Source organism: Anas platyrhynchos, chromosome Z (genome assembly GCF_047663525.1).
Source record: "Anas platyrhynchos isolate ZD024472 breed Pekin duck chromosome Z, IASCAAS_PekinDuck_T2T, whole genome shotgun sequence".
NCBI classification, from domain to species: Eukaryota; Metazoa; Chordata; class Aves; order Anseriformes; family Anatidae; genus Anas; species Anas platyrhynchos.
Genome location: NC_092621.1, coordinates 72,468,382 through 72,590,277, shown reverse-complemented (window position 1 = coordinate 72,590,277; position 121,896 = coordinate 72,468,382). Strand labels below are relative to the sequence as shown.

The window sequence follows — 121,896 nt, the reverse complement described above, 5'->3', positions numbered from 1 at the left end:
GTGGAGTCACCATCCCTGGAAGTCTTCAAAAGACGTTTAGATGTAGAGCTTAGGGATATGGTTTAGTGGGGACTGTTAGTGTTAGGTTAGAGGTTGGACTTGATGATCTTGAGGTCTCTTCCAACCTAGAAATTCTGTGATTCTGTAATATCATCACAGTGGCATCCCTGGCCATGGCAGGGGGAGTGCAACTAGGTGATCCTTAAGGTCCCTTCCAACCTGAGCCACTCGACATTGCTATGCCCGTAGGATTGTGTGATTCTACGAAGAAGACCAAGACACTGTCTGTGGCAGGGTGACAACTCTTTATTTGGATGACAACCACGTGTGCCCTGCTAAAGGCGCGGGGGCCTCTTGCAGGGCTGGGGAGAGTCCAGGTTGCTGTCAGCCCTCCTCTTCCTCCTCTGCCGGGGCCCCCCAGGTGAGCTGTCCCTGCCCTGGCCAGGAGGTGAGGGCTCGTGGCTGCAGCCCGGCACCACGGCATCTTCTTCTGCCGCCTGTCGCGGCTCTGAGAAGGGCTCCTCCTGATCCCCGGGGATGGGTGTGGTGGGCAGGTGGCCAGGACCCCCAGGTAGGGCGGCACTGGAGGTGCTGGGCAGCTCCTCGACGTCAGAATCCTCCGGGCTGCTGGCAGGAGTGTCCCGGGGGGAGGCAGCAGTGCTGGGGATGGCCTCAGGGCTCTCTTCTGGCTCCCAGGTGTCTTGGGAGCCCTTGAGCTCTGGCTCCCAGGTGTCTTGGGAGCCCTCGAGGTCCACCTCAGGGCCATTGTAGAGCTGGCTGGCAGGACGGGGTTCCAGGAATCCCAGGTCCTCCAGGTACTCCTCGCTGCACGTCTGCAGCATGATGGAGATGAGCCGCTGCACAAAGCTCACCGTGTGGCCCTGCAGCAACGGCCGCAGCTCCTGCACCAAGGCCTGCTCATCCAGCCCGCAGCGGCACAGCCAAGCGATGACGGTGGCCTCCAGCATGTCCTGGTCCCACCAGGCAGCGTCGAAGAGCTCCCTGGCTTGCTGGCGCACCCAGGAGCGCAGCGGACCGAGGTGCTCCCTGAAGAGGGCCGCCCATTCCTCGGGCACGAGGCCTCCCACGGCAGGCTGGGGCACCGGCTCCGCAGCCCCCTGCTCGTCCTGCTGGCTGTCAGCTTGGGCCTCTGCGTCGGGGGCAAGCTGCACCTCCAGGAAGTCGTCTTCCGCCCAGATGGAGTAGCGGATGGAGGTGATGCGCTGCCTGCAGAGGGGGCAGGTGCTGCTTCTCTTGGCCCAGCGCATGATGCACCCGAAGCAGAAGCGGTGCAGACAGGCGAGGACGTAGCTGGGCTCCTTGGGGGCCACCTGGCACACAGGGCAGGTGACGTCCTTGGCCTCACTGGCCATGGCGTCGGCTCCCTGCAGCGGGCTGGGGAGAGCTGCAGATGGGGAGCTGCTTCCCCTGGCTGGCGCCACTGCCACAGGTGCTGTGTGCTGCAAGAAGGAGAGAGGCCAGGGTCAGTGGCTGTGCCGGAGCGGGCAGAGGCAGTGCCCCGGCCCCTCAGCAGGACAAAACCCCAACGCGAGCCCCGGGGCACGTGTCCCCGCACAGCTCACCTGCACTGCTGCGAGCACTCCCCGCACAGCCCCGGCTGCCTGAGCCAGGCAGGGCTGGGGAAACGCAGGCACTGGCTGCGGGGACGGGCACTGAGAGCAGCTGCCGACGGCCCCACAGCACAGCTCCAACAACTCCTCTCAACAAATCCTTGCTCGGCACTCCAAGCCTCGCACACACGCTCAGCGGGAGTCCAGGCACGAGCCAGGCTGGGCCAGGCTCTGACGGCGCCCCGAGATAAGCAGGGAGGCCTGTGAGGTCACAGCCCGTTGCTGGCTGACCTCAGAGCCCATCGCTAGGTGACCTCAGAGCCCATCTCTCTGGGTGACCCCCAAAAACCAAAGCATGTGTCTGAAAGCACTTCCCAGACAGTTTGTGAACTCCAGCACGTTTGCTGCCATGACCACTTCCCTGGGAGGCCTGTTTCAGTGGCCAAGCCCCGTGTTGGTGAAAAATCTTTTGCTCACCTGCAGCCAGACCCTCCACTGTCCCATCTCCTTGCCATTCCCTCGAGTTTTGTCAGTGTCCCCAGAGAGCAGAGCTGAACAAACACGGGGACCTCATGTGCTCCTCACCCATCTTACTCTCCAGAGCCTTCACCACTTTGAAGCCCTCCTTTGGACACTCGCCAATAACTTGATGTCCTTCTGTTAGTGTGCTGCCCAAAAGTGCACACACGACAGGACTCGAGGCGATGCGGAAAGAGCGCGGAGCAGAGCACAGCAATCCCTGCCCCCGAGCGGCTGGCGATACCATACTGGAGGCACCCCAGGATGCAGTTCCCCTCCTGGCTGCCAGGGCCCGTGCTTGAATCCCGTTCAACTTGCTATTGACCAAAACCCCCAGATCCCGCTCTGCAGGGCTGCGCTCCAGCCTCTCGTCCCCCTGACTGTCCGTACCGCCAGGGTTGCCCCTTGCCAGGCGTGGAATCCCTCACTCACTCTTGCTAAACCTCCTCATATTGCTGGGGATTGCCCAGCTCTCTGATTTGTCAAGATCTCTCTGCAAAGCCTTCGTCCCCTTGATGGAGTCAGCCACTCCTTCCTGTTCAGCATCATGCCTAAATGGACTCCATCTGCCCTCAAGTCCTACATGCGAGTCAGTCAGGACAACCCTGAAGAGAACAGGCCCTAAAATGGAGGCCTGCGGAAGCCCCTAGTGACTGGCCAGCAGCCCAATGCAACCCCATTTACAATTACCCTTGGAGCCCGACCCGTCAGCCCGTCAGATGGGGGGGGACATCGCCAGGGCAGCTGACCTAAACCAACCAAAGGGATATTCTAGAACACCTGATGCCACACTCTGCAACAAAAATGGGGGCTCCCGTTAGGAAGGGGGCTGTCCTCCTGAACATCCACTATGTGTTTTGAGGCCCTGCTTCCCAAGACTTGGCCGAACATGGCTCGTTGATGGGAAGTAGAGAATATTTCTTCCTTCTCTCTGTGCTTCTGTGTGGCCTTATTGTTTCTTTTGTTTCTTGTACTCCCCATTCCCCTTCCAATTAATTAAGCCATTCTCATCTCCAACCTCGAGCTCTTTGTGCTGTTTTTTCTTCCCCAGTTTAAAAGCCACTCTTCTGTGTTCGCAATAAGTGAAGTAACTTTAATTCCTACCTTGCTTGTTATTTTACCATAATTTAAAAGTAAATTTTAATTAAATTGAATTAAAATATAATTTCATTTAGAAACCATAAATGAATCAGAAACCACTTTATGTCTATCCCTGAGTAAGTTGTGAGAAATAAGAAAGAATTTCAGTCGTCATCCAGGTGAGCACTTCCTCACCTGGCTTCTTTGATGCTGGGATACTGCCAATAGCCAAAAACTAGAAGGCAGTGAAGCCAAGCAGCTGGGATCCCTCTCCACAGGGTTGCCTTTTTCTTCTCGAGGACAAGCTCCCCTCTTATACCCTTCTCCCCACAGCAGTCGTTTTCAAAAACAACTTTTCATTGGTCAAACAACTTTGCATATAACAGGAACAGCAAGCACGCAGCAACATCCATGCCTTAATGGCTGGAGAACAAGCAACCTGAGACTGCATGGAGTCTCCTGAATCACCCTTCTTTATTCCCTCTAAACTCTTTTACATTCCTGATGGCCTCATCATTAAGAGTCTGATGTTGCCACCAACCATGGGGTTTGCCTACCCCCATGGCCACACTCCCCCATCTCCCCCTTCTTTATTAATATCAACCATCTTCTTGACATGAATCATTACTCTGTATATCCCATTGAGTACACCTGTTATGTCTTGTTTTCTTTGTGAAGTTGTTTTTCTTCTCCGCTGTTGCACTCTGTATTTAGGAATTCATCTTTTTCTCACAGAATGGCATAAAAGATCTTTCATGTGGGTGCATCCAACGAAGTCAGCTTGTGAAATGTGAGCTAATAGCAATGTAATGCTGTGTCAGGCTGGAAGAGCAGCTTTGCTACAGCTCCTGGTCTTCTTTTAGGTCATTTGAGGAGGGAACCCTGACAGCATCTCCCTGCAGTCCCACTTCTCCCCTGCTGGCCTAGCTAGCCAAGCATCTGGGAGAACACGGGACCCAACCATCGCCCCACAGGGACACCACGACTGTGCACAGACCAGGGTATAGCTTTTGGACATAGCCCCATGCCCCTGAAGCACCACTTTCTCCTAATCCACCACAATGTGAACATTTACAGAACACCTGGTATATAAAAGACAGAATATTTGTGCTGGCCACAAATTCCAGAGGACGTCTCCTGCCCCAGATAGAAGTGAGGGCCATATCACGGCCCTGGTGCCGATCACTGCTAGGCCAGGGCACCTAGCTATGCCTCGCAGTTACCCCCAAGGGGATTACTGCCACTCAAGGCAGAGACCTGAGCACCACAAAGCAGTCAGTGTGGCCCTCGGGGCATGGCACAGTCCAAAGGCACAAGATCGGCACCTAAGGACAACTTGGTGCTGTAGTCAGGAAGCCAAAGGAGACAAAAATAAACTGAAGAAAATTGAAAGGCATCAGGATGGGAAAGGAACACCTGTAGTAAATGAGGAAAGCCTCAGGACCACAAAAAACATTTTACCAGAGGTAAACACTAGAAAATAGAAAATGACCTCAGAAAGAAAAAGAAAAAAAAAAAAAAAAAAAAAAAAAAGGAAACAGAACTGGATGAGAGAAGAAACACAATACAAAACATAAATAAATAAATAGTAAGGGAAAAACAAACACAGCTAAAAGAAGTGTGAGTTGCCAGGGCCAGCTCCTCAGGGCTGGTGTGTGCCAGCCGGTGACACAGTGGCTCCCCAGCTGGCCTGGCTTATCGAGCCCTTGGCTGCCCAGGGCCTGGCTGGTGCCAGCTGCAGAAACCGTGCCAGTCGTGGAGCCAGTGGCTGCCCGGTGCTGGTGCTCCGTGTTCAAGCCGCAGGAGCAGGAGGGAAGGCAGGGCCACCGTGGAGGGGTATTTCCCTCAGGGGAGGTGCAGAGACAATAACAAAAGATGTTCTGTTACTGTAATCCACTAAGAACACCAGCTCTGCTTCCAAGGCTTCATCAGCTTGAAAACTCACTGTTACAGCAGCCAGTTTGAGAAGGATAAAGGCCATGCATTATGTTTTTAAGGTTTTGTTGTTTTGTGGTTATTTACTTACTTATTTAAATCCCCAAAGAGTTTGTAAATGAATAAATGTCATTCCTCTCCTTGTGCTTGATCATGTTGTGACTACCTAAAAATTAAGCAAGCAGGCAGATTAGTTGGGCATGGAATTAACAGTTTTATGGTGGCAAATGGGAGAGCAGGTGACCTTTTCATTAGGCTTAACTGTGCAGCTCTGACAGACGTGCCACTTCAAGTGTGTAAAGTGTGAGAGTTACGAGATTGCATGGCTTGTGTTTTTCTCTCATCATTCACTAAGATAAACACTCATCCAGTGAAGTCAAAAGCAAGTGATTCTCTCTTTCCATTAGAACAGCATAAATTGCAAATACATTTATTTCAATAACCACTCATCGGCAGGAATCAGAACAGAACAATTTGTGAAAATGTCAGATTTCTACCTCCTGAGCCCAGGAGAGACCAAAAGACTGTGAGAGAAATGCACGCCATTGCAGCAAAAGGCTGCTAGACTGATGTATTTCTTCTTACAGCAGGAGAGTGGCTTGATTTACTGCTTCTGCAACGAGATGCCACCTCCCCTCCTAACCGCTGCCACTCCTCGTGTCGTATTTATTACTGAATGGTTGATAATTACATGGTGCGTGATTTTCAGGGACGTGAGCAACATGCGGCTTTTACTCTGCTGATAATGGTGCCATGCAAACACATGCACCCAGCATGTGACACCTTCGGATTACCAGCCAATTAACTCAAATTGCTCTAAATTGCTGTGATCTATTAAATGCAATCCAAGGGCTCAAATCACGAGGTTCATCTGCTGCATGTCAGAACCACCTTTTCACTCATGCAGAGCTCTCTGTTCTCCGTGGCATCTCCTGCTCGTTTTCCCTCGCTGCTGCTTTATGCTGGCCCTGGGAGCTGCACAGAGCAGTGCGTACAACAGGGAAGGCTGAATCCTGCCTCGCCACCACACTGTGCAGCAGCAAATGCCACGCTATCCCAGTGACAGCAGAAGATGCAGCTGACACTTCTCCAGTGTAAGAGGCAGCCAGCCTGCCCTCTCCCCTGCCACTTCACTCCTGCTCGGGCTGCTGCAGCCCCAGAAGCCTTGGCCGCCTTTGCCCGTAGGGATGGTGGATGGGTCGTGGTAAACTCGGTGTCCAGCAGGACCCCCAGGCCCTGTTCTGCCAGGCTGCTGCCCAGCTGGGTGGCCCCAGCCTGTCCCCAGGTGCAGGGCTCTGCTTCTCCTTTTGTTAAACTCCACGGGATTCCTGTTTTCCAATTACTCCACTCACCCTAGCATCCTAATACTCAGCTCCCCAAAGAGGAGCCTAAAGAGAGCTCCTCACCCCAAGTCTGGTGTCAGGTCTTCTCTCGTGGGCTGTCTCTGCCTCTCCCAAAGCCACTACTGACCCCAGTTCCTTCTCCCTCGCCTCACTGCTCCCCTCCAGCTCTGTAACTGACCCGTGTCCAGCTCCTGCTCTCCCATCTCCCTGCAGCACCACAGGTGCCCCGACTCTGCTCCCCCTCCAGCTCTGCTCCCGTACAGCACATAGGCACATGAGCCTACCAAGAAATTTCACCCTGCAGCACGGAAAACACTGGCATTTGCCTTCCCAGAGAATTAGGATTCCAAACAACTTCACAACACTCCTGTGAGATTACGTTTCTTTTATTCATGATATTTGGATTTTATAGCTTCCTCCACCAGGATTGACTTGAAAAGCAGTCTTTCACGGTGTCCTTTTCCTTTAATGACTATAGCAGTTAGTGTTGGTCTCTCTTCTCAGACAGCTGAATCCCCATTTACCAACAAGCAGAACAAAAAGAGACTAAGACACATCTAACATCATTAAAAAATATTCAAATACCAAACAGCACTGATGAAGAGGAAAATGAATTAAGCATTTATTTGTTAGAAATATCCCCTTAAAAATAGCAAAAGAAAAATATATATTCTGTGGGAATGTGTGGGGATGATACGCGTACCTATTTACACACCGATACTTCCACATCAACATCCTCACCAAAACACACATGCACACGCACGCACTCGCACACACACATTAGACTGGAAAAGTAATTATTTTTATTTTTGTAGTAGTTTGCTGTTGTTGTTGTTTTGGTGTGTGAGTGTCTGTGTGTTGTTTACTTTTCCCCTGGGAAAACATTGTTGCATCTTTTTACTACTTCTAAGAGCTCAAGCTTATTTGATTAAAACCCTGAAAAGCACTGCTTTTCTCATTAGCATAAAATACATGAAAAATCAAGTTTAATCATTTTGGATTTGAACGTGTACCACTACCAGGTTCTTACTACTGATTTGGCTTACTTTGCCCTTGGAACTACTTGTGTAATTATTAAAAAATGCCTTTAATTTCTTCCAAGATACAGGAAAAAATGTCTGATCACTGACCACTTGTATACATCTGATCCCCCAGTGTCATCCCCTTTCTAAAGCACTTGAAGCACGTCACATAGTAGCAAACATAGTCCTGTTTTATACATAGTGCATTCTGTTTTGCAGTGCTTGAAGGCAATTCCTGCCCTCTGCTTCTGCTCTTCTGAAGAGAAAATGGAAAAACAACCCTTGGTGGTATCTCTTCAGAGGGCGTAGGTGAGAGCTGTCCCTCTGGAGGCAGAGAGGCAAGAAAGCTCATCTTCAAAACAACATCATCCTTGGAGAGGTACAGAGAAAATTAAGAGGCAGAAGGTCAGCTCTAAGCCCTCACACCCAAGGTATTTTCAGAAACCCCAAGAACATGTAGGAATGACAAGAAGCAGAAGGAATGGCCTTTAGTGGGTGGCTCCAGAATGTGTAATTTATTCAACCCAAGTGCAAAGGTGCTGAAGACCCTGTTCCATATTTAGGAGAGAAAGCAACTGGAGACCTTGGATCTTCATCTAGATCCCTCTGGCTGAGAGAAGGCCACCTTTAGCTGGAAACACCCTGGAATCGCCACTGGTAAGAGCAAAGACCTGAGAGGATATTGCTAACAGTGACTTGGCTACTTGCTCCCCAGATACCAAGGGCACCATTCCCCGCGTGTCCTTCTACACAGCCCTGGGAATCTTCCTGTGCATGACTGCTGCAAGGATGCTCAGCGTTCACCCCTTAGGTCTCTGCTTGTCTTCAGTAGTTGCCTGTAGGTGCCACCGAGTTACATTAACTGCTTGTCTCCTGTCTCCCTGCCCTGTTAATAACGAGTCAGGAAAGTTGAACACCTTGTATGGTGCAAGCTTTGCTGCTTAGAGCTTGAGTTCTTGGCAAAAGCTCGTTTCCAGAGGTGCCTACCTTCTCTCAAATCCAATGGAAATCATCAATTTCACTGCTATCAGCAAAAAAAGCTCCCTAGTAGTCCCTGGGACTCCATCCTTCCTACAGCCCAAGAGAGGTTAAGATCTTTTTCAAGTTACATTGTCACTGCAGTGTAGCACTAACCTATGTTCACACAAAGCAGCAGTTCATTACAAAATCCCTTATTACAGAGACAAATCAATGAAGGCTATTAAGTCTATTATCACTGAAGGCAATTTTGGTATCACAGGAGCCTTTCACACTCTGAAGTAAAGCTGGCTGTGGCCTCAATCAATTAAAGTGATCCCAATTACATTGCCTTGAAGCTCAGCACTAACAACATCTCTTAAGGTAACTGCCAGACTCAAGAGTGTTGTGTTTTTTTTTTTGTTGTTGTTGTTTTGTTTAGTTTAGTTTTGTTTTTAGGTAGGAAAAAAAAAAAAAAAGACCTAATTGAAAGACTGGAAAGGTGGAAAGGTGAGTAAAAGAAACAAAATAAAACCAAACCAAACAAAAAACATAATCCCAGAACCACATGAAATGCTGTTAAAACACAGGCTGGGGAATGGTTAGGAACACATATAATTGGTAAGATCAAGCAGAAAGATTTTCTCAGTAGGCGAAATGAGTGCCTTTGCATACAGTTGCATTTAAGCTATGGTTCTCGTAACATATCCTGAGGAATTGCATAAATCAGGACCTGTGATTAACAACCAAAACAAGACACTGGATGTGGCCCTGAGCAAATTGCTGCCGAAGCCGGAATCTGTCAGATCTGGATCCAACAGGGTGCGGCCCCTCTCTTCCAGGGGAGGAGGAAAACAGGGAACACGGCACTGCCATGTGGAGATGCCACCTTCCGGACATCATTCCTGCAGGGACGTCAAATACCAGGCACAGAAAAGGGAGGGATGGCACGAGATGGTGAGGCCGTGGCCCAACACCTCTGCAGCAAAGGCAGGGCTTGTTGGAGACAGCTGGGCAAAGGCCCAAGCCCGCCACGTGCAGGAAGTTTATTTCATCACCTGGCAAACTCCAGCTTCCCGGGTTCTCTGCAGTCTCTTCAGGAGCAGGCAGGTCTGAGATGCCCAGATGTGAGCCTGCACTCAGCCTGGCACAGATGGGAAATGAGGAGGGTGCCAGGAAGCCGCTCCCCTGCCTCCTGTGCCAGGACTTGGGCCAGTGCCCATCACCACACCACGGGTGCTGAATGCAATAGCTACAGGCTCACGGGGAAAATACAAGCCGGAGCAAAGCACCAGAGCGAGTAACCAAACTGAGCACATTCTGTGGCTGGTTCAGCTCCTGGGCTGGAAGGGCTTTTCCATGAGACCCACAGGAATTTTGTCCAGGTCCAACACAAGTCCCTCAGGAGTCCTTCCACTCTGCGTTTCCCTCCTTTGCCTCACAACACGTGCTTCACCACAGAAGGGAACACAAGAGTTTAGGAAACTGAAAGACTGTGTTAGAAGAAGGAAAATACTCCAGCAGTTTTGCAAACACACTGAGATTAATGCATTTACAAGAAGATTATCTTAAAGTAATTAAAAGCAACTGGGAACAAATTCTGCTGTGTTTTCAAACTCCACTACAGCAATTAGACTGAAGACAGCACATGGTGATAGCACAACAGAATGAAGAGTAGATTATTTTATGCATAAAATAAGATCTTTTCCAATTTATGTAGTGGCTCTGATCTTTTCGTTAATCTTTAGCACAGAGCATGGCAGTGCTGCTCAGCCATAGGATCACCAGATGGGGCTGACTGCAGTGAAGTTCAAGCACAGCAGGGCAGTGACCGTGCTCTTCGCAGCAGGGTAGGAGAAACCCTGCCACATGCAACTGATGTTGCAACTCCAGGCAGTCCTCAACCACACGTCCTGTGAAGCCTTCTTCCACAGACACATTTATCCTGTCTTTAAAACGAAGCAGCTAAGCTCAGCAGCAGCTATGGCAGTGAGTTCCACAAAATGGTTTTATCCCGCAAGAGTGCCAACGCCCCCAAAATTATACGTGTATTGCAGTCCCCAGAGAATTAACCTGATTGCAAAGACCACTGAAGGAGGTAAGACACTCCAGACCACTCCCTTGGAAGCAAAGGACAATGCTCCTTGTGTCATCCTAAAGATGCAGAAGTGTCTCCACCTAGCTACATGAGATGTTCACAGACCAAGGCCCTGTGTCCCAGCAAGGACGTGATCACCAACACTTACACGCTCTGTTTTAAGCAAGCAAATCAGAATACACCACAACATGAGCCAGGAAAGGGTTGCTGTTATGCTTGATTTCTGCTACACCCCTATTTCAAATGTTCCAGACACTGGATGCTTTACGAGATCTGCTTCTGAAAATGCCTCAGAAGAAATAAACAAAACCAACACTCTTGAGGGGAAGGCAGCAACAGGGTTCAGCACTCACCAAGGAAGAGTAATCTCTTACTATAACAAAAATGTGCAAAATGCATTAGAAGGCACAGAATACATAGGTGTGTTCCACTTGATCCCCATTTATTCAGCTAAATCTCTCTTGTGATCTGTTAAGTATTGCTTAAAAAAAAAAAAATAAAGCCTTTTATTGGGCATATTTACATAGAAGACTGGATTTACTGCAATGTAGCCTTCCAGGCTGTCCACCAATGTGTTATTAAGTTGGGCTGGGAAGTGCAGAAAAAAATGTGAATTACTCCATTGGGGAAAGGAGCCACACGGTTGGACACTGTTTAGATGCGACAGAGATTTTCATTTAGTCCCTCCTGCCCTGACTGTTATGTTACTCATCTTTATCTCCTGATTATCAACATTAAATTTATTTCTCCCTGAAAAGATAAAACTTTAAGGTGAATGGGTGGGGTCCTTTCTCTAAGGGGATAGGAGGACATCATTTACAGGACAGATCAGTGCAGTTCATAGGGTATTTCATGACAATTCTGACTATGAATTGCTTTTTTATGTAATGCAGCAACACCGACCAGATTTCCTGTCCATCACAGCAAGAATTCAAAGGTAAGACATCAACACTGCAGTGCTGTATCTGGGTGCGCACTCAGGTAGCTGGGATCAGAAGCTGCCTAGCTGTCACCCCACTACGAGTCACACCAAAGCACAAACCGTCTGATCAGCAAATGGACAGGGCTGTGTTCCTGGAAAATCACGGCTCGCTGGGATTTGGGAATGGTGGCCAAGCCTTGGGTGGTGGTGAAGGGAGGGAGACATGAAAGGCTGTGGGTCTTCTGCGATTCCAGGCTGCCTTGATAATCTGGAGGTCAGCCCAGGGGGACAAATTTCAGTAAAGCTTTAGCAGCAGGAAGGTATTCTGTCATCATTCGTGGCTGAAGAGGTTCTTATCCCTAACGAAGGAGCTAGAACTAATATCAAGTTGATTCTTCTTTTTCTCACTAACCCACGTTGCTCGGATGAGGTTCTAGCAGCATATTCAGGGTTAAGCACACGGACAGCAGTGGGAAGCTTTTGTGAAAGTAGCTGTGGTTCCCAGCTTCTCAGCTTTCCTGGATTAACTAGCAGGTTCATTCTGCGAGGGCTGTCATGTTCTCGAACTCTGCAGCAAGACAAAAATTGGACTTTGCTTTTCTTCAGTGGGTGTTTTTTAGTGACACATCCTGGTTGTCATCTCTTTCTGTAAAACAAGAAGGGGGATTAAATAGCAAAGGGCATTTGTTGTAAAGTGTGCATATTCCTCTTCCCAATTACCATTTCGGCATCTGTGCAAGCTCACCTATTTTTATATGCCACCATCCTTCTGCTCCTCTCTGTCACTTTCAAGGACAATGAATGTAATTGGCAATTAGCATGCTGCTTTCTGTCACTGTTGACAGCTTTAATACCTCACTAATTCCCTAGCCCTGCCATATAAATGGTGCTGCATCCCACACAAAAGGAATAAATCACCTGACAACGCACTCAGAGGTAGAAAACTTCTAACTTAATGTGAGAAAAAGGATTCCAACTGCTGTCACTGTACCTACATCCAACAAGAAACGTGGAGATACATTTCTATCTAATAATTTCTGCCTGGAAATTATGGAAACACAGGGCAAGGCTCTTCCAGGACTCGACCAGAGCTGTGGAATTTGACCATGATGGCATCTGGGAGCATTCAGACTGCATTAGGAACTGGGGTCTGGGATCCACCATGGGATTTTATTTTATTTGACTTATTTATGGGCATTTTGATGCACACTATCTGGTAGCTGACTATCCTGTTCTATACAATCCTTCACGCTGGTCAGCAGAAATGCTGGAAAGAAGTATCAGATGGGTCTGTACTTTTCTAAATTTCTGTCAGAATTTGGAGGTGAAAATGTGTCTTGCTCTGAACAAAGGTCAAGTCTTCTGCGGGAACAGGGGCATGTTAAGATCAAAAATCTGTTATTTTGTATGGGTTTTGGCAAAAGATGTAGGAATAAGGAAAGAAGCCCCAGATTTGAGGTCAGGCTTGAAGGGCTGAAGCACCTACAGGTCAGTGGGGCCATGCAGATTCTACCTTTGGCTCTTCTTTCAGTGTCTCCAGACCTGTACAGCATTTCCTATGGAAATTAGATTTACCAAGCTGGCAGAAGTTTCTAAAAATCTTAGCTTGCTTGAATAATTTGTTACGTGTGTCAGAATCTAATGTAAAGGCCTTGGCAGTCTCTCGGCATAGCAGGTAATTTATTACTTAAAAAATGGAATTGTAGGATTTCTTTCCCCTTCCAGAGTTTTAATTGGTTTCTGTTCCTGGTTGTTTCACAGACTATCTTACATCACCTGTTATTTTGCTGTCATGCAGGTAACAGAATGGGATATTGTCATTTGCAGCTGCTCTAAAGGCAATGCAACTAGTCCAGCAATCTCTAGGGTTGTCTGTAATACCCACAGTGATCCTCACAGTAATCCAAACGGGTACTTGATTCTCCCTCTCATTTGTTAAAGGTGACAAAGGTAAACTGTCATGGAAGGATCTGTCCCCTTGTCCTGTTAAATGTTGGATGTGCTCTGCCACCCATGAGTTTTGGTGGCACGGCAGCGTCCCCAGGGGCGTTTTTGCCAGCCGGGGACCTGCAGTGTGTCTCTGTGCTCCCAGCTGCCTCCACGCGGTGGTGCCAGGCTTTCAGGCCTGGGGAAGGACTGCCGCTCGCACATCATCTTCTGCAGGAAAATCTTTTATTTCCCCCATCTGAATATAGTCTGTGCTATGCAGCACCACTGCTCCTTGCTGCAGCTGCTGCCCAGCATCTGCTTGTGGGCAGGCAGCAGCATCTATCTCTGCAAAAGCAGCAGGACGATAAAGCAGTACCAGGGTCACTGTAAAAAACCTGGCTGTGCTCCTTCGGGAGCAGTGGGAGGCAGACTCTCCCTCTCAATGAAATCATAAAACTTTGTAAGAAACTCATTCAACACGCAAAATGCATTTCCACTCCTAAATAAAAAAAGTAGTGTCAGAGGTAGGAGATGAGACGTGGGTAAATATATCCAGGCAAAGGAAAGAGCAGGAGCCTGGGTTATCTGTAAACCAGAGTGCTTTAAACCAGCTTGCTATGGGAGTGTCTGAAATGTTTCAGCATCAACAAATTGCACCTGCAAGTTTCACTGCCCAGGTGTCATGACCCATGGAGCTACGATGCCACTGAGCTCTGCAGTTTGGACAGAAATTATCTCTTACTGTAACACAATTCCTGCCCACGGCTGTCCCTCCCTTCACCTCTGTGATGTTGCTAGGACAGTGGTGTCCACCATCATCCCCCCAACTCCTATTTCCCCCACCCAACCCTGTCACAGCAACGTTGCTGCAGAAGGCTCTGCAAGTTTTCTCCGAGCTTCTGCTCAAAGGGTCTTCTTCCAGCACCTGCTTGGTTTTGGTATGGAAAATGTTCACCGAAGTTACAAAGTCAGGAAATCCTTGAAACCTACAGAGTATCATTATCTTCTGATGCACAGAAACCTCTTCTATACTGACCTAGATAAATGAAGGGCACAGAAATACAGAAACATGGACACATTGCATATGTGCACGTTTCTACTTATTTCAGACAATGAGCTGAAAATGCTTAAAAAAAAAAAAGAAAACCTGTAATCCTTCAAACAGTAAATTGGTCCATGCTTTGCGACAGTGACCTACTTCTAGCTGTTTTTTCCTTACAGGAATTTACAAAAAGGAAAGATTCTATTATTACTATTTTTAGGAAGACTGATATAATTATAAAGCTGGCAAAGGGCAAGTTGGCCTCAGCCAAAACTCTGGTGCGAGAGAGGTGAGACGGGGCCCAGCTGCGGAGCCTTTCACGGAGCAAACCTGGGGCTGGGACCTCTCCCAGCCAGGGACTGTAGCAGCCAGCCTCTCCCTTGGCATGGAGCCTGCACCAAAGTCTCCCGTGGAATTTGGAGGTACCAGGGAGACTGACACAGCCCCACGCCAGTTAAACCAACCCTCTCAGACCTCTCCAGAGATGTGGCTCCTCAGCTGTCCTGGTGGTGCACAGCAGAGATGAGCACTGCCTTCAGCACAAGCTCAAGACTAAGTCTTGTCCAGAGCTTCTTGAGTCTTTCTTGCTTCTGCTTCTCTGAAACCTAACAGGTTGTTTTAATTTGGGGAAAACACAGAGGTACATTCTTGACTAATAATTATTCATCAAAAGCATGTTAGGAGTACTTCCCAAACTGGGAAAAGGACAACTGGTTGTGGTCTGCCTGCAGACTGTAAGTGCTGCATGCCTGGCAAGGACAAGGACAGCCAGCCCCACTGGAGGATGAAATGTCCAGGCCAGGCAGCAAGTCGGAGGAGTAGGCGTGGAGACAAGGACAGGCATGCACAGGCATTTTTTAAAGATGTTTAAAACTTTCAAAGTCTGCCTGTACTGACCAAACACCCAGAACAAGACTAGCAGAAAGCTCCACACCTGAGCTGGTGAAAATAGATCCAATTCCCCTTCAAAAGCAATTACCAGAAATTCTAGAGTTTTATTCTGTACCACAGCATTCAGGCTTGTTCCTTCTACCAGTTTTGGGTCACACAACTCAAAAAACGAAGGCAGAAAACAGCGGTGTTTTCAAAGCCAAAATACAAAGCAGATATTAAAGCTTCGACCCAATCTGTGAGACGACTGTGCCCAGAGAACAGCCACCAAAAGATACACCCCCCAAAGATGGGTTCCCCACCAAAGAATGATGTTCTTCTAAGAAAATGGTGTTGCTACGCGTGTGAAAGTCAGAATTGGGGTAGCCAAAATGTAAGGTGTAAAAAAAGAGACGTCACCCCAGCACCAGCATTTAATGGAAGCAAATGCTGGATGGTGGGGGATCCACGGTCTGCAAAAGCTGATGGGAGAGTGGGTGAATTCATACACGTGAACGGCATGAACAACATCACCCTGTGAGGATGCCACTGCTGCGCTAACTGCCCTCACTGAAATGAGCACAGGTCATGACTTCTTCCACTTTTGCTGTTGTGGTTTTCCCCACAAAGATTTCAACAACTGATGAACCATCATCGTGCGGACAAAGGTCTCAGTATCCTGGTCACAAAGGAGCCTGTTTGCTGGGAGGAACGCAGATCACGCGCTCCAAGATCCAGCGTTGCACAACTGATCTATATTCGGACAGCTAATTAATCAGGATAGGAATGATAAAGCCATATTTGTAACAAGTTATTTGCTAAACTCCTTTTTTTTTTTTTTTTTTCCCCTTGTGTTTTTAGGCATGCCTTTTATCTTCATTTACAAGTTGTTTTCTCCAAAGTTATTTTACAATTTTTTTAGTTGCCACTGTCTCTGCACACCAATAGAAAAAAAAAATGACAGGCTGGTAATTGCTACTATCCAACAGGCAAATTGATCATCTGGGTATTTCCTTTGTTACAACTTCTTTTCCTTGAATGAGCCTCAATTATGATGATGCTTAGGACTAGATTAATCCCTCCCACAATCTGCTTGGTTCCAGGGTAGCTATTTCAAAGCCAAGCAAGGCCTGATGATAATCCTCATTGATCACTCCTGAATTTGTACAGCAGTGTTTGCAGGACACAGATAATATTCCTGTCTGCAAATGTAATCCCTTATCACTGGTGACAAAGGCACTTCATCAACCGACTGCACGTGGCAACAGGACCAGGAGGTCGCACTGAGAAATGCACCTGTCAGTGGGGTTGGGTTCAGGCAGCTGGTACACACACAACGAGCACTCGGGTGACTGACTTGCTTAAATAAGTCTTGTTCCCAGGATGTGCCTTCACCTCCTGCATGTTTGTTTCCTCAGTAACAATGGAAGAAACCTCCTTCTGTGGCTGCTTTTGTGTTTCTTTCCCTTGGCACTGAGGTCATGCAGACTGAACAAGCAAACGGTGATGCTATCTTTAGTATAAAAGTTTGCAGATTTTTTTTCAGAACACACCAGTTCTCTGCTATAAGCTACAACATGGTAAGGGTTTCACATAAATCATTTTGTACGCTAACAGATTTATTACAATAGCACAATAAACACATTTTCATGTTTTCTTCAACTTTTTACAATTACAGATGGAAAAACCTGTTTGATCCAATTTTGTACAGTTTTGCCACCGTCTGGCTCTACCTGCAACCAGAACCTGCAGGTGTGGCCTGCAACCCTGCCTCCCATCGGCGACAGGGCACCAGAAGGGGCCGAGGAAGTGCCCAGCTGTGGTTCCAGCCCAACAATCCTGGCTCTGATTCAGCCAACAACTTAAACACAGGCCTAAACCCATGGGCAGGAAGCTCAAATGCAAGTAGAGTAGAGGGGACACTTATCTATCCATTATCAAAAACAGAGATTCAGATTTCCTTTTTGTACCATACCTGATCTGGAGTACTGGAGTATGGAGTACCCCATCATTTTTTGTGGCTTTGTAAGCACAATTGCCTTTTTCTGTTTTTTTTTTTTTTTTTTTTTTTTTTTTTTTTTTTTTTTTTTCTTTGTTGTTGTAACCAGGCCAGCTACACCCCACACTTACTAAATGAGCACACATAATTCACCAGGAATGCAAGATTCACATTAACTCATCAGAAGCATTGCCTTAATTAAATAATTATGGACTTTTTGACTGTCATGCCTATAGCAATATTGTAGGAGTTCCTTGTAACCCAAAAATGAAGGAAGAAGTGCAGAAGTACCAAATGGATGCTACTGACAGTTACTTTCTCCTCTAATGTTTTGCAGGACTGAACACAGTTGGAAGACCAAGCTCCTTCAAAGTTTCCTGTTCTCACTTTACCCTAGACTATTAACCCTAATTCTTTCAATCTGGTATTAATAAATCTCTTTGAAGTACAAAATGCGTTGCTGTTTATCACAAAACAGGAAATGTGGGCTAATTTGGAGAAGCCCTTTTTATTCAACAGCCTGTAATTTACATTCATTAGCTAAACTTTAAAACAGGATTCATGTGGTGTCTCACCAGCGAAATAAAAATATACTTCTGTAACCACAAAATAGACAGAAGTGTGTCAGAGCACAAGATGGCTCAATGGCTAATCCGGAACACCACACAGAACCACACCAAAACCTCTGGTGAATCACTGACATGCAGAAAATTGTCAGTAGGACTGCCCTTCAGCCTTCCTGTTCTTCACACTGTACGTTTGGATTCAGTGTAAGCAAAGCAGCTGATGTGATAAAAATAGTCATTAAAAACATGCATGCCAGAAAGGATCTACTCAAAAACTCTGGCAGTGCAGTGCGTCTTATGACTTTGCTTTTTTCAAGCATCACAGTTGAGAATTCTGCTTTTCAGCATTGTTAAGTCCTGATGTTCTCATCTGTTTCCATAATTTCTTGCAGGAAGTGGAGGAGATGAGGAAAAAATATGGCATTTCTTTAGATATCACTTACATATTTTTGATTTAGAGATCAGATTCATTTGTTGAGAAATTTTGGCAATTTGTACAGAGTAAAAGAAATCCTGCTGCGTATTATCACCATATCTTGTTGAAGTGGAAAAAAGGGACTGGTAGCAGGGAATGCTTGGTTTCTTCTTTTTTATTTTTTTTTCTTTCCATTTTTTTTAAGGAAAAAAAGATACTGATGGCTAGTTAGAAGCAGTGACATGCCTTGCCTGAATAGGGACTCTTTTACTACAGCAAACGGCTGGAGAAAATAAAGAAAAAAAAATAGAGAAAAAAGAAAAGAAAGAAAGAATCTAATGCCTACTTTAAAGCTGACTTAGCTGCTATTTATTTATTTTTGGATAATACCCAGGCAAGTAGTAAGTCAGCCTACCGTTCTGAAATGAATGACAGAATTTATAACAACTGTGAGCAAGAACATCTCAGGGAAACTGCACTGAATTTATACAATAAAACTGACACACAAGTACCTGAGTTATGAGCATTTTTAGAATAGCTGTATGCATGCATTATATGCACGGATTGAACCAGTGAGCACACACACACAGCCTCTGATACCATTATCTGCGTGCACATGCATGCGAGGCGTTCGTTCTGCATCTGCTGTTGAAGCACTGGGCTGTTGAAGACACTTTTCTACAAGGTGCATGGTAGATACTCAGTAGGTGAATTCTGAGGAGGGGCTGATGGTCAATTCCATCCAGCAGAAGGTGTGGCATGCGATTTTGTGGGAGGGCAGACGTCGGAGGAGGGACGGGAAACTTGGGTGCCAGTTTGTCCATTAAGACAATTTCTTGTTACTGAGAGGGTTTCCTGATCTCCCTTTGGAAGTCCCAATGCCAATGCATGAGGAGAGCAGAAAGAAAAGTTTTTCACACAGAAGCTTCACTGGCAGATTTCAGAGTCAGAAGCTGTTCATGACAGATCAATTAGAGAGTGACCAGTTATCCTTTCTGGAGCACCACCTACGGCTCTGAACAAAATTAAACCTTATGGGTTCCCTACCTAAAGCTTAAGCCATCTGGACAGAATACAAAACACACTGGAAAGTCTAGAATAATAAAAAAAAAAAGACAAAGATACCTTTAAAACAATGTGCTAGCATTCTTCTTGTCTTGCTCCTTTAAGTGCTGCAAAATGGGACAACTCAGAAGGATCCAATGGGCTGTACTTGTAATGAACATCAATAGAAAACAGAATTGGGTAGCTATGAAGGATGGTGGTAACAAAAACACAACGACTTAATGAAATTAGTTCTTTGCTTTCAAGCTTACACTGTCCTTTGCTGAGTGGCAGATCATTTATAAGTCAAGGTTTGAAACTGCTTATTTCACAGCCCATTGATTTATGGGTGCCAACGTTGCTTTCACGATGGCTGGATATATATACGGAGAAAACGGTCTGGAAAAATGAAAAATGCAAATTCCAGTTTCACCACAAACATAAAGAACAGCCAAGCAGAAAAAGCAATGATTTCGGGGGGAAAAAAAAAAGAAAAAAGAAAAAAAAATGTGAATTACGAAAGGTATAATTCTGTTTAAAAATTTATGCTTGAAAAATGTATCTGCAGTAGGAGCCTCATTTGATCATCCTGTTTAACTCTGCTGTGTTTCACCTGAGTGTGCCCTTGTTGAAATGTCAGTAGTTTGCCATGTTTTGTTAAGCCTGCTACCGCTGTTTTTTCCAGTGTAAGCTCTGGAGGGGGCTACTGACAGATGGGCCATGTTTACAGTATTTCTGCAACATCTATGGCAATGAATTTCTGGCAATGAAGTGCCTGATGAATAAACATTTTTTTTTTTTTTTGTGGGAGACAAAGAGGCAGCAAAACTGCTAATTATTTTGTGAAAAGATGTACTGTTTGCAGTAAGCTGTATGTCTAACAGCAGCTACTTGGGCACAGGAGTGACAGATCTGGGGACTGATTCTTATGCCTTGCTGTACCTACCCCTGGGAAAGCAAGAAGTAAAAATGAGAAACTCCTAGTGTTCACCTGAACAGCATTTGCTTCAAGTACTGCTGAATAGCTCATCCTGAAGCAGGGTGAAGCTTGGTTCATTGATTTGACTTTTGTGTGACTCCCGCAACCAGTGGCTGTACTGGCTCAAGCAGCTGCTGCAAGCCCAAGGTGCCATGTTTTCCAGTTTCAGACTGCGCTCATTGTGGCATAAGATGACTGTGAAACCATACCTTAAATGATTTTTTAAAAATAGATTAAAGAAAATATTGGATGGAAGACCTGGAGGTGGAAATACTGCCTCTTCACAACAATGCCACACGTACAGCAGGCATTTTTTACATCCCATCTGTATACAAAAATAACTCTTCCTTTTCCTCGCGTCACTTTTGTCCTTTCTGCTAAATGTGTGCACAAACCTGTCCATGGGGTACAGAAGCATAAAAAACAGCACACTGTGTAGTACTGGTGTTGGTGACAAAACAGCATATGAATATACCACTCAAGATTGTGGGGCTACAATTTTCCTCTGAATTTTGTGGGAAGATATCAAAAAATCCCACTGACTGAGAAGAAAGTGCTCCAGATTTACATCAATGTAATCAGGGCAGCAACGTAGCTCTGAAGAATAAAATATGGGAAGGTAGAGCTTTTACACAAACCTCGCTGTGAAATTTCCTAAATGAATTTTAACTTTGGAATCCTACTGTCACTCAGCCCATTATGGGTTTTTGCAATTAACCTACAATACAGCTTGATAAGGGAGGAAAAAAATACAAATCCTGAACACAGTTTAATGTTTAGGTTGATGTATTAAACACTCATCTCTTTACTTGCTAGACTGCCTGGACAAACCCTAGAAGTTCCAGGGAACTTTCTCAAGTTCCAACTTGAGAAAGGAAGTTTCCTAGAGAGATAAACAAACAAACAAAAAACATGTAAGTACTTTTAAGCGACTGGTAATATTGGATGAAAATGTTATCAGAAGCCAATTGACCACAAGGTCAATGGAAGATTTTACATTCAGAATTATACAGAATAAGGAAAGAAGACCTTACTATCTTTGTTTATTCTGCAGATGAACTCCATCCCCATGGAGGCAATTACCAGTTTGTCCATTTTTATGCATGCAGCTCCACTGACTGCCACCACTTCCAACCCCCAAATTATCTATTTGCTACCATAGCTGATTATCTCCACATCAAAATTAAATCACTACTTTAACAGTTATCATAACAACATCTTTAAGTAAAACCCTTCTCTGTTTTTCTCCGTCCAAATGTAGTTATTACTTTCTGTTCTCATAAAACAAAATGTTTACCAAAAAATTACTTCTGAGAGAAAGGTCAAAGTTTTCAAGGGATGGGAATTATAAAAAAAAAAAAAAAGATTTCTAAAGTATGAGCAAAGCAGATGGCCACATTCTTCTGTCTTTTATCCTTGTCCTCAGAGGGGAATTTCACTGCAATCAATAGTTTTCAAAGTTGCATAGGAATTTGCTGGGAATCTGACTGGTTTGCTATGTATTTTTGGCTATTTCTGAAAGAGCACAAAAGTTACTCCTTGCTCTGTAAGAGGACACTGCGTTGGTTAAACATGAAAATGTACAAAAATGGCATATGCTGGTATCTCTATCATAGATAGGCCAATAGATGTGCGCATTTGACAATTCCTGGTAACTGAGAGAGAAGCAAATGTACTCAAACCAGATGAACCCTTCCATCATATTTGCCGTTTTTTGACCCCCTTGCTCATCACTTCCCACAGTTCTTTGGCACCCGATGAACTCCTGACCTGCCCACAGTTCTGAAATGTATGTGTTTTTGCCACCTAGATTTGTTATTAGAACACAAGTTTCAAAGTATGTATTGGATACACAGGCCTTGCACAGATTTCCAGGCCCTCTATGACCTTCCTCAAACTTGCAGAGCAAGAATAACACTTTTTTTTTTTTTTTTTGTAGAGATGTACCTTAAGGTTATGCTAACCAGTAGTGCTCGGTAGTGAGAAAGAGATAGGCCCACACCTCCCACAACGAAAAAAAAAAAAGTGTCTTAAGAACGTTGCTCCTCTGAATGAATTTACACTACGCTCAGATCTTTAAATTTAACACAGAAATCTCACCATGTTTTGGGGTGTAGTTTTTAATTTAATCTAACTCTGACAAGCACAAGGCATACTGAAACAGCAGGCCAGTGAAAATGCAGGGATTTAGAAATCAAGTCAAGATACTGCAACATACACTAAGAAGTTGGGAGCAAACTGCTGCCTCACCTGTTGTCATGCTGTTGCCTGACAAAATGCTTTGCACTGAGGTTCAGCCACAAATCTCTAAGGCCTCCGAATCTAAAATGACTGAACAAGAGGAGAAATACATCTGCAGGATTCTTTGCCTCTGTGTCTGTCTGGCAGGCACCTTTTGGCTCAGGGGAAAAAAAAAAACACTGTGGTTTAATGCCTCCCTGGCACTAATTTTATTGCTTTTCAGAAGCCTTTTTTTTCTTTTTTTCCTTTCCTTTACTACAGGACATGTTGCTGTGGTTGTGATGATCCTCAGGTTTCATGACACGATCGCTGCCTCTCCAGCTAAGCCTGGAGCACAGCAATAAACAGACTCTGTGATCACCAAACCCAACATCCAAAAAGAGCCCCCTGCCTTCAGGAGTGGAAGGAGGAATTCAGCTTCTTCGAAGCAGCAGAGCCAGGGAAACTGCTTCTGTGACCCGAGGCTGTGTCATACCTAGCAGACACTTTCAAAAGATAAACTCCTTCACAGGGAGGCTGCTCCACCTGCAGCAGCACTTTATTCCTGCTAGTTAGCCTTTCTCTTCTGAGATAAGAGTAATGGAAAGAGATGCGTATCAGGGAAGGTACTCACCTCCCTTTACAGGAAAAGCAGATTTATGACTCAGCTCACTGGGCTGAGCTAAAGAAATCAAGAGTATTTGGAAGGGATTATGTTGCCTTGCATGCAGCAGCTTGTATTCCTTAAAAATATACAAACCGATGATCGACCCGAAGGGAGGAAGATGAACCAGGAGCAAGTTCTACTCTTATTACAGCTCTTACTTGGTGGTACCAGAGCACTTCACAAACACCGATGAATTCAAGCTCACAATACTGTCTAAATACTATATCCACTAAATACTATATCCGACAGAGGAAAACTCAAGAAGAGAGCTATTACTTTACCCGTTGATAGGTTAGAAACCCAAATTAGAAACAAAATGCAAGGCTCCACCCAACAGATTGCATATGACAACTAACACTTGCACCTTACTTTGCAGAGGATGCTTTGTACTGGGCTTAACCAGCAGGGTTTTGGTAGCAGAGGACTACAGGGGTGGTGGGAGGCCAACACCTGCCCTGTGCCACTCACAGCCACTTCCAGCTGGCTCCAAAACTGCCATAAATAACCCACCGTGTGCCAGAACTTCAACCAGAGAAGTCTGTGGCTCCTCTGCTCACAAACAGTTCAGAAAGAGCAGCAGCTGCCAGAAGGCGAGGACACGGGGATGGAGGCACCGTTAGGGCCTGCATCATGCCTCACCTCACCAAAGGGACTGGCAATGTCTGGGTGTAATGTGGAAAAACCAGAGTGAGTGGAGACTCCGAAGAAGGGAGAGAAGGTTTCTGTTAAATTTGAGCCTGGGGAAGAAGGCCCTTCTTTCCTGAGCATTTTGTTCAATTACTAGTCTTTTTTTTTTTTTTTTTTTTTCCCTTGATATCCATATTAGTTATCAAAAACTTTTTTTAATTGGCAAAAAATGAAGCAGAATTCCCCAGCTCAGGACTGTTTTGCTCACAAGGTGCTTACAAGGTGCTTGGCTTGTTCTTAAGTCCTACATGCTAAGAAATCAGTTGTTTAAAAACAAGAGTGGTGGAGAAAAAAGCAGAAGAGCATTGCTGCTTCTGGAGCTGCACTGAGTCCCACTAAAAAGCACATTTAGATTGTTTCAAGCATCCTGTGTAAGCATCTGCACAAGGTGAGAATGGGATGGAGGCACAGACATTGCCCAGCTAGACAACTTTCAGCCACCAAAACAGGCTCAGAGGTAAGCTAAGGTGAACTGTGACAGTGGAGGATAAAATCAGTCAGTGGGAGCCAGTACAAAGCAGATGCCACATCCTAAATTCAGACCTTTGTTTATTTCCTGATAACTTCCCTGCGGAGATATGCCGCGAGGGTCTTCTGAGACCTCTTGTGGTACACACTGCCTGTCTGCCTGTCAACTGTGCGAGAGACCAGGTATGTCCTCAGACTTCTTATTTCCTCCCAAATTAACCAACTGGCCATGCCTTGTTTTCTTCACGACCACCTGTGTGGTCAGAAAGCGTGCCAGCTTCCATTTTTTTCCTCTCAAAGCAGCTCTGTGAAAGGCTCAGGGACCTGTCAAATTAACACAGCCTCGGGGATGTGAAAAAGATAAGGAGCATTTTAGACTACAGCCCCCACTTTAACTGAAGCTATGCAACTCCTGAATGGAAGGGGGGAACCCTATTTGACTCACTTGCTTCATTTGATTTTACAGCTGCTGCACGGGGTTGCAGAAGGCTGATAAAATCTGTTTTAAACAGACAGAGTAAGTCCTGCCAGCAGGCTAATATTACTATTCATCTACTGCCTGCTTCCCTCATTATTCTCCCTTTTTGGAGATACGTTGATAAGTACGTTGCCTTCCTGTTTATTAAAGCATGTGGCAGTCTGATTTTATTTAATCAGCCCTTGGCCTATTTTCTAATTAAGGGAGATAATGTAGGCTCGTTTCCTGCCACAGTGAACCTGGCAGGGCATAGGTTGTCCTCAACTACCACACTAGAATCCAAGATTATTTGCTATGTCTGCTGTTGTCTGGCAGCTCCTCCCTTTCTCTCTGCCCAGCTGAAGACAAAAGTAAAGACTTTTTTTGTTTGTTTGTTTATTTATTTAATTTTTTTTTCCCTGAATTTCCATGCTGCTGACACCCACCAAAGTGGGAGACAGGGAGATGAAAGAAGCAGGTGGGGCTTCGTCAGATGGCTCACACGATGCCCTCCCAGTGCAGGTGGAACAGTTTTCTGGAAGACCATGAATCCCAGCTAAGTTTGTAATGCTGCATCCTGTGATAGCACTAAGGGCAGTTTTGTGAAGGGAGGGAATAGTGGAAGGCAGGGGGGAAGCACACACCAGTTGGAGCACATTCCTAGCCTGCTCTCCTGATAGGCTTCAGTCATTACACAGCACGTACACGTACCACCCCTGCAACAGCTCAGACTCCCACAGAAACACTTTGCCACGCTTCCAGGAATATTTAATACCATCTCCTTGTGCCTTTATGTGGAACGATTGAAAACCTGCCTGGAGATGGTTGTGGGCAACCTGCTGTAGGTGACACTGCCTCCAGAGGAGTGGGCTGGACTACAGGGTGTCCACGGGTGCCAGCCAGCCTCAGCTGTTCTGTGCTTCTGCAGGAAAAGAAATCCCAGTGGTTCTAGCACTGCGTAAATGAGCTGTGTGATAAATACTTTCCAAACCCTGACCTGTGGAGAAATGTTGCCCTGATCCCTTTTAAAGTTGGCTAAACGACCACAGTGGGGGTTTGTAGGTCAACTGCTTTCTGAATTGTCCCATGCTTTCACTTCTCTGTCTACACTTTTATTTTCATTTAAGAGCAACAGCAAAAGTGTTTCAATTTCTGAAGTCTTACTTTTGGATACAGTAAGTTTCATTTTGATCCACCTCAGGCCAAAAGGAAGTGTCTGGTTTTGTTACGCTGTTAATTGTCTGAACCTCTGTCTCACCTCATCTGTTTCACTTAGATCCAGATCTAACACACGCAATACTTTCACAAACACCTACTTAGAGATTTAAAAAAAAAAAAAATCCCATTTCACCTTTATACAGACCACTGCTCCCTTCACATGTATTCAGGTGTCTGCTATGAGAACCATGCTGTTACTAACTAGTGAAAAAAAAAAAAAAGAATAAAACTATATAAAACATAGTACAGGAAGGAGCAGAATAAAAATGAACTTTTGAAAAATGACAGCATTCCCCACCTTGCATTTTTCCATACAAAACACATTGCATTTTTATCTTTTGACTGAGCCTACTGAGCACCCCACAAATGCTGCAGCAGATGGAACAGATCTGTGGTCAGAGGCAAAGTTCTTCCTTTTAAATTGCCTGTGTTCAACCACTGACCTTATTCCCAGAGGAAATCCACTGCAACAAGTGTGGGAAAGGCTCAGTGAAGGGCAGCTGAAAATTTCCTAGAGCTTTCTCCCAGACCTTAAACTTACCAAAGGCTCTAGTTCTTTGCGGTCTATCAGGTTGAGCTCTGTCACAAAGTAATAAAAATGCTTGTAACAGGTATTGATGTGGGCCTCGGCCCCCATAAGGATGATACGGTCAAAGTGATGAATGTAGACGTGAACAAACACCCGAAAAAGCCGGCAGAGTATCTTCTTGCAGATCTGAAGGAAGTTCTTTGGAAAGGGAACACCTGTGAATAGAGAAGACAGGGTTGTCACAACCATCCTGTCATCCCACGACAACGGCTTTGGAGCAAAGCAGAAGTTTGTAACTACAAAAGAGCCTATGACTTCTTGGGCTTCCTTTCCAACCCATGAGATCACTTCATGAATCTGTTTAGCCTACTGCTAGCACCAAAGGTAACCAGGTACATAAGCATTTCAATGGCTCAAGACCAACAGGTACAGGATCTTTTTTCCCTTAGTAGTTTAATGGTGGAACAGCCCGTGTTGTAACATCCAGTGATTTTCACTGGATTGCACACTGTCTCATTGACACCAATGGTTTCACGTCCTGACGTGGCTCTCACATACTTTTATAGACAGTTTGTCATAGAAGTGATAGACTGTCTTCAGTGGCATGTTCACCATGGCAGATTTAATAATGAAGAGAAATTAAAGGACCATTCCCTTTGCTTTCACCTTCGTCTCAGTTACGCGTACTGCTATGACGGCTGTTTTATAGAAAAGCTCGAAGACCCGCATGTTTTTGCAGATACCCCAAAACAACCGTCCCAAAATAACTTGTAAGTTAGACCGCTCTGCAGCTGAAGACTCCAAAGCAGCAGCAAAAGCAAGATTTGCAAGTAAATCATCAACAGTCCACAGTGTAGCACTAACAGTGCCTTCAATGCTCCCTTTCATTAGAGACTTATCTATACGGCACTGTGTATCATGGAGCTGCCACAAAACCCTGAAGGATTCACCTCCTTCTACGGCTGTGCCCTGGACATGATGACTTCAGTGTCATCCTCAAAACTCCAATGCTACTTTGCTTTTTTGTGTATCCTCCTGATTTTTCAGTTATATTCCACGTGTTAGTCAGATCTGAACTACATAACTGTAGTTATTACTTCTTAAAAAAGAAAAAAAATCTCATAGCTTATCAGCTCCATAACCACTGGAAGACTGGCTCATGTTCTCAACAAGGAAAATGTTTATTATTTGCAGAAGGAAGATGGAGATATTAAATTAACATTATAACAAACTTTATAGTTTTAAAGTTTTAGTATCCTCTTACATATTGCTCAATACCCCTCAATACTCTATACTCCTCGATACTCAGTTGGTGAATTTTTATTATGAGGACATACAGTGAGAATTTCAATGTTTAAAAGAGAATTTTAAACAAATTGTCAGCTGTGGCTGTAGCGCTCTGGGTCCCAACAGGAAAACACGCCTTACTCTGGACTCCCTGGTCCCATGCATGTCGGTATCACAGGGTGAGGTGTATCTGTGGCTGATGTGAGCAGCACTATGCATCTTAACAGACAAGTGGGGAAGCCTCAGCACTCAGATGTGTCCTGATGTCAGTCCTGTGGGCAGACCCTAAAGGTACACTCCATGCCAACTAGGAGTAGGTCTGAGCAGAAACTATGTTTAGGCCCAACTAATCCAAATAATTCCTTAGTCATCTGGAGGAACCTAACATTCCCTCAAACTAAAATGAAACAGCCTTTTATGCTATGCACACAGCAGCCTACACAGAGTACGACACAAACAAGCACAGCAAGACTGCAGACCCTAGTCTGCAGCAAACGCAGGATTAAAGGTCTGAGCGTGTGAAATCAAGAGAGACATCAAGGAAGCTCTGATGCTCTTTTTCTCACACGTTTCCTGAGCAGTAACAACGACCAGCAAAGCAGAACTAATGTACAGTCAATTAAAGAAATTCAGTTTACTACACTGAGGGACAAGGTATGGAAAGTGGGAAGGACAAGACTGGAGGGCAGAGTTCACGCCTACTATTCATTTAACAGAAATGCTCAGGATATCCGTGAGCTACATTCACGTTTGCCATCGCTGAGGTACAGATGACGTGCCAAAGTGCCTTGGTTTCTTTGGCCTGTGCTGGCTCATTGGAGGCAAATTCTTCTGACATAATTTCGGGCAGCTTCAAAGACACAGCCCAGCCTTCTTGCTCCTGATGCACAAACTAGGGTCCAGAGAAATAACTGCATCTGTTGGAGCACAGTTACTTTACCTCCTTCAGAAACATTTGCTTTTGGTTGTCACATCTAATTGTAGGAATTAGTTCATCTCAAAGCCAAAGTCAGTATCTCAGGCCACAGAGAAGGAGGCCTAAATGCTCAAGCCATGAGCTTAGACATCTCTAAACTACAGAAATCACAGTAGGTACAGCTGTCTTGGCAATATTTGAATCAAAATCCCACGCAATTAGCCAAACACCTGGATTATTAAAAGTGAGATGTCATTTCCAAAGGCAAAATTAATATATCCAAAAGATGTAACAGAAACACCAGTTAGTTAACCAGGTGGATCACATTTCTTCAGGAACAGCTATATCAGCAGCCTGATTTACAGTTTTGTTGATCTACCCAAACCAGAATTTTAAAGATGCCCTCTAAAAAATATGTAACACTTAAAAAAAATGGGGCGGGGAGAGTTCCTTATGTTGTCACTGCAAGCTGATCTGAGCAAGGAGGGCAGAGTTTCCTAGGCCAAAACATGCACGCCCCAAGTGCAGAACAAGCAGGTCCATCCCCAGGGGCTGGCAAGAACAACACTGTAATGAAGAAGGTCCCACTGCTGCCACAGCTGCCAAAAGCAAGCCCAAGACATCAGACTGGCAATAGGCACATCCTTGCAGTCCATGAAATTAGACAAGAAAGGTGGCAGAAATGCCATCTCAAAGGAAAAAAACATACCTAATACAACAGAACAGATCCTGAACTGAGTTACAGCAATTTGAACCCAAAGTAATGCCATCAAGACTTGAAAAATCAGAGTGAGCTGGTTCCAGATTTATACTCTGAGGTCAGAATTTGGCCTAATGTTTTCTTCCCACTGCAACTGTTATAAATAAATCAAATACCGAGCGCAATCATTACCAGTGACCCTTGGGAAATGACTAGCTTAGATTTAGATCCTTGACTTGCTGAGGAGCCAACAGTCCTTCAGCTGAGCAATAGTAGCCTTTGCCTTCTCCCCCCCTCCCAAGTCCTTTTCAGCATGCAGTCTGTGTTTCTTAATTTGTTTCTTGGATATTTGAAAAGAATTAAAAAAGCAGTGTCCAAGTATTGAAGTCTGAGTGCTTACAAGAAAGATGACCGTCTCCATATCTGCAAGGTGATAGAGACAGAATGTAAAACCACCAAATTAGATTGCTAAACCATGTTATTAAAAGGCAAAGGAATACAGAGATGGCAGTGATTTTTATTTTTTTTAAAGCTAGCTGCTATTTGCTGGGAAAAAAAAAAAGTATTTCTGGATGCATGAACTGTCAGCCTTGACTCTTCTGCAGGCTAAGACCCAGTGCTGTTGTATGAGAAGAATGTAACAGGAGGATCCTCTTTGTTGACCTGGAGCTCAAAACCCCAGAGCTCCTGATAATGTCCCAGAAAGGTGACAAGTTACGGATACGCTCTCAAACATCCCAGTCATGCCATGCAGGCTCCTTTTCTTCAGGGTTATACATGCAAATGGAAAACAATTTAGTGGAGGATAGACACGTATAGCATGTCCTCCTGAACAACCACTACGCATTTTGAGGCCCTGCTTCCCAGAACATGGCTGAACATTGCCCATAGTAGAGAATAACCTTTTTTTCCTTCTCTCTGTGCTTCTGCACAGCCTTGTTGTTGTTTCTTTTGTTCCTTTTTCTCCCCGTTCCCCTTCCCTTTAATTAAACCATTCTCATCTCCAACCTCGAGCTCTTTGTGTTGTATTTTCTCCCGCTTCCTCTTTGAGGAGGGGGGGGTGAGAGAGCAGTTGTGGTGGATCTCAGCTGCCCACCCAAGTAAAACCACCGCAGCTGTGCAGAGGAAAGGATCAGGAAATGTGCTGGTCACTGCTCACCTGAACATAAGCCAGCAGTGTGCCCAGGTGGCCAAGAAGGCCAGCAGCATCCTGGCTTGTGTCAGGAGCAGTGCAGCCAGCAAGAGCAGGGAGGTGATCGTCCCCCTGTGCTCTGCTCTGGTGAGGCCGCACCTCGAGTGCTGTGTTTAGTTTTGGGCCCCTCACTACAAGAAGGACATCAAGGCCCTGGAGAGTGCCCAGAGAAGGGCAACAAGGCTGGTGAGGGGCGTGGAGAACAAGTGCTGTGAGGAGCGGCTGAGGGAGCTGGGGGGTGTTTGGTCTGGAGAAGAGGAGGCTCAGGGGAGACCTCATTGCTCTCTGCAGCTACCTGAAAAGATGGCGTGGAGAGCTGGGGGTCAGCCTCTTCTCTTCTCTACCTTTCTTAATTTGCTGCCAGCAGATTTGTTCCTTTGCCTGCGTGAGCCTCCAGACCTAATCCCTTTCCACCAAATGGACATTTAGCCTAGTGTTGACACTGCTGGCCTGTGGTCTCATTTCTTTGAGTAATCCACTTACATGGCAACAGCAAACACTGTCAAGGCCCACCTCTCAGGAAACTCACTCTAGAAAAGCAGTATTGTTACTGCTATCTGCTAAAAAGGCTTGTGCAGTGTCCACCAGTGAGTTAATGGCCTGTTGGTTTAAAACACGGAGGTGTTTTCATGTTGTGATGAAGCCCTGTCAACACAAAACCTGTTCTTTGTGTGACACAGAATATCAGTGGGACAAGAAAGAGATAGAGACCAGATGTTAAAGAAACTAAATTAGGCAGGGATAAAAGAGGGTGACTAAAGGTCTGAGATGAATACAGCTGGCAAAGAGGCTCCTTCTTTTGACACAAAACCATCATGGCTCCCCTCACCCCAGTATGTGCAATGACCTCCCCCAGAAGCAGGTGAGCACTGCAGGAAGTGAGTCACGACGCATTTTTCTCCTTGCTGCCTTTTTTTTTTCTCTAGGCAAGAGGAAAAACCCATGCAGTCGCAGCAAGCTGGCGCTGAGGAACAGGCCATGCTGCTCGGCCTTTCTGCCTGCAACGCTGCCGTCGGCTCTGGGCTGGCTCACGCTGCTGCCAGCAGCTTGCAACGAGAGATAAATCTTCCGTGATGCCAGATCCACGAGCACTTCTGACCTTCTGTGTTTGTGCGGTTTGAAGACTCACTTTACCCAAGGGAAGATGGTAAGCCCTTTGGCAATTGTGCACAGAAATAGCACTGTGCATTTTAAGGTCCTTTAGCAGGCCACAGTCATAATTCATCCTTTTTTTTTTTTTTTTTAAACACACATATGGGAAAAGTAGGGGGACTCCTTTCTCCACCAGCAGAAAGACAGATAAAATACTACTGCAAATGCTGCTTAAAAGCATGCCACTGTGGAAAAGTCGGAAGTTTTTCAGTTTAATAACAGAGAAAGACAACAGTGTTATCAGAAACCAACAACGTCCTCCCTCTGTGTTTTCCTCCTCCTACCCCAGCCCCAAGTACAAAAATTTGCAAAAGATGCCCTCAGTGGTGGCTAGAAACTTTGCTGCAAAAACACCTATCCCAATCCAAGCACTTACCTCACTGTGTGCACACATCAGAGAATTGTTTGACTCCTTGCACTGCTCAAGCATCCAGCAGCTCTCTCCTCTGCTGTACACCAACAAAAGGATGATGGCAGCACATTTTGCCATTTAATTAACTCCACCAGGTGTCTTAGAGGCAGGCAAATACCTGAGTACACAAACCACCTGAACTGGACGCCCTCCTGCTGCCTGTCCCAGGCAAGGTGAGCTCTGCCCCAGCCAACAAACAGGCCAAGAAACCCATTAGGGCAGATCTGCAGGCCCACAAGGCAATAAGGAAACCGAGGGCCATAAAAAGCAGCCGAATCGTGTTTGTGTGGCAGTGCAACTCATCAAACACATCTGTCTGCCCTGGAAGAGCCACCTTCACCATAGAAACAAAATGAGATTTGCTGGAGCTCTGCATTTGGACAACTGTGTATGGCATTAATATATACACAGTCTAAAACAGGCTTGGAGATGCATCGGAGTAATTTATGGCTCTCCCTGCCTTAGCAGGGGCTATATTACAGATCAACAAAAAGCAGCCACTTCTGGGGCAGAAATTGCAGTCGTTTGCCAGAGTAACATGTGACAGCTTGGGGTGGGAAAAGAGAGATTAGCAACTTGCTGAGTCAGTGTTAGAAAAAAGAAGGTACTAACACTGGAGCCTGACTAAGGCATCGGTGGAAAAACTTTCCTTCCCACCTGGCACAGGTCTGTTAACAGCTTCATCCCTACAGTACCTACCACAGCCTGACAATTTCTGGGTAATGACGTGGTTTCAGCATCCCATGCTGAGTACATCACCGCCCAGCGTGGCTTTCATTTTTATTATTAACTTCTGATATTTTCAGGACACAAACATTCTGGTGTCCCATTTATTTCACGAGAACAGGCTGTTCCGAGGGCCCCTCTTGGGCTTGCTGCTGCTGTACGAAGAGGCAATGTGAAGCATTACTGCAAGCAGCAAGCAGCTTGGTCTTTCTTGGAGAAGCACTGAGACTGAACAGCCTGCTGTCCCCAGCACACGCTGTGTGCCAGCATCTAACTAAAAGCAGAGGCCTTACACCTGCCCAAACCTACGACATGACACGACGTTAACAAGTCACTGGATGTGAAAGGTCAGCATGGTTAATATCACTAAAACAATGTTTGCTCTCTGAATGACTGCTGTGTTCAGCTCCTTTCCAGGGGACCATTCAGAAATGTTCAGAGCACAAACAACTCAGATCACAGCCCTTGTGTCTCTCCCAGGGCAAACCACTTTCTGATCCTCTGATACCTGAGCTGAGCTAGGAGTCAATTACCTGCACAAAGGTATCTTCAGTGTATATTGACAGTTCTTCGGAAAAAAAATATCTGTAAGTTTTACAAAAGTAATTTTTCTCTGCAGTACACAGAGAATGCAGAACGCAGCTCTCTCCCATGAGACAGGGAAAGAGAATAAAACAGCAGCATGCAAGGGAAATTCAGTGGGAGACCAGGAGTCCTGGTCCAAAAAACTAAGTGAAAGCAGAACAAAATCCAGGTCCTGACTCCGCTCAAGTTAACCCTGACTTACAACAGAGCAGCCTCGAGCAAAGCCCGGTGTCCTGAGAGAGAAATCCGCAGGCTGGCAAGCAAAAGTCCGTCAGGGCTTCCCAAACTTCTTTTAACTACTCGTGCTTTTATAACACCACATCCGGGGGTAACATAACAGATGTTTTTTACTACTCTGCTGTTACAGCTGCTGAAGGAGTTGTAAAATCAAATAGACCCATCAGCTGAAGAGACAGCAACCAACCCAACCTTCCTCACCTGCACACAGGTCTGAGGCTGCAGCCTGAGCAATGCTGCCCCCGCTGTCCCCTGCCCCTTCCCCTGCTCCACTGGGACCTCTCCGTGCTCCCAAATTTTCCTTCTCTCATTTTCTTGGAACTGCCTCTGTAAAAGAGGTCAGCCTCTCCCTCCCTACCTTCCTCCTCCCCTGAAAACACAAACTGATGTGGGTAAAGTCCTGCTCTTAGGAGTGCCTCTGCTTTCTGCAGTAACATGTTTGTCAGGTAAAAGGAAGCCCATTTTCCATCCTGCTGGAATAGGAACCAGAGCACACTGGACTTCACTCTCACAGAGGACTGCGCTACCCGAAGCTCTAGCTGCACACACAAGGTTTCAGGTTATGTCTACAAGCACAAATCCACACACAAACACAGCCATGCACGTTCACTCCGTGGAAAAACAAAACAAAACAAAACAAAAAAACAACTCCTAACAGGTTTTGGATCCAGTGTAATTCCACTATAGGAACTAAGTCACGCAAACAGAACCTGAGTATTTTGATTGCATACACCCCAATAAGACTACCTCTACCCTTAATGCATGGGCCAACAACCCTTGGGTTTATGAGGTATGCAAAACCTACAAAGACGCTACTATGATTTAAATAGATTCTTTCAATAGGTCATAAACAGGTGAGATCTGTCTCTTGAAATGCCTGGGGCTCTGGCTGGTACCTGGAAACTGAATGAAACTTTACAGCTAATGTCATTGAAAATGGGTCTGGAGAATCAGTGAGCAAGAGTATCCTCCTTCCTTTAAAGCATTACAAAGCTAAGCAGCATAATATTATTTTAACATCACTAGCAAGGAGAATTACAGAATTAGTTTCAAAAGTTGCATTAACTTGACCTTAACCGAATACTTTTGCAAGATTAATGCACTAGTCAAAGCTTTTAATGAGCATACATCAATAACAATCAAATGTTCCACGGGACGAATACTTTTCAAACGTAACAAATAAAAGTAGTAATTTAAAACATACCTGCCCCAAAATAAGTTGTTTTGCTGCATTACCAAATTCAAATGTGAATGGGATGCACCCCGATCTCAGCAGAGTAAAAGTTTCTCTTTAAAAGACATTTCACAGGGTTAATGCACTCTCCATCCTTCCCTAACTCATCCTCCAGCGTTCAATTCCTGCTCACCACTGCCTCAAATATGAAAGATTTTTGACAGCCTTGAACACTACCTTTAGCAGAAACACCTCAGACCCCACTAATAATGGGCAGCATCAGAATGGGAGCCACTGACAGACCATTTAACTAATATATAAAGAACATTTCTACTTTGCAACAGCTACAGCTGCATGAACTCTTCCTGGGGTCTTGAAAACTGCCTATAAACATTTTCTGCGATTCCATTAATGCCTAGTGAATGCCATAGAACTGAAAGGAAAATAAGGCAAAGATTATTTTACTTTTGTTTTCTTCCACTGAAGCTCTCTTTCCAACTTACATTACGTTTATTTCATGTAGAAGAAAACACTCAATATACCTTAAGATTCATAATTGAAAAGCCCAGAGAAGGGCAAAACCAAATCCATAAAGTGTGTCTCTTTATGGTATCTGCTTTCCACACAAATTAATAAAATCCTTTTTTTTTTGTGTAAAGACCATTTATTTCCATTCCATCTCACAGACACACAATAGATATCACTTACCCTTCTGTATTTCCTTTTACCTTGTATCTTAAACTGGTCGGATCTTAAGCTGTTCAGATCCCCAAGCTGATTTTATTAGGCAAGGACAATTTAACTGAAAGTGATGTATATAGTGCCTTTTTCGTTGTTGTTCTTTTTAGCACAGCTTTAGAAACCTACAGTAAGACTAAGTGCACTTAGTCTAGCAAGGGTAATCACTGTAGTTCCGCAACAAACATTTTTCTCTTTATTGCTGAAGAGACTGATTTATCTGTTTAACATTAATCATCCGAGGAGGAAACATTCATTCATCTTATGTCTACTCTTTTAAAGTCTATATGTCTATATGTTTTTATCTATATGTTTAATGTAAGTTTACACGATCTCTGCCACTGTGCATATGGTATTCAACATCAATCACCTTTTAGGTTTATGGAGATTTATACGGGCACGCTGTTAACTAACATAGCTGGAAAGCAGACTAAGATGTGGAAGTATAGATAAAACTTGTGTGTAAAACCTGACAAAGAGTTGGCAGCTTTATGTATCTGGACACCTAAAATCTCCTGTCTGCAAGGCAGGATGATGAGAGAGTGTGGTCTTGGCTCAGCCATTATCCTGAGACATCTTCAAGCCGGAGGCAGACAATAGCACAGGTTCCAGTTGCCACCTCTGCAGTGTTTGCAGGCTTTGAGTCTCCTTGTTCAGGATACGAGTACCAATGAGCTAGGTAAGATTCAGAGCACTGGCACCTGACAGTGCTGCTGAAGAGAAGAACTACGCTAGCACCTGGAGTCATGTCTGCTGTGCATTTCAGGAAAAAAAAAAAAAAAAAAAAAAAGACAACCAAGAACTGGGTAGGGAGCTCCAAGCCACTACAGATTCATTTCACTGGCATGCACTCACTAGCACAGGTCTGACAGGTCAAGCAGCTGGAGCAGACCTTCAAAAGGGTTTCATTTTTGTATTTTGAAAAGTATCTGCAGGTGCTGGGCTCAACCTGTCTCTTCCATGGAACAAAAAGCATGAATAAATCATAAAAAAAAAAAATAAATTGTTATTTTCTTCATGCTTTCTCACAAGACAGCTGTTTAAATTTTTGATTCCTAAAATCCTGAAGACAGCATCAATACTACTTGACTGAAGCCTCTTCTCGCCCCAGTGAGGATATCCAGTTGAATGTTTCTTAAAACTCTAGGTCTTCATGCTGGCAAATGGGGCAGCTTGACAACTGATTCTTTACTGATGTTCCAGGAAGCCGAATGTTATGGAAATAATGTCTAATGGGGTGTAATTTGTTCAGAGTGTGTTTTACAACTGGAGAACTCCACCTGTGATGCATGATAGAGACCAACTGGGTCCTGAGATCACATGCTCGAGGCTCCGTGCCTTTTTTTTTCCTCCTCTCTCCGAAATGAACTCAGAAGCAGGTGTAGTTCTGCTGAAAGCAAAAGCTTAGCGTGGTCATGGAAGTGGGACTGTTCGGAGAACAATAAATGTCAGCACACACATGTATTTTCAGAGCAGGGAATTAATTGCTAGTAACTGCAATGAGATAAAACTGACAGTCTGCAAGGACCAAATACTTGACTTTCTCTACTTGGATTGCACAGATCCTGGTCAGGATGAGAGAAAATCAGTGAGCAAAATATTTAATCTTTAACAGTAGCATAGTATGCTCTGTCAGTGCACTGCAAGAGGCTTCAGCATGCAAAGTGGAAGGATGGGAAGAGACCCAGTGATGTGCTACACATCTGCAACACAGTGCCTCAACCTTCAAATACACAGAGGATCACTGAACCTTCAGAACGAGATTTCTACAAATACCAACTAAGCAACTGCTCATTTAGACAACGTATGCTTTAGGCATGTGCATTCCCTGAGATCTAATTGCTAGTAGGGATCTGGCAGGGAATTAATGTATGGTATTTAAGAACTAACACCTGACTCTATGGAAAAGAGAAACTTACTGAGGAGTGTCTGTGGTCCAGCACTCAGATTGAGCATGGATGGATCTGTGCTGGGAAATACACTGACATTCAAAAAATAATTATTACAGACTGTGTTCAAAAGAACTGCTAACTGAGGGTAAAAGCCTGGGCTGAATACAAACGGTATGGAAGAGAGAGGGGACTCCATTTGCCCCTAACAGATTGATGCTGCAGCATGCAGTGCTCTTCAATATGTAGGGCACAGAAATTCACTCAGTAATTTCTGTATCAAGTCATACTTTCTGGCTTTACTATGGTTGGGAATTCACTCATTTCCCAGAAATAACACCTTCTGTGTTACTGAAACATGATAAAATATAAAAAAATCTTCAAAAGCAGCATTGTGTCAGTATGGACAGCATGTTCCTATACATTCTGACTGACTTTGGAAATTCCAAATTTCTGGTTAAGTAAACTGAGCTAAGTTTACCCTGAACCCCATGGATACAACTGCATTGCTCACCATGGACATGAGGTCAGAGCTAGCCTGTTTATTTTTTCCTTGAAAGAGTCACCATACAGAGTCTGCCACTCCTGGTCCTGATTCAGGGAACTTTTTCAGTGGGACTGCTCCCTGGACAAGTACTGACCAAGCTAATTGCTTGGTGAGCATCCAAACACTGCGAAGGCTGCAAGACATTCAGAAGCAACTGACTTCATCCTAAAGCCTCTTCAGGAGCTTAGGAGATCCTGCTGCTTTTAGTGAGCATGGGAAACTCTTATGGTGCCATCACAACTGCTCCTACACTGGCATATTTTCTGTTGTAGCACGTAAACTCTGGGAATCATTTGGTTATATGAAACATTGGGATGATTTTATACACACATATACACAAGTAGACGTATTGCAATGTTAACTGCAAAGTGTGAGTCTTCTTGATTCTGCTGAAAAGTCTGAAACATGGAACACTAAGGATGGTATCCAAAATACCAAAAAAAAAAAATTGTTTAAAAAATGTGTTCTTTTGCTGTTATTAAGACAGACTGAAGGTTGCCTTTTAACTTGTGAGTGAGTTCTCATGCAAGATGACTGAAGAGCAGAGACATCCCACTGACCCCCTCCGTGTGTTCATCCATTTGGAATTTTCTAAGGACTGTCCCTTACCAGAAACTCTGCGATGGTGTCACCTGGAGCTCCTTCAGACCCTCAGTGAGTCACATTTAGTCCCAACAAAAGTTTTGACACTGCTGTGGACAGTACTGCTTCACAACCAGGCTAAGGGAAGAGCATATTAAATATAAATAAAAGGAAGCTCTCCCTGTGCATAGATCACGAAGCAGCATATATAGTCTGTAACACTTTCGCTTCCTAGCAGGAAGCTTTAGTTTAGAATAAAAGCTGCATCAGTCCCTGAAGCTGAGATGTTTGTGGCACCTTGCCAATTCCAGAAATCTGTTTAGAAACTGTGAACATCTCGGTCTGACAAAAGACATAAAAAACTAACCAACAGTAATTTTTCTTAAGTGCTTTTGGGTCTGGTTTACATACTTTGAATGTGAGGATTGGCAAGACAGCAAACAATTCCATTAGCTTATTCTTATTGTGCATACTGAAATTGCCATGAAATTTAACTGCTTCTACAATCCACTGAAAATAAAAGGTTTACGATTTCTGGGTGATCCGTGTAGATAAATGCACCTCACTCAGAAATGGAAAGAAAAAAATAAGGTTGCTCCCATCACAGGATTTGGAAAAAGGAGAATTGTAATTCTACACACACACACAAAAAAAAAAAGCCCCGGGAAGAACAAGAATAATTATTCTGCATTGCGACTTTCCACATTAAGCTTTTGCAAAGACGCTTTGGAGCTCCCATTTTGATACCATGTGAAATGCCAAAGGACAGTTCTTCTTCCAGAAGTGACAAAATTAGTCTGTACACAAGCCCATGATTTATTTTGGACAAAACTTCCTATGATTGGTGCTTGGACATGTCCCAAAAAAAAAAAAAAAAAAAAAAAAAAAGAACACTGTCTCCCCCCAAACAATTAATCAATCAAACAAATGTTCTCATCACCTGTCTTTTACTGTGGCAAAACAGATTGCCTGACTGAATACATCAAAAGGGGCAGGTGTCCTTCAAGAAGTCCAATAAATTCTTTAACAAGATGGTTGCTTTGTCCCTGTAAAACTGGAGGAACTGCTGCGCTGAGTGATGGCAGCTGAAGACTTACCTTTGTAAAATTGCAAAGCTTCTTAAAGTAATCTTAGTGCACAACATGAGGTGACAAGTACAAGTTACATAGGATGGCCTACTATTGCAAACATCTCTCTGTGTAGCGTTATAACATTTCTTATCTATTACCTCATTTGAAAGTCTAACATGAGTATCAGAAACACAGATAATGCTGATAGGACAACAACAACAACAACAACAAAAGCTGTTGCAGTCAGTGTACCACTGCCTTAATAACTCAAAAGATCCATTACACTGTCACATCTAACAGAGATTTTCAGCTTAACACCCCTCAATCTGTCTGTCTTCCCTAAAACTTACAGCCCAGGCAGACACCCCATGCAAATGAATTGCACTTACTGCCACCTACCTCGCCACTTCTCTCGCATAATCTGCTACTGTTAGGGTACGTACGCCCAACCTGTTTCCTGATGAACTGCAGTCAGAGCTGGCACACCGTGCCGAGCTGGGAAGCGTGTCTGTCTGCCTGGCATCACCACCAAACAGCAGTAAGCTGCCAGACACTGCCCAATGTGCCTGCACCAAAAACCCTGCTGGCCTGCATGCCTCTCTTCTGTGCAAAGAGATTACAAACAGCCGTGGGACAAGCAGGGTTTTACACAATGGCAGAATTGCAGCTTTTCTTCTGTGCCCCATGTAGGGCTGCAGAACTCCACTGCTGACTGTCAGCAGTCCCACAGTGCATGATCTCAACCTATTTTCTATTTCTCAAAGAATACATAGGGCCACTCCTTGATAGGGAAGGTCTTCTCACAGACGATGACATAGGCAAAGCAGAGACGCTTAACGCCTTCTTTGCCTCTGTCTTCATTGCCGATGATGGGCTTCGGGACCCAGGGTGCCCTGAGCTGGAGGACCGGGACGGTGGGGATGACAAACTCCCAACCGACCCTGAACGTGTGTGGGATTTGCTACTCCACCTGGATCCCTACAAGTCCATGGGTCCCAATGGGATTCATCCCCGGGTGCTGAAGGAGCTGGCGGACGTCATCGCGGAACCTCTCTCAATTATTTTTCAACGATCCTGGGAGTCTGGAGAGGTCCCGGTAGACTGGAAGCTGGCAAATGTTGTGCCGATTTTCAAGAAGGGTCAGAAAGAAGACCCTAGCAATTACAGGCCTGTCAGTCTCACGTCAGTGCCTGGTCAAATCATGGAGAAGATGGTTCTCGAACTTATTGAGGCGCACCTGGGGGACAAAGCAGTCATTGGTCCCAGCCAGCATGGGTTTGTGAAGGGTAGGTCCTGCCTAACTAACCTGATTTCCTTTTATGATAAGATCACCCGTATGGTGGACCAAGGGAAACCAGCTGATGTGATTTTTTTGGACTTCAGCAAGGCTTTTGACACGGTTTCCCATAGGATCCTACTGGACAAAATGTCCACCATACAGCTAAATAAAAACATCATACGATGGGTGAGCAATTGGCTAACGGGCAGGGCCCAAAGGGTTATGGTGAATGGCGCTGCGTCAGGCTGGTGGGCGGTCACTAGTGGGGTCCCTCAAGGCTCCATTTTAGGGCCGGTACTTTTCAATATTTTTATAAACGATCTGGATGTAGGAATAGAAGGTATTTTGAGCAAGTTTGCTGATGACACCAAACTTGGAGGAGTTGTGGACTCGAATGAGGGTGGAAAGGCCTTGCAGAGGGATCTGGATAGGTTGGAGAGCTGGGCGATCGCCAACCGCATGAAGTTCAATAAGAGCAAGTGCCGGGTCCTGCACCTGGGACAGGGAAACCCTGGCTGCACGTACAGACTGGGCGATGAGACGCTGGAAAGCAGCCTAGAAGAGAGGGATCTGGGGGTCGTGGTGGACAGCAAGTTGAATATGAGCCAGCAGTGTGCCCTGGCAGCCAGGAGGGCCAACCGTGTCCTGGGGTGCATCAAGCACGGCATCGCTAGTAGGTCGAGGGAGGTGATTGTCCCGCTCTACTCTGCGCTGGTGCGGCCTCACCTCGAGTACTGTGTGCAGTTCTGGGCACCACAGTATAAAAAGGACATGAAACTGTTGGAGAGTGTCCAGAGGAGGGCTACGAAGATGGTGAAAGGCCTGGAGGGGAAGACGTACGAGGAACGGCTGAGGGCACTGGGCCTGTTCAGCCTGGAGAAGAGGAGGCTGAGGGGAGACCTCATCGCAGTCTACAACTTCCTCGTAAGGGGGTGTCGAGAGGCAGGAGACCTTTTCTCCATTAACACCAACGACAGGACCCGCGGGAACGGGGTTAAGCTGAGGCAGGGGAAGTTTAGGCTTGACATAAGGAGGGGGTTCTTCACAGAGAGAGTGGTTGCACACTGGAACAGGCTCCCCAGGGAAGTGGTCACTGCACCGAGCCTGACTGAATTTAAGAAGAGATTGGACTGTGCACTTAGTCACATGGTCTGAACTTTTGGGTAGACCTGTGCGGTGTCAAGAGTTGGACTTGATGATCCTTAAGGGTCCCTTCCAACTCAGGATATTCTATGATTCTATGATTCTATGATTTACTCCTCCCCCTCGCCTCCCTTTCCAGCCAATAATTCATGCATTTATCATCTGCACTCTCAGAAGTGCAAAAGTAGCTTTTAGTATGTAAACTGCATAACTGTATCGCAATACCGCTTTCTTCACGGCGATTCATCAAAAATTTATAAAGAACAATGAGCAGATGGGGAAAATCCTGTGTACATTGTTACACAGCTCGATCAGAACTTCAGCTGTGAACCAAGAAACCTCTCTGCGCATCAGGAGGCGACCAGAGGTAGTTTATAACTGCATCAGTTGATAAGGGCAGACTGACCAATGTCATCTACCTGGACTTCTGCAAGGCCTTTGACGTGGTCCCACATGACATCCTGGTCTCCGAATTGGAGAGAGATGAGTTTGAAGGGTGGACCATTCGGTGGATAAGGAGTTGGCTTGAAGGCCCCACCCAGAGAGCGATGGCCCGTGGCTCCATGTTCAGGTGGAAGCGGTGGTGAGTGGTGTTCCTCAGGGGTCTGTCCTGGGACCAGTGCTGTTTAATATCTGTATCAATGACACAGACAGTGGGATCGAGTGCACCCTCAGCAAGTTTGCAGACAACACCAAGCTGAGTGGTGCAGTTGCTACACCTGAAGGAAGGGATGCCATCCAGAGGGACCTGGACAAGCTTAAGAAGTGGGCCCACCTCAATCTGATGAGGTTCAACAAGTCCCAGTGCCGGGTGCTGCACCTGGGTTGGGGCAATCCCAGCCATGAGCACAGACTGGGAGAAGAACTCACTGAGAGCAGCCCTGCAGGGAAGGACTTGGGGGCTCTGGTGGGCAAAAAGCTCGACACGAGCCAGCAGTGGGTGCCTGCAGACCAGAAGACTGACTGCGTCCTGGGCTGCACCAACAGGTGGGCAGCAGTTCGAGGGAGATGATGGTGCCCCTCTGCTCTGCCCTCATGAGGCCCCACCTGGAGAGCTGCGTCCAGCTCTGGGGCCCCCAGCACAAGAAGGGTGTGGAGAGAGCGAGTCCAGAGGAGGCCACAAAGCTGGTCAGAGGGCTGGAGTTCCTGACAGGCTGACAGAGCTGGGGATGTTCAGCTACAGAAGAGAAGCCTCCAGGGAGACTTCATTACAACCTTTCAGCACGTGAAGGGAATTTCTAAAAAAGATGGAGAGCAACTCTTTGCTCAATCAGATATTGAGAGGATAAGGGGGAACGGTTTTAAAGTAAAAGAGGGGGGATTTAGATCAGAGGTTAGGAGGAAATTCTTCCCTCTGAGTGTGGTGAGGCACTGGAACAGGTTGCCCAGAGAGGCTGTGGATGCCCCATCCCTGGAGGTGTTCACGGCTCTCCTTTTTTACTACACCCCTACAATTTTCTTGCGACCAGAAGTACGGGCTTAGGATTCAGAGACTGTTCATTGCCCTGTATCATGTGCTGCCTCCACTGCACTTGAAGCATCCAGAAAGCAAGGTTTCTTCAAAGGTCTCTAAAGCCTGGCATTCACAAAATGGCATGCTCTAATTAGTAATAATTTCTGATAACTCTGGCAGAAGTAAATACTGCACTGATATTTTAAAAGCTACCCCCACACTCATTTTTTCCTTTGAGACCATCAAAGCTAAAAGTCAGCGTTCATAATGTTTTGTGCTTCCGCATTACATTGAACATTTTTAAAGCAAAAAGACAATTCAAAACCTGCTTGCGAACATCATCTGATGTTCAAAAATAAATAAAATATAAACTGGGCTGTTTGTGGCTGTCTCTCTTGGGATAACCATGTTAGCAATGAGGCAGCGTGCAGAGTTCAAATGTGGTACACAGATGGAAAGTTTAATAGGTATGTTTTAGTACCATTAGATGATTTTACAGCTGTTGCTTGTCTCTGGCCAACAAGGGGAAGTGGGCCATTAAAGATGCAGTGATAAAAAGGAACCATCTGCCAAAGCCAGCAGAGGCTGTTTGGGTGCATTAGCAGCTGGAGACCACAGCTGAGAGTCCTTACACTCCTTTCTTTGTCACCAGGCATTAACAAAAAGAAAGTCTAAAAAGAAAAGAGTGTCCCTTTTGCTCAGCAGTGTGTTTTGGAAGTTCACACGGAAGATGCACTCCTTACCCTTTGGGTTCACATTGCGAGAAGCAGGTCGCAAGTTAAAACTTCAGTTCTAGGGTAACAGAGCTGGTGGTGGAAGTGCCCAGCTTTTATCTCACACGTGGGTGATTTAGACATAGATCACATGAAATTATATGTTATAAAAGAACATGCTGGGGACACACAGCAGCCAGCAGAGCCAAAACAGAAATACAAGAAAGATATGGCTCCTGCCATTTTATTCAAGGAGAAAATATTATGAAAATGAAAGTATGGTTTTATATGAATTTTCATTATACTCACTGAAATGAAAAAAAAGTCTAACTAATCTAATTAATCTGTACATACTTCACCTTCAATATTCAATGCTTCTTGTAATCACCTATACTACTGGAAGGCAGTGTTCAGTTTTAAGTCATTCTGCCTTGATTTGTGATTTGATTCACAGCCTATGTTTCCATCCTGTCTTTTTCTATTGTCCACAAGAGATGGGTCTATCATACAAGAAATACTTTCTGTGCCAAAGGGCACATACAACTAGATATTTTCTGGGACGTTTTACTGATGCTGATTTTCACTGCTACACCTTCTGTTATCACTCACAAGAGAGTCACCTTTTGTCTCCCAACACAGCTGCCAGCATTTCTGAATCTCTACCAGCCATGATATCCCAAGGGGTTTTCAAAGAGAGGGACAGCCATCCATTGTTAAAAGCAAGGAGCATTTCAGCAGCAACCAGACCAGAGGCACTTCAATATATTGGACATATGTAAGTCCACAGCGTCTGGAAGGTTACACCTGCAAGTGCTGAGAGAGATGGCAAATGGCACTTTGAGGCCATCGTTGATAACCTTTTAGAGGTCATGAAGACTCCTAAAGGTTCTTGATGGCTGGTGATCATCAGTCCTGTTCTCAAAAAGGGCGACAAGGAAGATGTGGGGAGCTACATGCTAGGCAGCCTCCCTCCCTCCGTGATGGGGAAAATCCTTATTGCAGGCATTTCCAACCACGTGAAGGACAGAAAGCTGATCAGAAGTAGTCATCAAGAGTATACAAGGGGAAATGAGATGACTAGCTTGGTAGATAAGGAGAGAGCAATGGAAGTAGTTAACCTTGACTTTAGTGAAGTCTTTGACACTTCAACATTTACGCTGGCAAAAGAGGCCAGCAGTATCCTGGGCTGCAAGAGGAAAAGCACGGGCAGCAGGTTAAACAAGGTGATCCCTCCCTCTTCTCAGCACTACTACTGAGGCAACACCTTGGATGCCGTGCTTAGTCCTGGGCTCCCCACTACAAGACATGGACTTAACTGGACTGAGTCCAGTGCAGGGCCACGGAGGTGGCAAAAGGACTGGAGCATCTCTCATAGGAGGAGAGGCGAAGAGGTAGAACTCTTCAGCCCGACAATGGGAAGTCTCAAGAAGATCTCATCTATGTGTATAAACTCTGAGTCCTCTGAAGGAATGATGCTGTAATTAGACCTCTAACTGCACAGCTATACATCTCCAGCTATATGAGGTTGTAAGGCAGGCACAGTTCATTATCTGTTTCCATTTCAGGTTACCTTTTGCGGGTTTGATTGCAGTATAAAGCAAGAAATTAAATAGGCAGCCCTTTTTTTTTTTTTGCAGGATCTCCATGGCTGCCAAACACAGCACCTGATGGAGCAGAAAGGTCCAGTTTTGTTCTCCCACACAATTTCACCCTAAACTAGGTTTGGTACACTATGGTGGTACTGGTGTATGTCTGAGGATATTCATGCGTAGGACAATTTTTCCCAAAGTTTCAGCACAGCTTTGGTTAAGCAGAGAAGTCAGACTGCAGCTGGGAAAAAGAATTGGGCTTTTTTTTTTTTTTTTTTTTTTTTGTGCATTTTGGCCTTCACAATCTGAATTACTTCCAGTGACAGAAATCCTTAGCTTAATGCTCCCAGTTATGCAATATAGTATCATTTTTCCTTCAAAAAGTTTTATAGAAGATTCAGCTCTTACATTCAGAAATCTCACTGCAAGTCAAAGACATTTGTCAGAGCCTGACTCTGTTCCCTCCATATTTTTTACATATCCATTACAAAACCCACCCTGACGATTAAAAAAAAAAAAATTAGAAGAAATTACAATACCAACTAAACAACAAGATCCTAATAAAACAAAGATATCTTTTGTAAATTGTCCTTATAAAAACTTCTCACCTGAAGTAAAAGCCTACTCAAAAGACCAAAGAAGGTGTCATGGTCAGCCTGCACTTACTATGAGAATAGCAAGATTTTTTAATGCTATTTAAAAAGGAACTGTTGTGAAACATTTTTAAATGAAGTGAAAAGAAGTTTTGTGTGTGTTAGCAGGCGAGCCCTCACATTCAGAGACATGCTAGGATAAGCTCAGGCAGATGACAAGGGAGATAACAAACAAATCCTTCATTTCAGCTGAAGGCTACATTCCACAAGGCAATTTTTTCATCTTGAATATTTGCATCATCACTTGCTTTACTGTAAAGCTTCTCAGCTCATGTGTAAGCAGCTGCCGCTTCAAAGCAAAGTCCTCAGTGCCCTGCAACCCAAATGTCTGCAGGAGGCACGGAACATGCAAAACCAAAACTTTATCACAATTCTGGTGGCAAATGTCCACAAATGCATAATCACTGATCACCTTGGGGTCAACATACTTCATGGTTGTTTCCACTCCCCCCCCCCTTTTTTTTTTCACACAGTTTTATTGTAAAGCAACTAAATAACGGGACCTTTCTTTCTGAGTTTATTAACTCATTGCTGTGCCTTTGGGAAGTAATGCTTTTGTGGTCTCTGCAGCAAAAACACAAACTTTTATTTAAATGGTAATCAATCAGCTCAGGGTATGCAACCTGAACACTAAAATAAGCACTATTTTTTTATTCCAAAATTGTCGTCTCTGGATGTGACAGCTACTGTGGTATAAGGAGTTCTTAAAATATGCCTATTCCAAGACAACCTATGAAGTATTTAAAGGAACTGCAGGTGTAAATGAAAGACAAAGCAGGCATAAAGTTTTACACCCCTGATTTTCACTTCAAAGGAGAAAGGAAGGATGTGTCTTTGGCTGTAACCCAAACTTACCAACTACTTTTTTCTTCAACTGGAGAATTTATGGACAGAAATCCTCGACTGCAGAAAGCCCAAACCATTAGAAAACTGAAATGAGCAGAGCAGGGAATCAGCAGGAAGATAAAAGAGAGGGACTGCCATTTGTGAGATGCTCATTTCTGCCACAATCTCCCAGATCAAAGGGTGTTCTGACACCTCTGAGAGAACCTCTAAAAGTGAGCTGTTGAGTGTTAGGAAAATAGTACCTTGCCCTTTTCCTGCATTCATCTTCCAAGGACATCCTCTAGTGGGCTGCACAGACCCTGCTCTGAACTTGTATGGCCATTTTTCTGCAACCCATGTGCTCAAAATCCATGGTTCTGGAAGAAAATACTCAAAACACTGTTGTCTTGTAAGTCCTGAGTGAAAAAAACAACCAGGTAAAACATCGCTCTGTTTGCTCTGCAATTTTAATTCCTCCAGAAACTTTGACCAGGTTTTTAATTTGAGGGCTAACAATGCACAGGGTTGGAATCTTTCTGAAGGCATTAGCTTTAATTTTGTTTACTCCAAATTCATACATAAAATGCTAATGTTTTTGGAACAGACAGGCAGTATCTGGAATCCCTAATACTACCTGTCTCTGGACACTCCAATGAATAACTACATAGCACAAGACAAATCACTTACACAGCCTACTTTGATTACCTGAGATTTGGTCTCTTACCTGACAGATGAAATAGTTACATTCACCTTGTTCAATGGGGCTCTTCCAAAATTGGATCTTTAAAAATAATAATCCAGAAGCAAGCTCTAAAACTCCAAAATAAAGGCAGCCATGGTATGCTACTAATTTTAAAGCACTTAAATTCTAAACAGTTGTATCGTTTTAATGCCCAAATATTCATTGGCACTTTTCTAAAAGGTCTGATTCCATCCAGCATGTGGTTTGGAAGTGTCTCTGTTGCTGAGTATTTTAGCGTCAAGCTTTAGGGATTTATCCATCACAGGGCTGACTTCTTTCTATTATGGCTGATTAGAGCTGACACTGTACGAACAACCATTACCACCATTTCACTATGCTAATGTTGATAGCACACATTTATTGGTAAGCTGTAATGTTTCTCTGTTCAGCTGAACATCTGCCTCTTAAAACTAAAGGTATTTTTTTTCCATATCCAGACGGAGTTTTGTCTTTCAAAGACAATCTGTTCATTGTCTTCCTTTTTCCCTTCCAACTACTAACAGACTTTTGATTATTCCCTTCTTGAGCATCCCTGATTCCAGATGGCTCGGCAACCTTCCTTTTATTTCTCATGAGTCAAAGTGCCACTGATTCACATTCTGAGAAGAAAATAAAAGTTTCCACCATATATTTTTAGGCTTACGAAAGGGCACAGCCCCCCTGGTGCTCCTCAGACATGTGACTCACTGTGAGATGGAAAGAATCAAAAATCCTCTGTGTCAGCACCGGCGGTAAAGCCTGTCCCACTCCTCGCTGAGTTGCTCAGATTCTCTGAACATTTGTGAGGTCTTAATCTTTGACTTTTCTGAAGCTGGGTTTTTCTTCTAAGTCATACAAAACAGTCATCTGTCAAGTACCAAGGCCTGCATTTATCCACCATCCCAAGGACTCTACAGCCATGAGGATTTTCCAATTAAAGCAAAACTTCTGAAAAGGGAGACACACGAAACATATGGTGCATCTTCTGCTGGATAGTGTCCTATGCCAATCTTCAGGGAAAACAAAACCACTTAGACCTTGGCTTCATAGTTTTCTCTATATGAAAAGAACTGCTTAAAGTTCAATGTGTTAGCAACAAGACTTTGGGTCTCATACAAACAGTGTCAAGTGCTGAAAATGATTTGTTACTTCCAGTTCTGCTGCACATAAAGTTTTGTAGCACACTGCCTACTATTACCAAAGGGTTTTTTTATTTTTTCCTGTCTGTTTTCTTGTCTGTGACACAGAGGTTACATCCCAGCCCAAGAATGAGTGTCAGGCTGCAGAGCCTTCCTCTGGGGACCCTGCGTTAGCGCGAGTCATGGCGCAAACAGCAGCTTGGTTTCTCTCAGCACACTGCTCGGGCAGATGGAAGCAGCATGGACCAGCAGCCAAGGAGAAGGGAAATTAAGACACTTCTGTCAACACGGTTGATAGGTGGCAAAAGTGAAGTTAATTACCTCACTGTGACACATTAGATCTTTTCTTTTCAGGTGGAAAAGACAAGATCTTGTCCTTTCACAGCTACGTTGGTATGACTGGCCTTCATCTTTTGGCTTCAAATGTCAAAGGGCAATATGCAGGATGCAAGGTTTGTCTCCTCTTTCAGTGTTGGCTGCTTTTTGACTGCGCTGGCTGACAGGCTCCAGTCAAAACCACCCAGCTTAGGGAAAAAACAAACAAACATAAAATCCAAATACTTATGCCAGCAGCTACATATGTTAGGAGGACATCCAGGACGCATGAGAATGTCAATGAAATCCCAGTCTTCGTTGTGTGCCTGTGCACTGCTGACAGCCAAACAGCAGGCAGACTTTTGTGGGGTAGCAGAGGAGCACAGAAGTTCCTTGAGATCAGACAGAGGCATCTGGGGGAGCTCTACAGCGCTCTGAAATTCATGAAAGGTATGTGGTTGTATATGTCATGTAAGGCCATAGGATAGCTGGTTTAAGAGCAGGACTCAAGTCACAGAGAAGCTTGCATACACTAGCAGACTGAAAAGTAATGCTCACAACTACCACGAAAGCCCTCCCCTCACCAGCTCTAGAATGCACCTGTGGACATACCTCCTGTTGGGCACGCTTACAGAAGTATTTGCATTGCAGCTACGTCAGGCCAGCAGCCAGTATGACTTGTGTTTGCATTGCTGCAGGACATTAACAAAGGTAGATGAAAGCCTTTTCCTCTCTGCTTTGGCAGACCTATTACGGCTCTGAGGCACGTGCCACTGAAGCTTTCAATTTTTATTTTAATTTTCCTGAAGTCAGGTGGTCTCCTGACCACTTACACATAACAGTTGGCAGCATGAGAATCAGAGCAGACACACACACACTCCACTGAAGCACAGAGGATAAGCCGACAAGCATCCATTTTTGTTCTGTTGTTCCAGTGTTTTCAGTTACTTTCTGCCACTTGTTGTGGATCGATACAGGCACAAACACATTTCCTCGATATAAAATCATCCTTGAGAACGAATGCTGTAAACAGAATACAGCTACCTTGTTCCAGATCACGTCCAGATTTCAAGTTGTTTTCTTCAAGGTACTCAATAGCTAAGGCAGTGAGCATTTGCAGTCCCCTGTGTGAAGGAATACAGTGCCCCACAAAACACAGAAATGGTGAAACTAACCACCACAGAGACGCAGAGGAGCCACTCTCAGGCTCAGAAGTAAGCTCCCTGCAGAGCCATTGCCTCCTGTCCCCAATTTCACTTTTGGTCTGGCCTTTTCCGATGTAAACACAAGCAAACACCCCCAAGAGCAAAAGATAAAACATGGTGCAGCGAACCAAAGAACTGCAATGCACACCCAGTTCACCGCTTGAAGAGGAAATGAAAGATGCAGCCATGTAGACCGGGGCTACTCACGTCTCATGCAAGACCACCAGCAAGCGAGTGGTGAGGTGGCTGCAGTGGTCCCCGTAACCTGGAGCAGCCAAACCAGCCTTGGCAGGAGCCACATCTTTTTTCTCAGGAAGTTTTTCTTCCCACAACTCCTTACTGACTTTCGTTTAGCTGGGCACCTGCTCTGCTCCGTGCAGGGGGCTGCTGCATAACGAGGCACAGAAATGTGCCACTACATCATTTGTCTGCCATGACAAGTGCACAGGTGACAACCACACTTAATACTGATAAAGAAACCCTGATGGTTTTCTCTGAAGCATTCTGAGGATGAAACATGGTGCTTACAAATGTTTCAAATTATCTGAATGTCATTCATGTTTTGTTTTGTTTTTTTTTTTTTTAAAGAACACAGGCTCACACATGGCTTTTATCAACACAAGGAGTTTCTAACCACGTAATTTTTTAAGTACATATTTGACTTTCCTCCAAAAATTATCTATAAAAGACAGGAGGGCCTCATTTAAAAGAAACTAATGAGTTTTCTCCTGTTAAGATTTCTAATTTTGCTCTGCTAGACACTAACTGAAACGAGAATGCTAAACTTCTATTCGAAAGAGGAAGGTCAAACTTGAAGGCAGCGTTGGTCGGTGGATCCACCTCTGGCTGCTCATGCCCTCACTGTAGGCTTTCCAGAAGTGCCCCAAGAACCACCCTACCTCAGCACTCTACCAGTTCTACGGTGAATTCTCCATACAATTGTGTTTTAATCAGGACTAAATAATTTTCAGACCCCTCTGACCACACGTGATGCTGACCATTCTTATCACGTGGCTGGGGGAGCTGAAGACCACACTGGCTTATCTCCCTCCTTGGGCAGATTCTGCCTAAAACATGGCCAAAAGTACTGCTGTTGTGCTCAGATCGACCTTGTGGATGAAAACACTTTGTGGGAGTAAAGCGAATTTTCTGCAATCTTTCGGAGCTTAAATAACTCAGATTTGGCAAAATAAACATGGATGAAAATTAGAAACTAAAAAAGGTGGTATTTGTGAATCTTACTTCGTTTGGGTTCCAGAAAATCGTTCAGCAAAGCAATTATGGACTGTAAATGCCACTCACACGTGTGCTCTGCTTTGCAGCATATCAGACAAAGTCTGTTTTATAAGGTTTCATGTAAGGAGCTATTCGCCTTGTTCGCCAGGGAGAGAATGCACACGAGGCTGTGGAATGCTGAGGGATCTCACTTCTAGAAAACCCGCTTTCAAGACAAAGCATGTTCAAAGACACTGAATTTCCCACACTTGGAGCTCAGTACAGGCCCAACCCCAGCACCCCTGACAGGACACACAGCAGGTTTCAGCCACGCAGCAAAGGTTGCTGATGAGATCGGGTCACGCATTCAGAGCGGGAAGAAGCTGTGGTGGTGAAGCTGCAGATCCTTCAAGAGACTAATTCAAGTGATGTGCAATCACAGTGTGCTGGAAATCTCCATTCCTGAAGAGTGAGTGGTCTGGCAGCTAAAGGACAGGCGCCTCCAGCTCCCACCAGGGTCACCACACCTGCAGGTGCCCTGTACTTCTTGTTTCTTGCCTCTGCAGCAGTAAAATCAGAGTGAGCACAGATTCTGAAATCTTAGTCTTTACAGAGCCAGACGACACACCCCTCTGCCCAGGAACTTTCTCTCTACCATCATGCTACCACTTAAGTCTTTATTCTGTTTTCCTTTTTCAGTTTCTGTAGCATGGATAATAGAAGAAGAGATCTGCTTTTCTGCATGCTAGCAAAGATGCTTTTTAGCCCTTATGGACAGCTGTAACACAGAAAACCTGGCATGTGAGGCATCAGCCCATATTCCAGGTGAGGAAGGATTTCTTCATACCAGCAGTGCCAAATCCTTCCCGTGGAATTTGCACTTACTTTCCCTTGCACTTATCTTCTATTATTATCAGAAATAGACTGAAAAAAGGGTTAATTTATGTGCTTTAGATAGAAGTAAACCAGAACATTCCTGAAATGGCACATCTAGCATCAGATCAAGAGGGTACACGGGGGAGGTAAGACAGCTTTGGGAGCACACTCACCTACCAGGTCAGGCACCTGCACTCTGAAAATGGTATTTCCTGCTGCATCACTGAATTTTTGCACTGTTCCAGGCAACGTGCTTGTTTGGGATTTACAACATTCATTCCTGTGGTGAGATGAATTTGCATTTCTTCAACTTTCAACTCATGCATAAAGACTAGCTAGTGATTTTCTAGTCTGCTTTGAGTGGTGATGGGTAGCATGAATCTGGTATCATCCCAGAAAACTTCCCCATCCTGCCTTTCTCCAAGATAAAGTAATGTGCTATTAGCTGTTACTAGCAACAGACTGCTAAATGCATGCCCTGCCAGCTAAGTTAGGTCTGTAGCACAGAGTGGGGAAGAGCATAATACTAGCGGTTGTAATGTAAGAGTTGGGGCAGAGAGCCAAATTTCAAAATTTCAGGTTGAGGTAGCCATTCAAAAACCACTTCTGGAAAATGGAGGAGGCAGTAAAAAATCACTTGGAAGGAACACCTCTGGAACACTTTGAAATCCACTAATCACTTAAAATTGCCTAATATTCCCAGTACTTCCTCTGACATAACGCACTTCCCCACCAGACAAATAGTGGAAAATCCAAACCCCCTATGCCTTTCATCCTCGGCAATTTTAGCTGAATGAAAAAAAAAAATAAAAAAAAAAAAGATTAAAACTGCACAGCAGACTGCTGGACGATCTACGTCACTTCTTACTATTACCCCAAGTAATTACCAAGTAATTAGCAGTGATTGGGGTTGAGGTCTGTCTAGAGTACTCCTAAGATTCAGCCCCTATTCTTGGATAAGCAGAAAGCCTGGACCGATAGAGGCATTTTAGATTCCAGACAAAATCAGGGAATCAAATTGCTCCAAAGTATAATCAGTCACTGAGAAAGTAATGCAATGCAGAAAAGGCAAGATACTTATCTATCTATTAAATGACATGATTCACCACCCACATGGAGACAACACAATGCTTATCAACCTTCTTTGATGGTACTCTTGAAATGGCAGATCCATCTTCCTGTTTAGTTTACAGAACAGTATCTGTTAGATCCTGAACCATAGGAATGGAAAAAAAGGGGAGAGAAGGAGGAGGTTCTGGCATATCAACTAATTTTAAAATATCCGTGTGTTATTTTCCAGGCCCATATACTTCACGACTCCAAACCTTCTGAAAGGATAATTCTGCTGCTGCTATAACTTTGCCCCAACATACATACAAGCGTGGAACTCACACTGTTTCATGACTACAGAAAAGCCTCAGCATGCAATAACCTACGTCTTGCTGAACCCTCTCTTTAATTCATTTGCACAAAAGATTACTTAGGGCTCTTGTAAGTACATACGACCCACTCCCTTCAGCCCCAGCAAAGCTTTGTCTGAGATGCATCAAGTTTTCAGCTGAAGTCTTAGACATTTTAAGAGTGTGCTGCCATTTTGAGAAGCCATAACCAGGCTACTTGATTACAGTAATTTAATACATTTCAAATCCTACTCCACGCAAACTCTCCTAGCTTAGAAGTGATTTTGCGTTTTCATGTTCATGTTCTTGTTTATTTCTGCAGAACTCTGTCTTCTGTGCCCTCTTTGTACTTGAAGTTATGGACCTGATGAAGAAGTCATGTGGTGACATTCTCCAGCCTGTGCTGTGCCGGAGGTCACATCAGAGTAGATGAAGATAATAATCCCTCGTGGACTCTGTATCTGAGCATCTTCCCCAGAGACTCTTAAACAGGAAAAAAACATCCCAGTTGCTCAGGAATCTAAACAAGAGAGAATGACTCCCAGTTTAAGCCTGCAACGCGGAGGAGGATAGGCAACCGACTTTGTCGTGTTTAGGAAGCAGGGCCTAAAGGGAGCACAGCAGCAGAGCGCTGCTTTACTTGTCAACTCCTTCCTCTGACACTGCCCAAGCCCACATGGTGAAAGCAGACAACTACAGTTCAATAAAGGCTGAAGCTGCCTCAAGGAGTTACTGCTCCTTCAGCCTGCTTACCAAAGTGTACAGAGATAAAGTAGAAAAACACAGCTTGAGGCAACAGACTACAGAAGTCGTCCTTGTGACCCATGGAAATAAATCCCTTTAAAGGTGTTTAAATAGTGAGGTTCCTAGGTGCCTAGAAAAACACTTAGTATCATGGAAGGACAAAAGTTTATCCCAAAGCTAAACGAAACCCCAGCGTGCTATAAAAATCCATGCTGGGACCTACCACTGAGAGCTTCACCAGAGTGACCTGAACAGAGTGAAGTCTCCTCCGCCCTGCTCCTGAGTCAGGGTGTGTGGCTGGCTTCATACAGAGTGCGTTTCCAGAGCTGTCAGCTGCTTTAAATCCACTTAGAATGGACAAAGGAAACGAGGAATAATGGGAATAAGATCAGGGTCATCATCAGTAAAGTACCCCGTAGGCTGTGAGTCTGTTTCCCAAAGACAGTCCTTTAAACTTTGCTTCAAGCAGAAATGCTCCTCATATTCAGCACCTGTTTTCGTCACCTTCGCACAACTCTGAACAGCTCCTCGGCTCCTGTAGCAGCCCCCTTTTCTCCTGCCACGAGTTCAGTATTGGCAGGAGAGCGGCTGGAGGAAGAGGCCCTTCACCAGCACAACTGGAGAAAGCAAGAGAGGAGCCAGGGCGCAGGAAGCAGGCAGGTTGGTGAGCGGCCACAGCAGGAGGTTATGGTGCTGCTGTAAACACCGAGGGGCATTTGTGTTAAATACGGTATTCATAACTATTTATAACTCGACTGCATGTGGTTAGGAAAAAAAAAAAAAAAAAAGAAAGAAAAGAAACAAAGCAAAAGCACAACAAGCTGGGCTACCCCCATCCCTCTTTCAGCAGTTCGCCTGAGGTATGTCAAATAAAAGAGGGCGATTTTCATAGGATTAAGCTGAGAAAAATGTGTACTAGTTCCTATGGACAGCTCCTATAAATCACTCTAGATCCCAAACTTATCTGCTAATGGAAAGGCCAGCTGAAATCCCATCCAGTGGACATACACCTTTTCCAGAGGAATTCTCTGCAGGCCATATGCTGCAAAGATTTCAATGCAATAAATTAATCTGCTTAAGTTATAGCCAGATACTATGTTTTAATACTGACATACTGTTAGTAATGGCATACCTATGCCTGTTTTGTTTTGACTTTTGAGTATATCGCATTTCAAGCTCTATTCCAACTACTTTGAAGAAGGAACAATCTTAATTTTCACCGCCATTAATCTCTCTGAATGAAAGCAGAGGTCTGCATTAATGCTGAACGTAACAGCAACCCTATGGTTGCATTTAACCCAAGGCTGCTGCGGAACAGGCAGGAACAAATGGTGTCCAGCACCGTAACAAAGCTTCTCTCCCTGATCAATTGTGGAAAGCAGAGCACGTAACAATATATGTGCTGAGCTATTACATTTCATTCAGCTGCTTTATTCACGGTACGTGTATGGGCTGGTAGTACCTTTTCAATTTTACAGGTAGGAAATCTGAAAGATTCCTTTGAAAGAAAAGCAGCTTACCCTGGAATGGGTCCCAGGGTCCCCAATGACTTTTCCTACCGGTTGAGGCTACAGAGTATTGTTTTTCTTGGAGACATCCTGATCCAAATATCCCTTTGACTTTTTGTGTGCCTGCTTAGGGACTTGCTGGGAGCAGGAGTACGCAGAACTCCAGATTGAACATGGTGTGCATCTCCTCTCAGGCCTCCCAAGCAATCACGCCAACAGTTTCACACCACGAATGGGTGAATCAGGAAGATAATGAGAAATGAATGGGCAGGTGGTAACCATGGTATCTGCAATAAAAGCTCAGGAGGAGTGGAAAGTGGAATACAGATGCAAATGCTGCCTCATGGAATACTGATTCAAAGGTTTTATATAAAACATTTTTATGTGACTTTCCATTCACCTTCACTTCTAACACAACCATGGCACAATCCAACACTCCACATAGGCTCAAGCAGTCTCTTCCTCTTCCCTGAGGCCAATTTGGGGGGGAGGACAAAGACTTGTAACAGACATCAAGCATTCCTGTTTGTATCGGGGTCCAGCCCCATTGCAGAGACCACAACTCTGTTCCCTTCCTCAGTTTCATCAATCCACAACAGCAGTAGCTGCTGGGAAGAGAAAAATGGTAGAGGATATTTACTGATTCCTTCTTAAGCTTTCAAGAGATAAGAGATAAAAGTTTATCTAGATGTATCGTACTGAAAACATAAGTGGGAAAACACTGGACCTGAAAGCTTGTGCGCTGTATTTTTTTGTTGTTGTTGTTTCAGTATACCTGTGTGTTATTTGCTTACCATGCCCATGTTCAAGCCAGAGATATTTTCTGCATCTACAATCAGCAATAGCATAGACTGACCATGGAATACTCCAGGACCAAAACTTGGTATGACAAAAGCATGCGAAAAGACCAATGGAAGCAAAACCACTTAATTTCACTGCACCCTGACCTGCAGCCCCACCTTCAATTCCAAAATTCATTCATACCAAAGACACAAAAATAACAAATGCTTTAAGAAATCAAACTTATTTTTCCCTATACAAAATAATATGGTGCTGCTTCCTGTGAAATCTTGCTTCTTGCTAAATTGGCAAAGTATAGCTAATCAGGCATAGCTACATCCTTCCTTCTACCTACTAGTTTAGAAAAGAGAAGGGATAAGGTATGGGAAGCAAACCACAAGTCTGGCCAAGCAAGCAGCAGAATAAGGCCAAGAATAAGGCATTTCAAAGGTTAAGAAAGATTACCAATACATGCAACCTCTTGATGTATCATCTCCTAACAATTAGCCAGAGGCTGTAACCACATAAACTGTAAAATATTCTGCTGAACTAATTTTAACATATAATTATTCTTGTTTGTTACTGATCCAGGTATTTACATACCAGCTCACAATTCTGACAAATAGCTCCCAGTTTTTGCACTTGCAAAAAGTATATCAGGGCTCATAAAATAAAACTGCTAAAGTTTACATAATTACACTGACATTGCTAAGGCACAGCATCCTTTCTCATTACCTGCAGTCACATTAAAGATTTAGGATCTCTACACTACACAATGCACCCTTCTGCAAAGTCCTCCTCATCCAGAGCAAACTATTCAGGCAAAGAGACTTGAACCTACTTGCCTACTCTTCAGAAAAACTAACTATAGTATTAAAAGGAAAACTGTGCTGATCTTAACAGCTCCCTTCTCCAGGCTGTCTGCTGATACAGTTGGTAGGCTTTGCTATGGTTTATAGAAAATTACTGTTCTTAGAAACAGTAATTTGGAGAATAACTCACTTCCTAAATCAGCTTTTTTGGGTGTGAAGTCACAAGAGGGTGGGAGAGCAGAGTTCTCCCTGACTCTCCACTACCTTGTGCTGCACAACGCTGTACACGCTTCCAAGGGAAGATACCACTCTAATTAGGCTTTGCTTTCCATCCACGCTGCATCTGCTTAAGTGGACAGACAAAGCACAAAGCAATTCAAACTTGATTAGCTTTCAATACAGTAATAATGAAATGTAGTCCTTCTTTAACAATTGACCTGAGAAGCAGAAGCTTACTAGGGACAACAGGCTCAAACAAAAACCTTTTAGGCTACAAACCTCCCTGCTCCCCATACGTAGCAGCCATAATTAACACTTCATACATTTCAGACTATTCCTGCAAAACTCTCCTGCTCACACTTGCTCTTTTAAAGGCTTGGATTCTGCAGTCCCTAGAAGTGAGGTCAGGAAGGGAATGTGCTAAGTACACAGAATGAAACACAGTTTACGGTTCTTCCTTGCACTTACCTACACTTGTAGGAAATATATCCTCATTGTTGATTTGCACCTCGATCCAGTCCATGAGAAGATTCATATACTGTGGTGCTGGCAATGCTGTAGGCTTCTTGTACTTCATGTCATCCTGCCACCGGTACTCATACTTAGGGCCTCCAGACATCACGGGGCAGGTCCTCTCTGTGCAGAACTCACAGATAGTTCCATAAATGAGGTTGATCCTGTTGAAGAAGTCAACAACGTGGACAGCTACCCAGTCATTTTGGTCTTCTCCGCTGGGCAACTGCACAGCTGCTTTCAAGTCCACACCTGAGTTCAGAGAGGCTTGTGCTCGTTTATGAAGCTCAAACCTCTGGGTTCCAGGTTCAAACTTGCGTTTTGGACGGAAAGTCTTATCCTTATTAAAGACTTGTTTGAGTGCTATGGACATGTCTGGTAATCTCCTGCTCTGCAGCAGATGGCAGAAAAGCACTGTTGAGATTTAATGCAAGTAACTGAAAACAGTTGCTCCCTGTCACAGGTCTTCCAGGTTCTTTTCGTCACTGAAGTTTGTACCAACTTCAAAGCCGTCTACTAGCTCTTCCACTTGAAAGCCTTCCCGAAAGGCTTCATGTCCCTAAGGATATGGAAACAATATATGTTAATGGTAAGCTCAAGTCTGGACCCATCCGTTTGTTACTGTAGTAATTATGAGCTGAAAAGCAAATTTAGAATCCAAAACAAGCCAGCCTTAAAAACTAGCCAATCCCTAACCTAAGTTAAATGAAAAGCTTCATTTTATTCAAAGTATTAAGGAATTAACATCTCTGTCTTTTTAAAATATCTACACACACAAATGCTATTAAGTTATAAAGAGGGGAATTAAAAGTATCTTGTGTAATCTTACTATCTTTATGCCATTTTTAAACCAACCCTTCCATTTTGCTGTATTTTACAGTGATTGAACACCATACCTAATATATGTATAAAATTAGCAGACGAAATACCACGTGACTATTTAGAAGTCTTATCCAACTGTTTCTAAAGCGACAGATGGTACCTCTCAGCATTCACCATAGATTCAGTCCTCTTCCCCGTAGGAAAAAAAAAAAACAAACAATCCATGAGCAAGATTTCTCCATATTTGTTCTGTATTTTTAATTAATTGGCTATTTGTTCTGCAGACCTCACAGAATGCAGTTAGAGTGGAACCTACCTATGGTATTGCACAGAAATAATTACTACATTCCACAGACCGGTACAGAGGTTGTTATCATTCTTGACCCACCCTCAGGAATTCAGCAGCGGTGTTAATTTTCCACTGAACTGCGTAAAATGATTAAAAAGCAATGGTGAAGCTGTCACTTTATTTATAGCTCTATTCATCTTCTCCACAGGGAAATACTTGGCATAGTGGATCCATGACTCTATGCACAACACTGCCAGCAGGTCAAGGGAAGGGATTGTCCTGCTCAGCTCTGTGCTAGTGTGGCGTCACCTCAAGCACTGTGTGTGGTTTGGGGCAATACAATATAGGAAGGACGTAAAAGTGTTAGAGAGTGACCAAAGAAGGGCTATCAACATGGTTAAGGGTCTAGAGGTCAAGGTGTATGAGGAGCAGCTGAGGTCCCTCAGTTTGTTCATCCCAGAGCAGAGCAGGCTGAGGGGAGGCCTGATGGCAGCCTGCAGCTCCCTCATGAGGGGAGCGGAGTGGCAGGCGCTGAGCTCTGCTCTCTGGGGACAGCGACAGGACCCGAGGGAACAGCATGGAGCTGGGACAGGGCAGGGTCAGGATGGGGGTTAGGGAAAGGGTCTGCACCCAGAGGGTGCTTGGGCACTGGGACAGGCTCCCCAGGGCAGTGGTCACAGCACTGAGGTGCCAGAGTGCAAGAAGCGTTGGGACAGTGCTGTCAGACATAGGGCCTGGTTTTTGGGTGGTGCTGTATGGAGCCAGGCGTTGGGACTCTGTGGTCCTTGTTGGTCCCTTCCAACTCAGAATACTCTAACTCTTTTAACAGCCAGCCTGACTGAGAAAAAGTAAATTACTGCTTTAGATCCTCGTTTCTTATACATACTTACATGTGTAAGAGTATTAACATCAGTAAATGCAGGCAATTAGTAGGTGATAGCATAGATAGGAGCTAGCTCAACAAGAATTTTGTTTTAGTATAAAAGGATTTACAATTAAAGACTCAGAGAGCAAACATTTCATGCTGTGCATTATTTAAGTTAAATAACACAATGTTTTACATTTGCACAGTTCTACAAAAATCATACCCTATCAGTGCATAATGAATACTCTCCAAGGGATTATGCGTGCTTCACTGTTTTCCCTAAAAGAAATCACATCCGTGAAAACTCTGCTAGGTTGTGTGTTGAAAGCACTGAACTATTCTGAAGACAGTTGCCCAAAGCTTTGCTGAGGGGCAAGAAATAACTAGAAAAAGGTACTTCTTTTTTCTTAAGCACCACAAGAAAGTTGCACATACCTAAGGAAAAAGAAATCTGATGTGCTAGATCCCATCTCCATGCAGTAGAACAAAAGCACCATGAAAAATACTCTCCCAAATGGCTGGAAGATTAGCATCCACTCAATTTAGCAGCAGGATACAACTAAATGAATCCAGCAGAGATGTGTTTGCTTCTCCTTTTACTGATGGCACATCTTTACACTGCCATGCAGAGATACTTCAATCATGAATTCATAAACAGCCATACTTTCTGTGCCAGCAAAATGTTAGACATTCAGGGATGAACTCCATGCAGACCACTGTCAGATCTGACACGGTCCCTGACAGCGCGTTCAAGCACAGCACAGAGGTGCTGAAACCTGATGAAGGTCAGGGAAAGACCTGAAATAAAGCTAACCTTGTAACAATTCAGTTAAGCGTCATTGGCAGGAGATGAGGGCACTTTACAGAGACAACTTTTGCCCTACAGTTTGTTGTTGGTTGTTAAGACCTGAAACTTCCATCTCTCCAATGCTTAGAAGCTTTGTGTCTGTTTATTTAACGCCCTTTCAAAGGACTGGTGAGTACTGCTGCTCAGACCGAGCTGGTGAGTGGCACACTTTGAGATGGCATTAAGCCAAAGTCCCAGTCTGCAATAACAAGGATGCTAGCAGTGGAGCTTTACAGCTCAGGTAACTAATCTTTCTAGTCTGGCACTCTAATGTGGCCACTTGGATTCCCTTCCTCACCTGTAAACATTCACCATAATGTGACAGGAGTTTTTAACAGAAAGCTGAGCACCAAATAAAACTTGTCTTCAAAAGATATATTTTGAATCTCAGTACTCACTGCTGTTAAACCTTTTCCAAGAAAAACAGAAGGCACCATATTTTATAAGCTATTTTCTACTGAATATACAAACACAATCATATTAAATATGTTCACTCAGCATGCATTCAGTAAGTTTGCAGAAAAACAATTAACAGACTGTTGTGGTTTAACCCGGCCGGCAGCTAAGCACCACACAGCCGTTCGCTCACCCTCCCTCCTCCCTCTCTGGGATGGGGGAGAGAAACGGGAGAGTGAAGCCTGTGAGTTGAGATAAAGACAGTTTATTAAGACAGAAAAATAATAACAATAAGAATAATAACAACAATAATAATAATAACAACAATGATGATAATAGTACTACTACTACTAATGCGTACGAAACAAGTGATACACAGTGCAATTGCTCACCACCCGCTGACTGATGCCCAGCCTAACCCCAAGCAGTCTGCCGCCCCCCGGCTAGCCACCCCTATATATTGTTTAGCATGACCCCATATGTTATGGAATACCCCTTTGGCTAGTTTGGGTCAGCTGTCCTGGGTCTGTCCCCTTCCAGGTCCTGCTGCACCCCCAGCCTGCCCGTTGGCAGGACAGAGTGAGAAGCTGAAACGTCCTTGGCTTGGTATAAGCACTGCTCTGGTACAATTAAAACAGCATGTTATCAGCACTCTTCTCATCCTGAGCCAAAACATAGCACCCTACCAGCTCCTAGGAGGAAAATCAACTCTGTCCTAACTGAAACCAGGACATACACAAAACAAGAGATGAAGCGACCAAAACATTCACCAAACAACTCATTATCTTGACTCTTTGTGTAACAAAGCTTGAGTCTTTTCTCTCTCTCTTAAAATGTCACAGAAGGCTGTGCAAAACTAGGGACATGTTACTGGCTTTCTCATATACTTTCACATACAAGACAGAAAAGAGTATGGTCTGAATTTGACAGAAATACCACAGCAAATCAGCCCTCTGAAATAATTTTATGCATCTTGCTTCCTGAGGGTATTTGCTGTCTATTTAACCCTGTTCTTCATTCAAAAACTAGCAGAAATGAATGAAGAAATAAAGAATTTTGAGACACCCCCTCACTGCTGAAACAGACGTCAATCTTGCAGGTTATACAATGCCCTTACTGCCCCCACTTAAGCAACCAGCTCAGTCAGGCATTTCTAAACAGTTACAAACAGCATTGCCAATACTTCAATGGAAGAAAGAAGCTTTCATTTTACTTACAAGGGACAAAAGAACAGTCTAAGCTTCAGCTTGTGGCTCAGCAGAGTACCTGATTTTCGGTGGAGATTCACTTTAGGTTTAGGCTCTTCAAAGACTTAAACTAATGGGAAAGCTCCAGCCACAGTCAAGGCTCTAAAAACATCCTTACTGTGTAGGCAATAAAGTGCTGGTACTTAATAGCAGGATGGCCACTCCTCTGCTTTGGACTGAATCACTAAACCTTTGCAGAAACTCATGCACCATTAGACTTCCAACACCTTGCAGCACTGTGTTTGAATCAACAACACGCGATGAGAGGTTTGTCATTCAATCATGGATCACATACTGTCAATTAAAACGTTGTAGTATTAGACGTATAAAGCAAAGCTATTGCTTCAGACTCATACAGCATTATCAAAAGAAACTCATCAGATAACCTTAACAACAAGCAATGAGCAAAATTTCATGATTTTTAAAGTATCAAGAATGTAACTTGGCTTGCCCCCGCCATCATTCTCACTTCCATGACAATTTTAATCTGCAGAGAATGAGAAATACTCCCAGTTCCATTATCTGGTCTTGAAAGGGATACTTCATGACTAAATGCTCCTTGAAATCTATGGTAGAGTAGCATCCTCCTTCCACATAAAATTAAACGTGACTATTCCTAATGCATTTGGCACTGTTTTGTGTTCAACTCTTCTCTCACACCACAGTAATGCCAGAACTTCTGATCTATACTAGTGTCAAAGGCCGTAGAAAATGGCTTCTGATCCCCTATGACAGATTCTAACTATACATATAGAGACCATGTTCTGGATGCACTTCTGAACCATACATTTTTGGCTGTCCTGGTATAGGCACTGCAAGTAGATAACTCCTTCTAACACTTCAGTTTCTCCTCTTCCCTCTCGCAGTAGTGCATTTGTGAAGAGGTATGATAGTCACCTGCAGCTTTTCTGAGGGCCAAGGCATGAATGATGTAGTTTGGTGAATTCCTTTGTTGGCAAAGCCATGCCTAAGAATGGTTGCCCCAGATTTGGAGATGGTGTCAGAATAAAGAATTAAGCCCATAAAATCTTCACGTGTGGTATCAGCACCACAGTAACCACTGTTGTCCGCAGCTTTATGTAGAAACATGCACATATGGCAATTTAGGCCACGCTCAGGGCAGCTCAGCATAAACAGCAGGTATAGTAAGTCAGCACACGGAAATAATAAACCAGTCCTACCTACACAAATACCACACACACTGAAAAAAAAGTAAAGCTTGATCACTGTCCTGTCTGAGTCACTAATGAGTTAAAAACCTACTACATCATTTCTTCATATACTTTCTATTAAATCATAGGTAATAACAACATTAAGTGACACACTGTGTACAAACACACGTCTTTCATCACAGCACTCTAGTGAGCACTACACAAGTCTTAGAGGGCTGCTGGGAATGTAGCTGGTACAATTCACGTTTTATGATCTCTCCAGCAGCAGTGACACAGTAAGCTGTCTATCCAGCAAACAGTCTGAGAATCAACTTTTCATCCACTTATTTTTACATTTTTTCTTTCCAAAACGTAAGCCTTCATTCTGGGCACTTGCACTGCCTGGTTCAAAGACAGCTGAAGCCTGTAGAAAAGCACATATTAAATCAAAATCCCATTGAGCACAAACATTTTGTAGACTTCTCATGTTTGACTTCATATTTCACTACGCATTTTACTACAGCTACATTAGACATCACGGGCAACAAATATTTTAAATGTAGGCGCATATATATACCAATGCTCCTTTTTGAGTGTACACTTTCTCTACATCCAGGCTCCTGTTTGAGAGCCAGTATTATAATAGATAATGAACAGGTTCTCTAACACACTTAAGTATGAAGAATTGAGTGAGCAAAGGCCTGTCTTGAAGTCTGAAAACACCTTTCCTATTTACACATCAAAAAGCATCCAAGTGAGTAGAAACAGTAATATCCCCCGTATCTTATTTACATACTTAAATTTGTGCAATTCAGATAAGTTTTATCTGTAATCACAAGGAAAAAATGTAGCACAACCATGCTGTGCAACTTCATGATGAAAACTTCATGCAATGAAAAGAGTTTCCTCATGAACAAAAAGAAACACACACACACACAAAACACCTTACCAACCTGTAACAGATTTGCGTTAGAGTCAAAAAAGAAAGAAAAAAGGATCAAGGCAAATTTAGGTTACTGCAAAAATGATTCTTAAAAAGCACATACATGGGAACCAGATTCTGAAGGTTATTGTAACCTTTTTCTACATATTATCCTATTCTCAAGAGTCTTGCAAACTCCATAAAGAGTGGGCTCCCAAAGTATTGTAAGTCTCAGAAGTACACAGAAAAGCATAAACAATGACTTTGTTTCCCAGGTGCTCACTTGCATAGCTTCTCCATGGTTTCTACAGGAAAAGCTTTCAGGAAGAGCCAACATTATTAAAGAAAAAAATGTCCTGCTGCAGCTTTTATCCATGGTTTGTGTTATTTACCTGGAGCATTTTAATTAATACACAAAATAACAACAGAAAATGGTAGCATCCAGTGAAAGAAGTTAACTGATGCTTGAGGACAATAATTTGCTTATGATAACAGAGGTTCCAGCAGCTTTAGAAGAAGTTGCAGTTTGGCTTAATGTCCTTCTCACAAAAGGATTCCTGTGATTTCTTCACTTCTCTCTAAAGGTACCAGGATTACCTTGCATTAATCCTTGTATGATAACTGTAAGAACAACACTGCGGCTTCAGGGTTCTCGGGTGGAAAGTGCAGACTGCGAAGTCAAAGAAATCAAAGGGCTGGAACACCTCTGCTATGAAGACAGGCTGAGGGAGTCGGGGTTGTGTAGTCTAGAGAACAGAAGAGAGATGTCATTGCAGCCTTCCAGTACCAGAAGGGGGCCTACAGGAAAGATGGGGAGAGACTTTTTACAAGGGCAAGTAGTGATAAGACAAGGAGTGATGGCTTTATACTGAAGAGGGGAGAATTAGATTAGATGTAAGGAAGAAATTCCTTACTGTGGGGGTGGTGAGGCGCTGGCTCTGGTTGCCCAGATAAGCAAGCTGTGGATGCCCCATCCCTGGAGGTGTTTAAGACCAGGCTGGATGGGGCCTTGAGCAAACTGGTCTGGTGGGAGGTGTCCCTGCCCATGGCAGGGGGGTTGAACAAAATGATCTTTAAGGTCTCTTCCAGCCCAAACTGCTCTGTGAAAAATCTTCTGTGAAAAGTCTTCCTAAAGTCAGAAAAATTTCCCAGATATAGCAACATCCATTTGACATGCAATAGCTAGCATTTGTGCATGGAGAGACAAAAGGAGCAAGTGCTTTCCTGGTACTACTAAAAACCACAACTGTAAAAGATCACAGAAAACAATACAAAGAGTATTTTAATAACTGAGGTGTCTAGGTTCAATGAAATGAATATAAATGAGTTTTGACCTGATTCTTACCTTGTTTAGAGCAGTAACTTCTTTCCTGTCCCTCCTCTACCTCATTTCTAAGCTATATTATCAGAAAGGGAAAGCAGAATACAATGGATACCTGTCTATAAATTCTGTGTCCTTCAAAAATGCACATACTCCTGTAACATTTGACAAACAGGAATTTCATTGGATCATCTTCTGCCTGAAAATCTAACCTAAACTAGTATTGTGGCAACATTTGATAATGGGAACAGAATCATGCTTTATTCCTCCAAGAAACTATAGCTATTTTCACAGGGATTAAATTTAAAAACAATACAGAACAGGGTCAGTCCCTCTGTTGTGGCTGAGTAGCAATGGCTCACACAGGGGTGAGCAGACATACATCTTAGGTGCAAATTTCATTACACAAATGAAGTAGGCTTTTCACTATGAGGAAATATTTTTCTGTTTTAACAGGGCACTCACTCCTCAACCAGTATCAGTCTTTAACGAGTATAAAAGGACTTACATCCCATCTGAAGATCTAAAGAGGTACAATTTAAGGTGAATTGGAGAAGTTCTCTCTCAGAATTACAGTACAGAAACTGCAAAATGTTCATGGTTTAGATTACACTGAAGATTACCCTGTTCCTGTCATTCAGGAACTCAAGGTCTTGAGCTTCTACAGACTGATATTCATGCATGGGTATTACTGTAATTTCTTTCTGAAAAGTTCTGTCCTACCTCAACACTCTCTCTCACATTACTCCTTACCATGCCTTCCGTGATACCTGGCCCTGATGCTTACATTCCCTTGCAGGACCTACATGAGACCGAGAACTAAACCACGCTCATTGAAGAGACCACTGATTTTTCATCCCAGTCAATTTATTTGATCCTCTGTTTGGCTATATAGCACAGAGAAGAGGACAGCACGAAGCAAGGTCTATGGAGGGCAGAGGCTGGGACAGATGGGACAAGAGGGAACGCCTTTTTAGCCACAGCCACTTCAGCAAATCACAGCGTTTACCACTGCCATCTCAGACCTCCCCAGCTCTTAAAGCAGGTAGGGAACTCCCTTTAGCTCAGGCAACTATTGAGGTTGAATTTTGACAGGCTGACAGATCACACAGGGAAGAATTCAGTTCTGACAGTCCCTTCCAATGCTGTTTTTTGGATACACATCCAGGTTCTTCCAGTTCTCTTCTTGGTTCACAGGCTTCAACTGGTCTGAGCTGTGGCTAGCGTGCTTACAAGCACTGCTACGAAACCACATGCTCTGTAAGTACACAAACAGCCTCTGCTTTCAGTTACCAAGTGCTTGTGACCTGCTACCTCCTTCCACCACTAAACGAAACAAAGCCTGTACACATGCAAGTGCGTGGTTTGACCAGCTGGTCCTATAACCACTGCTCTTGTAAACACTTACCCCACCAGTAGATTGCGTGGCTGGGCTGACTTACCGTGGTAGGAGCAGCAACAGAACCAGCTCACTAACCCTGCTTATGCCAAAACCTTTTGGTTTCTGTGGATGGAGTCCTTACCACAACAGGGTGCTGTTCTTACACCTCTGTAGCATGTTATTGCAGAATTTGCTGCGACAGGGAACTGTTATAATCTTTCATTCCTTTAGAAAAATTGACAGGACTGGTGAAAGATGTAAGAAAAATATAGCAGCGTTGAGAGAAGAGATACAAATTGAACTATTTGGTGATTCTTTATTATAATACATATCTGTCTCCTCCGGTTTGCTTAATTTCTGACTCCAACCAGTTTCAACTATGCTGCAGTCAGTAGGAGCTCTGACACTGACTAAATAGAGGTAAAATTTTACTTTTACTCTCTGAACGCTCTCCCTTGAGAGGAGAATAAGAACTCATTAAACTATGGTTTAACTTCATAAATCTTTGTCCTGTTCAGCTTAACTTGCTCCTTAATCTACATTCTGGCTTTTCAATGCACTGGCACAACCAAGTATACAGAGCTAAAATACGAGTTCCTGCTCACCCCTATGCTCTAAGGCCATCCACACAATTCCCAAACACAAAAGCCTAAAACCTGAGCTTTAATGTGAATCCACTGAAGTCTACTTAAAAAAATGTCCATGTCAGGTCACGTGAGTGATAGGGAACATTAAAACATGCACATGCAAAAATGTTCCAGCGGCCTGAGATCTGAACTCAGGGCCTCACTCTTCTCATTCATGTACAGGTTAAGCAGAGGTCCTTCTGTACATGGCAGGACAGCAGCTTATCTGCTAGCAGTCAGCAGTTTATCTCCTGTGACTTCAAGGTCCCTACTCTGCCTCCACTGGCCAAGCTCATTATTTTTGGTCCAAGACTTAGTTTCTGGAAACCACATATGTGTTCAAGAAAAAAAAGTCTAAATCATACATTCCATCTCACAGTGTCATTTCAATTGAAACCACTCATTTTCATGCAGAGAAACAGAGATACAAATGCAAAGTCATGTTACGTACACTACATCGGCCAACACAAATAACTAAGGCTCTGCTGACAAAACAGGGCTTCCTGTAACCATATATGCTGAAAAACAGATGCAATATCTGTTTGACATCCATTCAGTCTCTTTAGCCTTAGTCTGGCTTCTTCCAGCGAAGCTCAAGTTGACGGGCTCAGGGTGGACAGGGGAGAGGCAGGTTGGTGACAGGGAGCCTCAGCAGCAGCCCCAAGCAGCTCAGGATTTCAGAGATGTCTTCCACAGCACACATCTGCCAGCAGCATCAGCCAGCGTGCTGAACACTTTGTTAAAGACACTGATAACTCTCAAGACAGCATAGCGATCTTGCATGAAAAACAATTACCCTTAACTCCATGACGCTGAGCCAAAATTTGCCCAAAACCACGTGGGAAATAGTGACTGAGGTGAAGCCTGACCCCATGCAGCCCCTCAGCTGGATCTCCACGAACCCAAAACTGGGTGTACCTGCTGTGGGCACTAAGAACTGCAGTAAGAAGACAGCAAAAGTAGCTTCACTATTAACCACGGGGAGGGGGGAGTTATTTGTCTTTATATAGCAGCGTGAGGCCACGCAAAACACACAGTCCTTCACAGACAGAGAAATATAAAAATGATACCTTAATTGCACATATTTAAATTATTTATGCTGTAAGTCTAAAATCGTGTCCTGAAGCGCACATTCAGCAGCCGTAGGGACCAATCCACTGACTTTAATGCACAGCTCTGCATAACTATCAGAAGAGCTAAGTAAGAAAGATCAGAAATCTTTGTTACCTGTGGCTTGGATCAAAGCACCTGATGTATGGTGGGGTAGTGAGAGTGGCAGCAACTACAGTTAATTATGGACATTTTCAAACTCAGACCAAAGAGACTTAGCGTCGAGGTACTCCTACTAGTGTCTTTTGAAGAATACAAAAGATTTCACAGATCTAAGAGAGATGATTTTGCAAGCCAAGGGTCTGGTGGTCCGGTACTTTGCAACATGGCAAGTCCTGCTGTGCTACAAAAGCATGTAATCACAAAGCACAGCCTTTGCAGTTGGTAGTAGGGTCACGGATGTCTGGTTGTGTGATCCCTGCTTTCAAAATTCAGAAAAATGCATCATCCAGTGTTGATTTGTATCTTGGTCTTAACTTGCAGGACTAAACTGACTTGAAGGCTGAAGAAATTTTTTCCTGCAGAGGACTGTTCTGATCACCACCCTGCAATTTTACCGTGTTCAACCGTATCATTTGGTCAAAATGACCTACTATTATGCACAGAGGGTAAAACACAGAATCAGCTAAATATACGCATCCCCATAAACCAAAGTAGGAACAGAATACCTGGGACGAGGTAGTCATCCACACTCCAGTGCCCGAAGTCTGTAATTTGCAGGATTCACTTGTTTAAAAACAAAAACAGTGCTTTCTTTGCCATCCGGGAGACCAGAGAGATAATGCGAGTGAATAAATGAAGTCAGAGACACAATCTATCGAACACTTACTATTGGAAAGAAACCTGAGTATAATAACTACCTCCTCTGAGGACAGCCTTAGTCCTCTCCAATTCACGATGATACAGCTGTTGCTGTAACAAGGATTGCTCATTGCAACAGAGAAAACATGAGCTGAAAACGTCCTTCAGTGCAGTTTAGCAGAGCCTAAGTAGCCCGGACCATACTAACTGCATAGATCTGCAAGAACCACCAGACAAGAGGATAAAGCACCAACTCCAGAGCAGCCACGCACCAGCAGTAAGTTGTAGCAGACACCTAAGGAACTGCCCTCTTCCCCCTACACTCCCAAGAAGCTTCTAGTTTATGGTTTTCTCTCCAACAAACTAAACTACTGAAGATTTCAAAGCCTTTTCTCTGCCACTACATACTGCTTAATCCATATTGTGCTCCAGAAGCCACTCAACACAGCAAACAAAACTTATACTCACCAGCTGATCTGGAAGGAGAGTTTCAGTGGTTTCCTAATTAGCCCCCATGGTAAGCAGTTTATATGCAGAAGCACAGCATTTAATTATTCTTTACAGTCTGGTTTTGTGGTCAGATCAACCATCATCCGGCACTAGCTCTCAGACTGGTTTTCATGTTTCCCTAAACAGTTTTGTACTCTGTAGTACGCTGCTTCCAGCCACGTACAAACAGCTTTACTGTGAGACCCACAGGACCAGTCTCTTGGCAGGTACAAAAAGAGGAAAACTTCCTTCCCTGCAAAACAAGCATCTGGCTTCTCGAACCGAGGTGCCCACAGCTGTTGCCAGCAAGTACTCAATGCTACAGAAAGAAGGGGAACAAAAATCATTACTTACACAACATGGAAAAATGACCAGCGAGGGAGGGTTAGGATGGGTCCTTTCTCGACTACGATAACAAGCAGTTTACTCTGAAGTAGAATAATTGATTACTCGTTGGGGTCTGTGTGGCCGCAGCAGACAGCTAACAGCGAAAGCACAGCTGACGGTCACCGAAGGGCAGCAGCTGAAGGACTCCAGTCTGAGCTACAGCCTTTCTCTGCCTGGCACGGCTCAGTTCACCTCTAAGTAAGAACTGATTGCTGATTTAATTAAAAATTGGTCTGTAAAGCTTGCACAGTTTTAAAGTGGGAGTTGTCAAGGTGGCTGAGCTTCCTCCTACAGAACTAGTTTGTGCAGCGTGTTTCGCACACCATAATTTCAGTACCTCCCACACAAAATCTGACCAGGAAAAAAGAAAACATCATAGCTTCCCATTTCTACTCGTAGACTTGTATGTAGTATATACGGTGATTCAGAAGCAAGGTCTCCATCTGTCTTGCGACCCAGTCACAGCAACTCCATTACAGACACTTATTTGCTGATATAACTCCAAAATTTTAGTAGGGAGGTTCTGTGGTCAGTTTCATAATGAACCCACAAACCTTTCAGGTGGTTTTCTGTCATACCTCATGCCGTGACCTCAAATCTCATAAAGCAGGGCTCTCTGCCAGACAGGAGGGTTCAGAGAGAACTGCTACACGGTATTTTAAGTCCTTGCACTTTTCCCTAAAGGATGGTGGATGCTGGGGACCCTATATCACAGGAGAGGTTGTACTGTCAAGTACACATCCAAACTGATGGATAGTTACAGTGGTTGTATCAGTGGAGGAATTCACATCACCTCTAATCAATCAGTGAAAACATATAGACACAACCTGCACACCTGAACAGTCTTATTCTCTCAAAATAAGATTTCATAAGACTCACACACTCATATAACCCTTAAGATGTCAGAGGCTGGTGCAAAGTAATTATACTAAAAAACTCAGAAGACCTCTGAGGAGAGAAAACAGGCTCTGTGAGTTTAGAGCAGGAAAGCCACCAAAATACATGGTATAAAGCCATACACTCGATATCTGACAGACGCTCTGACACTGGGTCTTCTGTCTTCATTAACAACTCCCTCACAATTTGGGAATCTGAATATGGCACTTGATTATCCACTGATATTGTGCAGCTGAAAAAAAATAAATTTAAAATACTCCCTGCCAACATCCCAGGAAGGCTGCAAGATATATTTTCTGCAGATAATTTGGAGAACCATACATAAAACTTAGGATGTAAATTCAGGTTAATTGCATCTAACTGAAGAACATCTACTAGAGAACATCCTCCTAAAAAGATCATTCATGGCTTGATCTTAAAAGGTAACTAGCAACTGAGGTTTCTACACTACCCAAGCCCACTCCTCACTTTAGTAAAGTCTTCTAGGTGGGAAGCACTTGAATCAGAAACATGCTGTTTATCTAGACCATGGCTTAGTTAACAGGACCTGCCTCTCACCACAATATGAACAAGAGTTACCTGTTACACTGCTGAATGTGTCCATGCCCAAGTTCTGCACCTCTTTTCCTCTCCCTCTTACTTCCTGTCAGACCCATACATCCTGCAACATACAGAAAATGGTTCCTTTTCTTTTTTTTTTTCCATTATGGAGATTTTTTCACAATGGAGATTTTTTTTCTCCACTATAATAGTTAGCAATTCTGCTACATGCCTTTATTATATTTAACATTTTAATTTATTGGTTAGAATTTTGCAGAGTCTTTAGCATTTCTGAGAATGCTGCTAATGTTCACATGCAGGTTAGCACCAGTAATTTATTTCTAAACCGGCAGCAAGCCAGGACAAGCTTAGTCCAACTGCCCTTTAGGATGCCGTCGTCATTCTGGTTGCTACATAAATTAGCAGTTAGGAAACAGGATTGCTACCTTGCAATTGCTATTCTTTATCCCATTTCAATCACATCTTCTGCCATCCACACATCCCATATATTATGGTTTTGATCCAATCCCAAATCATTTGATTAAACCCAGCTGTAGCGCACGCAGTATCTGCCATCAGGTAGGAAGAAGCCATCATCATTTTTGAGGCAGCAATCACCGCAGATCCCAAGAGCAATCACAAATAACAACACATCTACTCTCTGAGAAGTATGCCACCCAGGTGATTAACAGAGAAGACTGAATCCCTGTCCTACCACAGCTGGGACAGAAGCCCAAGTTTCCTTGTGCTTTTTTTCTTCTTCTTCTCCCCTTCTCCCAAGTGTTTCCTGCATTCATGCTCAGTACTGCACCATGCACTGGCTCGAATGCCAGCTAAACAGCAATTTAGAAGGCTGACAGGAGGCACTAAAGCAAATGCTGCTGGCTACACCCTGTTTTATCTCTGAGTTTCTAGCCCAGGGTTCAACTAAAGAAAATAACTAGGCAAATGTACAAAAAAAGTGTAAACCACCCCCAATTGCTGCTCTTGGTATCACCATGTTCAGGCAAGTTCAATTATTAAATTACTGTACGTGTGTGGGTGTACGTACAATTAGGGAAGTATTCTTCTTGCACGCTTCCTGTTTTAAGAACAGGACAACCTATCACAAATTATACAGCCTGTGAGACCAGAACCTATCACCCAATCTTTCTCTGTTTGCTCTAAAATAAAGCAAGATTAGCTCCATTTATGTCAGAGCCAGACTGATGCGGCACTCCCAAGAATTCAGGACAAAAACCACCACTCTGAGATTTGTTCTTTAACATACCCACTGAAGGTAACGTGAAAAATGCAATGTGAATAATACATAAATTTAGTGAACATGATCACTATAAAGGAACATGATAAATATAAGGAGAAAAAACTTCAAGTACCAACTATATCAGTTACAATTAAATGGGAATATTTACTATGGCTGGGAAAACAGGATTGTCCCAACTCTGGAAAGCATCACCACTCTTCAGTTTGTTTCAGCTCCAACTATTTGTTTTTTTAGAACAAATACAAACAACAGTATTGTACTTTCCACTACTTACTGAAAGAAAGAAAACTAGTGAAAACAAGAGGCAACACTGAAATGTTTTGAAAGTTAAAAGAGAAGCTAACTTGCAATACAAATATACATTCAAATTCAGGTACCTTTTTGACCTGGATTGCACACAGGAGTTAAAACCAAGCTTACAGCAGTACAACGATCACGCTGGTAAATTTCAACACAAGATGATGGGTAACTCAGATGTCCATCCAGACCTCTCTAAAGGTCTAAGAAATACCCTGTTATAAATGTATTGATAAACTTTGAGAATGCAATAAACATGCATGAGTGCTTCTCAGATTGTGAAGACCCCTAGCAAACTGTGATATGAAAAGTCCAATATAATTTAATGAAGCAAGTTACATCTACAGAGAGACACAGTTGTAATACACAGCTGCACTGGGCTACAGAGTTGTAACAGGTTCCCTCTATATTCTGCAGATTTTCATTAAAGCTTCCACACTTGACGTAACCTCAAGTTTTTCACAAGAGATGCCACCACAGAGGCACAATACCTGCCCAACACACTTTAAGCCAAATGAAATAATAACCCTCAGGACTCCTCCAGAATAGGCGTCACCCATGGTAGGCCGGACACACAGAAATCTTGCTTGTTGACAGCACTCTTTGGATATCCTGATTCACATCCGTGTGGCAGAGATCCTGCATCCAGAGTGTGAAACAGCATAACTCCATACCTATCAGCTCCTTGCACAAAAGAGATTTCAGCATACGGTTGCTAGAAGATATGGGGTAACACTTGCTTCTTGCATCACTGTTGTTGGGACTGTAGGATTAGTGGTTTATTACCATTTATTCCAGTATCAGGCAGATGTTAAGGAACAGCTCCACTGAAAAAAAATATGCAGGAAACATTACATCAAGAACTACACTTCTTGTGTCTTCAGACTTGGTCATGTTTCTGTTTCTGGAGCACCACCAGGCAGACAGGTCCATGTGGGTACCCAAGGAGCAGCAAGCAGCCCCAGATGAAAGAGGTCCTGGGGACTCAACGGCTCAGCCAAGAGTTGTGTCTGCGTGCACGGGTACTGGGACGGCTGAGAAGAGGGGATCTCTGTGGGGAACACTACATCTCAATTCATTCTTTCAGGCCTCAGCATCTCCAAAAACTGAAACAACCCCTGCTGTTACCCTGCTCTCTGATTTGAGCTGAAACACTGGCACACACATAGATGATCTTCAGGAATAAACCTGCAGTAAAAACACATTTTCACTTAAGCTATACTTGTTCTAAGCAGAGCATAAGAACTGAGGTGTGCCTTGCCGAGCCAGGTGTAATAAGGAGCTCAGAATAGCACAAAACTGTGCTAGAAATGCATAAATTTACCCCATAATCAAATTAACACATTTCCTAAAGTAAAGCAGCAACCTTTTTTTGTAGGAAACACGTTTCCATTTAAGTTCTGTGATACAGATTTAAAATCCAGTCTCTATGCCAGTTTTTGCAGATTATCAGTCGTACCCTGCTATCATAGCCATATGCATTCACTTGTGTTTACAGACCAGAAACAAACACCTGCCAACATTGCAATTCACTACTTTAAATCTTGTGAACCCGAGTCTTAAAAATGCTTGAAAAACAGCTTTTACATCAGGTAAAATATATGGGACCATCGTATACTCCTTCCTTTAGTTTAACTAATAAAACAAGACTAACCTGTCTAAAGAGACACTTAGCCTCTATCATTAAGAACAGCATAAATTGTGTTGAATTTAATACTAATGCCTCACAGTATTACAGCAGCAATATGAATGGTGATCAGGACATAATTAAACCCTGGAATTTACAAGCGGCGGGATGACATGAACAACACGATAATATACTATCTATCAGCTTAATTTACCGCATTGCTGAGCACAAGCCTATATTAAGGGCAACTAATGGCCTTGCCTTAGAAATCTAATAATTACAAATAATAACTCACCAATTCCACCCTTCTGGACTGAACATCAGATTATATGGCATAATAAACAATCACAGATTAAATAAGCGCATGAAAAAAAAAATCCTGATGAGCTATTCGAGCAACTCCCAGCTACCTATCAGAGCTGACAGGGTTGTAGGGAGTGAACCACCTATGCCCCTCAATTGACATTGCCTAAACCAGACTAAACTCTGACAGGGCTTAGGACTGAGTAAGTTTGGACAGTATGACTTAGTGGGACAACACAGGTCCTCCAGGGCAGACAAGCACATCCTGATCAGCTATGCCTTGCTCAGCACCGATGCCTCCTTGCTGCATGTCCTGGTCGGCACCAGGACATGTGGTGCAGCTGCACCACACTCATCAGAGTGCTTGGGCTGGGGAGCTCTTCTGGCCCTCCTGCGTGCTTGGTCCAGCTCATCAATGCCCTGTCCAAGAACATCGGTGACACTAGCATGGATACGTGGACTAGTCTGGTAGGGGAAAGCTGCCACCGCTGTGACTGACAACATGGCAGAAGTTTCAGCTTTCAGATCATGTGTGGGTCACTGCCATAGCCAAGTGCATAAAGCCAGCGAATTCATTGCTCCTGGTAGGAGTGTAAGGCAGCGGTAAGATGTAATGGAATTCGGGATGGAATTCAGATGTCCAAATGGAGGTATTTCTGGTGTAGACTTCAGCAAGTTGGTTCTTGCCTAGACTTCCATCATAGCTAACGGAGTAAAACTCATTTCTACAACATGACTCACCTCATTCTAGACATCCAAATTCCATCAGATACATCAAACTTAAAAGTGATCACTGGCCTCCCCTGACAATAAAAGTACCCTAAGGCAATCAGCTCAGATGTGCAAGTCTTTAAGCTGGCAGCTGCAGATCTCTTTTATAACATCCTTTCTTGCCCACTCTAGTACATAAATTATGGGCATGCTGTTTTTTGCTTGAGTTAAGAAAGATGGGCAAAGATGCATACATATAAGACAAGGTTACATTAATATATCTAACATTGTGTGACTCTTTGATGCAGAGCATTTTTACCAAAATAAATAAATAAATAAATAAAATTATGTAAATACTGTATTAGGTCTTTATAAAAATGAATGTGTAATTTTTCTTTACTGATTTTTAATACAAGTCGTATAGAAGTGCTTCCCAAAACTGACGATACTGCTACAACAGACCACAAGACAAAAGACTGGATATTGGGTTTACATGCCAAGGGCTTGGTAGGAGGGTTTATGCACGGGTGGCCTCTGTGAGCACAGCCCATGAGCTGGCCCATGTCGGAGCAGAGCCAGCTCCAGCTGCTCCAAAAGGGACCTGCTGCTGGCAAGAGCTGAGCCATGAGCGACACTGGGTGGGCCTCTGGGAGAGCAGGGTGGGAGAGCAGGGTTAAGAGAAGGGAAAGAAGCTGGGAGAGAGGGGTGAGAGCCAGCCCTGCAGCCCCCACGGGCAGTGCAGCAGGAGGGCAGGAGGTGCTGCAGGCACACAGCAGCAGTTCCCCTGCGGGCTGTGCAGGGAGAGGCCCCTGGTGGAGCAGGCTGTCCCCCTGCAGCCCATGGGTCCCACATGGAGCAGATCTCCACGCTGCAGCCCCCCCATGGGTGGAGGAGCCCCCGGTGGAGCAGGTGGATGTGGCCTGGAGGAGGCTGCGGCCCATGGAGAGCCCCCGCAGGAGCAGGCCCCGGGCCGGAGCTGCAGCCCGTGGAGAGGAGCCCACGCAGGAGCAGGGGGTCTGGGTGGAGCTGCCCCCACCCGTGGGGGACCCGTGCTGGAGCAGTTTGCTCCTGGGGAATGGATGGACCCCGTAGGACGGAGCCATGTGGGAGCAGTTCCTGAAGAGCTGCTGCCTGTGGGCAGCCCCCGCAGACTCGGTTGGGGAAGGACGGCATCCCTGGGAGGGACCCCACGTAAAGCGGGGCCAGAGAGGGACCCTGACAGAATGGCAGAAATGAAGCATCAGGGACTGACTGCAGCCCTGTTCTCTGCTGCCTGTTGACACTTGGGGGGAGGAGGTGGAAGAGGGTGGATGGGGGCAAGGTGTTTGTAGTTTGCTTTTAGTTTCTCACTGCTCTAGTCTGCTAGTGACAAGCAATACATATTAATCTCCCTACACTGTGTCTGTTTTGCTTGTGACAATAATTGGTGAGTGATCTCCCTGTCCTCATGTCAACCCATGAGCTGTTTTTATCATATTTTCTTCCCCAGTTCTTCTGAAGAGGACAAGTGAGAGCACAGTGTGGTGCTGCTGAACTGCCTACTGGTGTGAAGTCACCACACATACACACGACTTAAAATGTAGAGGACAATAAAAAAAAATCTCTTACATTTTCAAATCCCACTGGGGGATTCAGGGCTTTAATGCAGGCACTGGTATCCTCACACATACCACATTGAAACTTTAAAAGTCACTCCTTCCAGACTTATTGCTATTCAACAGATGGCAGTTCCCCTGGTTTGATACACGGAAAGAAATACAATAAAACAAAGAGTTTGGAAATTCAAACAGGTTAGCCACTAATGTTACAGAGAGAAAATCCTCCTGGCATTCACTGCAGTAACTTTACCAGCAGAAGTATGTAACACCTGAAATATCACTGGGTGAACATGGTGGGGAGAACTCAGTAGCAATTATTAAGCAACATTTTTAGAAATCTATTGAACAATTTGCCCTCCCCAGAGGACAGTGTAAGAAACTAGTATCTCTCTCTTGTTCATCCTTGCTTGCTCGCAGGAAGCTATTTTTGGTCTTACCTACCTGAGGAAACTGACTGCTAAATTCACATGGCCTCCACCCATGCCCTTATAAATTCAGTTTCCTTCCAGACACCTGATTTTAACTACACTGAACATGTTTCCGTGAGGACTAGGGCATGAAATTAAAAGGCTGCAGCCGGTTGAATTCAGAGTCCCAGGGCTAAATCCTTTATCCAACGTATCATAAGCACTCCCTATTACTGTCTGAAGCCTTCTACCGGAACATAAATGAACCCGTTTTACCTACCTTACTCTCTCTTAGAAGACCTCAAGCTCAGATTGCCTTTTAATCCCAACTAGTTCCTAGAAGAGAATGACGTTATGCCTGACTCCAGAAAACAGAAGTTTTATCAGTGGTGACTGGCACCACCCCTTCCAGAGGCCTTTACGTATATGATAAGGTTAGTTTTACAGCCAGTCAGTTTACAAAGTGAGGAAGAAGATAGTTCTGCTGCCTCATTAACAGACACCCTCTTTTTCATGTACTCTCATCCATCATTGCATCTGCATTTTGCTGCCTCTATCAATGGAAGGTAGCCTTGAGAATTTTGGAAACTGGCTCTGCAGCAAACCTAAGTGTCTGAGTGGAAGGACCAGCTTACACAATTGTCTCCCTGTTCATGCTCTAGTTTTACAAGAAACAGCTGGATCATTAATAACAATATTTGCAATTCTGCCTCTAAAAAGTGTGCTGGCACTTGTGTTTGGGTGAATGTATTTTATAAAGCACTGCAAAGCAGGACTCAGGGCTGTCTAGTGGTAAAAGCAGGAGCAAAGTTGTGCTTCCTCTAATCCCTCAAAAAGAGAGGGGAGCTGCCTAGTAGTCAGGGAGGAATGCAGAATTCCCAACTATTTTGTATGTAAAGAATTATTTTTACATATTCCTTTGCTATCAGGACACAAAGGAAATCAAATTGTGTTTCACCTGTGCTGTGCACTGTGGGGATCAGCCACATTTTTTAGAGAAGAAGCCCACGCCTGCAAGTAGAATGAATTGTATGATCCAAGAGGTATTTTCCTCTTTATAACTTTAGTAAAGCCATTAATGTAGTCAAGTTGTGTTTGATGTCTATAATCAGTACAATAAACCAAGAAGAAATTAGACTATAAAAGCTACATTAATATAAGACCTGGTTTTCAAATGGCTTCTAACAGTCCACCTGTAGTAATTGCACCTGCAACCATCTCTCATTTGGATACTCATGAATGCACACTGATCAGTCCTGTTCCAGGGACTGTTACGTTGTCATCAATGCATAAACACAGACTTTTGTACACACATGTCATTTTACACGGCATCCCAAACCCTTTGTCTCAAAGAACATCAATTCAATTAACAAGTAGTAATCAGTTATGTGTTTAAGGTAAGCTCTGCTCTAATATGTAACCACAAACTTCTTATCAAAACCAATCCCACTGCCCCTTGTGTAAAGTGTATTTCCTCAAGCATTTAGAGAGCAGCAGATGAAAGCAAGAACCATGCGAGTAAGTCATCTGCCCAAGGTCACATTGCAGGCCAACAGCAGGCCAAAGTACAAACCCACAGTTGCCTCATTCAGAGGGCTGCCACCTGTTCATAAGGTAGACTCCAAACACATTCTTGAAGCAGACTTTGGCACCTCTACTTAACTCAGTTTGAATCTGCTTAAAGAAAAAACAATTTCCACTGGACAATGGAGTCCTATGGATCTAATGGATTCGCACTGGAAATGAAGTAAGTCTGGACTCGTAAGATGACAGAAAAGGTAGTACAAAGTTGTTATCTTGTTACCCCTCAGGAAGTTTTGCCTCTGACCTGCTAGGAAATTGTTTACAGTCTCAATGTTTTTAAACTAGAATTGTCATGGGCCATAGTTATTAAACAGCATTTTCAACCTGCAGGCAGAGCAGGAAACAGTAGAAGTGAGAGAATATGCCATCTCAGGTTTTTGGGAAAAGTATGGACACGACTCATAAGGTCTTCTGGGACAGATCAAAGATTAGAGAATGCATTTGATTTACTTCATGGGTTCACCTTTGTCTCCTGTGCGTCCTCCACTCCTTCGTTTAATTGGTTGATAGCCACCTCTCTTTCACTGTCTTGTTCATTAGCCCTGGAAACTGTACCACCCTCTGAAGAAACAGCAGGATTTTGTATTGAGGGGACTTAAGGCATCCTCTAAATCATTGTCTGAAAATACAGAGTTCTGAGTATCATAATGACAAATGGTATAGAGGGTAAAAACCTTAGGGATGAGAGAAAATGCAAAAGGCTGGCTCCGAGGTTACAGGGACCAGCATCTTCCCTCCCTTACCTGCGCCTCCTTCCAACACAGCAGCTCTCTCCATCGATCTGTGGCTAACAGACAACACAGCAGTTAGTCATTCACTTAGAGCACACAGTGTAAAGGTCTCTGTGTTTGAACTTATGTAGGCGATTCTCCGATTTGTGTGTACATTTGGACTCTAGCACAGTGAACAGTTTTCTGGAACTAGATTTTTTTTGGATCAGGAAACTGAAGGGATCCATCTCAACAGCTCAGACGGGTCTGGTAAGGTGATGCAGAGACTTTGTTTTTGATAGAAATACTTTCAGGTGGTTCGTAGAGGTGCTAAGAAATGGCCAAATGACTTGATCCTCAGAGGACTAGTTTTATTTGGGGGTTGTGTGAAAATTTAGCTGTTAAGACTAGTTGTGGTAGTTAAGGCAGAACTCTACCTGGAAGCCCCTGGGACTACTCTTTGCTCTCTGACTTACGACAAATTGCCCACTATGTGTCTAAATTCAGACCTCTCCCAGAAGCAGGGTCTTAGACACCAGTTCTATGCCATAAAACCCGATTCCATAGTAAAATGTGGAACACAGACTAGGATTATGTACAGTCAGTATGTTATTCACAGTGCCACCAATCTAGGCACTCTTTATACTATTTTGATAGCTTGACTCCTAGCACTGGAACAGGCTGCCTACAGGGGTTGTGGAGTCTCCTTCTCTGGAGACGTTCAAAAACCACCTGGACACATTCCTGTGTGACCTGACCTAGGTGTTCCTGCTCCAGCAGGGGGATTGGACCAGGTGATCTTTCAAGGTCCCTTCCAATCCCTTAACACTCTGTGATTCTGTGAAATGCATCTCCTCCAAGCCAAATTATCGTTATCCCATTGAAGGAAGAAATCAGGCCTCCAATTGCTAATAAACATAACTGGGGCCGACAACCACAACAAAGTTAAGGGAAATTATCTTGTCCCAGACTCCATTATAACTATCACAAGTTGTTTCTTATAAAGATGTAACTTTATAAGGATATGTATTACATATAAAGATACTCATTACAAGAAACTAAATTCCTTACAAACTGCTTACCATTGATCTCTTCTGTTCAATATCCAAAGGCCTAAGTGTACATCCCATCCCAACTTTCTTTACATAGATGTAAAATCTCAATTAATTCTTCCGCCCAAATTCCATCCAGAGCGAAGGAGCTCAGTGCTGAGCACTCAGCTAGGAGTTCCCCTCCCTTCTTACCCAATGCTGGGAGAGGATAGGTACATCATATAATTACTATTCGTTTGCCAGGCAACCACTGCTGTCAACACCCTTCCTGTGGAGCACTTTAAATTAACCTGCTGCATAAGCTATGGAAGGACAACAAAAGCCCTCACCAAGTTAATGAAACTCTTTGCTGCTGAAATGTCACATCTACAAAGTACAGGTAGCCCAAAACAAGGGGATAAGTTGGATAGAAAAAATAAATAAAATGAAATAAAATAAAAACCAGAATAGCACTTTCCTTCCACTTAGTAAAATATTCTAATTTTTAAAAAATACCAAAGAATGGGAGGAAAATCTTACCCCTTTTAGCACCAAAAGGATTTGATGCAGGTTACCCAAAGTTACTTCCCTTCACAAACTCACCAAGACACAGAAGGTTGTGGACATAAAACGTGTTGCAACCAGAGGTCCTTCAAGTCCTTGCTTTCCTCTGAGACAGGGAGTGGACAGCTCTGCTTACAAGTGAGGGACTTTTAACCAGGTGCAGTGCCCAAACTGGTCAGTCCAGCCTACTGCTGTCCTGGTTGCCTGGAACCAAAATGCTGGTGAAAAAGAAAGGCATCTTTCTGACAGTAAAGGGGAGGAAGCAGTGCCTAAAGGAAAGGAGAGGTAAATGCAAACTCTGCTCTCTCCCCTCATCTCTCTCAAACAACACAGGCACTGAGCTGTCCCTTCTTGCCTACCATCACTAACGGGAAGGAACCATCTAAGTGGGAATTGTGTTTTAAAAACTGGTCTTCCAAATGCAATTTTGCTCCAAAGAGTTACTGAAGAAGACCTCAGGGGAAATCCAGACCCACACAAATGGTACACAAGCAAATGATGGTGTAAAAAAAGGTGTGCCCTACCTGCAGTGCAAACTGTAGCTCTGTTGTGCTGTCCAGGATCAGCCCAGCATAAAATAAGATCCTTCCTGTTAGGAAAACATTTCAGCAGTCTTGAAGAGTGCTGCTTAAAGTACTAGCTTAAACTGAAGACTGCTCTGAGCTCACACAGGTATTAAAAAGGTCAAAATGTCTATTTCACAGACTTAATAAATTCATAATAAATTCTTAATAAATTTCAGCTCTTCTCCTCCTGTCTGGCTTATGAACAGAAAGATGGGTGCCACACTAACTGCAGAGTTGTAGACAAGAACTGAATGTCAAATAGAGGTCTCCAAACCCAGAAGTTCCTGTCTGAGTTCAAAAATGCAGGACAATCAGAATTGTTTTTACATTTTAAGCAATGGCACCGCAAGCAAGGAGTGTGTGCAGACTCCTTTTCTGCACCAGAAAGCCTGTCTGCTGCTTTCTCAATTCTATCTGCTGGATGAAAGTAATTCTCTTTCCATATCTTTAAACCAACACAGTATAAAAAAGGTCTTACTGCTGAACAAGTTTTTCATATAGAACACTTCTACCTTTTTATGCTAACGTGTCATAGCATCAGAGGTAATCAAAACCAACATAAAGCTGCCAAAAGCAGCAGCACATCTCAAGGGTTCTCCTGGTACCACCTTGTGGATTGGGACCTGCAGGAGGAACTTCAGTTGCCTCACCTACTTGGTACAAGGATGTTGCATGGCAGATAAAACTTGCTGCATTAGCAGCAGCACAAGGTGATTCTCAAAATAAAAACCTTTTAGCCTCCTAAATATGTTGTATGCAGTAGGTGTGTGTTTTAAATCTGACAATAAAATCCTGTTATCAGCTCGAATTCTCCTCTCGTCACACTAAGATTCTGCTGTAGATCTCTACAAAAGCACCAGAGGCATTTAGGAAGTTGTTAGGGAAGAAGTTTTAGGACGATGTGCACACATCAGGGTCTCCAGGCCATTGTTAGTTTTGGTCAACAGGAGCACTGAACTACAAGGGATCTTGTTCACTGGGCCCAGTTTTATTTTTTCAAAAAAATCATCAACCTGTCCATGAACCTGTTACAAATAATTGTGGGTTTTGTGCCCAGAGCTGCGTCCTGCTTGCAGTGCTCAACATCCATCCCAACAGCAGTGCTGACACGTGTCCAGACAGCTAATCCAGATCTGAATCATGGTTCACAGAAGGTGACTGCTAAGTTACTAGCATAACACATTTATCTTCCATAATTTACTCTTACGTGTGTCATAAGGGCTTATTTTCAGGCCTTCTAGGAAGGGTCTTGTTGCTTATTCTTAGCCAATAATCCTTGTAGAGTATCGGTATTTCAAGCTGTTCCTCACACAAGTATCTTCATGAGCAGCTGAAGCAGCTCTCTAATGAATTGTTATTGTAAAAGGACTTCACACTCTTTTTTCACAGCTTCTGTGCAAAGACATGTTATCTTACTGAATACTATTTTTATGGACCTGATTCTTTTTTAGACAGCAAGAAGATTACAATGAAAGCAAGGCCTCTGGAGCAACGGGGTGGCTGTTTAGTCAATGCCTGCTGTGGACGTTTGCCACAGTACCTCTGCTGGCTTAACACACAGGTGTCCAGACAAAAACCTGGCCAACTATTACTCTGTATTCTGTCAGGGGTTTTAGAGCTGTCACTCCTGTATCCTTTGATCAACAAGTCCTGTGCTCGGATGCCATCCAAAACATTGATCTGTCATGTGCTCACCTGCTCGGTTGCCTGTCGTGTGCAGAGCAATTTCAAAACATGCATTGGTGACAGAAGCCTAGACGACTTATTAACTGCACCGTGTTAAAAAGCACACACCCTAGTCACTAATTCCAGCAGCAATCTCCTCTCGTGTTGTCCAAACAACCTCCTAATAAGCAAAGGCTGATAAAAGACTTAGGAAACCCACACAGCTCTTTCACAGATGGACTTTGACAAAACCCCAAGTCGCAAAACACAAACTACCAATAGCTCTTCACTCTGCAGTGAAAAAAAATCTACACAGCAAATTGACTGAATGCAGCTGGATTTACTGTGGGATTTCAAATGGGAGGTCTGAACTACTTCTGATGTGGCACGTGTTGTGAGAACGGATGGACCCCAAACACTCCTGTGTACACGGCAGACAGGGCAGACACAGATGTATTTACATGGAGCAATGCGAGCTGCCCCTGGCATCTGTCCTGCTGCAGAAATCTTTGCAAGCACAAACAACCACGGTGAAAGACCAGCATCCTCATGGCCATTTACCACAGTCTTTTAGCCGAGATCACTAGCGAGACAGGCTGTTGGAGCTGCCAGTAATGGCCATTTTCATGATCTGACCATTTTGTGGCAAACAAAGCTAACTTGACAAACTGACTTTTGCTGTGCATGGTTAAAAATAATAAAGAAAAAGCAGGAATGGGCCTGGTTATTACTTCTGTTGTCCACTCAAGTCAACATCAGTACTCTCTGTCTTAACCTCGCATCATGTTTGCTCACAAAAACTCCACTGCAACTACAATGGACAGCAATGCTCAATTCCAGATACGTGCTAATGATATTAATGCATGTTTGTGGCCTCTAATGCTCACACAGGCTACCATACAACACTGATTTTTATTGGCATCAACTGTGTAAGAGAGAGGACAGCAGCAAACATTTCACAGTCAAAAACTTTAGGTTAAATTTGATTAGTTTCTTCCACTTCAGCTGCTTTGAAATGGCTCTGAGTTGTCCTGCGTACTGCAGCCAGTTTCAGACCCAACCGCGTGACACGAGGAACTCACAGAATCACAGAATTTCTAGGTTGGAAGAGACCTCAAGATCATCGAGTCCAACCTCTAACCTAACACTAACAGTCCCCACTAAACCATATCCCTAAGCTCTACATCTAAACGTCTTTTGAAGACTTCCAGGGATGGTGACTCCACCACCTCCCTGGGCAGCCCGTTCCAGTGCCTCACAACCCTTTCAGTAAAGAAATTCTTCCTAACATCTGACCTAAAACTCCCCTGGCGTAACTTTAGCCCATTCCCCCTCGTCCTGTCACCAGGCACATGGGAGAACAGGCCAACCCCCACCTCTCTACAGCCTCCTTTAATGTACTTATACAGAGCAATAAGGTCACCCCTGAGCCTCCTCTTCTCTAGGCTGAACAAGCCCAGCTCCATCAGCCGCTCCTCATAGGACTTGCTCTCCAGGCCCCTCACCAGCTTCGTCGCCCTTCTTTGGACCCGCTCAAGCACCTCGATGTCCTTCTTGTAGCGAGGGGCCCAAAACTGAACACAGTACTCGAGGTGCGGCCTCACCAGAGCCGAGTACAGGGGGACGATCACCTCCCTAGCCCTGCTGGTCACAGTGTTTCTGATACAAGCCAGGATGCCGTTGGCCTTCTTGGCCACCTGAGCACACTGCTGGCTCATATTCAGCCGACTGTCCACCATCACTCCCAGGTCCTTCTCTGCCTGGCAGCTCTCCAACCATTCCTCTCCCAGCCTGTAGTTCTGCTTGGGGTTATTGCGCCCCAGGTGCAGGACCCGGCACTTGGCCTTGTTGAACTTCATACAGTTGACCTCAGCCCATCGGTGCAGCCTATCCAGATCCTCCTGCAGAGCCTTCCTACCCTTGAGCAGATCGACACACGCACCTAGCTTGGTGTCATCTGCAAACTTACTGAGGGTGCACTCAATGCCATCATCCAGATCATTGATGAAGATGTTAAAGAGGACCGGCCCCAGCACCGAGCCCTGGGGGACGCCACTAGTGACTGGCCTCCAACTGGACTTGGCTCCATTCACCACAACTCTTTGGGCCCGGCTATCCAGCCAGTTTCTAACCCAACGAAGTTGGGTTAGAACCCAAACTAAGACACTCTGCAATATAGCTAAGGCTTCCCTGTCCCAGAAAATGGGATTTGTGGATGTCACAATGAGAAAAGATGACACAAATGCTTCAGGTTGCTTTCTACCCAGCCCAGGCTCCTCAATTCAGAATACCAGGTTTTCAGCCTTGTGGTGTCTCAGTGTCACATCTCCTTTTAAAGAGGTCTGAAGGCAAAGAGACGTGATCCAAATTGCCAGCATCACTCCAAACACTAGAGACCCTACCATGAGGAATAAATAACCTAAAATAAATAAACCTAAACTTACCATCTCAGTGACCTGATGAAAGTACATCCTGCCCCCATGCTAGTCTTCCCTATGTGTCAGCACCAGCTCTGCTCTAATTAGCCTCTTGAAGATACAAAGGCTTTTTTTTTTTTTTTTCTCATTATTTTTTTCCTCAGGGAGAGAGAAGAGGATTGACTTGTCTGTCAGATTAATTTCCTGGGCTGAAACAGTCCTAAGGCCAAACAGGAGATAGAGAGAGACCCGATTACATCTCTAGGTACACGCTAACTATCAGATCAGTTTGGCTGTGTGTCGTAAAACTTCACTCTCAACTCTACATCGTCTGTGCCCTGTTAGATGATTATTCCCAAAAGTAATTTGACTGACAAAGATCTCTAAAAACATATGAAGCATGAAACATTTCCGCTGCAGCTGGGGGTAAATAAGTTGGCTGGGTGGAGCTTTCCTTATCACATTTATTGGATTTGGTGATTCAGGTCTGAGGGTTTTTCACAACTGAGACAAGATATATAGAAATGTTTGCAGTCTTCCCAGAAAGAAAGAAATGGGAAAAAGAAGTGAGTCTGTCTCCTGGAAAACTGTCTGGCCTCTTGGTTTCTCATCTTCTACAAAAACATTTTAACACATGACCTTTAACAAAACAACTTTAAAGACTAGTGGTGATTATGGCAAGTGAGAAAGCATTAGGAACGTTGTATCTGCCATCCTTGTGGAGATGCTTTTTTCATGTTATTTTACTGGCTGCCAAGACGGATGAATAATAATGTTATACTAACTGTTTATTACAACTGATTGCAAGCAGATGAGAACAGCTGAGTCACAGAAATCTAACATGAAGAATTTGACAGAGCAGCCAGATGGAAATTCCCATGGAAAACCAGCCTCTGTAAGGTATTCCACCTCTGTTTTCCCAGCAGGGTATATGCAGCCCTTTTACCTTCTCCATGGCAGATGCTCCAGTAAAGACTGATCCCTGCAGGTGTTCCTTCACTTGTACAGCCTTCAGTAAGGTAAATACAGGGTGAGGTGGGTATTTCATAAGCACTTAGATGAGACTGTGGATTTCCTGTTGGAATTGCTGGTCCCCAGCTGAGAGAAAATGACCATAATTTGTTAGGGTGGGCAGAATCTGGCAGCCCCACAGAGGCAAGGCTGCCAGAGTTGCGTGCCTCCATGTCCAACCTGCTGCAAGGAACACGCACACACAAACACGTACAACAGTACCCATACACACACACATGCTCACTGAACACCCCTTGGTAAGTCCTGTACAATCCTGAAATGTTCAGCTCCTGCATCCCATAATGTGCCCCATACCTCCAAGCAGCAGTCTGTAAGGTGCTCCAGCACTGGTCCTTCTTGACGGGTTCTTCTCCCAGGCCACAGGGCTGAGGCTCTGCTGGGGCAGCTTGGAAACAGCCCTTCCTCACAGTCCTTAATTTGGGTTCCCACCTGCCCTTAGGATGGGCCTTGCTGGGCTGATGGCTCCCATGATGGGCCTGGGGCAGCCCACACAAGTGTTACTTGGACTCTCCCTGACTCTGCCTCTGTGTTCTGATGCTGGCAAGCTTTTGGCATATAACTTAACAGAGCTTATCACCACTTCTTCAGCAAGCACACAGGCCAGTACTGAATGAAACAAGGATAATCCGGAAATTCATGTAGCCTCTCTCTAAGGACTTACAGTATCACCTGGATTCAAAACAGACTTGCTCTTGGCCACTTATTTCCCCCCATTTTTCCCAGCATTACACATGACATTCCCACCAGACAACCTTGACATAAAGCCTGGATAAAGCCTGACAAAATCCCAAGGCATGTAGTAGCTAGGTACATTTACCTTGTAAAGATACATTTAAAATACAGGAAAACTAAATGGCAATTTGAATGCAGGCATCACCTAGGTGAATTCAGATGGGGATCTCAGTTTGATTCACTTGACTCCTAGACATTTGCACTGGACCTGTTGCTTCAGCTTTAACTTCTGAATTTTGTTTTCAGCTCCCACCTGAGCCACAAAACTTTCACATCCTCAGCTCCTAGGACACAAAATAGGATCTACAGTACAAATGAAGTTCTTTAGCCATTGCTGAAGGACAGCTGAGCTTGTGTGAGTACAGCTACCAGACACTCTGGTAGCTGTACTCACACAAACATACAAAATCTATAATGGAATTAAACTTCTTTTTTAAAACAACAAAAACATTTTTTCTTTCTGTATTTCTAGAAAATACAGTTCTTCCACGGACTCTAGTTCCTCTTACCAAACTCCAGACAAGTGAAGTTTCAGAACCCGGAACACTGAAACAAAAACACAGATTCATAGCTCCTGCTTTGCTCATTCAAATCATTTTTCTCATTTCCATGGGGAAAGTATTTGTATGTCTGTAGTAACAGCCAACAACACGTTCAGAAATGGCCTGTGTGATGAGACTGGTCTCAGAGTGTATGGTTTGCAGTGCTTCTCTTCCTCTCTGATTTTTGAGGAGAGGAGAGTTTTAATTCAGATGGCAATCTTCCTGTGGGTAAACAGATGTCCTCCAAGAAAGGCAGTTGCACAAAACATTGTGTAGAGACAATGTAACTTCCCCAGAGAACAATCATCTTCACTTGTGCCTAGATAAGAAGCACCAAGCCAACATGCCTGTGATCTCTAACCAAGGCCAAAATATTCATCCACAGTGAACACATCTCACTCCTTCACCACCTACAATCAACTCATCTGGAAGTGACTGTGGATGGTTTTTTCCTTGTTTCTTCTTCTGGGAGAAAAGGAAGTGTCTTCAGCTATTCCAATGACACCTAAAAGACTTTTAATTATTGCTCAATCTCCCACTGAAAATGTAATGTTTTTCACAACAGCCAAATAGGTCACAGATCATCTATGAAATCACAATGCAGGGAAGACAAAGGATGAATGGGGATGTGATTATTCACTCCAGTGTGTAAACAGAATACAAAACCAAAAACAAATAAACAAACAAAAAACTCCATTTAACAATGGATCAGATCCATTTCTGCCTCGCAACACTACGTTGTTTTTCTGTGTTGCTTTTGATTTAAGCCAATGTTGTTCCACTTAATGCAAGAGAGCTATGCATATATATGCCAAATTGAAGTTTTGTGTAGGTCTGAGATTTTCTCTACAAACCTTGAGCCAATGTGAAGGTGAAATGAATTGGCACATAATTCTGAATTGAGCCACCAAAACCATGGCCACATCAAAACTGCGTTCCTGATGGTGAGGTGTTTGGACCAGACCCTGGTCCCTCCTGCGTTACTAAATGGAGGTCTCTCCTAAATGCGATTTCTCCAGCTGTACCTAGACCCAGATCCAACTTGTTTTATTCCCATATGCCGCCTTGAATAAACGCACTTCAACACACTTAACTAATCTCTCACTACACACTTCCAGCCATGCATCAAGGTCTGTTTCAGTCCACTACTTACTTTTGTTCTGCTCAGTCAAGTCAATCAAGCCAGAAGCCTCTGACACTTTAACTTCAATTGAAAAAGACATGCTCCACTGCCTTGTTTTATCTCTCACTTTGTGTCAACATAAAAAAAAAAGTCAAAGCAGAGTAATATTTGTTACTGATTTAGACTGTGAGTTGTGACTTGTGTGTGTGTAGTGACGGTGTCCTGCAGTCTTTTGTGACAGATGCAGTTTCAGAACATACGGTTATTCCTCCAGCACAAGCTTCAGTAATCTTTTTATGACAATAAACTTCAGTTAGATGTTTTGATCTTCAAAACACTACATGGTAATTACAGGTTTGCTTAAATCATTTTGATACGTGCACAGACTTCAAGAAAATGTAAAGATATACGACAAAGGCAATGCCTCCAATTAAGTTTAGATCCCTTATATACTAGAAGCCATATGTCTGTGCTCAACTATACAAATACAGCATAGAGCTAGAGAAAAGAAATAACCCTTCCTTTAAAAAAATAAGAAGAGTGGAAAGATAAAGCAATTGAATGTCTCACTGATGGGTTTCTGTGGCATATCCATGCATTATACCTGCCATATCCTTCATTATTCTGTGTCCAGTCTTTCAATCACAAAACCATACTTACCACAGCTTCAATCATAACTTCTCTGAAGATCTCCCACTCTTAATAGTTTATGACAACACCACAATTATTACTACAGCATCACCATCAGCAGTAGCAAAACAAGGAGAATAACCACAGGAGCACTACCACATCAGTAGGTAGTATACCCGCTAAAGTCATCATGGAGCTTGCTAAAGAAACTGCTCATCCATAGCAATCTTTCAGCCGGTCACACTGTAACAGATCCTCCCAAGCATTACTTTTAGGAAAATATTTTATAATCCCAAGAGCATCCAGGAGTTCCTTTGCTATTCACATCAAAGGTTCTTGCACTTCGCCATTTTCCATATCCTCTTCGAAATATCCCTGCAATTACGCAGGCTGAACTAGATGAGGGCTCATCCCCTGGCTTTGTAAACTCTGTATGCTTCAGCAACCAGATTAGGTCAGTTCACATACAGATTTAGCAATCTTCAGAGATTCCCACAAGAGAGGAAAATCTGCTGGCTAAAATGCTCTGTAACTTCTGCTCATCTTAATACCCAACCTAGTCGTCCCACTCAATCTCCGTTGAGCTCCCATACTGCAATCACAGGAGCCAGCTAAGCGGGCTGACCGCTGGCTTCGTGGCACCTCCCTGGTGCATGTTCAGGAGCTGACACACCAAGCGAGCCCTCCCCTGCCAACCCGCAGTGCTCCACTTACGTAGCCTGGTCTCTGAACTGCCACCACAGCAGGATGAGGCTGCTGGGGTTAGCACAGCCTCAGGTAGTCCTGCTACCAGCTGGCCCACAACCTCGACACCCACAGAACTGCACTGGAATTGCAGTGGCCTTACGCTGGGAGACCCATTCCAGCGTTATTCTGGCTAGCATGGTCCCAAAAACAGGGCATTTTGCTACCAGCACAGGGAAATTCAGTCTCCCTGAGAGCTTATCGTCTTGGGAGGAGGCTTCAGAACAGAAGCTGCCTTCTCTGCACAGTAAAGAAGTCCTCTTCTTTACCTAAAAGAACACTTGATGGTGTCAAAAATTTAGTTTACGGTGTCAAAAATTTTGACTAAATTACGGATTTAGTCAAAATCTAGGCTCGTTCACCTGGTGGTAAAGTAGAAGAAAGCTCCTCTGAGCAGCAGATGATCACAGATACTGGGGAAAAAGGCATCTGCCCTAGGAGTTGTACACACTTCTTTTTGCCAACATTGTGATAGCAACAAATGCCCGAGTGAGTCGATGCTGTTGTGGCAACAACAGGATTCTTTTGCTAATAAAATTGAAGCCACTCCCCAAACAAAACAATTTGTCCTACAAAAAAAAAAATAAATCTGTTTTTAAATCGACGAAATTACATCTTGCTTAGTGCACATAACTGTTAGCTAGGGATGCGATCCTTTTTCAGACTGTTTTCCAACTTAATCATAAAAATAAAATTTCTCAGCATAAAGCAATTCTAGTAAGAATAAGAAGACTAAATGCCATTATCAAATGCTGATCTGCCCATGTCCACTGACTAACCATACTGATTCACTTACTCTTCTTTTAATGAAATGAAGTTAGAGTAGAAACGAGCAAGCCTTTGCAACTGAAAGCAACAGCAAACCTTGGCCAGAATCACAGTTGACAGAAACACAATTCCTACAAAATGAGTAATACCCAACATGTCACACGGGGGAAATAAATTCAGAGTCATGAAAAAGCTGCATGTGAACACGGAAAAGATGACCAAGAAACTGCAGGCTTACAGATCTGCACAACAGCAAGTAATGCTGACCACTTTGTCAGCATGACCATCTTGGTTCAGAGGAGCTTGCTGCAACTTTGGATTGCCTTGGCCTTGTACTCCAAAATCTCACACCCCGTTTGCCTTTTCCAAGGAATCAAAGCAAACTACTAGAACATGAACTTTCTGCGCAAAATGGGTGGATATTTTTCTCAGCCGTGTCTCAACGAAACAACTGATTTCAGGTTTCCCGTGTTGATTACAAAGGTCACAAAGAAGAATGTCACAGTGGTTATCTACGAGTTCCTCCAACAGACCTTCCAGCTATTCAGCAGAAACCTTCCCGAAGGTGCTTGGAGTACAAGCAATATCGAGAAATTCCAAAACGGAATTCATCATCAAATTGAAGAACTGGAGGCATGCGTGCTAGAAGAGATACAAAAAGCAAGAAACAGCTTTCAGACATGGATCCTAAAAAGCACAGGTCTCGGTGTGAAGAAGTACTTCCAAAAAATCTTCAACTTCCTAAAAGATAAGCAATACAGCCACTGTTCCTGGGAAGCCGTGCAAAGGGAACTTATATCATGCTTTATAATTTTTGACAGCCTTATGAAAACCACACATCAGAAACAGGTAACATCTTTTATACTTGGCTTCTTTGTGGGAATCTGGCAATTTTCCCATTTTGGTAGGCTTTAAATTCCTCAGTTCAAACATTTTTCAAATTGGTACTTGTTTACAAAAAGCATTCAGTGGTCTAAGTTAAGCAAGTAGAGTACTTCAGTGAATGTCGGTATGGATGTTGGGGTGGTTGGTATCACCACCTTCTGTTGAAGATGACCTTTTCAAAAAAGGTGTGGATAGTGCCTCTATGTATTCTCTCTCTGCACTGCAAAATATTTTGTGGTCTTCCCACAGGATATGCCAGTTGCTTTACAATCTGAAACTCTTGCATTTAGACACTGCATTGATTTTACTTCTCTAGTTACTTCTATGCAGAAAGAGGTCCAAGGTGCAGAGATGCATAAGATAGACAGACCTTCCTGGAGTCCTGTATGCTACAAAGATTTTAACTTACAAAACAGAAGAGAATATAGCATGACTCATCTGTCTGACATATTAATGTCAGAATATAACAACAAAGCTCTTTAAACTCAGAAGTAAAAAATAATGGTGCTTAGAGCTTCCAAGATCAAGAAGTCCATTTCCAGCCTTGATCCTTATCTTGCAAATAGACACATCCCTATGAGATACAGAACCCATCTTCCTCTACAGCATATTTAATAACTACAGCATGGCTTTTTACAATAAGTTGGTTGAAATTATTATAGACAACATCTCTCTCTTCTATCAGCTTTCAGTTCATAACCAGACAAGATTAATCTGAAAATACTTACAATACGGACATAGATCTAAAATTTATTCCACTCCCCTACCATCTTTGCTTCCTCTGAACAGGCAGAGCCAGGCCGTGCTTTAAATCAACATCTGTCTTCATCGGTTTAACTGCTTCCCAAAAGACCTTGAAAGCCTCGGGCCTCCATGCCATTCCCTACGTATGACAACATTTCTCGACATGGATTTTTCCCACTTCAGATTTCTAAGAATATCTGATTCCCAAAGTATGTTCACCATAATGGAACATGTTCAATCAGAATGCAAGAGCTAAAAAATACATCTGTGGCTATACGGGAACGAAAAAGAGGGAATATTCTAAAGACAGAAAGTTCAATATGCTGCTGCTATTACCTGAATCTCAACATTTTGCCTGAGACGTGAGGGGCTGGACAGCAACTGTCAACCAGTATCTTTCCCTTATTTAAATGAAAGATATATGTCAAAATCCATTCTCACTTCAAAAAAAAAAAAAAAAGTGTGTGGGGAAACTAAGAGAGTAGCTACAACTGCCTAATTTTATTTGTGTAAATTAGACATAGAACTACGGTGGTCAGGCCCACACCCATCACTCTCATGCACTCCTGTTTGATAGAAATAGGAAAAAGGGAATGGATTTCAGACTCCCACAAGTGTCTGCTCTCAATCACCAATGCAAAAGGTCAGCTCTTTCACCGGTTGTATAGGGAGCTTAATTAGGAATATTCGCAATGAGCTCATTAATCAATCTCTAAAGTGGAATCTCTCTTTTGCTAATTCAAGTACTTTGCAACTAAGTTGGGACCACAGATGCTTGAAGTTTTTTTGTTGCCATCAAGCATTCCATTCCAAATTTTTCTTAATTTTTGCATTTAATATATGGTTACTGTAGGCAATTCATATAGCCCAATTTTGGATAACCAACTAAGTAACTTGATGAATTGCAGCCCATGAACTTGAGTTTTCCCTGCACATAATACAAGATGATGCTACTCAATCCTGCACTTGGATTTCAGCCTCAGAAAGGCCAAGAGTCAGCACAGGGTACAGCAGATATGACATGACACAACCTTACACATCCTATTAGACTCCTTTAATTCTTTAAGGGATTAAAGGATATTTTGTGCAGGTAATGAGAGCCCATGAACAAAAGCTCATCCCTGGCCAATGCGGAAACATTAGCCTCCTTTATCTGCCCTTCTGGGGAAGAGCTTTCATTAATTTTAACCAGATATGCCTATTAACTCATGTGTGCTTTATTATCAGTTGTGACTGACATTTCAAGATGCAGTTTTATTTTGAAAAGGATGAACAGTGAGATTGTAAAGACACATACTTATTAGGTGATAGTTCGCGGTATCCAGGTAACCTTAACTCATTAGTGCCTGTTAATTGTAGGGAACAGGTGTTGAAGAAGTATCCACGCCAGCTTTCTGCAAACATCTTCGCTTTTACAAGTTAAAGTCAATTCTATCTTACAGAAGAAAAAAGTAACTATTATAGCTTATAGACAACACCATTTTCATATTTGCTGTTTGCAATTTAGTACTAACCCTCAATGAGGACACATATGCAACTTTCCATTCGTGTGCAAAGAGAAGACCATAGTTAATCTCAGGCTGTGTAATGATTATTTCAAGTCAAAGAGCTTTGAATCTCTATCTTTTCCTTCAAAGGATCATTTAGAAATGAAGTACCACACTTTACTAAGAAAAACCCTAGAGTTCTGTTGTTACATGTAACTTCTACAATTACTGTAACTGAAGACTCAAAGAATCAAAAATATATCTGTTTTGTTCAAATTGTCTTAAGTTGTGGGTTTTGATACCACTATAGATACACACCACTTCAATGCCTTCCTTTATCAAGCACTCTATTATCATGTCAGTGCCACTCCAGAATGGGACAAACAAAGGCATTTAATTGTGAAAGCAAAAATGGCGTTAAAACCACTGAGGGGTTGGAATTGGATGATCTTTAAGGTCCGTTCCAACCCAAACCATTCTAGGATTCTGTAAGATTCTCAGAATCCATAGAGAGATTTAAAGTCACTTAAAATTTCTTTTAAGGAAAAACCTAACTATGTTTCCAGATCCAGGAACTCGACAGTTTCCTGAATATTTTCTTCAGTAAAAGAAAAAAAAATGGTATGATTGTGTATTTTGCAGAGAAGCACTATCTGAAATGTTGACTACTAACTTTTGTGCCATGCAGTACTGGTCAATGAATGCTTGGGTCACTCTGAAATATAGACAGCTGTCTTATGGAGAAGACAAATTGCAGTTCTCCCAAGATTTATAGGTGGAGTAAGTTTTGTACGACTGAAGAGTGAGAAATAAATCAGGACTTCATTTCTTATAGCCCTCAGCCATGTTTCTTTGGTTTCAGACACAGAGTGATATTTGGTCGTGGGCTGTGTCAAGCCTCCCCCAGCTTTTTTACGTGTCTGTTGAGCATTCATTCCAATCCCTGATTTACAGACTGCATTCATCTGTCTGCCTGCATTTGTTTTAAAACATCAAAGCTGCTTAATTAAGATAGATATGTTTTTTTGTTTGTTTTGTTTGTTTTGTCTGTTTTTGTACTCACAAATGGTAATAAATTACAAGTTACAAAACAAGTTAAAGTTACAAAAAGAAAAATCAAAAACCAACCAACCTAAGTACACTGAGGAAAGACTCAGTTTTAAGTCCAAAGGGGCAATCTACTACCAAGTACCTGGATAACTGCACGTTACTAGCCAAGGAATTTGCCACAGACCTTCTGCGTTAAACACCTGTCTCTTATAGTAGCACGACCATACGGTCAACCTTGAAACAAAACCAGAAAATGCATTTTTTCTGATTGTAGTGGCGCAGAAAGAAAATGCCCTCAACAGCAAAAGAGGCAAATATTTTAAATCAGATCTGTTCACATTTTTTAGAGCAAAGTGATCTTGGAAGGTCTCTAATGGTTAGACTGGAGGGTTAGACTGGAGGGTCCCCTGCTCATAAGAAGCGTGTTCCCATGAAGATGTTTGATTAGGCTAAGTCACTCTTTATCTTTTCTGAGGAATATCAAACTAAAGTTATGGTTTACAAGCCAGAATGACCCTATTTAATATCCTTCTCCCATCCCCAACTTTTTAAATCCCACACTCTGGTCCTGTTCTAACATTTATTGAATCTTTTCCTCAGCTCAGCAGAAAAGAGAAAGTGAAATGTGGCAGCAAGACTTCTTAAGTACCACAGGGAGAAAAACCTTTCCCTCTGTTATTGTCTGATCTAAAATCCCTTAAATGACAGCCTCTCAGTCTCTCTCTGAAATATTTACTCTTAGACCTTCAGCCATTCCTGTCCTTCCTTTGTGACCATTTGACCTTTTCTTTCCTATTAATATGCTGATTACCCATCACCAAATAAAGGTACTGCAGTAGTACGCTGCAAATTTCCCCAGAAGTAAGTTTAAATGTACACCAGCTAGCATTAAGATTCCAGTTACATCCTACTCATCTCAGCTTCCTCTACCCGTCTTACCTGCACAGGCCCGAGTCCACTGCTCAGAGGAGGCTCACAAACTCATGTCTGTCCAAGGTACCTCTGAAACATCAATGATTTCCTAAAACAGAAAAATGAAAATAACGTTGTTTTTTTCTGTATTCTGAGAACTCAGTTTACCTGACTCATGGTAAAGATTAAATATTTAACAAAGAATTATACCACACGGTTTTCCTGTAACGTTTCTAAACAATTAGTACTCCAAATTACTCTGAGATCCACGTTTCCAGGGTACTCAGCCCTCTCTGCTTTTCTTAGTTTCTGTTCCAGAACACAAGTACCTTCCTCTGGGATCTTGAATGATGCTGAGTAGCTTGCTGGCAGCTGATAAAGAAACATTTATTGTGACAAAGTATCGGCAAAGGAGCTGAAGTGATTTGGTCCAGTCCCAAGTTTTACATTGCTCAGTAATCTGTTCTAAGCAGCAGGGGCTACTACAACAACACTGTAGCAAACAGTATTAAATCCTAATTCCTAGCTGCTTGGTGCCAAACAACACCATACTCTTCTGCATCCCCCTCTTTTTACTCTTTAGCACTTTCTGGAAGCCAGTATTGCTTGACTGCACCCTGCATACCTTGTGTTCCTCTTCTTTCTGTCCTGCCTGCTCTGAGATCTGCACACTGTCTCTGCTACAAAAAGCACAGTCTCTTCCTCTTTCATGCCAGGAACACTTTTACCTCCCTCCTCCCCAGAGAGGAGAAGGAAACAAAGGTTGGTCCACTCAGGAGAGTATGCAGATGGATAGGAAACTTAGGATAAGTTGCTTGACTATGGTGGGAGAGAGGGTAACAGGTTCTCCGCCTACGTCCTGAAGAGCACCTGGACTGTGAACTCCTCAGTTCAAGAACGTCCATAAGATTTTCTCCTTCCGTTCCTCTCTTTACAAGCAGTGACAGCACCCCTTGTTATAGATGAATTATACCTGTGCAAATTATCTCTCTGTCCTAGCTGAAACCAGGACAGTAAAAATGCAATTAAATGGCTTGAGGAATAAAAACAACCCTGTTGTCTGTATGAGAAATTACTGCAATCTGAGCAGGGGCAGGAAGGATCCTCAGCCACCATTAATCCCTCCGATAATCAAAGAGGCAACCAGTTCTTGCTCTGACTTGGTTCAGGACACACCCCAGCATCATTTGGAACATTTTGTTTATGAGTGCTGCCCACAACCAGCCTCAGAACAGGCTGATCTGACCACCAGGTTGGAGCACGAAGGCTTCTACGTCTTTGGATGCCATCTGGCAGTGCTCTTGCCAGAAGACAGGTAGATGGTTTGCAGGACCAACTGCAAGCAGGGCTCCCCAGGAGCCCCACTAACCAGGACCTCTCCATGCTTGAGCTGCAGCTCTTCAGCCAGCAGCGGGTACCTCTCGGGTTTGCTGGTCCTCGCACCAGCAATTCCTCACTTCTCCGCACCAAGCCCAGGGTAAGCCTCTGGGACACCAGCTGTCAGGTTATCACACCGTGATGATGCAAAGACGTGCGTGGAGATCTCAAAATCCGCCTCCCTCCAGTGCACGAGGAAGTTTTTACCACAAACCACTTCTCGAGGAGCAAACCAAGCACAAAGCCGGGCACACCGAGCCCGTCTCTCAACCACGCGGGTCCGCAGCACGGCTGCTCAACTCACCAACCTCGTCCCCAGCGTGAAGCCAAGCGCAGCCACCATGGCGTTAGCCCAAAAAAAAAAAAAGAAAAGAGAAACAGAGGTGAGCGGGGAGCCCCCAGCCCGCGGTGCCCGTCCACATGCCTCTCCTCTCACCTCTCCCTTGGCGGTGCGGGTGAGAGGGTCGGGAGGGCGACGCCAGGCTGGGGTTTTCCAAACCTGCCTGGGTTTCAAGCAGGGTGCCTGAGACACCCAGACAGCCCGCAAAGCCCAAGCAGCAGGTCTGCGGGACCAGCTCCTCGCCGAGCAAACCCCGCACAGCCCTGCGGGGTGCCGGGGCTGCCGAGCACAGCACCCCCCAAAACCCAGCGGGCACGCACGGAGCTCGCAGCCAAACCCGGCCCGGAGGAGAAGGGGAAGCTGGGGTCCGGCAGAGGGAGTGCGTGTGTGTGTGTGGGAGTTGGGGGGGCACCTCCACTTGGGCTAAAAACAGGGGAAATCGGGCTGGGGGGGGTGGGGAGGCGCCCGCTGCCGCCGCCGAGGGAAGTTCGTCCCCCAGCCCGGCACCCACCCGCCGCCGCCCCTGTCTTACCTCCGCCTCTCCGCCGCCCGCTCGGGTGTCTGCCCCGCCACACAGCCGAGGTGGAGGCGAGGAGGCGGCTCCCCCGGCCCCACAAGCCCGGCTGGGTTCGGCACGGCACGGCCCTGGCACGGCCCCGGCACGGCTTGGTTCGGCTCGGCCGCCCCCTGTCGGGCTGTGGGGCGGCCGCGCGGTCGCCGAAATGGCGGCGCTTCCCTGAGGGGAGCCCTGAGGGAAGCCCCGCTGCACCGCCCGCCTCCCCCTGGGGATCTCGCCCCTTCCCGGGGGACTTGGGTCAGTAATTAGGCAGGGAGGTGCCCAAAAACTACCCCCGGGGCTCGTCGTAGCCCTGGAGGGGTCAGTGTGCGGCGCACAGTGTGCCCAGGGCAGCGCAGAGTCTGGGACACCACACGAGCCCCTCTTCCCTCGAGGTAGCAGGGTGTGATAAATCATGGTGTGCCCACCGTCGTTTTGGGGTTATCTGGTCCGTGGAGTCTGTGGGACTCTGCTGGTCCCATTGTACAGCTAAATACACTTTTGCAAGGCCCCTAACCCAAAATAAAACGGCACCTCAGGCTGGTTTGGCACTCTCGTTACTGTTATCTCACATTACCACATAGGAAACCGAAGATAGTAAAATAAGTGTACAAAAAAGTTTGTGGGATTAGATTCCTAAAAAGTAGAGAAGCGAAAAGAAAATGCTCTACTCAGAAGTTCCTAAAATATTTGGAAAGACTTTTTGACAAGCCAGGTCAAAACCCAAACAACTTTGGCTAATGGAGAAGACCGAGTAAAACTATTTTCAAGCAAGTAACCTGTTAAAAATAACTGAACCACCTGCACAAGCTATGGTCTTCCCATTGTCCCAATATTCACAAAGTTTAAAACTTGGATCCTGCTAAACCCTATGGAGAAGGATGTTTTAGAAATGCAGCAGGTTAGGCTATTATATACACTCAAACAAGGATAGACAGTGTCTCTCCTTGTACAAGATTCTCCTTTCTGAGAATCATTAAGGCATATCAAGTAACCGCCAGCTTTGCCGAGGCAGAAATTATTTTTGGTGACAAACTGTGGCCTCAAAAGGACAAACTACAGACATGATTCTTCTCCCGAACCTCAGTCCCTGACACCCTTGCTCCTTTCTAATCATCACAAATCACTGGAGGTGTTAGTGTACTCCAGCCAGAGCAAGAAGTGAAAGAGATGAAGTGCTCAAGGGCACGTGAAGGACAGGTGGCTTTCCAAGCAGGAAGACGTGAGCATCTCCCTTACGAGCAGTCACGTTGTCCACTGGAACACGATGACCCCACAGCCACACTTTAACAACCAAGGTTTTTGCTGCTGGCAGAGAAGCCAGTGACCACGACCATGAGCCCCATCAATCAGTTTGCTCCCCCAGAATTTAGACAGGAATCGATTCAGTTGTATATGCCACGTTAGTCTAAGCAAAGACACTGAAGGCAAGGTTGTTTCTTCTTCCTACAATACAAAATGCACAGCTCAAGTAATAAATGAGCAGGTCTTCAGACTAATTATTCTCAGTACGAGCAAAATGAAACACAATTTAATTCAGCATCAAATGTGTGAGGATAGCTGTTTGTTTCCACTGCTGGGGCTGCAGAACAGAGGAGGACACAGATGGTGCAGATCACGGTGTTACTATAATAATTCTTTTCAGAGTTGATTTCTACCTTATTTTTCTTCCTATCCTCTCTCTTAAATGGCATGCCCTTTGATGAAATAATGCTTAGTCTGCAAAGAAAGAATGAACTGAGAAGGGCTAATTGTATTCTAGGCTCTGATCCTACTAAAGCCAGAAAACCTCTGTCTCTACCATAGCATTGGTATCATTTCACAGCAGGTGATTTTACCTATTACAAGGATAACAGTGGGCTCAAGAACACCTCTTTTGTCTCACATCACAGTAATAGATCATACCAGATAATCACAGTAATAGGAGACCATACCAGATAATAGCCCCTCAGTCAGACATATTAGAGATTATTGGTAAATCTCATTCTTTTTCTTTTAAAACCAAACAAAAAATGTTCTACCAAACTGAAACATGAGGAGGGACAGATATGGAGAGACATTTCCTACAGGAAATTCATTGTAGGTGAAGTCCATTGTAGGTGAGGTCCAAAACCAGCAGAAATATTCTTGCAACTTGTGATTCCGTCCAGACATGGCTTTCAACGCAATACCTTCTAGTAAAGGAAAGAAGCAGGAAGGTTTCCATGGGAATATATCAATATTATAAAATGAAAGTCACGAACAGGGAACAGAGGGACAGGTTTAGTTACATATTAGCAACAATAAAACTTGTTTTCATCTAATGGTACTACTTCAGTGCAGTTAGCATTGTATTGAGTGAAAGGACATTTTTATTACACTTTCAGCCTGGACATGGTGTACGTTTTTGTTTTTGGTTGTTTTTTTTTTTTGGTTTTGTCCCATTAATCATGGCCACTGTAGGCACATACAGACTGCTCAGCATCCTGACCTGCCTGTAGACCTGCCAGTACAGGGTGGGAACATTTTACAGCCCCTCACTTGGAGTTCACACACACAGAACTGAAAGGCCTCATCAAGACCAGGCAAGTGGCACTTTAGAAAACACACACAGACTTGCAGGCTTCCCAGCAGCAAAATGTGCTTTACTTATGAACAACATCAACTAGCAAAAACAGCCTGTGCTGGTAGTGTTCTGCTTGGTTAGATGTTCTTGGTGCTTGGATGTGCTTAAAGAACCAAGATCTTGCAAGTGGAGCTAAAACACTTTTCCTGTGGCTCTTTTCCCTCTGGTTATTTTGAGCATGATACGATTAAACTCATGCTACTTCCTTGGCGGATCACTAAATTTACACACATCTATTTGCCTACCCTGATGTATATTTGCACAGAAGTTGCTGGAACTTTTTGTCTTTGAGATCTGTATCCCTTAACCAACCTTTTGAAACCAGCTAGAATTTGACGTGGGGACAAGTAGATGAGCAGAAACATGGATGTAACCAAAATTCTCTCATAAATCCTCTTTTATCAGGAGAAAAAAAATATAAATAAATAAATAAATAAAATTAGAACCTGCCTCATCCCCTTTCCTTTTTCAAGTGGCCCACTATGGTTTTGGCTTAAGACTGGAAGAAACAACTGTGGCTTTGTTAAACCCAACTTAAATTGGGAGACAATTTTTAATCCATTCTAAATCAAACCCTAAAACCAAGTTTTAGATCAAGGTCCAGAATCAGCTTAAACCAATGCAACAGAGGCCATTACTGGATGCTCACTGGCAGAATCAGTTGGGGCTGTTTAAGAAGTTAAGAAGGTACTGTCCACAGCAGCTGATTGCCTCCCATTTGGGATGAGTAACATACCCAAAGCTGGCTCTGCTTTACTTTTTCATTTAGGTCAGCCACCATCAATGGCAGTTCAGGCCTGCTGATTTTGCAGTAACGTAGGTTGTAGGGGCTGTAGACACATTAAGCTGCAAAATAATGAAGTAAAAACCTTGGAATTACAACTTCAACAACTCAGTCTCTGAAGGAAGTATGTCTTTGTGTTTACCAACACTCAATTCTGCATACTTTAGGACTGGCCCTGTGACTGAGTATAAGTTACAGAGCTTTTCAGAAAACACAGAACTATGCCAGCCTACACCTGCTGAGCATATGGCCAATGACACGTAACTAAGCTGTTATCAGATATGTTGTGTTTGGGAGATTTCTTAAAAGTTAAATAAATAATAATAATTAAAACAAACAAACAAACAAACATAAACACTAAGTCCTTTTTTCTGCTATTAAATCTAATGTTATCCAGGGTACCAAGGGTGTGACCAATGTAACCTTTATATCTGCAGACCATGTCTTTCTGTACAGCCACCTTCAAAAGACTGTTCCTCCTTTTAGTCACCAGAAGGATTTTTCTCCCCTGCCAAGTCTACAGAAAGATGATTTTGTAGAGAAATTGAAAACAAAGAGTCAGCACATACAAAGAACCAGTCAATGAAGTTCTGAATAGGTTACAGCCCACAGTTCACAGCACAACCATCCTCCATGCAGCACCAAGCACTAAGTCCCAATTTAGCCCTGAATTACAAAGGGCAATGAGGGCCAGCTGCCCTTGAAAATCCTGTACCTGGGGCAGATCTAGCATGGCTGCATCCCCAGCAGTTATGTTGACATGCAGAGCATCCACCAACCTAGCCACAACCATAGCCACAGCAGGAAGCATCTCTCCTAGTTTTATTTCTGTTCCCTTGCCACCAGCTTTGCGTGGCAAGAGCAATCCTGGAGGTTTGGTCACACCAAGACCTTGCCTGTGCCCCTCTGAACCTTGGAGCCGGCTCTCATGCAAGCCATGCTCCCTTCACAGCCCTCACAGTGAGGCTGCCAGCCAGGTGAGCACAAGGAGAGCCCACAGAGACATGTTATGATGGGAGAAGGAGAAGAATATCAGATAAATTAATACAGTTTTCTCGAGAAACACATCTCCCACTGATAAGCCTGGCAAAAGAACGAGGTTTGGATGTGGAAATTTCAAGCAGTGTCTCTTGTGTCCTGAGTGGACACAGGATCAGCTTTTCTATATTATTGACTTATTTTCTCTCTCTATTTGTATTTAATTTAGGAAGGCATTCAGCAGTCTGGAGATATTCCAGCATACTCACTACGGTGGCAAGCAGCAGCAGTGAGTGTAGTGGTAAAAACACCCTATAAGACCAGCTTTGCCATTCTCACAGGTAGCCCACAGAGCACCCACAACCAGCTCCAGTGCCACGGCTCCTACCTGCAGTCAGAGCTCCCAGTTCCCAGGGCTGGTCAGAGGCAGGACACAAGAAGGGACGACAAAAGAGCTCCGAAAAGAGAGCAATTGGATGTCCCCACAGCAGCTTCATTAGGGCAGGAAGCCCTTTTTGTTGATGTTGGCTGAGATTATGATGATCCTGTCAAAAGCCTATTTTCTGGTTCAGTGGCTCAGAAAGACAGCTATTCCCTCCACTGACCCTCCTGGTAATTATAGTTGCCTGCAGAAAGATTCATTTCCAGCAGCTGAATGGCATCAGCAAGAACATTTGGTGGCCTCTGTGCGGTGCCAGAGGCCTGAGCACATTTTGGTGCATTGAAGTCACTGCTTGCCTGCCTTTTCTCCAGGTCTGTCATAACTGCCTCAAGAGCACAGCTTCTGGGCTGAAAACTTGGTGAGGGGGAAAGAAAACCTCCCCGTTCATCTCTGCTGCCTGCCTGCCTCTGCCCACCTGCAGGGTATGCTGACAGGTTCCTGCTGCTGGCAGCGGATGGGAGAGCAGGACCCAAGTGTTCCTGCTGTAGCACAGCCCCTTTGGTGTTCTCTAAGCAGAGTGAACAATGCTAAAATTAAGCAAGAAAACGAATATCTCAAAGGAAAAGGCAGCATGCGACCAAATCATTAGCCTTGCCTCTCTGCATTAAGTATCCTTTCTAGAGCTCTGCAGTGCCACATGTAACTTTTGTGCTGGTGCTCATAAATCCCTCCAGATTTTGTCTTGAAGTACATGGAAACAAGTTTTCACAGAATCACAGAATCACAGAATTTCTAGGTTGGAAGAGACCTCAAGATCATCAAGTCCAACCTCTGACCTAACACGAACAGTCCCCACTAAACCATATCCCTAAGCTCTACATCTAAACGTCTTTTGAAGACTTCCAGGGATGGTGACTCCACCACCTCCCTGGGCAGCCTGTTCCAATGCCTCACAACCCTTTCAGTAAAGAAGCTCTTCCTAACATCTAACCTAAAACTCCCCTGGCGCAACTTTAGCCCGTTCCCCCTCGTCCTGTCACCAGGCACGTGGGAGAACAGGCCAACCCCCACCTCTCTACAGCCTCCTTTAAGGTATCTGTAGAGAGCGATAAGGTCACCCCTGAGCCTCCTCTTCTCCAGGCTGAACAAGCCCAGCTCCTTCAGCCGCTCCTCGTAGGACTTGTTCTCCAGGCCCCTCACCAGCTTCGTCGCCCTTCTTTGGACCCGCTCAAGCACCTCGATGTCCTTCTTGTAGTGAGGGGCCCAAAACTGAACACAGTACTCGAGGTGCGGCCTCACCAGAGCCGAGTACAGGGGGATGATCACCTCCCTAGCCCTGCTGGTCACGCTGTTTCTGATACAAGCCAGGATGCCGTTGGCCTTCTTGGCCACCTGAGCACACTGCTGGCTCATATTCAGCCGACTGTCCACCATCACTCCCAGGTCCTTCTCTGCCTGGCAGCTCTCCAACCACTCATCTCCCAGCCTGTAGCTCTGCTTGGGGTTATTGCGCCCCAGGTGCAGGACCCGGCACTTGGCCTTGTTGAACTTCATGCAGTTGACTTCAGCCCATCGGTGCAGCCTATACAGATCCTCCTGCAGAGCCTTCCTACCCTCGAGCAGATCGACACACGCACCTAACTTGGTGTCATCTGCAAACTTACTGAGGGTGCACTCAATGCCCTCGTCCAGATCATTGATGAAGATGTTGAAGAGGACCAGCCCCAGCACTGAGCCCTGGGGGACGCCACTAGTGACTGGCCTCCAACTGGACTTGACTCCATTTACCACGACTCTTTGGGCCCGGCTATCCAGCCAGTTTTTAACCCAACGAAGCGTGCACCAGTCCAAGCCAAGAGCAGCCAGTTTCTTGAGGAGAATGCTGTGGGAGATGGTGTCAAAAGCCTTGCTGAAGTCAAGGTAGACCACATCCACAGCCTTTCCCTCGTCCACCCAGCGCATCACTTTGTCATAGAAGGAGATCAGGTTCGTCAAGCAGGTTTTGCCCAATCTTGGCAGGATACACCAAGAAAAGCTTCCACTCCTAGCAATGAAGAGGTTATAAACTTATATGAGGGTGACCAGGAGTGGAACTCAGTGCCCTTTGTCCCTTTGAGATAATTGTTTGCCATTCCTACCCAGGGAAAAGTAAACAGCAAAATCCAATCACTGTTTCCTCTAACTCAAACACTGCTCAAGGCTTCTCTCAGAACAATGGCTGCATTCAGGCTGCTCTCTGGGCTTAATTCTGCTCTTAAAATTGCAATGTCTCTTTGATACAGATTTGCCAAAAATGCGTGGATCAAAAAGTGCTGTAATCTTACTGCATTTTGACAAAACAGAAGTCCCCTCCTTTTATTTATTAATTCACTTCTGTGAAATCCTTTCTTCCTCTCCCCTTCCCCTCCAAGACAGTAGCTATAATTTCAGCTCAGGAGAAAAAAATCAAATTTGTATCAAAAGCTGGTGGAGGACACTAAAGTTAGCTGTCAAATGCCAAAGCTTTTCGGATAATGTGACCGCCTAAATGGTTAAGACTGCTTGAGGATAAACAGCAGAAACAGTTCAATGCTTTCCTGGAACAAGTGGCAAAATTATATCTCCTCCTGGGACTGCTTCAACATTAATGTAACACGAAGGCACTCTGGCAGATCCACAAAGCACACACTGGTTCAGTTTCCTGCTCCGTTAAGAGCTGTTTGATTAAAGATGTTGGTTTCAGAGACTTCAGTCACATCAGCGGTAATGCCGTGGCCAAAACCAACTTCCATCAGTGATCCTGTACTGCTGAAGCCCAGAGCTGTCACCCCTCAGTAAGTGTCCCACTTACCATAGGACACACAGAGATGACAGAGATAGCTACAGTGGCAGGGATAGCCAGCAAGGCTCCAGCACAGCTCCTTCCTGGTGTACAAGGGCTACTTGACATACTCTAAGTGTGGCTGTTGCTGCCTCTGTCTCCAGGTTTTCTCCTGGTCTGTTTCCCTCTGCTTCCAGAGGTTCCCCATGGGTCTTCTCCACTCCTTCTCAGAGATCCCACGGTCCCCCTGCTACCTTAAAGCTGGTCAGCAAAAGACCGTATGCAACATCCTGCAGGCTGCCCTCTTTGCCGAAGTTCCCAGTAATCCCAGCATTTAATAGGGGTTATGCCCTTTTCCAAACACAATCTGCATTGCTTCATGCAAAACCCAGTAACTCTGTGCTGTATTATCCTGGTGTGCCACTATGGGGTAAATACCTTAGAAAAGAATGAAAATTGTGGAGATTTTCGGTTGTCTAAATATTTTAGCCACATTTGTGAGAAACAAAGTTGTGTTTTTGCAGTAGAAAATTACTTTTCTGTATTCCAAAGTAGTTGTGTAGCCATAATAAGGAGAAATGCTAAGTAGGTAAGTGGACAGTAGAAGGTCTCACTGTTCCAAAATAAGGTAGAAGCTTGAGGAAAACAGGATGAGCAGTGTGAGAACAGAAAAACAAAGATCATAAGTTCTCAAAACATAAGAAAGGAGAAATTGAAGGGTTGAAAAAAAAAATAAAAATTGTACGTATATGGTATAGAGGAGCACTGAGTAGCTTGTGAACCTGTTGTACTCACCCAATGAGGAAACAGGGGAGGTGATCAGGTGTCAGGTAATAGGGAATAAAAGGCTACGATTTGTTTACCAAAATGCACTCCTGATGGACAGGACGCCTGCCATTGCAATCACGAATAAAATAGCTTCACAGAAGAGCCTGTCTGAAGAAAATTATTTGAGGTTTTTCTCACACATTTCAAAGGGAGACCCTCAGTGAAGCCTGTTGTGTTTTGCAGCCAGACACTTGACAACAGTTTGCACATCTCTGGGGCACAGAAAAGTTTGTATCTCTTATACAAATTACACATCAGAACAGTTTGGGTATGAATATACACTTTAAAAGACACCCTCCCCTACCCCCGAATGATAAATATTATTGCTTGTCATTTAATCCTCCCTGTTGAGTGCTGACACAGCATTTTAGCAATGTTCAGAAAGATGTATATGCAACAGAAGAGATGTGGATTAATGTTGTTTCAGCTTCAGGCTGGCCTATTCCCTGTCTGGCTGTAATCTCTCCTTTTTAATGATGCTGTTCGGACGCCAAGGCTAATTTGGAACCTGGCAGCCCACTTACGAAGTGGGACTGTATGACAGGAGAGCATTACGGTGCTGCTCAGGCAGCTGCACTGGCTGCTTGCAAGCCTCCAGGGAGAATTCAAAGCTTTCAAAGCCCTAATTGTTTTGGATCTGGGTTATTTTGTCAGGAGAAGAGGCACTCCACTTCGAGAAGCCTTGATATAAAAGAGAAGTGGGTGTTAAGGGCACTTGGATGTTCAGGTCTGTTTCTCCCCAGATTAAACTCCCAGAGGTATTATTAAAGCCTATTTTCCTGCCTGACAATTGGGATAAGGGAGGTTAAGAGAAGCTCTTTGCAGCATATAATTAGTTTATGTGCTGGGTGCAGTAGCATCAGCTGGCAGAATACTTTGAGGATGAAATTGTGCTATTTTGAACATTACCATAAGTTAGGAAGACTATTCAGTCCTTGGGGAAACATTTATGGTGTGCGTGTCTTATAAAACATACCTAAATAAAATATACTCTTGGGAATTGTCCTCTGAGACTGGTGTCGCCAGTTTGGTGACAGAGATGTACTCTCATGAACCCCAGGCCCCAAGAAGAGTGGGCTGATGCCCCACAGAAGGTCTCAGCCCATAGTACCGAGGCTCCCACGTACTGCTGTGGGACCAAAACCATCCGATTTTGCATTCAAGGTGCCACCAGATTGCTTGCTTTGGACAGGACAAAGCCGAGGTCCACAGCCTGGCTGCTCCTCAGCTGTCACAGGGATGTCCTGGCTAACCTTGCGTGAGCTGGCTAGCAGGGTAGAGACATTTATTTTCTGCCTGCACTCTGTGTTTCACTGAGTGGATCTGTAGGATCACCCAGATGAACACAGGAACTCCTCCTTGCACATGCAGTAGTCTCCCAAGCCCTACAAGTTTCACAGTTACTCCTACCACAGTCGCTGAAGGACAAACAAAAGCCGGGTACTGACCTGAGACGTACACAAGATACTCCCTCGTGAAACAAAGGAAACCAGCAAATACAGCTCCAAAACACAGCTATGCCACAAAGGCTTATGTTTTCCAAGGTGACTGTCTACTTCAAACAACGTCAAGGACTCACTTGCTAATAAAGGCAGAATTCATTGCCTAAAATCTCATCTGAAAGCACACGACTTCCTTTTTTTTTTTTTTTTTTTTTTTTTTTAATTAAGTTGCTAGATTAATAACAGCCCTGTCTCTCAAAGCACCAATTTCATGTCTGTAGATAAAATATGGTGCAGTTATTCATTGAAAAGCAGGTAGCAGCACACCCCTTCATCTCCACGAGAGATGGGAAATGCAGGCTAATCCATCATGAGATAAGACAGCACGCTGCAGCGGGCGCTAAGGAGTAATAGAAGGGACTGGGGAAAGCATTTCCAAATACATAGCTGGCCTAGTCATCCTTGTGTATTGTCTGCAGTAGTGCAATTTATCGAGGAAATACAATTTGTTCAGGAGAAATGGAGGGGTTTGAATAAACGAAGGGAGTTGTGCATAAGTGGGCTCAGTCTACTTGCAGAAATCTTGGTGTAATGCCAGCAAGATTATACAGATCTGAGTGTGAAGCCCTGTCCAGATACTTTAATTTGGTGTCACGGTGACTGCCTTGCCAGACTACATAAACTGATCACTGGTTGTCTGTCTCCAGACGGCCACACAGCCTCTTACATCAGTTTAGTGGCAGGGACCTCCAATCACACTGACTCTTTGCACCCTGGTTGTGAAAGCTCTGTCACTGCTGGCTGCTCAGTGCAAGCACAGAGAGGAGGCAATGTGGTCACCCATCCACATGCAGGTGACACAGAAAAGATGGTGCCTTCTGGCACTGTAATCCTCCACTGGCCTCAGTCAGAGACCTTATTATCTAGAAAAAGTGACAAAATAGAAGAGAAAACATGTCAGCCCCTAAGTCTCCTTTTGTATAAACGCCATTTGCATCTTTAATCACAAACACAGTCTGCTATTACCATTTTTCACTGGACTATTGCAACATGTTCCTGTGCCTGTCGACATGGATTGCAATCTCACAGCTTCAGTCTCTAGGAGGTCAAGATGGGACCACTCCTTTTGCTCACCAAGTTCCATTATGTTTTTCAGATTCATGCATCCCCTGAGCCTCCCTGAATCTGCTGAGACCAGAGAGGCCCGTCTTTTCAGTCCAGTCGAATTACAAATTCAGTGAGGTCTTCATGAGACAAAGAGGTGAGTCGGCCCATGACAAAATATTCTTGACAGGTACCTCCAAAGTGAAGAGAAAGCAGTATCTGAAACCCCCTGAAAGTGATGTCCATCCACGCAAGGCAAACCAGGATCCAGACAGTGAAATCCCAACTCCACCTCCCATGGAGGAACCAAAGGAAGAACTCAATTCTCATCCAGAAATACTGCAGTTCACTCCTGTTTTGCCTCAGAGACAAAGCTTTTTGGTATATTTTTCCAGGTATGTGTCACTCTGGGATGTTTTTGATTTTATACATATTGCATAACTTCTATGAATTACTTGGTGTGAAAAATGGTTCCATCAGGACTGGGCCAGTTCAGCCAGTTCTGTGATAATTCTACCTAAATGGGTCCAAGAGCACGGTAAACCACGTGGAGGAGCACTCAGGGGCTCAGATGCCTGAGACTGAAAAACTGAGAAATTTCAGTTTGGCTTTTCAGCAGGTAAGACTGCCACTTCTACAAACCATAACACTGCTTGTCTGAAACCAAGTAACACAGAAAATCAAAAATGTCTTTGAAAGCTTTGAAATGAAACAGTAAAAAGCCTAAAAGAAGATAATTCCATTACAACTTCTATGGTTTCTCTTTCTGTTTCCCTTTCTTCTTCTGTTTCTCCGTTTCTCTTTCTTTTTCTGTTTCTCTTTCTTTTTGTATCATCATGGCAATGAAATACTGAGCTAGGTATACCTTCTAGGGTGAAGCCTAGCTTTCTTACTGACAAGCCGTGGCTTGGCTCAGATTGACTTTGGGACATCTGCTCTTGGGAGAAAAATGATCTGTTTTGTTAACTAAAATTTTCAACTTTCAAGAACTTTTTCTGCCGCTCTTTAACCCAGAACACCACTAAGAACAATTATCAAATGGTCTCAAAGAAACTTAACAGCAAATGAAATGTGTCCTTCAGAGAAATCACTTACTAAAGCAAACCAGTATAAAAGCACAGCAAACGTTGAGTAATTCCTGTCCCAGATCATCTCTAGCTGGCTTCTTGTGGCTGGCCACAATCATTTAACACTAATGAGCCTCATCACCTCTTATCTCTGCAGCCGCTTGCCTGTAGAGTCATTAGTACCCATCAGAGCAACCTCTAAGGAAAGTGAGGCCAACAACTCCAGCACCAGAGAGCTGCCGAAGCCCCCGCTCCCTAGATCCCTGGAGATGGTCTTTCAGATATACTCAGCACGTGAGTTGGAAGGCTGAGGTGGTGCCAAGGTGCAAAGAAAGTCCCTCCAGCTTGTAGTAGGTAGCATTTAGGTCTCTCCTGGCTCAGAAACAGTGGAAACAAGTAGGTCTTGTCATTTGTTCTTTTTCTTCTCCTCACCTATAACCTCCCCCCAGCACCAAGCCAAGCAGATTTCAAAATGAAACACTAAAGAGATGCTGGTGCTGATGTCTGTGCCTTGAAGTCAGCAAAGAAAAACCTTCTACCTTCTGCACTGCTCAACCTTACAGTCATGGACTTAAACAGTATAAAAACAGATGGGTCTTGCTTCTGTTGGGGAAAAAAAAATAGCAGTACTGTTTATAATAATGGCTTTATTTGTCTCCAGCTATTGGAGAGATTTGAAATGCAGAATAGTCAGCATTCCACAGCTTCTGCCCACAAGCAAGTATGAGATGGCTCCAAGATGCCTTGCTCCTTTGTACTGCAGGAGGTTTCTAATGAGAAGCCAAACTTCCGAAAAGTGGAGATGCTGCAGCACACAAAGCCCTTGGAGAGGAACCCTGTAAAGCTCAGTGGAATTAAACCAGGCTGCATTTGAAACTGACAGGGCCCTACAGCAATGAACGGAGTAATGAGTACTTTTCTGTAGGCTGTTTCAAACGAATTGTGAAAAACCTAAACATATTAAGTTTTTCCAGGACCTCATCCCATGACTGGTGTCAATAGATGTTTTTCAGTCCACTTCAATGCCCTCTGATCAAGCTGTATGTCCTTACAAGTGCTTGGACTCATTACAATTGTTTTAAAAATTCTTCTCATAATAAAGCACATGGAGAAATATTTGCTGGGGCATGTTTCTGCTGCTTTTTTGATGCATGCTGCATCAATTTTCTGCTAGAAATAAAAGGGTTTCCTGCACTCAGTGATTAGCTGGCAGGGAGGAGAAGGAAGGGAAAGAGCTGGATAAGTGTGTTTCAACAAACTTCTACCACTAGAGACAAAAGTATGGTAATCCAAACCAGATGTGAGGGAAAAACTAGAGGCAACTACAATCAGGCAAATAAATGCAAGCATTCTAATTCCTGTGTGATTTCTCACATCCAGATTTTCTTTAATGATGCTAATTCAGATCTGTTCCTGATAGACTATTTTTTGTAACCAGAGGCAAAGATCTCTACTTAAATTCGTTTCTGCCCTACTCCATGCTACCTTTGAATGTAAATGTCTGATAATACTGCTTTCTCCTCTTCTTTGGGAGCTTCCTGGAGACTTTATCCTTTCCTTTCCCCTTTTCCTTTTCCCATTTTCTCATTTTTATTATCCTTTTTCCCTTCTAGTTTCTTCTGCATGCTTGTGACTGTTCAGAGGGAGCAAGATCAGCAGTGTTTCAGTGCAGACCACGAGCACTCCCTGAGATCATTCACCTGGTCGTCCACCCCTCCTTGCTGTGGTTGGTTCACCTAAAGGACAGAATAAAACAGACTGCAACCCTTTGGGGTGGGTGGGATGATGCACTCCAGCCACTCGTGAGCAGTCAGTGTATGGGATCAGCCAAAGCTCCACTCACCAGGGCACCCTGATGCCCCTCGCAGCTCTGACTCAATAACAACATTTTGCTCTTGGTTCTCCCCTTCCAAGAAGGCTTTGGCTCAGTTTTCCTGACCTCCACCACTGGGTCTTTTTGTACCTTCCCACTCAGCAAGATTTTCATGCCTAGCTGCTCAAAGTCCTCCTCCTTCCACCTAGATCTTTTCTCTGTGCCGGGGCGAACGCTGCCCTTTCAGCACATCTGTAACCACGCAGTCTGCTTGCTCTGTGTCATCAAGCTGTTCCTCCCAGCTCCTTCCTCAAAATATTTTGTACATTCCCTTGGCACACAGAGGGTGTTTGAAACCCCAGCGGCTGCTCCTGCTGGGATTGGTCAGGGGCAGCCCTGGCTACACCAGGGCTGCTTGCAGCAGCTGCCGCCGAGGACAGGAGATCTCTGTGAGCCCTCCAGGGATGGAGACGGCGTGGTGACTGCTGGCACCCACCTCGTCTGAAGCCTCCCTTTCACAGCCCAAATAATTGATCTTTCATGGCACAGCAGAATAACGCCGGGTTGTGTTTCAGGAAAGAAGCCATGCTGTTTGGGTTTGAAAGCAAAAACGTTTTCAGCCTCTGCACAATCAGGCTCTTTGGGTTTCAGGCAAATAGCCTCATGTGGGAAATACTTAATTCTTACCCATATAAACTGCTGCAAGGCCACGGCGTGATTTCCCCCCTTGCAAAGGGAGACCCCCTCAGCCCCTCATGCAGCTGCCGAGCCAATGCAGGTTGCTCTCTAATTTCATCCTCTGGCTTTGACAGCACTCTGGTAGCTCTTGGCAGCCCAAGGCTAGCCTCAAAATTGCTGCAGCTCCCAAATATTATCTTCTGTAAACGGGTCTTTCTTAATCCAACAAACAGAACTTTTGGCCTCTGTCCCAATCCATTGGTTTTGTAGTATGTGTCATTACTAAGCATCAGAAAACAACAAAAACAATGGGACTAAAAATGAAAGTTATCTGAGCAAAGGCACTTTGAAAGTCTCTTAAAGGCATTTTGGTATCCAGTCTGTGAATGTGCAACCTCAGATAAAATAACGAGTGGAGAAAGCAGGACAAAGCCACACAGAGTGAAGGAACATTTAACATTTGGAGATTCCACCAACACAACCATCTGCTCAGAGCACTGCACAGCTCTTTATGTGTACACATTCCAGAGGAACAAAACCCAATAACTACAAAAACAACAACAACAATAATAATAATAGTGTTATACTTTGACACTAACGTTTAAAGCTCGTCCTGTAGCTTTGTCTCCCTTTTTCTATTGTAAGCACTTTTATAAGCTGGCATTTCTCTGAGACTAATTAAGGAGATCTTGGTGTCATCACATCCTTAAGACCAGCCAAGCAAACATTTCTTTCCACATGTGACAGAGCAGTAGGCTGGTCCACAAATGGATAAAAGAATCTATTGAAATATGAGCATGTGGGAATGCAAACTGGGCGATTGGTTTGAAAACAGCCTTTCTGAAACCTTGTGGCGTCTATTCACTACATTTTTGGACGGGCATTTTGTCCCTCAAATGCACTATCAGAGAGGAAACTGGAATGCTTTATTATCTTCTTGTCGTTTTATAGCCTGCATTTTATTTGTATATGTTTTATATTCACATGAAAATTTTGCCCGAGGTACAGATAGCTGTAAATACAGCCCAGCCAGATGCTCCTGTCATGTGGGCTGCAGCTAATGTAAAAATGCTCATAAATACAGCTGCCCTTCGGCGAACAAGGGGGAACCGAGGGATGATGGAAGGGCTGTGCTGCCACAGGAGGGGGACTTGTGAGTTTCTCCCCTGCCCTTTGGTGTGTGTGGTGAGAACTGGAGGAGACTGGCAGGGGAACTGAGGTTGAAGTAAGATCGTTGTGTCTGGGAAGTGAATAAGGTAAACAGAATCCAGCCAGGCTGAGCTGATCAGCACTGGGGGAAGCTGGGCTGTGAAGTCACTCATGCCAAGGGACTCCTGTTGATAAGGCCAGTATTGCCAGCATCAGAAGTACCAAATTTGGGTACAGGTATAGCAAAACTGGGACCAGTTCGGAAAAGCAACTGGAGCTCCTGCTGGGAGGAACTTGGCAGTGGAAGGAAGATGCGAGGATGACAAAAAGAAGTCATCTCAAAACAAGAAAAAGAAAAGGCCATATGGTGTAAATCCAGGCAGAGAAAAGAGGAGGCAGATCCTCCAGCAGAGGACATGCAGCCGCAGGCAGCGGTGGTGTGGAGCTGCCATGGGGACACCTCAGACCCTCCTCGGGCAGCTTGCTGTCAGGTCTGTGTGTCCTCAGAGCTGGTGAGAGGGGAAACATATGTGCACCTCCACACCTACAGAGGTGTAATTCAAGTGTGAGTATGTTCTTGCCTACCTCACTGGGATTCAGATCCGTGACTGGCAGCTTTGTAGTCCAGCCCAACGCTCTGCATTGTAGCGCACTTGCAAACTGGTGTATCTCATTGCCCAGATCACTGACAGCTCTGCCGCTCCACCAGTTTCCTTCTCGTGTGCTCATTAATTAACAAACATCTTCATCAGTTTGCATCAGCTATGTCCCAAGTCTCCAACCTGCAGGGGAAGTGTCAAACGTTGGCAGTAACAGTGCTAACAGCAGACTGAACCCAAATTTTTCCTCAGCCTGCCAGTGTCCAGTTCTCTGCCAGAAAACTGTATGGAGTTAATTAGTCATTACTTATTGCCCAGGCCATGCATACTCCATGTGGCTTGTCTGTACAGCTGCCCTTGGATCAAAAACAAAAAAACAAAGCAACAAAAACAAACAGAAACTATAAAAACAAAACAAAATCAAACAACAAAAAAATAACCCCAAAGGCTAGAAAGTCTCTCCTCCGGAATCTAGGTTATCCAAAATTATCCAAAATTATTTCCAAATATGCTGTCACAGAGACAGGCCAGGGAATGCCAGCAGAGCTCGACGTGATGCACGATTAACCTCTGGTAAACAGGTAGCCAGAAAACAGGCAGATATCTCAGGAAGGGCAATCTCTCCTACACATCCCTGTGGATGCGTGTGGAAGGCTGAAAACACAGCTCACAGCTCAGCTGTACTACTGAACATTTTGGCAGAAATACTGGATTACTGTATGCACAGTCTGCAGTACTAAATTTCAGTATTCCCTGACCTGTAATTTCCTGTGTTTCTGCTTCTACTGAAAATCAAAAGCCTGGCAACCCTCAGCCATATTTAACACAAGTTGGACAAGACGCTCTCTCTTACTACGATGAGACAATTTTCTAAATGGAAGAGAAACTGGCATTGAACTTCGTGTTTCACAAATGAGCTTTTGGCTGTTGCCGTTCTCAAACATTTGGGCTTGTTATTCGATGCGTGTTAGGGGTGAAGCTTCAGACGTTTGCCTTTGAGGTATCACAGCTTCACAGCATCAAGCTTTTACTTTGAAACTTGCTCAGCCAAAAACCTCTTTCATGACTTTATCTGATTACCCTTGCTTGCATGCCTGCGTTCCTCTCTCTTCAAAATCTTTGGTCTTTTGCTGCAGGTAGCTGTTTCTGCACCAAGTCCTGATCAGCCCCCGTGCTTCAATTAAGGGGTGTGCTGCTGTGAACTGTACCATGTGTTAGTCCCTGTGGATACCGTGCTTCTGATGGAGTTTATTCAGCCCCTGCTTTCACCTGTACCACAGGAGATACTCGGAACTGAGGAGGTGATGCCATGAACAGCTTTGATGGAAGTTGTTCTGGGTTGAGCAGAAGGTCAAACCCATCAGCCTCCAGTGGCTACTGCCCACCTCAATCATCCTCTGAGCCTAAGCAGCAGTGACTGCAGTCTGTTGGGCTGCGGCACCACAGGACAATTGGGACCTGCAGGGGCCTCAGGAGGCCTCAAAGTCCACGTGTGTCCAGAGCAGGCTCAGCCCTGGGGTCAGGCCTTTATCCCACGGGGGCTGGAGACTCTCCAAGCAGGGAGATGACACCATCTCTCTGTGCCCTACTCTCCACATGGGGAAAAAGCTTTCCCCTCTCTCCCCAGCCTCTCTGGCCCTGCTCGCTTCCTGCACAAGGCCCGTGGCCTTCTCCTCAGGCCAAGAATAAAGGTGGTGAAAAGGACACACCACCGGGAGACCCTGCAGGACCCTATGGGGCACCAACCTCCAGGCAGATGCCTCCCAGTAGCCACCACCTCAGAGCCTGACCGCCCAACTACTGGGACACCCACTGCAGGCCCCATCACCTTGCTTGTGCATGAGGACACTGCGGGAGTGCTGAAGCCTTGCTGAAGTGAACGTGACATCCCATTTTCCACTTGCCTGTGAATCCAGTCACTTTTTAACAGAAAGCAATGAGGTGGGCTGTGACTCTGTCTTGGTCAAGCCACGCTGACATTTTCCCATCACATTCCTCCCCTCCATGTGGCCTGACAGCTGGCCCAAGAGGGCACTGGACATGATTGTCCCAGCCACCCGAGCAAAACTGACCAACCTGCAATTTCCCGGAAAAACTGGCAGTTTTGCCATGACAAAAATATGGGAACATCTAAAAGATGGGAATAATTATAAGTTGTCATTCCACTGTTTTTCCTTACAAAAAAGAAACTTCATAGAAGTTTCTTGTTCCACTGATCTTTTACTTTGAAAAGTAGCCCTGCATGGCAATTGAAGATTTGAATTTCCTTGCATGGTTGCTCAATTACTCTAGTTTAAACTGAAGTCAAACTTACTTAATCGTCATTATTAGGATTGTGTCCCATTTTCATCATACCTCTGAAGTTTAACTGAGGTCTTCTGTGCTTGAAAACTGGACATTCATACAAACAGTCTGGCTTTGACAGAACTACTTCCTTTAAAACAAATATCACATGGACAGCCTGGAAAAGGACAGACTGCCAGGGACTTTCCTTGGTGTTTTGCCCAAGTAGGAGGCGTAACAATTACAGCTTAACAGTATGCCAGGACAAAGGTGAACTACACAGTAACGTTCTACCAGGTGCAAAAAGCCACTCAACGTACTATATTTGTTTTAATTTTCTTTCTCTTTATTGTTGAGGAAAGGACAAAGTACATTCTGATGAACCAACTCCGATTACACATTAGGAGTAAGCAACATGTTTGTATGAGATAGCCCTCCTATTTTGGACCACTTTCATTTCTCTTGGTGACATGTTTATACAGATTGGAGAAGTCCTCTGCAGTCCTGAGGAAACAGACATTCCAGATAAGCATCAGATGAAGTCCTCCTGTGCTAACTTTGTAAGTTTGCAAACACCAGGAATCAGGATCAGAGAAAACATGCTGCTAAAAATGTGCTATAGCACTATTCCTTTCCAAATCCAACTGGAAGAAACACAGTTACTATATTCCTTAGGCTGTAAGGAATCAGAACCCTGAAGAAAGGTTTTCGCTGATGGCTAGAAAGAAGTGAACTTCTAAAAACACTTATAAATTCTCAGTAGTAGAGGCTAGATTCTTATTTAAGCACATCATTTCCAAAATGACTTGCTAGGTCTCTGAAGGAGTCTTCGACAGAAATAAAAGAACAAAGTTGGGAGACCTTTAGAAAATCGCCATTTTGAAATGAATAACAGAGTGTCAGACACAGAGTTAGTAACATGATTGTCCACCAGTGACATTCTAAGACTCACCATCCCCAAATACACACATTTTTAATGTAACAAGAAGGAAGAACATTTCTTCTTTATTTCAAAGGAGAAAGGATCACGATCCCGTAATATATAGAAATTCTATTAAAAAACAGCAGAAATTAAAATTAAAAAAAATTGCATGACTTTTATTAGAACACTTTTTTCCTGAGCAAGATTTACAACACAACATGCAGATGCATTTAATAACTTACTTCACTATACATTCTGCACTTGTGACAGTTGTGCAACAAAGGTAGCAATTAAGTTTCCAGCTTTTAGTCATCTCAAAGTGACAGCACATTACGTAAACAAACAGAGCTTTACTGTTAGTAGTGTCAGTGTTAAGTCTGCAATGCCTATGAAGTGATTTCAGCTGCACATTTAAAGCTGTTTAGACCTCAAACACAACTTCTACATTAGAAGTTTGAGAAGTGTTTATTACACTTTTTTTCCTACAATCTTAGACATGAGAGTAAAACTTAGTAACGGGCTCTTTTCTGATGGATAAATTGACTAAAAACACAAAATGAAAGGATAATGTCAGTAAAACAAAAATAATTTCAGCATAAGTAACTTATGTCACTGTATGCCTGACAAGTTCTTTGGATGAAGTGCTGACCTCACATTGCAGGAATCCAACATACATGTAAAGCACAAAAAAGAGGCTACAGGACTACATTACATTGTGTAAGGGCTACACAATATAATCATCCAGTAACACAGCTGATTTTTATTCATAATAAATGGCATGCAGTAGGGGCCAAGTTCCACCTGTTTCAGAAGATTTAAATATTTAATTGTAAACTTTTCTTTTTCAGGAAATATAAAGGAATTCTGGACATGTGGAAAAAAAAAAAAGACATTCCCTTTAAGAACTGAGTATTGGACATCTCAGGAAGTTTTGGGTCTCAGTCGTTAACTCTTATGCATGAAGAAGATGCCAAAAAGCTATTTTGAAAACAGAAACCTCTTCATGAAGGACTGCTATGAACAGTTTAAGCAACAAGAAACAGCAGCTTCTCAAATCACAAGTGTATCTCCTTTACAAGGAATATAGAGTTATGAGGTTACACTGAAACATGAAACAAATCTATTCCTGCCTCTGTCCAAAAAGATAAATACACATCATGCAATGCAGATGTATCACTGATTTCGATATAACACACCAAATGTGCCAGAACCATCAAAAAACAATAGGTCTGGTTAACTTGACATTGCACCTCTCTTCATGTTACTGAGAAAGAACGGTTGAGGCACACAAACAGATGAGCTTTTGGACCTCCCTGTTTTTTTCTTTTCAAGTAAAGCAAAGTTGAACATGCACTAACTATGAACTAAAAAGATTGGCACTATTATTGACTTAAATTCACTTAGTAAAAAGTGAATCATATTAGTTCATAACTGTGCTGCTCTCTGAATTAAGGATTAGTAAATACATTAATGGCAAAGTAAAAAGAATTATTTTTATCTTTTAGTTTGGCTATACGCTTTGTGTTCTTTGGAAAGGTCTAATACTTTAATCTGAACCTTATTCTAACTGACAATAGACAACGCAGAAGCAATTTAGACACAAACACAACTGCTGCTGAATGATACAGGTTTCCTGCTTTGTGTTTTGAAAGAGCTCAATTATGCTGGATCACTGAATACTTAACCGCAGGATGGCCAACAATCTGTGACATAGTATCCTGGTTGGCATTTACATGCATGAAGCAGCTTAAATAATGACCCAGTTCCCATGTGCAGAGTGCTGCTATTTATGCTGCTATTAGCCAACAGTTCGCCCGCAAGAACACTGTGTAGTATATTTAAAAACAAACAAAAAACAC

The 121,896-nt window shown here is 44.0% G+C and overlaps 2 protein-coding genes across 22 annotated transcripts in view; both read right to left on the bottom strand.

Moving 5' to 3' along the window:
- Window positions 1–291: 291 nt before the first annotated feature.
- On the bottom strand, window positions 292–100,770 carry MOB3B (MOB kinase activator 3B). Of its 19 annotated transcripts, none has more exons than XM_038170612.2 (7): window positions 100,580–100,770; window positions 98,358–98,439; window positions 72,977–73,058; window positions 65,983–66,131; window positions 58,802–59,405; window positions 26,550–26,752; window positions 6,819–12,093 (listed from the first exon to the last, which is right to left on the bottom strand). In XM_038170612.2, exons 5-7 carry the CDS (start codon window positions 59,217–59,219, stop codon window positions 12,064–12,066), a joined length of 651 nt encoding a protein of 216 aa, XP_038026540.1. In that variant the 5' UTR covers window positions 59,220–59,405; window positions 65,983–66,131; window positions 72,977–73,058; window positions 98,358–98,439; window positions 100,580–100,770; the 3' UTR covers window positions 6,819–12,063. The 19 variants fall into 19 exon arrangements, with proteins under 19 accessions (XP_071887142.1, XP_038026540.1, XP_071887143.1 ...); XM_072031042.1 differs by lacking the exon at window positions 72,977–73,058 and adding an exon at window positions 63,283–64,887; XM_072031050.1 differs by lacking the exon at window positions 100,580–100,770 and adding an exon at window positions 100,012–100,113.
- An 18,665-nt stretch (window positions 100,771–119,435) lies between these two features.
- Window positions 119,436–121,896, bottom strand: part of C9orf72 (C9orf72-SMCR8 complex subunit) — a 16,942-nt gene continuing 14,481 nt past the window's right edge. For all 3 annotated transcript variants that reach the window (XM_038170620.2, XM_038170623.2, XM_027446403.3), the window contains one exon: window positions 119,436–121,896. This exon is cut by the window's right edge and continues 761 nt beyond it. The gene's annotated coding sequence lies outside the window, so the exon portion shown is untranslated.

Excerpts from the sequence above, each read along its gene's own strand:
- MOB3B (XM_072031041.1), bottom strand. The coding sequence starts at position 1,373 with ATGGCCAGTGAGGCCAAGGACGTCACCTGCCCTGTGTGCCAGGTGGCC.